The sequence below is a fragment of the Acanthochromis polyacanthus genome, chromosome 10 (genome assembly GCF_021347895.1).
Source record: "Acanthochromis polyacanthus isolate Apoly-LR-REF ecotype Palm Island chromosome 10, KAUST_Apoly_ChrSc, whole genome shotgun sequence".
Taxonomy (NCBI): domain Eukaryota; kingdom Metazoa; phylum Chordata; class Actinopteri; family Pomacentridae; genus Acanthochromis; species Acanthochromis polyacanthus.
In genome coordinates this window covers 26,229,866-26,374,044 of record NC_067122.1, presented here as the reverse complement: position 1 = coordinate 26,374,044, position 144,179 = coordinate 26,229,866, and the positions used below count along the sequence as shown (strand labels likewise).

At 40.7% G+C, this 144,179-nt stretch overlaps 1 protein-coding gene and 1 long non-coding RNA gene across 2 annotated transcripts; both read right to left on the bottom strand.

Moving 5' to 3' along the window:
• Positions 1-32,562: 32,562 nt before the first annotated feature.
• On the bottom strand, positions 32,563-110,180 carry gria1a (glutamate receptor, ionotropic, AMPA 1a). Its single transcript, XM_022200397.2, is given in 17 exon segments — positions 32,563-36,845; positions 36,847-37,005; positions 38,921-39,055; positions 45,281-45,395; positions 48,377-48,624; positions 49,036-49,234; positions 64,388-64,833; positions 66,379-66,585; positions 74,115-74,225; positions 75,505-75,609; positions 76,566-76,733; positions 77,214-77,372; positions 81,060-81,113; positions 86,706-86,890; positions 90,810-91,049; positions 109,188-109,322; positions 109,471-110,180. Coding segments are annotated over 17 exon segments (2,901 nt in total). The 5' UTR covers positions 109,559-110,180; the 3' UTR covers positions 32,563-36,698.
• A 19,522-nt stretch (positions 110,181-129,702) lies between these two features.
• Positions 129,703-133,276, bottom strand: LOC127535928 (uncharacterized). Its single transcript, XR_007944861.1, has 3 exons — positions 132,487-133,276; positions 131,278-131,320; positions 129,703-129,911 (listed from the first exon to the last, which is right to left on the bottom strand). It is a non-coding gene; the product is annotated as an uncharacterized LOC127535928 (long non-coding RNA).
• Positions 133,277-144,179: the final 10,903 nt, after the last annotated feature.

Sequence of the window (144,179 nt, the reverse complement as noted above, 5' to 3'; positions counted from 1 at the left end):
TATTGTTTGTATACATCTATGCCTGGATTAGTTAGCCTGCAGTCGAAATGCATTGTGGGTAATGTAGGCACCAGGTTCATGAAAAGAAAAGCCATCATCTCTTTTTGTTGTGCATTGATTTTGGTTGAGCTTTGTTTTTATCTGTGAAAGCTGATAGTAATAAAAAGTGCAATGCTAAATATTAAAATTACATTTACATCCATTTATGCTGAAAAAGCTGATATCTGTTTTCATTATTATATGAATTCAATGGTTTTAATTATTCTTATGTAAGCAGTAAAACAAGTACATCTCTGACGTTTATAACAAACCAAGCTGTTGTAAAATCGGTTGAAAATTGAGCAATCTACAGTGATTTTAAAATCCATGCTCCATTGACTTTAATGTTATGAGTGATCGAGCAGCCCTGTCCCAAGATGGCCGCCATGTGGCGACGTTGCTCCCCATAGGCTGACAGCGCTCATGAGCCATCTAGTGTTTGTATATATCTATGGGTAACTAGACCCACCCTGGCAGAGAATTAAATTCGTTGCCGTGGGTTGTCTAGCGCGGCTAGGCTACATTAATGGTCTTCTGTTATTTGCAGTGCTTGTTTGTACTTCTCTCAATGGAAAAAAAGATGCTGAAAGTCAACAGTTAAGTTTCAGACACATTCATGTCTTTGTAGGACAACATAGATAAATTCTATTTTAATCTTAAATTTAGCTTCAGCACATATTTAACCACTTCCAGCTCCCGACATCCTCCAAAAACTCTGCAGACCTCTTTCTGTCATGACACGCATCTTTACTGTCTGCAGCTTTTTGTTCATGACCAGCTGGACTATTAATTTGATCAGGTTGAGGGTGGAGAGTGTGATCAGAATTGCGACTACCGTTGCCTTCATAACTTCGTCTGATCGTCTTACAGTTGGGAGAGTTTCCACCTGGAGACATTTTCCTCTTAACCCTGGGTGAATGTAACTCTGGTTCCAGTTGCTGCTGCTTGAGGAAGATGCAAGAGCAGAATGTGAGGATCTGTCATAATCTGACCTTTCGTAGTGGTCAGACACAGTTTGTCTATAGTTCACATCTTCACCTTTAGCTTTTTTTTCTCTGTATCCGCAGACTGGTAGGTTATGTGCTGACGGCTTGGTGAAGGGTGTGGGCCGAGTGGATCCTCGAAAGTAGAACCAGTCTCGATGTAATTGGTACAATCCTGGCTGCTTCTGGATGTGGAAGGACCTGCATAGCGGTGTATGTAATTTCAATTATAAAAGTTAAGTAATATGCTAGAGAAATGTAGAAAAAAAACAGACAAAGTAAAATCTCCTTTCTACACACAATCTAAGCTAGTCATAAATCATATTTCCATTTACGTCATGCAGCTTTTACGTCATCCCTGACCTGACTGGACACATGGTCTGTGCTCCTCTCTGCAGGAGGGGGATGAAGATTCTGTTGGACAGGCTGGGCGGTTGGAGATGAGGGCTGCTGCAAAGACCAGCACACAGCTGACATCAGGGTCTTCCTCTGACGTATGTTCATTTGCTCTAAACAGGAGCAAACACTGCGAACCAACAGTCATTAATTAGTGATACTTCTTATATGGTATGCAGATGAAACGTATTCACCAAGTTGATCAGCAGGTGTGACATAAATGGACTGCAATAATTCATAAAATGCCAAAAAACATGCAATGAAACGGCACTATTGACTTACTGAGAGCTGTGATATTCATGCTGACTGAGTGGTGCATGCTGATGAACAGATGCACCTGATGGGCTTTCATCCATTTTGCAGCATCAAGCTGGAGCATTCCTTTCAGTATTTCCACAAACATCAGCAAATCACACACTTCTGTCTGCAAAGTTCTCATGATTGATCTGGCCCTAGAACATGAATAAACAGCAAGAAAAGTGTCTCTAGTCAACTCAAGGACATTTTTGAGCACATTTTGTTGATTTTTCACTAATATTTCAACAGTAAAGGCTCAAAAAGTGCACCTATACTCAGAAGGTCATCAAACGAGGTTGACTTCACCTTCTGGTTTCCATCTATTCAATTCTTGTCTCCTGGAAGAACCGTTCTGCTGTCTGAAAAGACAGTGAGCTAGTTAGCAACAATATTGAGGACAGTAGACTTTATTTAAAAGCAGGCAGAACTAAATTTTGTAAAGTGTGTTACAATACTGGAGGAAAATATGTGAAACAAAGAGGAAGAAAGTGGCACAAACAGAATAAACCAGACAAAAAAAGTCCTTGGTGTTACAGCAGGTGCAGATCAGGGGAAGGGTAATGAAGTGGTACGTCTCACTAGAAGAAGAAAAAAACGGGCAGTGTTTTGTCTACAGCTCAGTGAGTTGTTTGGTGGCTGGCCTTGAGTGGGTCTCTGCCATGTAGCTGATCTGGAAACACAGCAAAACCTTCAGACAAGTTGAAAGTCCAAGTTGAAGACTTTTATATGTTATAGTATTGTATATATAGTAGCATGGTACATATAAATCAGTTGATAATAACTATTTCAATATAGTGTGACATCAGAATTTCAATAAGTGAACATAGAGCAGACCGTAGTCATAATTATCACACTGTTTTTGCTTCTGCCAGAGTAGCAGAAGCTGAGGTACAGAGTCACAGTCAAGCAGTCCAGAGAAGACACGGCCTCTGTGAATAAAAACCGCAGAATGAAAGATAAAACATTTTTTATATAAAAACTGTTTCCACTGTTTGGACAATAAATCCCAATTAATCACAGTTTAGATCACTATGACTTATTCTGCAGCAGTGGAAATACTTCCAGATTGAAGGTTCGTCATTATATCACTAAAATATCAAGTTCTGACACATTTTGGTTCAGGCCAAAGTCAGTCACTCTGACTCTGCAAGGCTCCCCTTGGAGATCTTCCAACATAACATTTTCTAGCTTAAGATCTGCATATATTACCCCGACCCTAAGTGGTAGTAATAATGGAACAATAATTCATCAGTGTCCTTATTTGAGCAGTTTATTATTATGGAGAGAAAATCCAGTTCAACATAGCTGCAGGACAAAAGGCGACATTTCCTTTTTATGCAAATCTTGGAAATATCTTTTCTGGACATAGTCATAGAGACTTTTGTACAGGTACTGAACTAGATTTAACAACGCAGCCACATATAATACCTCGCAGACAGGATTTATATTAGCTTGAAGCACAATAGCTTAGACAAGCTGATACAGATTTATTGCTATTTTTTCAAATACAATTAATATAGCCCCTGTTAAATGCCAAAAGCCCTTTATTAAATGGTGGGAAAATGTCCCTTGAATAACATATTAGAGTGTCTTCTGTGGCATCACAATGTCATTCTCATTGCTAAAATTGAAGTCTATGAACAGACACTGCAAGTTAAATCAAGATCATTTAATATTATTGTATATTATATGTATGTACAGTAAATGTGCTTAAGTGATTTAAAGCCCTCCAATTTATTACAGTTGCCCTTGGAAGATGAAGCAATTTAACATGATTAGGCTCATTAACCTGTCATTTAATCTTAACTGCACTGAGAGCGGAAGAAATGCCAGTGGATGTTTCATAATTGAACTGAGGGTGAAATGCACCCACAGAGTTGAAAATCTTTATGATATCTTATAGAATGTTAACATTACTATGACATCCACACAAAACAGTATTTTTTGTTAGAAAAGAGTTAAACTGCTTACAAATTCTAGACCTACTGCGTCAATCCAGATATGGTTGGTCAGATGTTGCCTTAAAGGACAATGATGAGATACCCGACAACAGAAATGCCACGTATTCAACTATGTTAAAAAGCACAAATAGAATTGAATCAAATATTACATGCTGCCTTTAGATTCTGGTTCAGTATCATGGGTGTGAAGAAACTGAGATGTGTCTCATAAATCGAAAACAAGACACTTTGGCGTGGAAACGGTTAAAATGACTGAGAGAACTGTCAAGCGCTGCAGCTGCAGAGGAGTGAAAGAAGCCTGGAGATTTGCTCCTGAGGATAATGTAGAAATTTAAATTCGAGTCGACAGAATGGGTATTCCCAGTGAATGTCCAATTGGATGATATTTTTAGATGAACCTCCTAGACGTGGCCATAAAGAAATGGCTGGGGTTATGACTCATAGTCTTTGTTATTGGCTCTTCGGCGTCTCTCTGATGTGTAATTATTGAGTTTGAAAACAGTCACTGCTGCTTTCTTATCCAGTCCAGACTATTGTGTAACGTGAGAGGAAGCCACTGCGATGTGTGATTCTCACCACAGCAAAATTTTAAAAAAAGAAAAAAGAAAAAAAGAGAGAAGGAATAAAAAGTGAACAAACCTTTAAATACAGAGACAAGACTACAAACACGCTGTCCACCAGGGGGCAGTCTGCAGCTGTGGAAGGAGAACACAGGTGGAATCATATTTTATGATAAAGAGGAAATTTCACAAGAACGTGCTTTGTGCCAGTGTATTTGGGGTCAGACTGATTGCGTTAATGTCACAAGATATGGTCAAAAGTGAGAAAGTGGACTGGCAGTAAATAATAGAACAAATTAATAAACAGGTGAAAGAAGAAGAGGACATGTGAGGGTGTATATAACCTGCATGCCTCTTTGCAGAAGAAGGAAGAAAAAATGGTGGTGTGTTTCCCGCCAACGGCCTCTGCATAGGAAACAGGCAGATAAAAAGGTTTCACCGGCTTCAGTGGGGTTCTGTAATGCAGCTCAGCGTCTACATCAAAGCCCATTACATTTGAAGAATGCCACAGCTTTTCTGTACTAAATTGATCCATCGGCTCGTGCTGACTCCCTGCCTGTGTATGACTGAGCAGGGATGACAGGCGTTTTGTAGGAGTTATCGCAAAGGGGGAATCGGCTGTGACTCTATGTGTGCGCGCATATTACTGTGGCTGCTGTTAAGAGGACCAAATTATCTCGCAGGGATAGAAAGATTAAGAAAATCCTCCACATATTGGTTAGTTGGGAGAGAATTCAGGGGGAAAAAATTCAACTTGTGTAAGGTGAGGGTCAAGGAGCGATGCAACAGGAAGAATGGTTGCTTCAGTCCTGAAAAGCATATGAAGACAAACAAGAGTACGAATCCTTAATAATTATCCACCATAATTATGGAACAACTCACTGGGGTTTCTACTAAAATAGACTAGTCTGCTCTGCGTGCCATGTAGAACAACAGTAAAAGAGCCACAGAAGAGCATCGCAGGACGGAAGTGGCTCTGTCGTCATAGGAACAAAACACCCAGCCGCGCGAACCTCAGTGTCAAGAATAGGATTATCAATTAGGAAATTGAGAAACTTTGTCTTTGAAGTGAAAAGCACTTTGTTTACCTTACGCAGCATGAAAGACAACACGCAGGGAGCTAATTCCTGCAGATATAAGTGTGGTGAATTGGAGCAGAGTGAAGGAGTGGGGAAGATAGTGGGAAAGAGCTCAAGTTGCCAAATCTGTGTGTGTGTGTGTGTGTGTGTTGTGTTCAGTGCCCCCCTTTTTCCAGAGATTAGGGTTTTTCGGGATGTGTGTGTCAGTATGTGTGCTCTCTTGTGGGTCTGAGGCTGATAAACCTTGCTTGTTTCTGTCTTTGTATAATCCCCTTGAGTGTCAACAGGGTGATAAACCCGTGAGTACGCTCTTGGGTGTCACTGCCTCCGAGAGCCGAGGTAAACACATTGGCCACCTGCATCTGCTAGAGCCATGGGACACATCATAAATACTTTGATGTAAAGAAACACACACATACACACAAAAAAACTGCAAAAAAAGACAAAGAGACCCAGCACAGACAGAAGCATTGTGTCGCCGGATTAAGCCACAAAACTCTTTTATTTCTTCCTCTAAAAGCTCCTTCTTCTCTCCCCCACCCCACAAAAGAAGACACTTGATGATTCAGAGCTTTACACTTATGATTTGCGAGGGGAACAAAAGAATTTGACCTTCCGTGTTGCACGATTGACAGTTTAACATGTCAAAAAAGATGGATTAGCTATCCCCTGGCCTCAACAAATGTCTCTCAGGTAACAGTGATGGAGATTGAGTGAGTTAGAGTGGAAAAACTACACATGGGTGTTCTTCATATTCAGGTGATTCCTGGTCGGAAAAAAAAAAGAAGAAAAAAAACCACAAAAAACAAATGAAGCAGATCAGGATCACCTGCTGGCAGATGAAGGACAGAAGAAACAGGAGGCAGGGGGGCACTGCAGGAGATATGATGCCAAGTAACTGGCTCACTGATTCGAATTTGAGCTGCCGCCTGTGGAGACACACACCTGGCTGTGGAGGGGTATGTTGCATGAGGACAGGGAGGAAGACAGCCAAATGCAATAGCATTAGGTCATACCCAGAGACATTTGGAAGTAGTAGGAATGCTCGTGCGTGCTCATTGTTACTTCTTAGATGTTCGAAGTTGTGTGTCCAAGACCAGCTGCAGGCTCCAAGATAAGTTTAATTCAGTGTGTTTGCACAGGCAAGATGACTAAGTTAGTGGGAAGCTATGCCGCATCCCACAGCAGGATGTGTAAGCCAGATGAAATTTGGCACAGCCTGGTTCACCAGTTCTGAATAAAGTATCACCAGAATGTGTTTCTGCTGTTTTTCTGATGTGTTTCTTTCTATCGTGTCCTCCAATCTGCCATGTAGATCGTGAAAACCCCTTAAAATCTCACAATCTTCCCCTATGAAAACTGTAAAAAAAAAAAAAGGCCAGGCTGAATTTTGGGTATAATTGATCCACAATAAATCTAGAGTATTTTGGTGGAAAGGTGTATAAAATTGCTCTTAATTGTAATGAACATTTCTGTTTTGACATCATATAGATTCAATAAAGACTTGATATAAACTGAAACACACTATTCAGAGATTTTCCGGTAGGGATTTAAGCTACACATTATGATTAAATTGTACACTCAACAAAAATATAAACGCAACACTTCTGTTTTTGGTCCCATTTTTTATGGGATAAACTCAAAGATCTAAAACTTTTTCCACATAAACAATATCACCATTTCTCTCAAACATTGTTCACAAATCTGTCTAAATCTGTGACAGTGAGCACTTCTCCTTTGCTGAGATAATCCATCCCACCTCACAGGTGTTCCATATCAAGATGCTGATTAGACACCATGATTAGTGCACAGGTGTGCCTTAGACTGCCCACAATAAAAGGCCACTCTGAAAGGTCCAGTTCATATTTTTGTTGAGTGTATTTTCCCTCAGCTAGAGAAGGTTTTTGCATCTTTCTGCTTATTTTCTGGTTTTACACCATGAAACTTAACTGTTTTGGTTCAGTCTCACAGAATAAACATCTGCTTATGTCTCCAGTCATACCGGGCAGCTGCTTTTAGTGAGAGTGGAAAAAAAGAAAAGAAAATAAAAAAGCAGCTTAATGCTACCTGCCAAGCAGCAAATGGCAGATGGACTCAGTTAGCAACTAGCTAATGAACATGATGGAGCATTTACCAGCTAAAGAACCACGTTTTGAATAGTGGTGACTAGATTTTTTTTTTTGTAAAAGGTGGCCTCCAATTTTGAAAAGAGCCTTAAAAATGCTTTAAATGTTCATTCTTTCTAACTGCCAGCAGAGGGTGACTCCTCTGGTTGCAAAGAGAAATCTGATTACATTGAAAGTTGATTAGAAAATGACCCTACTTGTCTCTTGATCTGTTTACTCTATAAATATTTTCCTATAGTCTAAATCAGCGGTTCACAACCCTGTTCCTCAGGACCCCATGTCCTGCATGTTTTAGATCAGGGATGTCAAACTCATTCCTCAAAGGGCCGGTGTGGCTGCAGGTTTTTGTTCCAACTAAGCAGCATCACACCAGACCTGACTCATTTAATCAACTGATCTCAGTCTCCAGACAGGTGATTGGTCAGACTGTGTGCTGTAGATATGTTGGAACTAAATGCTGTAGCCTAGAGCACACAGTCTGACCAATCACCTGTCTGGAGACTGAGATCGGTTGATTAAATGAGTCACGTCTGGTGTGATGCTGCTTAGTTGGAACAAAAACCTGCAGCCACACCGGCCCTTTGTGGAATGAGTTTGACATCCCTATTTTAGAGGCTTCCCTGCTCGAACACACCTGACTCAAATGATCAGCTCATTATCAGGCTTCTGCAGAGGCTTGATGACGAGCTGATCATTTGAATCAGGTGTGTTGGAGCAGGGAAGCATCTAAAACATGCAGGACATGGGGTCCTGAGGAACAGGGTTGAGAACCACTGGTCTAAATAACTAGCCTACAGACTTTTTGAATACAGCATTATGTTTATTTGGTAAATTATAGTCCCATTTAGAGTTGAATAGAGGATTGAGGTGAGTTTTCAGAAAACTGTACCTTGTAATTGACAGGTTGCCATCTTTGTGGCTTATGTTGTGTCTAGTTCTCGCTCATTACACCAGTTTCAAACGACAATGATGATGTCACAGTCACTGTTGGAGACCAAAACAGAACCAAAAGGACAGTGATATATGGACATATCAGGTCACCAGCAACACAAGTTCAAATCAGTGCAAATGTCTGATCAATACTAGTGTCTTAACCGTATAAATTTTAGAATATGATGAGACATGGATGTAGTATTCATAGCCTGTTCTGCCGGTCCAGGTGGTCAAAACATGCTTCTATGGAAAGAACATGAAAACTGAGCATCAAGGCTTTAAACCAACAGTCCTTTAACTGCAGTAATTGTTCATTTCTTTTACTTGTGTTGAGTTAAAATAATTTTAAAACTCTTTAGCAGAACATGTTAGAAAGTTTTTGACTCCTGTGGTGTTCACAAGTCTGACCAAAGTCATGAAGCACGGAGAAGGATAGAGACAGATATTTCTGCTTAAAGAAAGGATGACAGGAAGTTGGGAGACATATGAGAGATAACTTCTGAATAATGACCATCTGAATATTAATGAAAAGCGGTGTGAAAGATCATATCTGCAACAAGTTCCAAGACAGTGGAGAGGATAATGATCACGATAAAGATGATGAAAGAAGGAATTAAGTAGCTCGAGAAAAGTGAGAAGTAGTGGGAAGAAGGGATTGGAGGAGAAAGCCAAGATAAGATGACAGAGCGGTTCAGAGGGTAGTTCGATTTGACGAATGTGCACATTTCAGTAAATACAGTGATATCAGTCTATTTGATCTCTTCACCTGGCGGTCATAATTTTACCAGTGGCAAGCCATCGCGGCGTTGTCACAGGAAAGCACGTCTCACCTCTGACGATCTGGGATTTAATTTCATCGCAAAGCAAAGATGTTTCTGGTAGATAAGGCAACGTCTGAATGGAGGCAGCAGAAAGCAAAGCTGTCAGTGGATGAGCTCATATTTACTGCTGAGCCTCATTACAGTAAGTCCCATCACAAAGGAACATTGTACAGCAGCAAGAAGAGGTGACACGCCAAATGAGACATGAATATATGAGAGAAAAAGGATGGCACAATGTGGAGTTTTGGCATCATGAAGACAGTGACTAACTGCTCCGATATGAAGCACCACGGCTGAACACGGGGAGCTTCTCGGATTTTGATGTTCGGTTGTCATGGAGCTGAAGCGGTCAGCCGTGGTTACATTGATAATCTGCTCACTGGGCATTTCTTAATTAGATCACTGTTGGACACAGACATCCTGTGTATTCAGAAACAATATCCAAAGTGTGTGTGTGTGTGTATGTGGGTGTGCATGTAAATATAATAGTGTCTGTCTCTACATCAAATATATCCTTCTATTAGTGTGTGTGTGTGTGTGCATGGGCCTCTGAGGATGTGTTTTCAACCTATATTTTCCCTGAGCCTCCCTGAGGCTGCTGCACAAAACTCTTGACGTCAGCATATAGAAGCAACCAAACAGTCTTTCCATTTCTTAAGCAGGCAGAGACTCATTTATCACTATTTCGACTTCTCTCACTGGAAAATGCTCCACTGTGAGGCTGAATTTGCTTTGCTAGGCCAAGTTTTAAAGAGTCAACAGTCCATGTGGTCATTTCTGATAGATGAGACATGATCCGTGCTAATGATGAGTGACAGCGGCCCGGACACACACAGCTACATCTTTCTCCGCAGTGAGGTCCCACTCACGAAGCAGCAGGCGCAAAGTTAGAAAGCTGCATTAAGTTCGCTAAATCTGCGCATCCTGACAGGTGACCGCAGGGCACTCAGTGTGAATATTCATTTGGAGGAAGTTCATCTTTTCCTTCCTCACACCCCCCTTTGTTTCATCATGTGGTGGATGGGCAACTTTAGGAGGAGAACTTCAACAATACATTCCCTCCGACATCTGAGGAATGTGTTTCTTTCATAGTCTCCCACAAAGAGATGTGGAAGTTCTCCACAGCTATTTCTCACTGGGGTGAGAACAGACTGAGGGAGCTCCTGCTTTGAGCGGTTGTAAGCATCGGGTGGTTCGAGTGTATGTGCACATTTGTGTCTGAATATTCATGCTACCACTGTGTGTTTTGTATCTGTTTTGCATAAGGGAACACTTACAGAGACATGAGGCTACACTCACAAAGAGCACAACAAAGATGAAAAATTATTCCAGTCATTGAAATATCACAAGGAGACATTCAGGCATGCATGTCATCGTATATATCATTACAGAGCGGGAGAGCACACTGCTATGTACGCACATACACATGTTCTCTCACCGCGCACACAAAGACACGCGGTGGAGCTTTGTGAGTGTGGTGCGTGTCTTCGGTGAGGGATTTGCAGAAGATAGCAGTGAACATAGCGCAGGATTTCTGTCATCATTGAACACATGGGGAGAGGAGTCTGCCTAGACAGCAGCATTGACAGATTGCATGAATAATTTAGGAACAAAGTGAGAGGCCTCATAGACCTCTGAATCACTACCAATGACAGCTGCCTGCTCTGACTTTGGCTCCCCTCTCATCTTTTTTAATGCATATTATTTCCATAAATTCCTCTTCTTACATCTCTAAGTTGTGTCTGGACACAAAGGGCATAGTGCCAAATCTGGTGACATACAAGCATCAGCTAGGGCCTTAGCGTCGCTGCAACAAAACTTTGACAAACCAAGAAACGGTGGCCTCGAGATTGTTTCTTGAAATAATTAAATCCAAAGTGGTTCAACTCCTTGTTGAAAATGTATCTGGAGGACATGTGGATGAGCTGAACTGGAGATAAATATCATTACAGTATTAGTGCAGATGATAAATGGGACATAATAAAAGAGATTCACACTTAGATCATCAGCATTCTGTAAAAGATGGCAGACGGCCGTTATTGATTTGCAATTTGTGCGCTGATGTAATTGAAGAATGATGATTGGATGGCTTTTTTGATTTCAAAAAGAGTTGGAGAGAAAGAGGTTGGATTAGAGAGGGTAGGAAATTAAAGGTGGTGCAATGCAGAGGTCCAGAATGAGTCAAACATTAGCTCTGTGCTTAAGCTATTAAGGAAGCAGGAATTGTCCAAATTACAGATGAATAACTACCTTCTTGGTTCCCCTCTTTCACAGTCGAAAATGGAGGAAGAACATCTGTTTTTTTGTTTTTATTTTTCAGCACATGTGCCATATCATTATTCACTTCTGCATAATCATCACTACTGGGACACAATAGCTTTGTTTATCGTGTCATTATTTAGCCAGCAGAAGTACTTTACAAACAGAAGCTACTCCGAGAAAAACTTTCTCAGTGCTTTGATGTGCCTCATTTTACTTTGGATCACATCCAGGCAATGTTTTAATTATGATACTGCATGTACACTACTGGGGAGAGGTTTCAGGCTAGAAAAGTAAAGTAGCGATTTCAAAGGCAATGTCATGAATAGTTTTTATTTATCAGTTGACTTCATGCTAGTCTGGTAAAAAGACAGAAGAACCTACATCAAATCAATGTATGATGCACAACAGTAGTTCTTTTTAGTGTACCTGCACACAATATTTCAAGGTACTTGGCAGGTAGATTGTTCCAAATATCTTGGCGAAGTTGCCAGTTCTTCTGTCGAGTTGCTTCCATCTCTTATCCCTAACTGACTCCAAAGTGTTGAAAACAGGGCTCTGTGGAAGCTGTACCATCTGTCAAGGACTTTCTTGAGACTACGCTTATGTTTGATGTTGTTGTCGTCAAGCTACAAAATGAATTTGGGACCAATCAGACATCTCCCTGCCTAAAATTTGGAATGGTAAATGTACATACTAAAGCTAGACCAGTATATCAGCCTACATTTGGAGCTACTTCATGTCTGGGGCATTAAGTAAAAGCAAACTGCAGGAGGGAGAAGTCAATCTAGATTTGGGTAAGTCAAAGATAATGTTGCTTTTACACAGTTCCAGTCCAGTTAAACTCAGTTTTCGCTTTATGGTGCCAATTTACAGCATATGTCATCTCAGCGAATGTGCCTAGTGATTTAGAGACCTTACAAATGTTTGCAGAAAAACCCAACACATCTAAAGTCTCCTTTGGATTTCCTTTGAACAAGCACTCAGGGACATTGGGAAGAAAAATATCCCCTTTAAACCTCAGGAAAAGGCTGCAGATTTCCCACCAGAGAACACTGACAAGTTTCTCTTTCAAGTGTAAAATGTCCCTTATTAATTGCATATTAATTACCTAAACCTAGATCCAAATTTCTGTAGCACAATTTGTTTTTTATTTGTTGACTGATATATACACACTATACCGCTCAGTGCCTTCTGGTGCATTAAATGGATACCTTATTACGAGGCATTTACAGGGCTTTATTTATGTTGTTGTTGACCAAACTGCCCACCATTGCACAAAGCAGATTAATGCATGTGCATGGCTTTTATTTTCCTGTGCTGGTTCACTTTTGTTTACAATAAGACCTGGACTTTATTTACTGAAAGCTGTGAGAGTAAATTCCGATCTGCTAGAGATTCACAATGTCAGTAAGTTTGCTTTATCATGCAGTGCAAGTACACACACACACACACACACACACACACGGACACACAACACACAAACATAATATAGCCTATACCCAACAAACGTTGAAGTTGTTAGGCGGGCGACAAACTGGCCCACTTCACTGCATCATGTTTGAATTTAAGCCAAGCTGCAAGGGTTGATATATTCACTTGAGCTGATGATTAAAGACGGTTTAAAACCCTGTCTGGAGTGTGTGTTTGTGTGTGTATGTGTGCGTCACAGAGAGAGAGGCTGAGGGTGGGATATGGTAGTCAAAAAGGATTGCCGGCTGCAGCATCAATGCCTGCAAGCGTTTGGCTTGGTGTTAACTTTGGACAACTTGCCCCAAGAGCAGCGACTTCAGAAGTGTGTTTCCAAGTCACTTCTGCGAAGCAAAGAAAAAAAACAATCAAGGTACACACAGGCCAAATCCCACTAGGCACTCCATAATCCTCATAGCCTTTATTACAGAGTGACCTTTTTATCTGGTTTTTTTTTTTAAATCACCAAATCCAATGATTTTTTTAAAATGGCCTTTTTGCACCAGAAGTGATTAGAAGCAGGAATCCTGTTCCCTGTGTCACGTACAGAGGGACTGGCAGACAGACCTACTGTAATCTGTATTTTCACCCCCCTCTCCTTGCCCACCTCATCCCCCTTTCAAAGAGGAAGTTGAAGGTTTATTAGAGTTGGTGGCCTGTGATTGTGTTTTAATGAGAGAATGACTGTGGAGGGCAGATAAGGCACCCGGTTAGGGCTGAGAGGTCCTTGGTGGGATTAGAATAATCATCAAAAAACGCCATGTCTTTAAAAAACACACAATGGAACAGGGCTGCTCCTGTCATCCTCCACTCCTCCGCCCATTCATCCCTCCATCCCTCCCCATTCCTCCACCCCCCGACACCAGTCGGCCAATTGACATTCCAGTGTGACGGTCCGCTGCTTGCAGTGGAATGTGACATTTCCTCTCATCACTCTCTGTACCGAGCCAAATGTGCAGTTTTACAGATTAGACAGGGACAGTGAGAAAATGTGAAGATGGGGGCAGTGTGGAGAGGAGATGTGATAGATGTGAGAGAGTGAGGGGGCATAGACAGCAACACAGAGAAAGAGAGTAATGGAGAGAGATAAGGAGGCATTCAAGGACTGAATTCATGCAAACTCGTGATAATGAGGCCTTCAGACACAAGCAGCATCATTAGTCGTCATGATTTCACAAACGCTTTCTTCCTGTGTAAACTTTATTTGCATGTTCCCCATTTAATGTCAGCAATCAGCTTTGATTTCTCATTATGGAAATCAGCAGTGTGAGTGGGCTAAACATCATTGTACTTTTGATTTAGGTTTCCTATAAATGTCACATATTAATGAGACATTAGTAGTTGATATGCAAAGACAACAGACTGTAACACATCAGTGTTGTTCATATGCAGAGCATTGTGTGTACCTGGAAAGTTAAAACCTGTATGTACTTGGGGGAAGTATAGTAACAAGCTGGCATTACATGATTTTATGGCCACCTTTGGGGCAGTAGAAACTTCAAGCGTTAAACAAAACTTGACACATTATCATTTTATAAAATTGTAAACCAAGCTATAGCAAATAATTCAACTCTGACCCACTGCATATACTGTACATACTATTTATCACATACCTGTTTCTATCTCTGCATCTGTTCCATAACACTATTATGAATCTACCTCAAGTATATAAGTTATCAATTCTTCTGTATTTATTGTTTAATAACAGTATTTGCATTGGTTCACTGTAATTTCGCACTAATATTCTGGTTCCTTTTAATTTTCTAATTTTTGCTCTGAAGCTCTGCTGCACTTTAAACATGTTCTTTTATACTTATTTGCAATCATATAAAATCATTTAACACTCATTTTCCTTCCATAATCTGTTGCCCTTGTTTAAATACATGGATGTTTTGTTAAGTGCTTTGAGAGCTGAGTAAGAACCTGAGTCAAATACCTTGTATGTGTTCACATTTCTGGCCAAAAACACTTAATTCTAAAACAATTGCTTATCTACCCATCTAGAAGACAGATCAGCATTATCAGTTTTTCAGATTTGAGGTTCTGGGGCCTCATTTATAAAGCTTGCGTACGCACAAAACAGGGCTAGAAAGTGGCGTAAATCACAACCTTTGCGTAGAAAGTGGCGTACGCTGTGTACGTTGTGATTTCTAAAAACAAACTTGGCGTGAGAATGTGCGCACCGGTGCGCCAACTTTGATGCTTGCTTAAGCACATTTTGGAGACAGAGGGAACGGCAGTGCCGGAGGGTGAAGTGGTGAATTGAAACCAGATTGATCTCAAACCTTTATTGTCATCACGTATTAGACTTGTAGAGCCGGATAATCATAAACCCTCACTGTTGTAGATGTTCATATAGTGCGTCATTCGGTCTACGACTGTATTTGCAGAACTATGTTAATATATCAAACTTCCATCTTCAAATGATATAATAGAGTGGTGAGTGGCACTGATTGATTACTAATTTGGAAAAGGCATGTGACAATCAGTCCAATAGCTGATCAAGCGGATAAATAGTGGGTGACAGTCGTGCGTAATGTGGCACAATGGATGCGCTGGCATTGCTGGAAGATCACGTTAAGAATGGAGAGAGATTTTAGGGATCACGGGGATTTCCTGGCCCATGATGACTGGCTAATAAGCCGATTCCGATTCCCTAGAGCAGTACTCTTGGATCTATGTGCTGAACTGGGCCGTCTTAGACAGACCCACCCGCCGAAACCACGCCATCCCGGTACAGACACAGGAGCTGATGACTCGGGGGTTTCTGGGGACACCGGCTCCTTCCAGTGGGAAGTGGCCGACAGGTATGTGTTTTATATGAAGAATATATGAGGTTACATTTGTTGTCTAAATCCTATCTGGGTCTGATATAGTTAAATGATGTCCTTTAGGTCTGGGATATCACAACTATCCCTCAGTGCAATGATGCCAGCTGTTTTGGATGACATTATAAACATGACCAGTCAGTACATCAGGTTTCCTTACACTGTGGGTGAACAGGCCAACATTAAACGGCAATTTGCAGCAATGTCCGGTTTCCCAAATGTAATCGGCGTAACTGACTGCACTCATGTTGCTGTAAGGGCTCCGAGTGAAAATGAATTTGTCTATGTGAACCGAAAATATGTACATTCAATCAGTGTACAAATTATTTGTACATCGGACATGATCATAACGAAAAGACTGCAGGCCGGCGCTGCATAAAATGCCGTGGATCAGCGGCTTATTTATATGCAGATACATTCATGAGTTACTTTGCATTGACCATTCATGGTAAAATGTGGGTGTGTTGTGGGCGGAATGTGAGGTGGATCCACCTGTGCAATCTTCCAGCTGGTGTGTGATTGATAAAGAAATTGCATGCAGCTGTTCTTACGCACAGTTTTATAAATCAGGGGCGCAGGGCATACGTCCATTTCAGATTTTCGGCATACTCAAACTCTTAGTATGGATCCTACGCAATGTTTTATAAATGAGGCCCCTGGTCATCTGATAAATGTAAGTCCCTCTTCTTTCAGCTCAGCTTGAGATCTTAATGAAAATCTGAGATATATTTCAAAGTGTTAGCTATCAACAAGTTGTGATTTCACAGAAAGAAAGAAAGAAAGAAAGTGTTTGCTGCATGGCCCTGCAAACAACAACAGTCACTCGGGCCGAAACACAAAGGTGCCGTGGAGGGCGCTGTGTAACTTTCATTCGAATTATCAAACAGAGAGAACCCGAGTGTGATAAGGTGACAAAACCCCGTGGGGACGGGGATATGTGAACTCTGTTCAACTGGAACTCTCCCTTATTTACTTCTCTTTAAACACTGTTTAAATCACACCAGCTAATCTGAAAGGCTTTACCAGCATTGATGTGTGTGTGTGTGTGTGTGTGTGTGTGTGTGTGTGTACAGTCTGTGTGTGTGAGAGAGAGAGAGAGAGAGAGGAGGGGATAGAAAGAGAGAGAGAGAGGTAGAGTTAGTTTAAGGCCTCTCTCTACAGGGAGAGGGGATTATGTTTCTCTGCTGTCATGTGTTCTGACATTCAGAATGTTATTAAACTTCAATAGGCTGAGCTCAGGGTTCACTGATTACTCTTACTGGGGCTGAATCCATTATTCAGGGTTTACTTCACACCGTGTGTTTACCAAAATCACAATCACACCCGCACACCTCACACACTGCTGCGTATTCACCTGCACATGCACTCATTTGTGCATACATGCATTTATGCATAACCCCTTTCACATAGTTATACACACATTCCAATAAATGCATTATGCTAAATTTACCATTGCTGCAGTGATGCTTTTTAGGTAATGTGACTGTCTTAGCAAATTTGATTTGTGTGCCTACTAAATATGCATTGGACGTGTAGGAAAGGGCTGAAATTTAGAGTTAAGAATGTTTCTGTAGTGATGTGAATGTCTTTCAAGTGAACTCTGACACTGAGAATGAGAAGAGAAAGAAATTGCCCTCTCACAGCTCCCAGCAGCTACACCGGATCCTGATTGGCAGAATGAAAAATGTCTCTTGTTTCAAAGAACAGTCCTTTTTCAAGGAATGGAAATAGCAATCAAAGTATTGCTCGGCAGAAAAGAGGTATAAGTGAGGAATTTTGAACTATTGAGTAAAACATTACATTGAAATGGAGGGTGTTTCCTGCTCCTTAGTTCTTGACCCGATCCACGAGAGTGATTGGCTGGGAGTCTGCCTGGGCTGTGAAGGGAGGCTCCCCAACTTTGATCACTGTGGAAAGTAGCCCTGCTCCATAATCCCCTCATCTGTCATGCTGTCTGAGGTGATGTGGGCTGCCATACATCTCCCCCTCACTCCCTGTCCTGCTCTCCTGTTCCTACCTGTCTCCAGCTCCTGTTTACTAGCTCCATCCATCTTTCCCACAAGGCCGTCGTCTGCCTTCGTACACTGACACAGACAGTTGGGAAACAGAAGACGAGAAGTGAGGCGCAGGGTGCCAGCGTTCCCTCTAACTTCAGGAGGGATGGCAATACAGCAACTTTTCTCTTCTCACAACAATGGGGAAGCACATATCTCAAACAGGCACACTTAATCTTGAGCACTGGACTAACAGGCTCTGTGTCATGATTGACTGTCCCTTTCAGCCAGTCCCTGAGTGACCCTCAAAACCACGGAGACGTGAGAGGACCAATAAAACTCTAGCTGGATAATAACTCATCATAACCTCATACGTTTTCATTTACAGCGCAATATAACCGCTCTAGCAGTTATAAATCAGCAGCTAATGGGATAAGTGGAGCTTCAAAATATGAGTCCTGATGTGTGTACTGACCACTGGTGCTAAAGTGCTCAAGTCACATTTAACGTGATTCCTCCCTCAGGCCAGTTTATCTTTGTCTGTCTGCATGTATACTGTGGTTAGAAAGTGACTTTTTATGTTGTGTCAGTGCCTCTGCTCCACTGCATAAAGAGTTTAAAATTATGTTTTAACTTTTGCTGTTAATTCAAATGTTTTAATTCAGTTTTTAAAAAATGTAACTAAACAGGTTAGTACAACTTAGCCCTCATCTTACAAGCGTATTTGACACAGTCAAGTACAGATGGGTTGAGAAAGAATGAAACTACCATAAGAAACATCTAGTATAGAAAAATATTGTCTTTATTCTCCTAAAACCATTAATAGCTGTTGAATTAATGTCATCAGAAAAACACAGAATTTTAGAATAGTTACAGGTCATTTGCAAATTGTTTTAAATACACGAGTCACTCCAGAATTGGAGGACATTGAGGCTTCAGAATTTTGGGAAAATATACCTTATCTTTTACAATTACAGTGATTGGTCAGACCATACATGTATAGAAGACAGCACCACTAGTATTTAGTCTTCTATATATATCTATGGTTGGGATGTCTGGTAGCATCTGTGGCTGTGCTTGTTTTTGGAGTAAAACACGGTAAGAAGATAAACACTTTTAACCAGTAGCGTTGTTTTGTTGTACATTAAGTCAGTGACTTGTGAAGAGTTGTGATTTTTTGTGTTTAAGCAGTTGGTCCGGACCTTAGCTGGCTAAGCAGCTAAGTTAGCTAGCGGGCTAATTAACGCAGGTGGCTAACTTACCGCTGAACCAGGGGTGTCTACATGATACGCAGGTATACCCACTAGAAAATTTTCCAAATTTCCATATAACCACTTAAAAATGCGCAAACATATGTATCAGTATGTTTTTTGACATAATGTTCACTTTCCCGTTCATAAATTCATCTTCTCTGTGTCAGGAAGCGGTGAAGTTGTATGGGATGGGGGAGGTGTCTAGCTGAGAACAGGGCTCACTAAAAGGCGGACCGCAGTCCGGATCCGGACCCAGACGCCACCTATATATGGAGAAAGATTACTTTCAAAAATATTCATCCACGATTCTAACCATTCGTAATGTTAAACATTTGTATGTTAATATTATACATTATACATGTATCATGTAAAGCGCTTTGGATAAAAGCGCTATAAAAATACAACCATTTACCATTTTACCATTTAATGAAAAACTTGTACACATAATTCTGCTGTCAAATGCATGAGTTTGATAAATTTAGGGTTAGGATTGTTTTTACGAGTATGAAACTAAAAGTTGTGAGTGCAACTCTAATTTCTACGACTACGAAGTCTTCCCTGTGAGGACGAATTCAAGTTTATGGGTACAAGTAGAAAAGCCCTGAAATGACGTCACATAGGTCACAGGGAAAGGTAATCGAACACAGATTGCTCCAAACGCGCATGCGCCAAAGATGGCTGGCAGCGGTGGACCGACTGGGGCAGGTGACACGTCACAGGTAAAGTAAATAACACATCCAACTTTTTGTAATTTATTTATTTCATGAAATTGTACTGTTTTAATTAATTGATATACAGTTTATGGACGAAAGACGGTACTGCTTAGCTTGCATGCTAACGAGCCGGGCCGGTGACATGGGCTGGAGGCTAATTAGCCTTCTAATGCAAGGAGGCTAATGAGGAGGCCAAGGAGGCTTAATAACAAAACAAACATAATTTGAGATTATGAATCGTGGCAATTGGCGTATGAATCAGCCCATTGTACAGCCTGAATTGCTGTAAATTAAGTCCAGGTTTAGTTCTTTGCAGTTTACAATGAATCTCGCGGAGAGTCAGTCAGTGGATCGATGGACTATCATACACATATTATGACGTGTGTATTTTCATTGTTTTATCTGCCATAAAGCTTGATTTTACTGGTTATGGGGCACGTTTTTGTGGCGGTTATTTTCAGTTAGGTAAAGTTGGAAAGATATTCTCAGATTCGGACTTCCGGCATCAATAACTCATGAGATATATGTTGTCAAAACATAAACGATACCTCTTTCAAATCGTTGTAAGCTAGACAATGTGCTACAAGGGCAATTTTATCAAAAGTCGCTGTCTTTAAAGCTGCAGAAATAACATTGGCGTCTGTGCACAGCTGGTGGTGTGGCAGTGAACAGGGACCGTCTGCAAATAGCAAAACCGCTGCAACAGTGAAAAGAGACATAAAAAATAAAAAAATTCCTTAAAATTCAGATTTTTCATTTAGCACCAAACAAAGAGTTGTAGTATGACTAGCCGCAGCCCATTCATGGCTACAGCGATTTTAGTGGCTCTACAGTGTATAAGAGTGAAGTTATTGAATATCTGTGTAGTGTCTCTTTTTTTCTTTAAATTATAATAAAGTGTGATACGAAAAGTTTGTTGTGCTAAAAATCTCAAAGATATCAAGTTGAACATCTGGATGGAGGTTGATAAAAGTTGACCTCCCTTCATTTCTCTGGAGCCGACTCCATGGATTTTAGGGATGCTGGATAAGACCGGGGCTGCACAGTGATCTAGTGGTTAGCACTTTCGCCTTGCAGCGAGAAGATCCCCGGTTCAAATCCCGGCCTGGGATCTTTCTGCATGGAGTTTGCATGTTCTCCCTGTGCATGTGTGGGTTTTCTCCGGGCACTCCGGCTTCCTCCCACAGTTCAAAAATATGCTGAGGTTAATTGGTTACTCTAAATTGTCCGTAGGTGTGAATGTGAGTGTGATTGTGTGTCTGTATATGTAGCCCTGCCACAGACTGGCGACCTGTCCTGGGTATCCCCTGCCTTCGCCCGAGTCAGCTGAGATAGGCTCCAGCACCCCCCGCGACCCTAGTGAGGATAAAGCGGTGTATAGAGAATGGATGGATGGATGCTATACAAGGACGTTTTTAGAGCGACTTTCTATATTATCATGTTCTTTGGACAACATGCTTTACTATGACGTTTTTAGAGCGACATGCTATATATGATGTTCTTTGGACAATATGCTATACAATGATGTTTTTAGAGCGGCATGCTATTTTATGACGTTCTTTGGACAACATGCTTTACTATGACGTTTTTAGAGCGACATGCTATTTTATGCCGTTCTTTGGACAACATGCTTTACTATGACGTTTTTAGAGCGGCATGCTATTTTATGACGTTCTTTGGACAACATGCTTTACTATGACGTTTTTAGAGCGACATGCTATACTATGACGTTTGTTGGGCGACATGCTATCCTATAGGTCATTGACAGACACCATGGGGAAACTGGTGTCTGTCTCCTTCAAAATGACTAAGAGAGTCAGTCAAACCTCCCAGACTCCCACCAACCATAAGTGTGTGATACATTTAATGAGGATCCATGGCAAACATGTAAACAGTTCCGTCTAATAAGACCGCATAGGCAGAACTGGGTGATTTTCATCCCCCTGGTACCCATGTACACTGTTGTTTTTAAAACACAACTTTGGTGGTTGACAAAGTTAAGAAAAATTGTAATGACAGAACAATAACACACCTGTGAGATATAGCATGAAAAGTACCCCTGGGTTATGTGCGTACCTCAGTCTGTATAATGGAAATTAAATATGTAAAATCTAATAACTTTTGAATTGCCCCTAAGTGGGGGATGAGTCTAATTCCATTTTTTCATATAAAAATATACTTAGACATTCTTTATTGACATATAGTTGACCTTGAGCACAACAGCTAATGCAGAGACATAAAATAAGATCAGGGAAAATGTGATTAGAACTGAATTACTGGCAGAGTTTTTGGCCCAGAGACATTATCAGATATTGCATTGGCTATGCTTTGGCCCTAAAAATGCTCTTTTTCCTAATAGCAGGATCTATGCCCAGCGAACCTGAGACTTGAATCTAATCATTGTGCTTATTGTATAAACTAAGCAAAAATCTAAAGTCACTGCAATGCAAAACTAAACAGTCTTATTTTCATTATTCTGGTGAGAAACATGATAAATTTAGCCAATTTGTGCCCAAAGCCTCACGGTGCTTTGTCAACCACTGAGTTAATCCATATCATCATCAGATTTGGCTTTAAGATACACTGTGATAGTGTGACCACTTTAAAATGCATCTTTATTCAAAAAAGACAATGCTACAGACAAGAAGAGAATGACAAGAATGGACTATGGGCATGCTGGATGCTGGCATGTCTATGAGAGCTGCAGCCAGGCACTTGAATGTCCACCCCATTCCACCATTTGTCATGTAAGAAATCATTTCAGACAGCTTGATATGACAGACAGTCTGCAACACGATGCTCTGGATGTTCATGTCCAACAACATGATCCCATGCCTAAAATGTCCGTTAACATTGCCAAGTCCTTCAGGAAGAGTCAGACAGAGAATCCACAAGCAGCATCAACAATCTGTTTGACTCCATTTCTGCTCAATGACCCCGCTCTCAGTCTGCTGATTGTCGTTTCCACTTGTTTCGTTTTGTTGTTGTTGTTTCATGACGTCTGTTCTGTTGCAGAGATGCCATTTGTTGGAACAAGCATTATTCCCCTATGTTATGAAAAATGAATAAAACCAAATAAAATATGTCATGCTGCCTTTACATTTTTGTTCAGAATATTTTATCACTGCATTATATATGTGTGTGTGTGTGTGGTTAAAAAAAAAAAGATATGCATGTGCATATACTGTTGTATATGTTTGATGAAGGGAACACTAAGACTGTCCTGAGGCAGTTTCTGTGAATTGTCAAAATGCCGTCAGATGCTTTTTTCAGATTCCATCCTGCTGCGAGTGCCAGTCAGTCAGACTGAAAGGAACTGCCTGAGGGCTGGATGGATGAGAGAGGTGCTACATGCTATAACGGGCCTTCAGTCTTGCAGCATCTCTGTGGGCGGAGTGTGTATATGTGTGTGTGTGCTTGGGCTTATGTGCACCCATGTCCATGTCTGTGTGCATGTCTCTGCTCATGTATATAAGCAGAAGAAAACCTCCCACACAGGAATGTGTGCAGCCACAGCCTGCAGCTGCTGGTGGGTGTAAAGGCAGCACTCATGGAGAAACAATGGGCAGGGGCAAAAACAGAAACAGGTGACTTAGAAGTGACTTCAAAGATAAATAAGATGATGAAGAAGTCAACATCCATGAAGCCGTGTGTGACTCTGCCCCTTTATTAGGGGCCAAAGCAGTTTCTTCGTGCCGTTCCAAAGAGAAGTGAGCATTTCCTCCCTGACTTTACTCCGTCGCTCCAACACGAGCTGACAGCAGCGTCTTCACCACTATTGATTTCCTTTCTTCCTCTATTTGGAAAAACATGGCTCACATGCCATGAGGAGACGCCGCAACAAAGTTAGACTACCTCTGTTTGTAACATCATTACTGAAATGCAAAGGAAGAGAAAGAGAGTTTGGGAGCAGACTTGATTTAAAAAAAAAAAAAAAAACGAAACACCCACGGCAAAAATCAATAGCAAGCAGCAGCATGACACGCACACAAAAAAACGGCAAAACAAAGAAAAAAACAAATAGAATTATGATTCAAAAAATATTCTCCAAAGCTCGCAGCACTACCATGTACACAATAACAAGCAGGATCTACTATAAAGGAGGCGCTTTGAATGCTGAGGCTCTCAGACATTAAACTGCAGAATAATGCACCATACACACAATCGACAGCATTCATTTGCAGTCTGACTGAATCCCAAAAATGCACATTGAAAAATGAAAGAGGTAACTTAAGGCTTGTAACATGGTGCCTTATCGAACGCAGGCAAAATTGGAGCGAATTAAACAGCATGTATAAATATTATATTACAAATAATGAAGTAAGTAGTTCAGGTGGCATGACCTGTCTATAACAAATTTATCTACAAAGCTAAATTGTTTCCTGTGTGCGGGTGTGTGAGTGTCTGTGTGTGTGTGTGTGACTTTACACCTGTGTTTGCCTAGGTCTCCTGGAAACTGGTCTGACTGCTAATCAACTGTTTCTATGAGAGAATATGGGAACATTCTTATCAGTGTGAGTGTGTATGTATGTGTGTGTTGTGTGTCCGTTTCTGCAGGCGTGATGCTGCTGCTCATCAATAGTTCTCTAATGAGGGATAGAAAGTGTGAGAAACCTGCACCTGGACACAATTAGCCAGCCTTCACTTTCAATGACTCTGCAGGCTGGAACAAGATACTCTCCCTGTACTTTCCTTTTCCTCTCTTTGTTGGCACGCTTTCTGTTTTCTCATCAACATTTTTTCTTTGCTCTTACACAGACATTTCTGCCGCTTTGTGCCATCTTCGGTATTCCCGCAGGCGCTTTTCAGAATCTTTATTACTCCTCTGTTGTTGGTGTCTTTTTCTTGAAGAAAAATGTGCTCCTGAAGACGTGACAGTTTCACAGAACATCAGAACTTTAGGGTCTTATTTAGTCTTCCTTAAAGATTCAGGACAGGGAACAGATCCACATTTAAATATAGATAATCCTGCCTCCAAAAACCAGGGGAAATGATTTCATTCTTTGAGAAAGGTTATTTGAGGTGCGAGTGTTCGTGTGCAGTGGCTCAGGAAGTCCGGTGATTAGTCCCAGACATTTACACATACTGAGCCCACTACCAGAGCACAGGGGAGAGACAATCAAGTTTTTTCACCTTTTGGTATGTTCATATGTGATTTTTTTTGGATGTTTAAAGACACATCTTGAGTAAGAAGTCAGTGTCATAGGGGACCATTTTTTCCTCAAAAACACTGATGAAGATTTCCAGCGTTTCATAGGTAACAGACCTAAAGAATCGATCCTGTCAGCTTACAGTGTGCAAATTTAAGTATTGTTACTCATCTGTAGAATTGCTTTCAGGTTCAAAAATGTGTGACTTAATTACCCCAGTATTACAGTTTTGCCACTTTGTGGCATAGAGGAGTTTTACAGTGTTTGTGCAAAGTCTCGGGTGAGCTGATGTGTCTGAGCTGCAGCAAACAAAGAAAGATAGGTAGTGAAACTTTTTGAACCCACGCCTTCTAAATTAGGTAATAGTGTAAATTTACATCTAAGGCATGAGGGATTATCCTAAAATCAAAGGCAAACAGGGAAAATAAACTAAATATGTCATATTGATTTACTGAGTGGAGTATGTAGGGATTTAATTATTTACAGGGACTTTAATAAGGCATAAGCTCCTCTGAATGCATGACTTGTAAAATTATGGATGTGGTCTCATCATCTGAAGTTAGACAATATGCATTTTTTTGTTACACATTTATATTACTCTGGCTCTTCATCATGGTTCAGGTACAAAATTAGGCCATTATTGATGCCAGATTCTTGCATGGTGGTGTTTTATTACTAACTCACCTTAAAATAAAAACTGTGAAAAAAAATTGTTTTAATTACTATGCCAAGGAATGCGGCAGAGTTATGTGATGAACGGCATTCGTTTGTCTATTTGACTGTATACAACATTACTCAAAAACAGACGAACGGATTGGAGTGAAATTGTCAGGAAAAGTCAGAAATGACACAAAGACCAAGCGATCAGATTTTGGCAGTGATGTGGCTTAGAGTCTGAATTTGTTAAAGATTTCTCTATCATTAGGAGACAGCGGAATGGCGCCACTGTAACTATGACAACAAGTGAACACAATGTCAACCCCCGACTGACCATCACGATTGCAATCCAACTACAAGTCTACTGCTGCGGACTTATCCGTTGGAAATGCAGCACTGACTGAGCAGCCTCAGCGGAGCACTGCACTGTCAGAAGGCTTTTCTTGTTGAACATATTTTCTACCGGTTATAAAAGTGATCTGACATTAATTCTAAAACAAACAGCATCTTTTCTCTCTTCTCGCTGCTTTTCACACCTCTACAGAGGTGGAAGATGCACAGCAGGAAGACGCATCTACTTTTCATCTGTTTTCTTATTTTTATCATTCACATTCCTATTAAAAGAAATAACGATAATTAAAAGCTAAATCAAATGCTGTATAAATATATTTATCATTTCTGGTCATAAAAACATGGAAAGCATGTACTTCCCCAAAATGCCATGGCATAGTTTACACTTTGCCTAAAGCGAGGAGAGTCCAGCCTTTTACATCTGATGCGGCAACAAAATAAATAAGCACTGCCAAAATCACACTACAGTGTCTGACAAGTTTTCTTCAAACAACCACTTTTCAAAGTCATACGCAACAATTCTGAGACTTTTGGAGTGAGACGAGGTAAACAGAAATGCAGGAAAAGAGAAAAAATCCTGTGGCTGGTGAAACACTTATCTTGGCAAAGAGAGAGAACAGAGAGCAGCAGGAAGAGAGGGAAAGCTGAGATGTTAATTATACAGGAGGCCTTCGGTTGTCAGGGTGAGAAGGAGTGGGGCCTCTCCAACAGTTGATGTCACTAATCATGGGGTGTGACACAGCATGACACCCTGCTATCTCTAATGTCGCACACAAACACACACGCACATTCACGTGTACTCAAAAAGCACTGCAACACACAGTTACACAATCTATATTTGTACCTTAATTATAATAATAATAATTTCCCCATCCAGGCTGAACAATGATATGAGAGACGACTGTTGCATGAATTGTTTCTTCCAGGTAATAAAAGAGTTTGTTTTCACTCCTTATCCACAAAGGGAATTTGCATATCTGCATGTAAGCCATGTAGACAAGGAAATAAATAGTTAAATCACTTTACTAACAAACTTTTTAACCCTCCAGCAGTGAGGATTTGTAGACCAACCTGCAGCAGCATCGCATGTCTGAGTCTGTTTATGTTTGGAGCATTTAGGTTAAGGGTTAGTTGACTTTGAGTTTGACAAAACTCAAAATGGCAGTTGACTTAATGGCACACACTGACATGCACTGACTTTTCTTGTTTGCTGTGTATAAACGTACATGACCGGACTCTGAGTTCGGAATATAGTTTTAAGAAATAACTGACCAAAGACTATGCAAAGCTTCTGCTCATTTTCCATTCCTGCATCAGTGAAATGACGCCTGCAAGCTAGTCCAGGAGGTCAGCTAAAGACTGCTGCACAGTCACATGGTGTTCTGTTTTCACCCTTTTAACCCCTTCTGGTCCCTGAACGTCCTTGTGAAATGCATTTTTAGAAGGTTGACAAGCATGGCACGATGCCGCCTGATAGTACTGTGCTGAAGAATGCATGTAGCTTAACTGTACTTCTTTTCAGGTACACTAGATTTGCTCGAGTTGAGAATTTTTAGAGCAGGTTCATTAACATCAGCATCCATTGAGTCTTTGTTATAAGACTGTATAAGGCTAAAAGTGTCAGTTTTTCAATACAGTCTGGCTGGTGATAACCAGAAGGGGCCCTATTGTATTTCAGAATTCTCAAAAGTGTCCCTAATCCATAGAAGCCAGGTTAAAGTTAAGGAGCTGTTACTGACATGTTCTGCTCTTTCATCAGGGTGAAGCATTTCAAAAAATACCTAATAGGACTTGAGGCGGTAATCACTGTGGTGTGTTAAAACTGTCGGTGTCCCACTCAATCTTTTATTGTAGCATCAAACCCACCTCGAAATCCTCAAAAGGTTTCCTGAACAGAGGTTTTGAAATTCTCCAGGCAATTTCAAAATAAGCAATAAGGTGGAGCTGAGGTAGACCATGCAAATATTTCTGGTCCATGGACTGTCTGATTATAGCACCCACCATCATTAATCCGACATAACTTTAAGTTTTAATACAATTTAAACAGGTGCTTTATAGAGAAATTCACCTCTTGTACAGTTGTCATGAGAAGGGAAATAAGCTGTAGAGTGCAAAACTGTTTTTCGTACCAGGCTGTAAACATGTTTATTTCTGCTGTAAACTTGGACAATTTAACATACAAGTCTTTGGGGAATGATTAAATTTTGGAGCCAGACTCAAGTGGCCATTCAAGGAACTGCCCTTTTTGGTACAGTGAACCCTCGCTATAACGCGGTTCACCTTTCACGGCTTCGCTGTTTCACGGATTTTTTTAGCGCAGTTTTTTATGCTTTTTTTAAACAGTGCATTGTGTTCTGCATCCTGATTGGCTAAGGGACTGACCAACGTGAACAGTCTCCGCGCCTCGTCTCCTCTGCCATACAGGCCAGCGTAACCCCCGCGATAAAGGAGGGTTCACTGTACTTCTGTTTTGTCTTCATTTTCTCATATTTGGAGGTTGCCATTTTTCTGGCAGAAACCACTCAATCACAACACTGACTGAAATGTTCAGAGAAATATGTGACAACACTCTTTCCAGGCACGGTCAGATGCTCATTGTTAGCACATCCTTTCATGGAATCTGTTCAAGTGTCTCTTATCCATAGAGCCCAAGGTTGTTCGCTTCGGCCTTACAGTTAAGGAGCCGTTACTGACTGAATCTCTTGCTGTGGAAAGTTTACAAAAACAGCCAGTAGGGCTTAAGGCGGTAATCATAGTGGTGTGTTAAAGCCGTCAGTGCCCTGCTGACTCTTTTGCTGCAACATCTCCCCACCTCAAAGCTATGGTAATGCTTGTTGTTCGTATAGCATTTCAGAAGTGAAACCTCCGCTCAGCATCCACCTGTAGGCTCCCTCTAGGGGGGATGTTATTATCATCACCCTCCTGCTGTGCTGTGCTGTGCTATTTTTGTGGGGAGTGATGAGGTCAGAGTCTTTATACCAAACAGTGATAGTACATATTCTGCTTTCACACCATAGCTCCATTCTTGGTGAGTTTCCTGACTGAATTAAATTGACACATCAGAAAAGAACAGTTTGGAGTTCCACTGTGTTGAACAGACATGATAATGACATAACACGGATAACAATAGCGAAGATGGGAAGAACATAATTTGGGAAAATAGGGGAAAAATGGTTTATAGACAACATCAAAGCAGGCTATTTTGTCTCAGTCTAACCCCATAAACTTTCTTAATGGAAAAATTAAAGATGCTGTGTTCAATGTTTTTGTATTAATAATAGAAAAAAGTGACTGTGACTGAGGTCTGCCGTTGTGATTAACCACTAGAGAACTATTAAACGACTCTGAAGTTAATCTTCAGAGCACTTTTGGGTCAATATGTAGTTGTAGGACTTTTTGTAACATAGTTGACATTTTTGCTGTTTTCAGGCCTAAAATCAAGATGGCCGCCTATAGCCAAACACCACATGGCATTTTTAGAAAAAGATTCTTCTAAGTATTATATACAGAATTGAGTAAAATTGAAATTGAAAATTGTTTATAAAGACATAGTGGTAAACCTTTTGGCTTGCGATAAATCCACACTTGACTCACACACTACTTTATTTTAAATAACTCAGAAAGCCTTGGAGTCTTTTTTTTTTTTTAAGCCTCGGAGTCTTCGGCTGAATCCCAAACCGCCCCCTACACACTATCCCTACACACTACCCCTCCATTTGCGCGTTCCCGCGGAGGGTCCTCCATATTAAGGGCCGTCCCAAACCGCGTAGTGCAGAGGGGGAGTGGACTGTTCAGCCCTTAAATAGCGAGTCTGCATCGATGCTCACTCTGGACAACTTTTTCAGGAAGTGCAACGTCGAAATGGAGGAGGAAACAACATATTGATGTGAGTTCCACATGCGTCCTTTATTTCTCCCACGCCTTTTTCACACTGACCGAACATCACAAAAAGAGTGGTGTAAAAAGATAAATCAAAAGAAACAAATCTTCTTCTCTGTTGACGTTTGATTTAATTGTGCACCCCCTGACACCTTACAATTTGAACACAACTGACAGAATTCATTTATTCATTTGTTGGATTTGAAATGCCAGATATTAGGATTGGAAAACATGTGAGTGAAAAAAAAAGTGGGATGCTTTCGTCTTCTGGAAGCAGCAGCAATCCTTGTTAGTTGCAACCTGTGCCACAGCGCTACAGCTGTGACAGTATGCGTCTTTGTGTTACCATGGCGATGACGTCTTCCGTTTTCCGGTGAGGCGACAGGGCGTCCCATTCCTGCCGATCGTATTTATACCCTCCCCCTTCAATAATAGGTGCCCTCCACAGCTGCGAGTGTGACTTCTTTTGGAGTGACACTCGGTAGTGGAGGGGGAGTGTGTAGGGGGCGGTTTGGGATTCAGCCTTCCAGTCTTTTCTTCAGGAGGAAATGACATCATGTGGAGCAGGTCATGTGATCTGGAATGAACACACTTCCTTTAGAGATGTTTTTGTAATGACTAACTTAGTTGAAAGTGATTTCTCACACACAGATAAAATTTGCTATTTTCGACATAAAATTTGATATATTGCCAAAAAAGAAATATCTGTCATGATTATCTCAACTTAATATAAAGGACATGATCAAAACAGTTCTTGAATAAGCTCATTTTATTACTGTTTAGCCAATTAGAAGGTGGTTGTTATTATATTCAGATTGTTACTGAATTTAAATTTTAGTGATATCTAGTCATTTTTTAATTAATAAGTGAATATTTTCATAATGAAAAAATAAGGAATTTGTAAAGACATGATTATAATGAAAACAATAGTTTTTTTTTAACTTTTAGTTAAAATGTATGCAAGATATATCCCATGGACTTCAAAAATCCCTCAGTTATTTATTATATATACAATATATTACATTATTGTATACGTTTTAACATCTTTCACCTCATTTATTTTTTGAGAATACAAATTTAAAGCTGCACTAGATAGACATTTCTAAAATGTAAAAAAACAAAAAGAAAAAACCAAACCTGAAATGCCAGAATTTAAAAACGGCACCTCGCTTTATTCTCTCCATTCTAACCTCCTCCCACCAGATGATGGAAAGTGAAGCTAAAATTGAAGAATCATTGTGGGTTTCTTCTGGGATTCATCCTCCTCTTGCCTAAAAGTAAATTCTCTATCCAACCTGTTGCACCGCCACATTCTGCTCTCACCACAGTGTTTTTGTTGCTTACTTGCTTTTAGGGGCTTGTCTAAAATCTCCTGTTAAGGGCAAGATTTCTGAAACCCTGAAAATTAAGCCAGAATGAGGTGGAAAAGTCTCTTCTACTCTCACACCACTTGAATTACAACACATTTAAAAGTTACTGTGCAGTCTGAAAATACGACCGTCACTGGCTTTACTGGGAAACATGCTAGGATGATACCAGAATTCTCCTTTAAAGTCGTCAGTGCCCCGCTGACTTTTTTTTTCCTGCAACATTGCCCTCCTGAAAGCTATGATTATTCCAGCTGTTCATATCGCAATTCAGAAGTTAAGCCTCTACCTGCAGGCTCTGAGTTCCCTTTCCCATATTTTGGCTGTTATTATCATCACTCCCCTGCTGTGCTGCACATATTGTTTTTGTGGGGAGTGATGAAGTCTAAGCAAATATGCCAAACATTGTACATATTGTACATAATTCCATTCTTTGTGAGTTTCCTGATTAAAATAAATGAATTCAAGCATCAGAATTGAACAGTTTACTGCTACTTCAAATGTACCACTATGATAGACTGAGATGAAAACAGCATAACAGAGATGCTGCATGCTGAAAACAATAAAACTGAGCAGAACATTCTTAAGGATGAAGGAAAAAAGAAACATGAGAGCAGACTATTTTGTTCTGAACAAATAGACTTAGTGAAGAAATAATTAAAGCTGTTATGTGCAATATTTCCATATCAATGATAAAGAAAGACCATGTAATGTATCAGAGGTTTGTTATGGTGTTGTGAACTCTGCAGCTACAATTGGCTACATGTAACAGTTTAGCACATATAATAATAAATAAAGTATGCAACTTTACTGTCTTAATTCACTCATTTGTCTTCATTCAAGTCATTTTCTGCAAAAAACATAAACAGTTCTACAGATAAATTGTACGGAAAGCTAGCAACTAGCTAATGAGTGCTCTGCAAATGAAAATTTGAACACTACAGGGACAGTTTTCCACAAAACCTGAACTTGCTAGTTGAAAAAATAATTTAATAAAACAAAAACATGCATGCCTGACCCTGGTGACCTAATACAGACAGACCTCTCCATTCTCTCTAAGTGGAAAAACTTGCAAAATCGGCAGTGTATCAAATAAACATACTAATGCAAATTCATTTGAGTGAATTGAATGTGAAGATGCTGCTTAATTAAATGCTGTCTCTACTCACTAATCTTTACGACCCTGGTGAGGAACAGAAAGTCACCAGAAATTGGTTTCTGTTTAATTGTCTTGCAGTTTATATAACAGATGCTTTTTTCTCTTCTTCTTCTTCTTTCACATAAGACGGGCTGCCTCAGATTAGTATTTTTTGGATCACTGCACTCCTTTCAGACCCAGGCAGCGCTTTATCCTTCTCTGCTTGTAATATCTAAAGTCATATCCCGTTTGCCCAAGGCACGGTTTGAGATATATGACTCCCGTGAAAATAAAACTGAACAAATATCCATAGTTTATTCCTTTATTCGGTTACAAAAGCATGATGACTTCCTTCCAGGACACTTTGGTTAGAAAAAAAAGTTGATTTCTCAAAAGTCTGATTCCTAATAGTTGTATTCTTTTATATATATATATATATATATATATATAGGTTTTTGAAAACTATGAACCCATTTACTGACCATCGTTTTAATTTTTAAAACTCAGTGACACCCTTTCCGAAGTTAAAAAAAAACTACAATAATAATTATGTTTCTGGTAAACAAACTGTGATAGATTAGATTCCAGTTGTAAAATTACTGTGGAAAAAAAAAAAGAAAAGAAAAAGGAAAACAACCAAGAAATATTCACATGGTGTTAAATTCCAAGCACTTAAAAAATACCAACAGCTTTTTTGAAATAAAATCAACTCAAAACTGGCTTTAAACAACATTAGCGTCTACGGATTATTCAACATCAGTGTATGTGTGTGTGTGTGTGTGTGTGTGTGTGTGTGTGTGTGTGTGTGTGTGTGTGTGTGTGTGTGTGTGTGTGTGTGTGTGTGTGTGTGTGTGTTTTACTTTTTCTACTCTTCAAAGTGCCACTTCTCATTGCACCCTTTATAATACAAACACCGAGTGTCCTTTTTTTCAAATTTTGTTTTGTACAAATCTTGCTATGGCATATAAAACATATCTTCCAAGGTAAAGCCTCCACTGAAGAGTGCTGTGCTGTGTACTAATTAATACATCATCAGCAAAAGAAGACGCATATGAAGGAGGAAAATAAAAGTATTCACTCGGCAGGTAATTAATCCTGGTACACTGAGGCATGATTTTAAAGGAGAACAAACATTTTCACTGGGGAAGAGAAAAATCCTTTTTATATACATAAACAGGTGGAGATATGTCTGGTTTCAGTAAACTCTCACTGCCCACTATTCTTGCTTGTATGACGATGTAGAGGAATGAGAGGTCATACAATTAGATTTGGTACCATCAATGTTTTTTGTTTGTTTTTCTTTTTAAAGCAGAAACTCAGAGGAGAATAAAAATAATACACAACCAGTTATGAAAGCAGAGGATGAGTGCTGCCTTTATACAGGCGCCTGGCCTTTGCTGTGATATGAGAGGTCAGCTAGAGTGCGCGGTACATAATCTAAAGCTGACCTCTGGCATCCGACAGCAGCAAAAATCTCATTTCAAGCAACAACCTTCTGGTCACCTTAAAGTAAAATCACACTCTTGGACACACGCTGGATAATAAGCCTGCGTGATGCTGATGATGTTCCATGCATTTCAAGACGTTTGCTGCAATTTGTCCTTCCTACAAAACCCACTTTCCCCCTCAGTCTGCTTCAGCTGCTTAAACATGAGAATTTCCAATATTTTCTTGAACACCTTCTGACAATGCAGGGACATGAAATTGCTCTTCTCTCGAGTGGATTATTTGTGCAGGTGGAGAGAGAAAAAGCGACAGGTAAGAGGTAAAGATGCTCGTGCTGGCAGAAGGCACATAATGTACCCTTTATAGAACTTCTGTCTGTGAGACGCTTATTGGTTTCTATCCTGCATTGACAATTTTCACCTGTAAGACTTGAAAGGATTAGGGTGGAGAGAGTACATTTTTGTTCATTTGATATTTTTTTTGTCAACAAATCCTATGAAAGTTGAAACTAAGCAATGAACTGATCTATAAATAAGTAATTAACCAAGTCGAAGCCTGATGTACTGCAGCTTATTTGTTTGATAAGTAGCTAAATTTATAACATGAACATGGACACCTAATATTCTTCAACAGAAATATTCAGACAAATGACCTTCATCTACCAATAAAAATACAATTTTAAGGGTTTGGTTTGATCAGATTTTACTGACAGTAGTCTTGAATTGTTGACTGTATAAACATGAACAAACCGGCAATGAAAGCCTCTAAAGATTTTCCCACTAGCAGTATTGAAATTCTCATAGCTAATTCAAAAATAAGCAAAAAGATGCCGTGTGAATGAAGCTGTACAATTATTTCTGGGCCATGTACTGTCCTGTGATGGGACCCACCTGTCACTAAAAACAGTCGCTTCCTTATTGATGCATAACTTTAAGCCTTAATCCAATGTAAACTGGTGAGTTATGTAGAAAATGTACCTCCTGTACAGCTGGCATGAACATGGAATTAGCTACAGAGTCCGAAATGGTTGTTGTATTAGGCTATAAACACATTAATTTCTGGTCTAAAATTGAACAGTTTAACATGGAAGTCTACAGGATTTAGAGCCAGCCTCAAGTGGACATTTGAGGAACTGCAGTTTCTGGCACTTTTATGCTGGCTGCATATTTTCAGCCCTGGAGGTTTACATTTGTCTAGCACTAATGACTCAACAACTGTCAGCACAAAATTGACTGAAATGTTTAGAAATGCAAGTGACAACACCCTAATCCTGCCTACATGATACAACTGAAAAAAGCACTGATTAAAAAAAGGGTATTGGAATTATTCATAGAAAATATGCAGCAGATTGATTAAAACAAAAAGGCTTAAGCAGATGCTCATTGTTAACATGTACTTTCATGGGACCTGTTGACAAGAAGAAAAAAATCCGGCTAGCTTTATTTTCCTGATCCTTTCACGACATATTTTAATGCAAAATCACAGAATTAGCTGAGCTTATTTTTCTGCTGTTGACAAATCAGCAATAGAAACATAAACTACTCCGCTGAGCCAAGAAATGCAATGTACATTACCACTAGTCATTTCTCTATTAAAAGAACTATAATGTTTTGGAAATTTTCCTTTAAGGCGTACATGCCAAATCCGGGCTGTTTGCCCTTTGTCATCTCTGCCCTCTACTGTCCAGGGCCTGTCACTCTGATTTCTGTTTACTTGACGTGATCTGAAAGGGAAAAGCGCACATCCGAGCGGCGCAGTGGATCACCATAACCTTGACTTTCAATAAAGACAGATAATAGTGACTGTAAATCTGTCAGTCGGCATGTGTGCTTCAATTTCGCTTCCTTCCTAGCAACAGTGAGAGGAGGCCAACTTTCCCTTTATAGGCCACACACAATCTGCGGGGGATATGCCACTCTCAATAAATTGAGAGGGAATGGCTGCACTGCCCATTTCATTAAAACTGAATACAGCTGAAAATACATCAGGAGTGTGTGAATTATGCAGCAAGGGCTCTAACAATAGTTTGAGGAATATTCTACCGAAATCTGTCAATTTTTGCTCTTCGACATGGGCAGCAAATAGACTCCTTAGTATACTGATGGATATGCTATGAATGTCACAACAGTAGAATACAGTGTAAGGTCACTCTGTACTGTACATAGCCACAGAATAGTGTGCTTGTGTGTTTTCTTGGCCCACTGTCTGCTTTTTGTGATCGGTAAGAGCTAGAACTCAGCATCAGTTGGCCACACACATGACGTAGTAGCAACAAGTGTACAGTACAGTGTATCTGCGTGCTTTTGTGAGAATGGTCATATGGCACCAAGACAAGGCATGACGTGTTAAATGAGGTGTAGCAGCAATGCATGTTTTTTTTTTTTTGTTTTGTTTTTTTGTAGCCTGGTCAAGTGCTGGCTTCAACAGCATTAAACCCTCAAGAAAAATCGAATCCATCTACTCATAACAAAGCTCTTCTACATCAGTGTAAACCATATACTGTCTCATGAAAACTGGCTATGCTACACAGAGCACTTTGTCCCTTCCGAAATGGCGTGTAAATGTGAGAGTGAAGGAGAGCGGAAATGTCCCAAAAAACAATATCAAATCATCGTAGCAGTCACAAGTGTTTGCCCTCCTCAGCCACATCTGTGCAAAGACACGTTCCATCAGCCGTCAGAAAGCATCTAGGCAGTACAAGGTCAGCAGTGGAGGCGAAGATATTGCACACGCAGACTAACGTCAACAGCTCCATTGAAATGGCACAGCGCAGGCGTCACACTGAAGAATAAAGTTCGTTTTTTTTTTCCCACATAAATGAACACTGTAAAAAATTCAAAAACACGCCCCGGCTTCTTTATTGCAGCACATTTCCCTTTCTTTTTGCGGTATTTCTTTTGCAAACATCCACTCATTAAAAAAATGTTGCGAGTCTCATAGTTCATAAGTTTGTAAGGAGCGGTTCGAGAGTGCATTTTGGCAGTAAGTTTAGTCTTGTTCAAGTCGGGCGCGCTGACAGCCAGGAGAACTGATGGGTCAAACCGGACAGCCATGATTTTTGAGGTGAATAGAGTCTTGTGCTCTTCTCCTGCCCCACCCTGCCTGTCCCACTATCGCCGCAAGCACAGTTATGGTGATCACATGCCAGAGGCACCCAGTCCCATGCTGGCGGTGTGGCTCATACAGGGCAGCGTCTGAACGGTCTTGGGGAAGTCGTGGGTGAGGATTCGTCCGTTCTCTCCGCCGCTCCCGTTGCCACTCATCCTGGTCAGGGTGGAGCAGCGCATGGCGTCGTTGATGGATTGCTGTCAGAAACAAACAGATTCCAGTCAGCCTGCACTAAATCTTTCAGTGAATCATGGACATATGTTTGTATTCTAACCAGAACAGAGAAAAGCTAATGCAACAGTTAAAGCTAGCAACAGACAGAATTATGAACCTTAAAAGGCCTTTCGGGTAAGTCTCACTGGCCTTTATTATAAGTAATTTATGCACATAAGAGGCTATTTATGTTGCTATATGAATGTGGTGCTGGCACGCCAAGAAACTGGGGAGCAGAATGAGCTGTTAGGACTCATAAGGTGCTGCTTTTTACCCTCCTTATCAGGGTCTGAGTGATGTTCGTGGGTGGTAAAGCGTGGTGCCGGGCATTGTGCATCAAATGTCCTAATTTGCAGCAGGAGGAGCAGAGCGAAGTGTGGGCATTAAGACGGGAGCTGAGGCTTCGCTCATTGGTTTATTAGCTCCATTCTCCAGTCTAGTGCAATAAAAGCCACTGGGCCTCGACGGCTGACCTAATGATGTGTGACGCTCGTGTGTGTTCTTGTGCGCGCACATGGATCTCTTTGGTGTCTGCCTGTATCACCCTATTCTATAGCTGATTAAATTGGGCAAAGCAAGTGCGATCTGGAGCAACCGGTAAGTGCTGCATGGGGATTGGAGATTGCACCGGCCTCTAATTGGAATGGTGTTGTTGTTTCTTTCAAGCCAAACAGCATAAAGGTGCCGCTGGACTAATAGGCTCCTCGCCAGTCTCATCACCATACTGATCAGGTGCCTCTTCGTGGGCTGATTAAAACATAAGAGATTGAACCTGTCTTTTATTTTTTTTTCTGTTTACATGACGAGTATATCAATGCATCCCCGGAGGGCTTTGATGTCGGAAAAAAAATCAAAGGTTGCTTTTTTGTAAATTGATCCATGAAGCAGATGAGCTACAATATCACAGATAATAGAGGAGAAACCTGACATCTCCCAATAAAGTAGAAAAGCAACAAGTCTTCACTTTCAGATTTCTGTACAGACAACAATTCGAGTTAGACTGTTTTCTACGTTGAAGCAGTGATGGAAGACATGTGAGCCGCACCGGGCCTGCCTTATGGTATACATGTAAACAATGTTCACCACAATGGGCCCTGCGTTTGCGAGACAGTCAGCGAAAAGAGAAGAAGGAGCAGGGGAGAGATTTGCTCAGAGCGACAGAAGTAGATAGATGTACCACTGTGATTCAAATTGCCTTTATACCTGTGCTGCAAAGAGAAATTTCTGAGAAGTGTGCTCAAGATTATTGTAATGAGTGTAGTAATGGGATTTAACAGGAATCCTAAGCTAAAATTTAAAAAAGAAAAAGTGAAATGTGTAGTTAACCACAAAATCTAAAGGAAAGTGGAACTCAGAAAATTGCACATTAAGATGCAAACATAACATAGTCATGTGAAGTGCACGCTTTAGCTGCAGTGTTAAAGGTTAAAAATAAGCAACACCAATGCATGGAAATCTAACATGACTGCACTGGAAACTTTTGAAGAGTTTGAAGGAAACAGGCATAATGGCAATTTTAAAATCAAGTGATTCAACAACACTGCAAGAGATCAGTGACATAAAGACTGAGCGAGGGAGCGGCAGAGGTAGAAAGAGGTACAGGAGAGCGTTTGCATTGCGGTGGAAGCCGTGAGAGGCCCTACTGTGATCACGGTTAGATGGGCGAAGGGGTGGAGGCGGATGTCATCATCATCAGCATCATCATCATCATCATCATTATTGGTTCGATCACAGCGTTTCCTACCCCGTGGCTGTGCTCTGCCCTTATATCTTAACAGTGTTGTTGGCGTACAGGCCGTAGCTCTGCAGCTCTGTGTAGGGGGCGCTAGCACCACTGTCTAAGGCTGAGCAGTGAAAGGCCTGAGCGGCTGAGGCGGCAGCGGCTCGCGCGGTGGACACCTTCATTCGGCGCGACTCGGTCCTGGACTTGTAGCAGAACTCCACCAGCGCCACCAGCATGGCCAGGCCCAGGCCTCCGATCAGGATGTAGAAGACTCCCGCCACGTTGCTGAGGCTCAGAGCGCTCGTCTTGTCCTGGAGGGAGGAAGACGAGGAGCAGGAGGAGGAGGAAGAGCCGAGCAGTGAGGAAGGATAGTGGCGACAAAACAGACATATGACAGTAAGACTGGATTCACACACACATTTAGCTCTAGACAAACAGGAATCACACGTAAAGTAGGACTCATTTGCAACACATATACAGCAACATAAACACACACTCAAAGCCACACACTCCCACACACACACAGTTTACACATAAGCCCAACCAATTAGGTGCACAAAGACAAACTACAAGTCAAAACACAAGACCAGAGGACAAGACACACGAAACCAGACACAAAAACACAACAAAAACAGTAAAAAACATATTTCAGAGGCCTGTCTCACAAAGTAGCACGTTAGCTTTGTATTTATATCTACTAATTTTAATTAAAAAAAGCCAAACTTGAATGCAGAACCTAGAGTTTTAGTTTTCAAAGTGGGACAAAACAGCCGAAATCATGTAAAAATGATTGATTTAAAGTTGAAAGAAAATGTTGTAAATGCAAAGAAAAGGACTCAAACTAAACACCTCCCTCCTTTAATATTCACAACCTCCAAAGTGGAAACTTTCCAACAGCTCCGAATTCACAAATTGTAATGTGACATTTTCAGAAATCAACAAGGCCATGGAGTTCACTTTTTAGTGGATATAATGGAAAGTATTGTAATTTTTTGTTGTTTTTAGTTGTTTCTCATAATTTTAGAATGTCTGTGAAAGGTGGTAATAACTTGGCTATCCTTATCTGTTCATGACGCCTGTGCTTTTCCTAAATTGCGTTACCCGCTGCTAAATGGTTAGCCTCAGTGGCTTCTAGTGCTGTTGCCTAGCAGCGATTTTCTCAAGACTTACGCCACTTGAACAGCAAGCATTTAGTGTGCACGACTTTTGAAGTTCATGGGAACAAGTTAATGAGTTCTGTTCGAAGGCAACGAGGGATCAAAACATCATTTAACATGAATACTTGCTCACTCATAGCTGAGCAGTCAGTGTGAATACCATGTGGGTGCTAATACCCTAAAAAGCAATTTGAATCCATGCCGGATATGCAACATGTATTTCTTCCCGGCTCCTTTGAAAAGGCACGCAGACACTCCCCCACATTTTTGGCACATTTTGGCATGTTTTGGCACATTTTACCACCACAAAACTATATCATAAATAATTTGGACTCCACACAAAACAGCAAGCACAGCAGGGAGCTGTGAAATCCATTAATAAAATCTGCTCCTGCATGTTAATTGCAGTGAAGAGCTTTCGGTGGCTGTTTACATCCACACTGTTGATTCATTCTCTCACTGCAGGGCCAGAGAATACGAGGCAGCTATGCAAACTTGCGACACCAACACAGAAATAGGAAATATTCCGTCTGAGCCCTAATGAACAGCAGCGATTCGCCCCTTTCATTTAAAAAGGAAAGGATGTCTGCACACTCAGAATTAGCTGCGAGTGATTTATTCAAGCTACATTTTGGTCAAAGAAGAAAAAAAATTAACAAATTATACTGCCGCGGCGCTCCTCTCTATATCAACAGAAGCAACATTATTGAAACATTTTAATGTTCTGTTTTGTCTTTTATTTATTCATGAGGTCCTCTTTCCTCATAGGAGAAGGAGACAAACCTATTTATTTCCCCACACCTTTTCCAGGATACTCAGCATATTAAAATGTCAGCCGTAATGCTATAGTGAATGTGAAGTGAGTGCACGCTCCATCTATAGCTATTTATATTCCAGTTGTGTGTTTGTTATTAACTTCACTTGGCGGCTGGTGTGAAGTCATTTCTCCGAGTAGCGATCAACAGTTTTACCTCTTCTTTATTAGATTGTAATTGGCTATTTGTTTGAAACCCCACCTCCTGCTTGTGCGCCCAGCTATAGCTGTGTTGCAGCAATTTAGCTCCCAGATTTCTCAGACCAGTTATCCAGAATCACCAATGTAGCATTAGATCAGTAAAACCTGACAATAACACCTAAAATGACTCGAACTCACTTTGTGAAACAGGCCCCGGATACTGGAAATAGACACTGATCTAAATTGCTTATGACTAATTTATACATTGCTTAACATTCTACAGAATGTCTCTATCAATTCAAAATATTCATAAACATGTTTTCTCATAATTACATCTTGTGAGGGAACAGGCACAGGAAAAGTGCATAAACACTCCACGACACATGCATTCATGCAGCAACAGCACGAAGAAGTCTTTAGTTTGACATTGCTTCATGATATCGGCTTTTTGTCTCGATCGCAGTGGCACCTACTCACACTTATGCCTATTTATAGTCTGCTGAGAAATGGAGTCATTAAGATTAAGACTGAAATCAGTCAACCTAATAGGTCTAATGAGGACGTTATTTTATGAAAATCAGTTTGGGGAATATCCTTTATGTCACTCAAATAGATGAATGCCACATGGAAAGCTATAGTTCTATTAGGATGGGTAAGACTTAATTACGCCTTTACTTTGATTTGAGCTGAGAGTGATACAGGATGTCAGTCACGGTGTTCTTTAGCCACTATATGAAATGCAGGCTTTAATTTATCCATTAGATAAATGCATTTAAGTCTGCATTTCATTCAAATATCATCTACTATACTGATTTAGTAGTATTATTCATTCTAAATAAGCTTTTCAAAGTAGGGTCAGTGTCAAACTATGTGCCAGGAAGGAGTGTGCTGCCTTTTCTTTCACTTCTTCCCCTCTGCTGAATATATTTTTATTATGAAGATGAATTTGCAAAGCTTTCTAGAGTGAGTTCTAGTGGCTACATCCTGAGGAATGTATTTTTTTTTTAAAAAGGAAAAAAAGACGTTTTTCAGGGAAAAAGCAACCAAAGGAAAAAAAAAAGCAACTCATGAAGTGTCTCAGCCCTTCACACAGTAAATAACTGTTCAGCGTAGGACTTGTTTAAGAGAGTCTACAGGGGTTTTGTTAGGAAGAGAAGAAAACTGCAGGAAAATGAAATGCTTATAGTGAAGTACTGAACAAGTACATGAAGAATGCCATATTCACTTTCGTGCTTAAAAGTTAGAAAGTTAAATGAGGAAAGTGACTCTCATCTCTAATGGTAAATGGGAGGCTGAACCCTAAAACTTTATGGCGAGCAGTTAGTGAATGTTAAATACGGGCATTTGTCTATTCTTCTGCACAGGCTTATTGTCTTATGTCTAAAAGCTCTTAAAGAATATTTTTAGATTGTTCGTACTACGTTCCCTGGAGACCGAGCCCTTCACAGCACACAGTTTGACACCTCTGCACTAAACTGCCAATCAGTGTGAACATGGGAAAGGATGGGAAGGAAATCTTGACATCTTGACAGGATCAGAAGTCCACACAGAGGTACATACAGAGGCATCAGAACTAAAGAGCCCGAAGCTTTTCTGTCAGGGAGAGCTGCTTCTCCAGTCGGCTGATTACATAAACTGCAAATGCATGCGAGTTCGTTGGCAGACTTGGTGCGATTTGGGGTCGGTGTTGAAGATTGACAGGGTTTGCATTCACACATGCACACTCTACAGTGACAGAGTGAGGGCAGGATTATTACAAGGGCCAGTATGCAAAGGTTACAGCTCAACAGGTTCAAAGATTTCAGCAATCCAAGCTTCTAATGTCTTCATCTGTCTCCCTCATGTCCATCTGTGCGTCTCCTCATTCTTTTCCTCAGGAAGGAGTTGTGTTCTAACAGTCTGCTTTGTGAGCGATTTAATCAGTACAATACAAACACAAGGTCGTCACAACACTTTATCATTGTGTCTGTGTGTTTGGAGGGTCGGACAGTTTGTTACAGGAGTATTGATTCTGCCTAGATGACTGTCGTTGATATGTGTATTACAGATCATTGCAACAATCCTAGCTAATCCACCACACAATATTCATTTACACACTGGTAATGAACAATAAATCTCTGACAACACAAGCTCATCAGTGGGAAGAAATAGACACCAGAGTACCACCAGAGTACTGGCCCAAATATAAGACAGCGTTTCTGGAAATTACAATTTTAAAAAGTGGGGGGTCATTTCATATAATCACAACAGCAGATTTTCCCTTTGAATATTGCAATGGCCTGTGCACTGCAGAGGGAGCTGTATTAGGGCAGCTTATTTCTGTGTGGGCAAGCAAGTTTGAAATGATCCCCTGGTAGATATCTGCCAGCATTGATCATTCTCCCAAAAATGTCCTGTAAGCCTAGTTTAAAGTGAGAATATGCAACTTCTGAAAAGCTGAACACTGCTGTCCTGTTGTCAGACAAAATGTAAATGTATTACACTCAATTGTAGGGCCATAAGAGTAATTTATAGTGGCCAGTCTGGGGACACTTTTCAACAGCAACTGGTTGAACTGGCCCTCCACCACTCGCTAGTCTTTTTCTGCAGTTTTGGTGATGAACCAAAGTCACTCTTGGCAATATAACTCGCCCAAAATGAAAACTGTGCCATGTTTCCAACAGTTTTATGATCGAATCTTTTTTGCTAAGACTGGGTTTAGGCTAAAATAGCAAATGGCTTTACATATGGCTGCAATATCTGTACTCAGTGAGATCTGATCTCCTGCTGCACACAATTAGCTTTCCTCCCTGTGATCATAAAAATCTATATCAAACCAACCAGGATATCAATGTAACTTGTAACAGATTATTTTTCTGAAACAGCAGCACTCTTCACTAATGTTAGTAGAATTTAATGGAGCAAAACTTCAATAGATATTACTGTGAGCTGACATTATTCATAACCTGTCTTGCGCTACTGTTACACTACATTCTTGCATTTTCAATGATATTTTAACAGACCTTTGCTGTTTAATATGTCACATAGGCTCACTTTAACTTGTATAAGTTAGTTCAGTTGATTCAGGTTAATGCCACAGCAGGAATTAATTTAAAAAAATAATAGAAATGTTACATTTTCCAACATTTTTTTAGAGAAATTTGCTTAAGAGCATGAACGTTTTTAGAATTCATTCTCAGCAGTGGTAGTCGAAGCTCAGAGGAAATTGTTCTGATTGATTATTGCAGTTCAGAATGTTTCCTCTTAATTAAATTTGAAGCCAAAGTGATTTAATCATTTTTTTTGTAACTTTGTGCATGGATTTTCCATTATATTATATAAATCAATCCAGCCTGAAGTGATTTTTATTGTATCTTTTATACACAGCTTTCGCAAAAAAAAAAAAAAAAATTCACTGCATCTTTATTTCATGTCATGATTGTCGTCTTATATTCGGACCAATACGGTAGTACCACTAGAGCCACATGGGGGGTGTCTCAGTGTAATAGAGGCTGAGGGCTGGACTTGGGGGCTGGTCTAGGATCGGGTCAGGGTTATGCTGGGAGGTGCTGTGAGGTGACAGGTTTGGGATGGAGACTAACCTTTCTTCCGGAGTCCTTGCTGCCACACTCCCCTTTATCGTACCACCATTTGTTTTTCAGTTTGTCTAAGACGGCTTGCTCATTGAGTTTCAACACCGCTAGGTTTACTGGGATTCTTCCGAACCATAAGGGAATAACATAAATAACATATTATACCATGTTATTTTATGTTATTAATGCAGAAACACAGAGCAGCAAATACATACACACACATTAATGCTGGGGCTTGCTTACAGGTCAACAAAAAAAAAACACATCACACACACCATACACACACGCACGCACACAAATATGCAGCATAAACATCATTAGAGACATCAGAGTCAAAGTGATATGCATTAATACTCCATCTAGCTTGGCTGGTTTGCTCCCTAAGGCAGTAGATGTGTATTACTATATCACTCTGGGTAACCGGCACGCTGCCTAACCACACCTATGCAACAGCGATGTCTCTTTTGTTCAAAGAGAAAGTGCAAATTTTAGAACTAAACCTAAAAAAGGATAATCCACAGGATGCATTCATGCCAAACATGAGGGACCTTGCTGGTTTAATTAGGAAGCACTGATCAATTTTGAGTCTCTGCTCATTTTTGTAAAAGCAGAAGGCATGACAGAAAAAAATTCCCCTCTCTGTGGATTTCAGATTCATCCCCTGCAGGCCAAATAATCACCCCCCTTCTGCACTTCTCCTTTGCTCTTCCCCTCACCGTGGAGAGATTAAGTGTTGCCGGAGTGGTGGTAGCAGCGTGGGCCTGCCGGTTACCCCCCCTCCCCGCCCCACCGCACCCCCACATCCCCCAGTGGTGGTGGGTTACCCGCAGGGTTTATCAAACTGGCTCTGACCTTGGAGTCCCCGCCCCCGCTGCCGCACTCTCCCTTGTCGTACCACCACTTGTTTTTCAATTTGTCCAAGAGGCCCTGCTCGTTCAGTTTTAACACTGCCAGGTTTACTGGGTTTCTTGAAAATAATATAAGACGATAAGCCATTAGGAGACACTCTATGGGACAGATATAAAGAGATTGGTCGCACGGTGGTGGTGGTGGTGATTATGGCAACACTGACTTACTGTTAGGAGGTCTCCTGCATATGGCTACTGATATGAAGCAGGAGTACCGGCTTTAGATGCACATGTTAGTTGTAGAGCTGCAATGGGCTGAAATGCTGAGCGCCCATACAGTGGTAGAGTCAGGTTTTACCAAGCAGGGGCCTCAGAGAGAGGCAGAGCTGACACTAGAAATGGAGATGCCTTGGATGCCGAAGTCTTTCTACAGGTGGTAATTTCCATTCAGCCGCACCAGCATACAGATTGCCATGGTAACTAACCTATCAATATGCAACCCATAATGGCATCCTGGTGAATTGATGTCTATGTTTATTAATTTATAACTATAAACAGGGATAAATGCAAACAGAAGCTTAACTCAGACGTTCACTTCCAAAGTTTATTTTCTTAAAACAGGCTGACAGGAAATTATGTGACCAGCTGTAGATGGAGTTCTGGACCAAAGCATCTCCCCATGGGTAGCTCTGTCATTCTCTGGTGAGTGTGTGTGTGTATTTCCTATAGCTGACTGGCGGAGGACAAAGACTCTCCCCATCCACCAGTTGCAGAAAGGCCGAATTTGCAATCAGAATTTGCATAAAAGAACAAAAGATTGCAGCCTTGTCGGATTATCTTTTCCTTCAAATCAGTGCCGATTCTTCTGCGCGACAACAATTTGGTGAGGTGACATTCTGCCTTTCTCCCCCAGCAGACACAGAAGAGCCTTTATCCCCGACCTCGAGTGCACAACACAGCTGTAGGGAACACAGGTATCCTCAGGGCCGGTAAAACCTCTGAATTCTTTCCCAGCCCCACCGGGCTCAGACAAAAAGAAAGAAGTCAAAGTGGATGGACATGGATGTTCTGAAGACCAGCAGATCGTTGGTTAGTTTGGTCGGTTGGTTCGAGGTGAGCAGATGTCAGGAGGGAGGCACTGCATGTTAGTGGGATGGGGGGAAACTGTCAGGCAAACATGGGGGTGGCTGGACGTTGTACATGTAAGAAATGAGGCAGAATTCATGAAGAACATTACACCCACTGATCAGAAAGTGCTCTTTGAGGACATTCCTGTAAAACGAAGAGTTATGCCATTTGAGTATATCTATTTTCAAAGTGCCACTTACAATCAGGCCTGCATTGCAATACAAACAGGAGAACATACAATTCAAATACCCACAAATCTAAAGAGAATAATGGTATGTGAATATATACAATTATAATTCAGAAATTCAATTAAAAAATAACCCTGGTATCAGATCTGTACTTAGTATCAGCAGATATCCAATTAGATTTAAAAGCCAGATCAGTATATCCTCAATATTCAGTGCTCTGTGCAAATTGATTCATTAACAATGCATTGCAAGAATGATTGAAGTCAACTCTTCGATTCATGGGTCACTCACTCATGTCTAATTCCATGTGGGCGGCACAATTAAAAATTTTGTTCCTTAACCATTGAGAAAGAAATATGTGAATCATTCAAATTGCCATGCTGCAACAGTATTCAGCCAATTATGACTGTTTGTTATCTGTTAATGAAACTCAGTATCAGACATCTGTGAGTGACCACAGGGGCAACCGGAGAATAAAATGCATTGCTCTGCTAATAATTAACACAAAGAGAGGGAGATAATGGAGGCCATCCTCAGCAGGTCAATGCTGCAGCCATTTGCCTTGTTGCAGGTCTGGGCCGATCAGTCTGCATGACTTGAAAGCAGATTGATTTCACCACTTGTCTTATCACTAATTCAGCACTTGCTTGATGTATGAAATCCAATTTGTATGAAATGTAAAAAAGGAGCATCCGAGTACGGCTTACAGGAAACATTTCTAGTCAACATTCTGACCTCTGGCTGCCAACCAAGGTGGAACCCCGAATGAATCCTCGGCGAATTTGAATAAAATCTTCCCATATGGCTCCTTTCATTAAAATGAATGAGGCCTATTAGAGATAGATTAAAAGCTTCAGATGCCACCAGCTTCTGCACTCTCTCTGTAGTTGCAAGAGAAATATAAATGGGAAGTTGGTTAAAGTGTTAATGTGATGTGAAATGACAGCTGCTGCTCTTGGAAATCGATGGCAGAAGTAGATCAGGAATGAATCACCATTAATTACGTCAATTATCACATCGGATGCGGTAATTACAAATGCAAAGTCTTCTGACTTCACATTCAAGGTGCGAGCCCTGGCTTAAGTGGGAAAGTCGCCATATGGGATGCCACTCTTTAAGCTGTGATCCTGCTTCAGGAGCCCTGTTGGCTTGTGAGAGGCACATTAACATTTTGTCTCTGTGTGAAGCAGAAGCTACAGTTTCAAAGCAGATTAAATGAAACCGGCTGATATTGATGCTTCAGGATGTAATCGGAGGTCAGCAGGAAAACAAGTGTTGCTTAAAGAGGCTGTGACATCTCATAGTCCTACTTCACACTTCTGCTAGTGCTCACAAGTCAGGACTGAACAGTCTAACTGCATATATACATATGCAGACACAAAGAAAGATGGCTTTCAGTGGCAAAAAAGCATCTTCAAGTTGTTAATGTGTTTGTGATGTGTGAAACTGAAATCAACAGAAGCAAAAAGTTTGATGGTGACTGTGAAATTAACATCATGCCTTCTGCATCTAGTTAAATGCATCCAAAATATGAAGAACAGAATGCCTTGTTATAAAAAGATGCATCTATAAATCAAAATGTTGTAAAAAAAAAAAAAAAAAAGAGAGAGAGAAACTAATCCATCCAAACTCATGCATGTGTTCAATGATGGGCAAAGGCTGCAAATACTGAGCTTCATGAACAACTAAACGGATGATGAGATGACAGGAAACTCATGCACAAGCTCCGATAAAAGCACTTGAATGCTTTTATCCAGCCACTCCAGCAGTGGCAGGGGTTTTACCTGAGAGGGGAGCCCTTGGGTGTGGCAATTCCATAACCTTTAGAGTCCAGGTTCCCTCCAACCTTCATAGTGTCACAGGGTTTCCTCTGCTCTATGTACTCATTCATAGTGGACTCCAGCAGGTAGGCGTACTTCCCTTTGGACTTCCTGACTCTCATTACGCCCTCGTCTGTCGTTTTGACAAACACGGACGGGTCAGCTGACTTCATGTAGGACCACATCTTCTCAAACACGGCAATCTTCGACCTCTGACAGCCAGAATTGTTAACAGGAAAGAGACAGAAAAACATGGAAAGAGACGATGTCAGTTTCAGCACTTTATTATCTACCTCTATGCTCTCAGCTAAAACTACAATCATGAAAATCTTCATTTGAGAACCCTTTAAAACACAAGTTATGGTCTGAATCTTCTGCCCAGTGGCTACTCAGTATATTTACATTCTGTTTGCTCTCTTTGTATTTGTTTAGTTGATGGAGAAGCCTGCCATTCCCATAGGACTGTACAGGCTGTGTATGTAATTCATCATTAACACTTTAAATTGTATCTCATTGTTAGCAGCATCACTTGTTATTGTTTTTCTCTCTGCAGCAGAACTGGATGCACTGAGCTGGCAGGTCGCATAGGTTTGCAGAGATCATTAGTGTAATTGCCTCCTCACCCTGAAGAACTCTTTGGTGGAGCCTGCATCCAGCGTTCCATAGGCGATCTCCGTCTGCTTGGCCAGATCCTCGGCGCTCTCTATAGGAGACACCATTCTCTCCACAGTCAGAAAGGCAGCCAGGTTGGCAGTATAAGACGAGATGATGATGAGGGTGAAGAACCACCAGACGCCTCCGACGATGCGGCCCGACAGAGAGCTGAAAACGGAAGGAGAGGCCGGTCAGAAACAGATAAAGACACAGTCATCTGTGTCTATGTATACTGTATGCACAGACAGAATTATGCCAATGTCAGAACTTGAAAAATAAATAGCATCAGTCTCTTTCTTCATGGTCAATTTTGCACACAATCAAGACGAGCAATCTAAAAACCTTAGGATGTTCACGCCATCCAAGTGACCTACATTGCATCACACTCTGCACTCACACACTCTTTGTCCCACCAGGCTTGGAGAGCTTAGCCCAATCTGCTAAGGAAAGATAACCAGTTCTACAAAGGCCCACTCAGCTTCCTGCCTGCCAAATTAATCTCACTTTAAGAAAGTTGCCAATATGTTTCATGGAACCATGCGCATTAATTGTTGGGGATTAATAGGCGGAGGAGAACACTTAGCCACTGCTCTAATTGCACTTTGAAATTTTTTTTTAAAAATGCTTGGGAAAAAAAAAAGAACACAACTGTGAGCCAAATCCCCTGAGTCAAATCCCCGTCTTCCCTCTCTTCACCTCAAGAGAAGCCAGCTCGAACAGCAACAGCAGAAATCATGTTGCGTTGCATATCGGTCCCCGACATGCGCCGAGTGGCAGAGCTTACGCAATGAAAATGACACAAATCTGAAACAAAAAAGGCTTTCATGATTCACCTTTGTACCGTCAAGCCAAATGGAGCGTGAACATGAAGGCAAGATTAAGTATGGAGGAGAGAAAAAAAAAACAGGGAGAAGCTAAAACATAATCATTTAAGATGCTTTTCAGATGACGGGTGGATGATGAAAGAGCAGGGGAGCGAGCCGAGAGCAAACACAGAATGGATGCGGAGCCTTTGAAAATCAGTGAGGGGAATGCGGAGCTGTCTGCAGGGTGTGTGTGTGTATATTTTGACTTGCTCACTGATCACTGTTCAGTTTGGTTTGGGGAAGGTTAAGCTTGGAACATGCGGTGAACAAAGCGACATGCATTTCAAGTAGGGCTGCAACTGCAGGTGATTCATCTGTCTAAAAGGTTTGGTCAATAAAATGTCAGAAAAAAATCCAATTTGAGAAGATGTGATCAGAGAATTTACTTTTTTTCCCCCCACAATTGTCAAATTGATTAATCAGTCAGTAAAAATAGTTGCTAATTAATTTAACAGTTGACAACTAATTGACTAATCGATGCAGCTTTAATGTCCAAACACCTCAATGAATGCTGAGTATTGCAACAAACCATTAATACAAGTAAGTGGTTGTTTCTCCTGTGTCAAAATTCTCCATTTCAGCCCTGGACAGTTAAAAAATCCAAAAGTTCTTCACACTGTCATCTTGCACATATAGCATTTTGATCCTCCAACCTTTAAGGAAAATTCATAAAGAAAAACAGCAGTGGTATCACAAATGTATGCAAACACTACCCAGGAAAAACACCATCAGTTATACAGTAGCAGCACCTGCCAGCATCCATGCATATTACAAGGATGAATCAGGAGAAGTAAAGAAATTCAAGAAGATTTTACTGAGTGTACTAGAAATAGAAAACAAAAATTAAAGCAGTTCCTATTAATATAGGCTACAAAGAGAGCAAGACCATTTCAAGAACATAAAAAAATCCCAATTAGAGCCACTAACAAGCGTTTTCTTTATCAAACACTCCACCAATTACATTCTTAATTACCGGTAACTATTTAATAGCTTTGTTTTCAACATTGTCAGAAACAAATAAAAGTCTAGATTGTTCTCTGCTAGGATCCAAACTGACGTATTCAGATTGCTTGTTTTGCTAACCCCAAAATTGGCTTTCTTTGAGGAGTGACACGACGCAAACAAAAAACAGAAAAGCCATCATGCATTTGTTTTGATTCTTTCACAGTCCATTCTATAACAATTTCGAAGAGCAAGAATCTTGTCGCAGCCGTTTGCTCCCGCAAGTGCTTTAATAATTGTATTCAGTCCGATGTATCACTGTTCGAGCTACCTCTTAATTACTAGACAGTCCCTTTGTGGTGGAAAGAAGGAGAAGCTTCGTTGAAAAGAGAAAGAATGTGACAACCCAAGAACAGAAAAGGGACTCGGGGAAAAGAAAGCAAGAGCGTGTTTTGTCAGGCAGAAAGAGTGATACAAGTGTGGGGGAAAGCGGCAGGGGGAAATAAAGAGAGGGAGAGGCAGAAAAATGGCAGAGATGAAAAGTAAACTGGATAGTACCACCAGAGGCAGACAAACTCCTTAGCTTTGACTGCTTCTGGCCTCAAGAGATGCAGTAAACAGCTGTCTAATCCTTCCCCTTCAGTCGCTCCTTTCTTTTCTCCCTCATCCCCCATCTCTTCTCTTGCTCTCCCTTCATTTTTTCCTTCTTCCCCTCCATCCACCTTTCGTCCTGGCCCCGTGCTTCCTTCCCTGTCTCTTCATGCGCTGGAGGGAGGCAGGCGGGGGCTGACAGGGGTTTGTTTTGGGCCGAGACAACAATAGCCTACACCTTGGCACTGACACTGAGGCATTCAGGTATGCACACAGGCACACACACACACACACACACACACACACGTAACGCTGCCTTCCCGAGGACTGTGTGTGCAACGAACAACGAGGTCACCATTTGCTGTGCGTCTGGGACGAGGAGAAAGAGGTTGTGTGTTGTTTGCGTGTGTGGGTGTGTGTCGGGTCTCCTGCAGCAGTCCCTCTCCCTAGTTGAGCACAGCGACTGGCAAACACAGACCTGCTTGTCTCTGTTTGTTTCCTTTTGAACCGCCAATCCTTTGAGCCTCCGTTTCCCGCTCCTCATGCATTATTGCACAGCAGCCAACCTTGGTGCCGCGGTAAAACATTAACTAAGCTGTCTTATTACAGTAAGGGAAATCTTCCAAGCAGCACTGTAATTTCATAGTCTTGTTAAGGCAATGATTAATCAATTATTCACTTTGCCTCTTTTATTGCACTGCGAAGAAAAGGATTGCTAATGGGAGCAGAAAAGTGCCACCTCAAAAGCGGCAGTGAGGAAACACAATGCAACTGCATATGCATACGTTTAGTGCTGGAAAGACCAATCCAATAGTACACTATACAGTCATTTATCAAGTGAATTTACCAAATAAATTGCAATGAAAGTCACAGCAACTTCAAGATTGGCCTACTTTTCTTTGTTTTCGGTCTGTATTACTTTGAATCTTAGACTAAATTAAATAAACATTTAAGAAATTGAATAATTTAAGTAATTTAATAAGGAATATGGAGGAAGGACAACTTCTTAAAGTTTTTGTTTAATCGCAATTTAATAAGTTTGCTCATCTAATTCAATATTAATCCATAAAGAATTTAGATTTGGCTTAGTTGTCTGTGTATTTTTGAAGTATCTTTTGGGTTTTGGGGCTTTTATGATGCCAAAGTGAAATGACAGAGACAGAGAGAAAGAATGTAATCAAGGACTGCAGCAGGATTCAACCAGGAAGGCTGAGATTACATGGTTTCTTAAACTTCTGGCCCGGCATGACACCCTCAGGTTAAGCTTTGCACAAGACAGCAAAAGTTGTATTTTCTTAATCAGGTTCTCGCAATTTCTTTCTTTCAGTTGGAACTGTTCTGGCTGTTTAAGAGACTTCTGCATTTGTGCTTTGCTGTTTGGAAGTAGGCAGGGCTTAGTTGGAAAATGAGACCTACTATGTTTTCGTGCACTGCTCCAGAGGCCGGAGCTGATACAAATCTTTAATGTGTAACTGTTCAACATGTTTTTCATCCTGAACGGAAAGTGAAAAGTTATGTAAAGCAGCGCACACCGGATGATCTCAGATCTTCATCTTTTGCTACATGATCTCCACCCACAGCTCTCTTGGAATCTGCTGTAGCACTAAACTCTCATTAGAATTCCCCTGGCTGGCCTCCTCTTTTTCGATATGGTAATTAGCAATGACTAATGACTTTAGCAAGTGTAAAAAATGAGCCAGTAATGGCCACATTACAATGGATTAGGAATTACAGAGGTTTAAATGAGAAAGAAAATGGTCTCTAATTATGGTGTGATTCTAAGACAAATCAGGGATGGAAAAGGAGTTTTCTGCTACACTGCTTTTTTTTTCTTTTGGCTTCTTAAAAATTAGTGGGACAGCTGTATGTTCTCGATGACTAGGCACAGTCACTCCCAACATGTCTGGATGAGAGAGATTTATTTTGTGCAGATCAGAAAAAAAGACTGAGTGTAAGTGACGGAGAAATATCTACAGATACGGCAGATACACGCATAGAGAGGTATTGGCACGACACAAACTTGCATAATAACAGAATGTTATGTGTCAGTGAGTATCTAGTATGTAATTGGCTCCTGCTGTGGTTAATTCCCAGAAACTTTGTTAGAAAAAACAGCTCGCTAGATGTGAAAATGACGACGAGAGGTACAAAAGAAAAAAAAAACATCACACCAAAGCATTATTTATATCCAGATCACATCAGAGAACATCCACTAATCAACGCAGAGGATAAAGTGGAGATTTTTCAAAAACATAATGACAACCAAGTCAAGGGTTACTCCATTAGAAGGGTATATCACGCACAGCTCCATAGTCATCTTTGCAAATTGTGTGTACACTTTATTTGTGTTCTCTCTCGGAGGATGTGAAGGTTTTGAGAAAGGCTGTGATAACTGAGGTGAATCACTTGAATTGCCTTATTTGATGTGTTCGTGGCACAGTGACACGCCGCAGCTTCGTCACGTTTGCATTAAATCACAGCAAAAATGCATCATTACTCTCATTATTTGGAGCGGTGGATCAGCAAGGCTTACGTTATTGTGCTATTCATACCCTGTCCGTATACATTTCAGCTTGCATTCTACAGCCCTTTCAGTGTGCTGACTTCTGTTAATTAGTGTTTCTTCGACTATGCCTCAGCTGCTTGTAAATGTTATGAGTTGATAAAAGTTTTATTAAGCTCCAGATTCCCAACAGTCTCCTCAGCCACGGAAGAAAAAAAAACAGGCTGTTAAAAACATGCATAGTAATATATTAGCATGTCAGGATAATTAACCAGAATCAAATATTTACGAATGTGATTACCTTTTTATGTAATTCTGCCTCCATATAGGTCACTGTGGATCCTGAAACCACATGCAAAGGGACAATTTTGGTCCGGTGGCACAGCTTCAGAATTGAACTGAGCTCAGAGCAGACACGGCAAATTGGTTTGATGCGCAACACACGATGCTTTTAGTGCACACCGGGCCACAGAAAACAACAAATACTTTTGGAAAATGCACTTGTCTGATGCTTTCAGTGTGTTTGCAACTTTCCACCACTTCACTGTCTTTCGTTCTCAGTCTCAACATCGCTAAATGAGACTCTGAGGGGGGTGGGGGGTGGGGGGGGTGAGAACATGCTATGGCCACTATTGTTGAATAGTCATGGATTAAATTTCGCTTTTGTTTGCTTGTGCTTTTGTTTCCACACTCTTACCACTGTTAGATTGTATTATTTCAGAGCTCTTTTATCTCCAAGGCCAAACTAACATGCAAGCTTAAAGAAAGGAGCAAAAAAAAAGAAAAACGGAAAAAAATAGGGATTTACAAAAGCTTCCCTCTCCCCCCTCTCTCTCCCTTTAAAGGTCAGCATTACCATGCTATTGAGTTGAAAAGAGAATATTATGATAATGTTGCCACCCTGAAGCAAACACACCACAAGCTGGTAATTGCACTCATTCAAGTACACTATGGAAAATTCTGACAAAGACATTAAGATTCCAAATGCTTTGTAATTGTTTAATATGTGCTTCTTTCATTAAGAAGCAGCAAAAACTAAGTGGCTGCTTTGCAACATATGGCTCATTTAAGTTGCACCAAACAATTTCGCCTGCAGCCATTTCGAGTGTTGGTGCGGATGAAATCGGTGTAATGGTGACACAACTGTAATCATTGTATCTGTGGATTTACACGTGTTTGCTGAGTGATATCATGGATGTTGTCTTAGCCTCATGTAACCTGAGATAAGTCAGTGCTGGCAAGCTGTGAGAGCGCTCGATATGCGCCCACACACATACGCAAAGCCTCTTAGTCACTCCAGCAAGAAAACAGGAATCCAAACACAGATACATCATAACTGTTCACTGAAAATCAATACCATCAACACACATAAGAGTGGAGCTATTGGGCATTAAAACTGTGTGTATAATAACATAAAGAGGTGACATGCAGAAGCATTCCAGTGGAGCTTTGCACATCAGAGACACTTGATGTGAAGCTGCACGGCTCTGAAAAGAAAGAAAGAAAAAAAAATCTTTGCGGTTGCCATGGCAGCACACTCTGCACTCCAAACAGTACAGCTGAGCTGAGAGAGACTTTAGTCATCTCACTCCTCCTCCTCTCCCTCTCTTGCTGTCTTTCTCTCTATAAGGGCATCCACCCCTATAGTAGAACAGGGTTGCCATTACACAGAGAAAACTCTCATTAGGTCTCTTTTCAGCTCACGGACTAGCAGACACAGGCCCGGCTGATAAACTGCTAAGCACCACAGTGCACATCTTTTCAGTCAAAGTACTGGCAGTGTTTACGTGGGCCCAGGTAGATTTCCCATGAGGCCTCGAGCTTGGTGTATAATTCATGTTTGCAGGAAAGATATTCACATGCTGTCACAGCTTGATTACACCAAAAGCCCTCTCTGCATCTGGAAACATATGTGTGACTGATTTGACAGAGTATACGCCTCTGAGGGGATGCTGTCTTTGTCTGTGTACAAAGTGTGATACCCCAGCGAGATCCTGCGGGAGAGAGTGTGTGTTTGTGCGCGCGTCTTTCACTAGTTTGTGTTTCTGACTGTGCACGCATGTATGATCAAAAGTTGCCCTCATGCAATCTCTGGATAAATAAAACATAAGTTACGTTGCGAACTAAACTGAACCGTCTCTTTATGAATAAATCATCCCTTCCTACCGAATTTCCTGAGCTTTTTTTGATAGCAGCTCACTGACTCCACCATTATGTAACTCAATGGTGCGTAACACAGTCTAATTTTTTGGTTTGTGAAAATAATAAGAGTAATGCAGTGTGATACTGAACTGATCAAAGTAAACGATGGATCTTCCATCTGCTCATGCAACATATACAATATATACAGTACATAATATATATGTATGTGTGTGTGAAAGGTAGAGAAACATCTGCTGTGCAACAATGTGGGCGCTTTAAAATAAATAAATATAAACATGAGACAAGCCCACATCATTGCTATTATTCAGACAGCGAAATTTCATTTCTTCTGAGTGCACAAATCAATGCGAAGTTGATGAGAATTGGAAAACTCAGTGTCCTCCCACAGTAAACAGTTTTGTTGTCCTTCTTTATTTACCAAAGTTTCGTCCAGCAGCCTCTTCTCAGAATTACATTAAGACAAGCCAATATTGTAACTTTAACAACATTAGGAAGACAAACTTGCAGTTTAATGCCTCCACTAACCAAGGAAAGTTGCAGTTTATATCCAAATATGTCCGAATTCATTTATGTAGTGGCAACTCTGAAGGAATTTAAAGGTGGGCTTTCAAGATTACTGCCACCAAATCAGTTTTTGGTCAAAGGTGATATTTGGGCTTTTGGAGATCATTATGGAGCGTCAGGTAAACTGATGGTGTAAATATTAAATGTTCATCATTTTCATCCAGTTAGACTTAGAATTTTGTCATAATTAGGATGTGAGTTCTTGAGTTATGGCCAAATATGCTTTGTGACTTTGACCTTTGACCACTAAATCTAATCATCACTGAGTCCAAGTGAACATTTGTGCCAAATCTGAACAAATTCCCTAAAGCTGTTTTTAGACATCATCTTCAGGAGAGTGGGACAGATGAACGGATGGATGTGTGGACAGATAGACAACTCGAAAACATAATGTCTCTGGCCACGGCTGTCACTGGCAGGGATACATACAAAATTAACGACGACAAAAAACATATTCAATATTGAACTAAAAAAATGGAAAAACTACTTGGTTGGTCATTTGAGTTCAAACTATAATTTCTAGTTGGCGACTTTTAATGTTGCTGAGAAAGAGTTAATCAGCTGTAGCTGCTTCATTAGTTGGATTAAAACCCAACTGACTTTTTAATGCTTCCAACAAACCTGTTTCAAAGCCTGTTGAAAAAGAAGTCTGAAATTAGGAGTTGATGATTTTAACTGTGCTAAAAGATGAAGGCTAAAGTGGACCTTAACCCATCTACAGGATGAGGAATTAAACACACAGCAACTGTCCTTGTAGTAGAGTGTAGGCCAACTAAATCCGAGTATTAGCAGCAAAAAATGTAAGATTAGACTCATACTGTACTAAAAGAATTCTGTTTTATTGCCGAACTCTGACATGTTTCCATTTTTAAAACATTACATTTTCATTTTAAGTGACTTCGGGGTGCCTGGTTACAGTTGGTGCCAAATAAGTGGACAGTTGTTTTTCAGGTTCAAGTCCTGCCAGAAATTCATGGGATTTACTGAGGATTCTTCTAGAAAACTAAATGTATGCACAGGCACACACAAGTGCTTTGCCCTGTCTTGTTTAGCATCACAAAAGAGAAAACAAGCCTCACTGCACGGCACAAAAAAACTCAGTTTGAGAAATACTGACCCTCCTCGGGTTACCATAATACACCACATACACGATCCATTATTGAATGATTCTGACCGCCAGGCTGAGAAATTGATGCTGTGGCAGGCAGGATGTGAGTGACAGAGTTGATTTATTTCAGCCTACAATCATGTAACGGGAGCAACACAGGCGCTGAGGAGTGATGACAACTCCATGGGGCCATGCAGTTCAGACACACACAAACCTGTGCTGCACACGCACAGACATCAGACGCCGCCATAAACATCTCCAAAACACATTCAGTAGCACAACAGTGTGAAACCCAAAGCCTTTAACACAAGTTGTCTTCCAGTCAGGATCCCACTTGGTAAAGTTCAGATGGAAATTGATTGCCAGGTCATGTGCAGTGCTAGCGTCTGCAGAATGTACGTTGAAAACATGCTGATGCTTGGCCTGTACTTCTACACATGTTCTTATGTTCACCAACAGATAGCAGCCCTTTAATAAGTTTATCCCATCTAACTATGTTTTGTTGATGACAATATGTGAAAAGGCTGCTTCAGAGTAAAGACATTCCTTTTGATTTTGGACTATACAGAAGAAAATTTCAGATTTACGAATATTGGTTGTTTTTAAGGGCTGATACCAATACCCATTACTGATATTCAAGAAAGGATAAAGATATTTGGAACTGATATACATTAAATGTAATGTTTTAACAACATGTGACAGCAGAGAACCTGGCATTCATAACTAGACTTCTTCATTGATAAGGGTGACTGCAACTGAGTATGTAAAATAACAATAAATAGGAGTGATTAAATTATCTCCTCTGTTTATGTGGAATCAACTGAGATTGATCAGTTTGTCCCCTGCAGTCTCGCCTGCAGTTCAGATTCAGGGTAATCTGTGGCTGCCTTCTAACTTATCTGCTAGCTGTTAGCATAGTCTTGGCCACTGTGAGAGTAGCTAATTTCCTGATGTGCGGCAACGGCTTGTGTTTCTTGTGAAATTTTTGCAATCTCTGTTTGAGAGACATTTCTGAGACCACTGACTGACAACGGGCAGAGAGAGAGGTGGCTGCATCAGACTTGATACAACCTCAATAAAAATACAGATACCAATAACCTGAAAAATGCCAAATATTGGCCATGATAGCCAACCAGGTTGATAATCAGTCTATCCTTAAAGAAGATGGCAACATAAAATTATAAGTTGCGATGAAAGTGTCATCCTCTTCCTAAAAAATGGCACACCCTTGTGAAATCTGAATCCAAGGTTGAATAATTTAAAGGCAACATGCATTAAAATCTGTATGGGCGCAATAACCAACTTCTATTCTGACTATTGGAGAAGTTACTGAATGCCAAAAACAAGCACATATTGTCGTTACTATCAAAAAGATTTTAAAAAATTACTCTTAAGCCTCCCAGTGTCTGAGTGCGCCACTGTTTAACACAGTGGGGGTTTGCCAGGTGAAGCAGATGGCATCCCTGAAAGCATGATGAGAGAGAGGAGCTGCTGCACGTGATAAACTCTGAACCAAACACCACCTCTGGAAGAGGCAGAGAGATCTCGAAAGGATGGAGAGCAGAGTAGATGAGAGGACAGGAGGACTGAAAGTGGTGATGGGAGAGGAAGTAAATGGGCAGACGAATGGATGGATGGAGGGATGTTTGTGTGTGTGTGTGTCTGTGTCTGCGTGTTTGAGTGTGTGTGGGTAGTGGGTCACTCTCAGAGTCCACCTGTCTGCAGAGATAAACACAAGGAGGGCCCAACAGCACGGATTGGGGCTTATGGGAGAGCTTGACTGACAGTGCTGACATTTAGAAAGAGCACAGTAAACAAGGTCTTACAGAGAATAAATAGCAAGGGGAGCAGAGTGGTTAATACACACAGTGACGTACTGTACACATTAACGCATCAGCGTGTGAATGCAAACATGGACTAGTGTATGCATGCACAGAGCCACCTGTAAAGCTTGCTATCTTTCCACTGGTCCGATCAGATACTGCTAGGCAGAATAGAAAATGTAAAAACACTTGCTTTTAATAGAATCAGCCGACACACATGTACACACACACACACACCGAAGCGTCAGGGAAATTAAACACGCCTACTGATTAATCCAGGACAGAGTGGATCATCAGTGTTGTTCCTTGGCCTTTTGTGTCTGATTAAATGGAGAGGCATGAGGATAGCAGTGCTTCAGGCTGCCAAACTCAGAGCCGAATGCACCTTTAGAACATTGTGTTCTCACCTATTTGTGACAAAGGCGCAGTGATGAGTGGTTAACCGGTACCTGCTCAGAAATGTCAGCAGCTCCAGAAACAAAATGTCTTTTGCATGTTTTTGTGCTACAGTATTTTAAGAATAAGAAAATACTAAACTGTTAGTGGTTGAATGTATGGAGACACAATAACCATAATTTACCCTCTGTACTCAGAAATGTCTGTGCATTTGTCACACTTAACTCACAATGGACCCATTTTTAACTGCAATATAACGTGTGGCTATGAAAACAGCACAACCATGGCTAGATGTAGAGAGAATTCAAAAATGTCTTTGTGCAGTATAACAAAGTGTATAAACAGATATGATTTAAATAAATAAATTACAAGTTTCATTTCTTTGATTATTCAACAAACACTGAAGACATGCCATTAAAAACTACATTTTTCAAGAGCACATAAGTATTACCAATACTGGTAGAAGTACTGATGAATATAGAATGCATTTAGATTTTGATATTTTACTACTTCTATTTTTGTTTTGTTTGTTTACATACTTTTTTCCCCTATTGGTCTATACACAGCCTGAACTTCACCCTATATGGAACACAGAAGCTTTAGTTTAAAAAAAACAACAAAAAAACAACAGAATCTTGTAGGACCAAGTCATTTTTGGCAATTTTTTTGAAATGCGGCTTTTCAAAAGCGTAGCTAGTTAACTACAGTTAGGATGAGCAACAACATTGTTAAACTTCTACTTCCTTGGGTGATGCTGTGAAAATACAAAGACACAGTAACTAATCTCACCTATTGCTCAGCTTAACGAAAAAATAATAAAACAAACAAAAATGCAAATGCTACCTTGCTGGCCAGCTGACTTGCTAAGCTAGCTTGGGAGCTTGAATAATAGCTTTAAGATAAAAGATACAATACACATACTGCATATTAATCACCATTTATCCAAATTCTAAACTTAGATACAATTTTGAGTTACGTAGTACAGTACTTCTACTTTGCTACATTTTCAGAGGAATTGCCGTGCTTTTTAATGAATTATTTTAATTTGAAAAATGATGCTTTTCAGATTGAGATCCGAGACACAATACTAAAAGACACAAAAGCTAAAGTCGAGTTGACAAGCTAACAGAAAGATAACCTGTTTCCACAAAAAATAGATTATTATGAGCAGTTTTACTTTTTCTGTAAACTGCTAACACTTGTTCACTTCAGCAACATTTTGAATGCAGGTCCTTATAAAGATGTATTTTAATAGAGTGGTGTTGCTACTTTAAGTGTCTGAATTCTTCTACAATCCCCATATACTATGTGTTTTCTACTACAGTACATACAGTACTTGCATGCCAATTGACAGTTAAGTTCGAAAGTAGTTGGAAGACAGAAATAAAATACAGTATTCTGTGCACAATGATTAAAAAAAAAACAACTTGAAAGGAATGCATCTATATTCGATGTGGTCTAACTGAAGTTCTCCTGATATAATGAGTTCTTTTAAAATCCAACTATGAAGCCAAATTCCAAAAAACTCTAATTATGCACTTGAATTTGGGTTAGGCAGAGTGCATAAATACAGACAGTAAATGAGGCTAGGAAGTGGGAAAAATGTAAAAGAAAATGAGCACACTCACATATGCAAGCAGAGAAATGTTCTCATAAAAGCTTTTTGGGATTAAAAAGAAAAAAAAAGCTCTGAGATGTAATACCACACTATGTTCATATGAAACCCTTAACTCCTGGATTGAATGTGAAGTAACAAGTAATGTTGTTTTCATCTGACCAAACACAAGCAATAACATTAGATATCCTTCCTTAGATATCTGGCAAAGGGGCTTGTAAAGCTTTAGTAGGAGTTACAACATGCACCTCCGTGTGTGAATGTGCACTGAGCTAACTAGAGCAACTAGGTCACCCCAATTTTCAAGGGGAAGATGTTACCTTCAGGGTAGTATTCAGTGGGGTGAAACATTCACTGTGTTGGTTTTCAAGACACCATGCAAACTCCACCATGCTGATCGCTACACCAGGCACTGCTGCACACACCACTTTTTTTTCTCCTTTTTATAATTCTGTCATAGTGACTCCCAAAAACAGCTTTACCAAGACACAAAAATTGAGAAAGAGAGTCACCTTGAAAGGACAAAATGAGACAAAGAAACATATCTGACTCAAGTCCTTGGAGGATAAGTGGCTTTAAAGCTCTCGCTGGTGACACTAAGGAAATTCTGTTCAACCTGAAACCTACTTAAATGAGAGCAAATAAAAGTATCAGCAACATATCTGTGTGTATGTTAACATGGGCCGAAAATCCCAAAATAATCCAAGAGAAGACTGTTCTCGGGCACATACAACGTGAATTTATTTCAATCACATCTATTTTTACTAGTAGAAACCAAACTTCAGGCAAATAGTTTGGATACAGCTATTACAACTGATGACGAAATGAGCTGTACAACTGGTACATTTTGCAGTCACATGGCATCAGCAGAATCGCTCCAAGCACAGAAATGATCTATTTTGTCCTTTTAGTCACAGTCTGTGAAAGGTCTTGCATCAGCTGAGATTGCTCCCCCCCCAAGCGAAACAAATGCAAATACAGTACAAATATGCATGACCCCATGTGTGGTCAAGCGTGCTTACAGTAACACAACCACACAAACAAGTCCACACACAAACATGTTGAATGCGAATGCAGAAAGAATCCACCTGGAAGCGACAATTTGAGGAGGCACAGTGACATTCTCTGTCCCCTTGTGTGGCGTGCGAGGAAATCAATAGTTATTGCAGTTGCATTTTCTAGCCGTAAGAGAAGAACACTTGAACAATAGGCTTCATCCTGCATGAAGCACAGAAGAGACTCCATGCAGAAAACAGTAAATGTCAGGTGAAGGCCCGTGGGAGTGGGGATTCAGTGCCTACATCATGTACTGCTGAGCACCTATGTGCAGCATGCAGAGCTGTGGTTGCAAAATTATTATTATTATTTTTTTTCCCCTTTCTGATATCCGTGTAGGATAGCAGCAAATTTGAAAATACATTTTACGCCACAGGATGGAAGTCGAGATAAAACGAGGTGTTGCACATGGTATCCGCTCAATCTGCTCATATCTGTGCAGGGAAGATGGAGTTACAGCTGAGACATGGTTAGCCTAGCTATATGACATTTAGTTGATTTCAATCCGTACAAGACGAAAGAAAAACAACCTGTCAATTGTTGCAAGAATTGCATTAGTGAGTGCTAGGAGTTGCTTGTGACTGATGCTGTCAACAGCCAGGCAAACTGTTTCCAGTCTTCATGCATCTAACCTGTCTTCTAGCTCCAGCTTCACTTTTATTTTCCAGACACTGATTTTCTCATCTGACTCAAAAAAAAACTTCAAAGAAACAACAGCGTGTCGCAAAATGTCACACAGTTTCTTTCAAGTTGTGTATGGCTGAATGCACGTAAGTATTTACGGTGACAAGCAGCTTTTCAGTTTCTTATCCAAACTCGCTAACAATTTCCTCTTTGAAGCACAACTGCCAGCCTCTTTATCCTCACAGCACGCACTCACTCTTATAGATACGTTAGTCACACGTGTCGCCACATTTCACATATACATAATATATATGTAGTTTAATGTTTTAAGATACAAGAAGATCATGACCCAACCTGTCTCTGTAGAGCGTACAGTGATAATGCTGACATTATCTTCTCATCTTCTCCTGCTAGTCCCTCTGGAGAGCTCAGAAAGTCAACCTCAGTGTCTCTAATTTCAGACACTTAATGAGATTTTTAATTGGTGACCTTTTGAGAATGGTTTCATACCACAGCTCATGAGAGCACTTGGGGGGAGCCAATCCGAAACACTCAATACTCACACCAGGATCCTTCTTAACAACCTTCCAAGGGTCTGGTGTTTACCTGTACCCGCAGATAGATCAGTTGATTGACTTATCAACAGACAGAGCCAGACAGACAGGACTGAAAATTGAAAAACATTTGAAGGAGCTACCAACAACTAGTTTTAATAGTCATGGAAATTCATGGCATGTTTTCACTACCACAGGAATTAACTGAAGACAAGAAAATGAAAAATACAACAGTCTGCAACATGACCACATCATAAAACTCCCTCCGCTGCACTTCATCAAACTTTTAACACCGCTCTGTATGACAAGTGATGGGCAAAAAATACAATCTCAATAAACAAAGCCCAGCTGAGTTGAGCAAGAAAGCAAGACAGCATGTTAAAGTGTTGGAGTGGCAGACAGAAATATATTAGACGTAGGTGGCGCTGAGTGTCTCTTTGTGTATCAACAAACAAAAGCAGACTCAAAGGACTATGGAAATGCAAGGCTTAAAATTTTGGGGCCTCAGCTTCTTACCGTGGTGAGATATCGCAGCCCTGTTGCATGAAGGCGCCGAGTGAAAACCAAAGGGAATTGAAGATGCCGAACTCATTGGTCTGCTCTGGACTCTGCTGGTTGGTGTTCTGTTGCGCCGGTGTTTGGCCCTGCTGCACCCCGTTGGTGGCGGACGCTTGGGTTGGAGACTGGGGTTCCCCTCCCTCCTCGTAGTCCTCAGCGTGCCACTCGTACGGGCTGAACCGACTGACGAGGAAGAGGACGACGCTGACCCCAATGTAGGCAAACACAATGCACATCCAGATCTCGTAAGCCAGCGGGTCCAGGAAGGAAAACACGCCTGGTTTGGATTTGGTGGGTTTCTTGATCATGATGGAGATGCCCAGGGACATGAAAGGCTTGGAGAAGTCGATCACTTCCTCACGGACCAGAGTTATAGTGAGTGGAGCTACAGCCACATCTGCTTTCTGGGGGAAGAGCACAGACACAGCCGGGCATTTAAACAAGGCTGTACAACATCAGGAATCTTGCAGTTTAACTTGTAAGTCTACCAAGAGCACCTATCAGAAAAACACATCTGGCAAAGACTTTTTACTTCAAGTCGCTATGTGTAGAATATCCATGGATATCCATGAAATTACATAATCATAAATTATTCCAATAGCATACTGCATTTTTGCTTGTTTCTTTTTGTTCTCTTTTGATCGTATCACTGGCTGAAGTCTAAAACATTTAAAGTATCTTCACATTGATTTTAAACACAGCTAAATAGACAGGTCAGGATGCTAAAAAAATAAAATATTCTTAACTTGCTTTGGTCTACGTGAATTTTAGTGTTAATTCCAGTTCATTTCAGCCTAGTATATTACTCATTACTGTGCCCAAAGTATCATGCTAACTTTGCACTTTTCACTCAGTTGGAGAGATTCCGTAAAATAAGAAATCACACAATGTGCCTTGTGAACAGCGTATAGCACGAGCTCCCTGCAGAAGACTTTTACAAAAACCAAGTAAAGAAAGAAATTAGCCACCTGGAACAGCCATTTTGCTAAATGCATTAGAGATCTCCCTTCAAGGATACTTGCCCGCTGATCTAATCATCAGTATATAAATTAGCACACAGGGTTTGTTCATGTGTGTAGCGAACTTCCACTGTGGTCATAGTGCTTTCTGAGGAAGCTCAGCAGTTAAATGTACGGACTGTTATGAGATCAACAGTACGTCAAATCAGTCTGATGGGCGGCCATGTTTACTGGAACCACAGACGAAGATCTAAATCAAATGGAGGATGGGAATCAGAGGATGGAGGCAGAAGCAGAAAGACAACAAGAACATACTTTTGGATAGTCTTGGTGTTCTTGCACTCATTGTTCTGCTTCCAAAGAGTTGGAATTGTTGATGCCAGACTTGAAAAATGTACATGTGTCCATGGATGAGAGTAATCCCAGCTGTGGGGTGACAAGTAATTCCTCTGATAAAACACAAAATTATAAATTTGTTCTGTATCAGCAGACAGACTCACAGGTCTGGATCCAGACAAACAACAAGTGAATCAGAGGCTTTGATTAACATTGTCATCCAGGAGATGTTGTTTCCCAAAATCAACTGCAGGATAAGATCGGCCAGACTGAACACTCAGTTCTCCACATGGTAAGTAAAAGCTAAGAAGAGCTCGAAAAATGGTTGTTCCAAGTGACTAATTTCTGACTGAAAATCAGTCCTTAAAGTGATGAATGAAAAAGTTGGCTTTCTTCAGAAGGCTTCAGGGACTTTGTGCTAATGACCTAGCAAATGTGAATTTTAAGTTACTTTTGTGTAAATTCAACTTCCCTAAATCTTCACAGTGAACACGAAAAGTGCAAATTTAGCATGACGCTTAACAGAGCCACGATAACCACATTAATAGGAAATAAACCAGAGTTCTCTTCTAAGGCTTTCAATGAACAGAATTCATGGCAAACTTTTAGTAGGTTTCCAGCTTTAAATACCGAATAAGAACTCTGTTGACTTACCCCATACACCAGTTCCCCAACCATGCCATTCCACATCTTGGTTTCGGGATCTCTGGCTCCGTACTTGCCATCTGAGACAACCTTGAGTTTGTACTGGTAGCCCACATGCTTGGCTATCTCTGCAGCCAGCTCAACAATGTAGCCCTCGTACTTTTCATTCCCCGCAAATTGCTCGTGGTGCTTCTTCAGCATGACATATGGAGACTCCTGTTGGATGTAGGGCAACCATGAGTAAAACACATCTTCTCCAGTTATCATCAGTTTTATATCCGTTACTTTGGGTGAAAAATGAAAATCATTTACAGGAAATCACAGATGAGGTTTCTGAGATAACTGAGCGGTTTCTGTGATGTGGAAACAAAATGTTCTCCCCACAGGCTGTTGTGACTGTACAGATATAACTTTTACAGCAGGGTAGTTTGTTGAGCTAATTAAATCAGAGACAACATTATGGCTCATAATAAAACTCTAGCATGCAGTAAAGTTTAATACTATTTGAGAATTTGGGTAGGAATGTTATGGATACATTTTATAATGTGGTGTAATTCACATTATTATGCAACTTTTTACTCTTTGTTTAAAGGCGATGCTTAGAGACAAAAAACAAAAGAGAAATAAATTATTGGGCTCAGATATAATTGTTGGTGCGAAAGGTTGAGAATCAAAGATGATTGTATGAAATTACAAGGTATTATTGTGGCTTTGTTCCTTGGAAAGTATGGTGTGTAATTCAAACACAAAAGGTGCCTAAGTGTGATCATTACGACAGCCTTGCCACGCTGAAAGGGGTGTTGATAGAATGTAACAAGCTGCAAGGAAGCGGAGGAATCAGATTAGTAGTTGAGAAGACATCACATCTGAAGCGAAGATGCACCTGTGTGTGTGTGTGTGTGTGTAGGTGTGTGTGTGCGTACTTATGTATATGTGTGTGCGAATCATGTAGACTGTGAGGCTGACAGAGCTTTCAAGCCTGGCTGACCTCTGCTCCAGGACCGGGCTGTTCTTCTTGTTATACCGACATCTGTACATCTCACACTGATTGACTGGTCTGAGAAATTACAGCTGACATGACACCTGAGGCCCCCACTTTACTTTGAGAGAATTATATTTGATACAGAATTCCAGACAGCTCGGTTATCCACCTGCAGTCGGAAGGCTTCAATTCCCACAAGTTGTTAGGTGTGACTGTTTTCAGCTAAGGCTATGCTGAGCTGAGCAAATTGTGCCGCCATGTTTCATCTGGGTCTAGAGATGCAGTGGCGGTTGGGGGGTTTCCCCTGTGTGTTACAGTTATCTGTGTTCTCCTGCTCTTTATGGTTGGAGTGAAGGTAATCATTGTTACACGCAACCTGAAACCCACTGGTAGACAAATGGCACCCCAGGGGGACAGTGGAGGGAAAAGGTCTGGCATGTGGCGCTTTCCCAGGGTATGCACTTGCACCCACAGTCACAAAGACACACACATGCATACACACACACACTCACATATATATATATATATATATATATATATATATATATATATATATACACACGTGGACAAAATTGTTGGTACCCCTCAGTTAAAGAAGGAAAAACCCACAATTCTCACTGAAATCACTTGAAACTCACAAAAGTAACAATAAATAAAAATTTATTGAAAATTAAATAATCAAAATCAGCCATCACTTTTGAATTGTTGATTAACATAATTATTTAAAAAAACAAACTAATGAAATAGGGCTGGACAAAAATGATGGTACCCATAACTTAATATTTTGTTGCACAACCTTTTGAGGCAATCACTGCAATTAAACGATTTCTGTATTTGTCAATGAGCGTTCTGCAGCTGTCAACAGGTATTTTGGCCCACTCCTCATGAGCAAACAGCTCCAGTTGTCTCAGGTTTGATGGGGGTCTTCTCCAAATGGCATGTTTCAGCTCCTTCCACATATGTTCAATGGGATTCAGATCTGGGCTCATAGAAGGCCACTTTAGAATAGTCCAACGCTTTTCTCTCAGCCATTCTTGGGTGTTTTTGGCTGTGTGTTTTGGATCGTTGTCCTGTTGGAAGACCCATGACCTGCGACTGAGACCAAGCTTTCTGACACTAGGCAGCACATTTCTCTCCAGAATGCCTAGATAGTCTTCAGATTTCATCGTACCTTGCACACTTTCAAGACACCCTGTGCCAGATGCAGCAAAGCAGCCCCAAAACATTACTGAGCCTCCTCCATGTTTCACCGTAGGGACAGTGTTCTTTTCTTCGTATGCTTGGTTTTTGAGTCTATGAACATAGAGTTGATGTGCCTTACCAAAAAGCTCCAGTTTGGTCTCATCTGTCCAAAGGACATTCTCCCAGAAGCTTTGTGGCTTGTCAACATGCATTTTTGCAAATTCCAGTCTCGCTTTTTTATGAGTTTTTTTCAGCAGTGGTGTCCTTCTTGGTCGTCTCCCATGAAGTCCACTTTGGTTCAAACAACGACGAATGGTGCGATCTGACACTGATGTACCTTGGCCTTGGAGTTCACCTTTAATTTCTTTGGAGGTTGCTCTGGGCTCTTTGGATACAATTCGAACGATCCGTCTCTTCAATTTGTCATCAATTTTCCTCTTGCGGCCACGTCCAGGGAGGTTGGCTACTGTCCCGTGGGTCTTGAACTTCTGAATAATATGAGCCACTGTTGTCACAGGAACTTCAAGCTGTTTAGAGATGGTCTTATAGCCTTTACCTTTAAGATGTTTGTCTATAATTTTTTTTCGGATGTCCTGGGACAATTCTCTCCTTCGCTTTCTGTTGTCCATGTTCAGTGTGGTACACACCTTTTCACCAAACAGCAGGGTGACTACTTGTCTCCCTTTAAATAGGCAGACTGACTGATTATGAGTTTGGAAACACCTGTGATGTCAATTAAATGACACACCTGAGTTAATCATGTCACTCTGGTCAAATAGTTTTCAATCTTTTATAGAGGTACCATCATTTTTGTCCAGGCCGGTTTCATTAGTTTGTTTTTTTAAATAATTATGTTAATCAACAATTCAAAAGTAATGGCTGTTTTTGATTATTTAATTTTCAATAAATTTTTATTTATTGTTACTTTTGTGAGTTTCAAGTGATTTCAGTGAGAATTGTGGGTTTTTCCTTCTTTAACTGAGGGGTACCAACAATTTTGTCCACGTGTGTATATATACACACACAATTGTGCACATAGACATTCCATGGCATACAGAAGGTCCTCCAGGACTCAGTCTCATTGACCTCCGAACAGTTCCACTGTGATCTACTGTCACTCAGCCATGTTAAATACAACAAAGACGGACATTCATGTTCACAAGAGTGTTTGTGTATGTAAGCAAATGCAAAAACACATAGGAGTACGTGAAATAAAACAACATTCATGTAACTGAGTGTGCTTGATTAACTTAACTATTTATAAAATTGTGAATCCCCTGCCACACTCACCTGTGCATGCTACTGCTAGCCCTACATTTTAACAATATATGTGCCTTTGCTAATAGTCATCAATAGAAAAGTATTTGATTTTATTTAATTATGATTTTAATAAGTAATATATTCATTTGGTTGCACAATTGCAAGATAAAGAGAGCACAGTGGAAAAACACTGCCAACACGTAACATTCTGCTATCTCTCTGACAGAACGTAATTATAGTCTTTACTGGTTTGCCATCACTATACCATACACATACAGGCACTATTTACTCTGTTAATAATATGCAGTTGCTCAAATTATTATTACTGCATATATTATTTCATGTCTGTGACATATTCAGACACATCCTAGACATTGAAACTATAGGGGAAGTTGTCACTTTTGTCAAGTTGCTCGTACGATATCAGTACAACTACCAGGGTCATTCCATCTCAAATTACCAGGTGCCTCCGCTCAACCTCATCTGATTTATCCAATAACTTTTCAAAAAAGTGGCTGCCGCTTTTTGCACATTTTTCCCAAATTGAAATTTGAGTCTGTGTTTGAACCACAATATTTCAAAGACTACTATAGATGAAAGCCTCACATTAAAAATCCAGTTTTTGAATACAGAATATTTTTAGAATTATTAGGTACTTAGTCACAATAAATAGAAAATTAAAAGGCATTTTTCATTAAATTTTCACAACTGATTGCACAAGCTGTACTACGAAAACAAAAACATTTCAAATATAACTAAGATTTTTTTTTAAATTAAGGGCATATTTTGATGTTAATAAGTTAAATAGCTCCTGACATGTTGTTTTTCAAACATAGCCTCAAATTTCAATGCGTGAAATACATGTCAAAAGTGAGACACCGATATTTTCCATACATATTCATTCATTTTAATAAAAACAAATGGACAAACCTGATGAATCTGAGATAGTCGAGCAGAAATAGCTCTAAAAATGTGATCATTTGAGATGGAATGGCCCATTAACAGATGAGAACTGTGTGTTCACGGGTGAAAAATAGGCCAAAAGTCACTGCAGCGAGGCTTAATCGAGTCGCAAGTATCACACAGGCTGTGTGGCTGCTTTAACTTGGTAAAACAGGAGGTAAACTCAAAAGCAAGCAGTTCTGCACCCGCCATGCACAGGCAAGGTAAGCAGTGTGGCACAAGTTTAAGATTAACCTGTTTGATTTGTTGCAGACCTTGCATGAGTTTTGAAAATTACATGATCGTCTCTTGTAAGCTGCCGTTCTTTGCCGAAAGCTTATGAAAAGAATCTATTTTACTAGTTGCACACACTGAGTGCGATTAAAAACAAGTCATAAAATTTCACTAATGGCCTGGTTTTATTGTAAAGACATAATCATCAGAACATCAAGCTTTGGTGCTCCATTAAACCAGTTCTGCTTCATTCCTCCAGCTTAGTCTGTGTGCATAAGCTTGGACAGCAGGGATTGCAGTGAAGTGACAAACAATAACCTTCCTCAAGGAACGAACCACTGAGCACCAAAGTTAGAAGGTGTAAAAACTCTCCTGCTGCTCACACCTTATCTCTTCGCTTAGGTTCCAAGACGGAAAACCAATTTATCTTCCTAGAAAAGGGGACACTGATAGGAGATTATGTCAGAAAGAGTTATTTTGGGTCCTTACCCAGGAGACTGCAATTTTGGATTCAAATACGGATTTCTAAATGTTATTTTTTAACTTAGAGGCAGATATATGGCATGTTAAGTTCAGCATATTCTACCAAATGCACTACATCATTGGCTTGTCAGACCAACTCAAATGCAAACTAATCGACACCTCCTGTCATGTTTTAAATGCACTACTTTGAACTGACTTTACACTGCACGCTAACACAGCTGATTACACAAAATGTACACTTTTCTTCATACAATAAAATATCTATACATTTGAAACATCACTTTGTCAGTTTGCAATTGTACTGCAGACACCTGGAGAGGCAGAATAGATCTACAATCATCTTTATTAGGAACTCCTGTGAAATCTCTTGCAATCCAATACACAACAGCTCTGCCATAAATTCTACTCTTATAAAGCTGCTGCATTTTCAGCTTTTGTTGATGCTTATTGAGGTCATCGTGGGTGGTGCTAGTATTCTGTCCACCCCATTAACATACATGAGGTAGTAAAAATGGTAGAGACTATAAAATACACTACAGGCCAGTACAACAGCACTATCACTCACTATGATCTTAATAATAAATATAAAGTCAAACTAGCTTTTAACTGCGCCAACAAAAGCTGAAAACGAGGAAGTTTTGCAAAAGTAGAATCCATGGCAGAGTTTTTGCATAGTACGGAATTAGATTTCACAATCAATTCATCATTACATTTATCTACCTTGTTCATCCATTATTGACTTCGCAGTTTTAAACATGTATGTATTTGGCTGCATCTATCTCTTTAGCTAACTATTTTGAACCTTCATTCATTGGATTTTGTCAAATATTCTGATAATTTATCCACTTTAGCTCATTTTTACAGCTTTTCTGCTTGTTTGCTTCTAGTCCATTCTTAACTACATGTCATGTTTGTTTCAGCTGAATAATAGGCGGATCTATTTGAAATTTCAATTTTTGACAATACATTAATAAAAATAAACTTAATGTGCAATATATCCTTCAAATAAGCAGCCCACCAGATTTTTTGCTCCAAGTCTGAGCCAATGCTGGTATAGCTCAGGAGTATGTGTCATTCAAAACAGGGTTATAAAGTTAAGACTAATGTATCTTATTTGCACAGCACACTCCAAGGCCTTTAATTAACTTAAATCAGCAATGAACAAATAGTGTAGGATTTTTACCTCCTTTGCTATTAGCTGAAAGAATTGCATTAAGAGTTCATTTTGGGCTTTATTAGACTGAACCATTGACTATTGCAGCCATTCTGCACCAATTTGTTGACACTTAAGCAATTATGTCCCCTAACTGGGAGGCACAGTTGCAATCAGAAATTTCCCATATCCTCATTACAACTTGGAGTTTAACTTGAGCAGTTTTTCCTCTCATTTTTAATGCCATTATACTGTTGCCGCTCTCGAAAAAAGATTGCACGGATTGGAGTGTGCCAATGCTTTTTTTTTTAATTTATTTTTTTCTATTATTCCACATTGTCTCTTGGCGCCATCACATCCACCAAGCCTTTATCTGGTGAGCGGTGAATGCCTCTTAAGGGAAGCATGCAGTTCAAATCCTTTATCCCATTAATCCTCACAGTGGAGATCAGCTGCATGAACACTAACCTGTTAGACCTCAAGTCTGCTGCATAATGTGTAACACGAACCGACGTGTGTGTTTTACACACTTCATCCATGTATTGCATTATACCTGATTTCACTGTGGTAGAATCACATGGCAGCAGAGAGGCCCAGAGATAAAAGATACTGGAAAAAATATACCAGTAGTACAAGAAGAATAGTTTATCGACATGGAGTACTTCGTGGTATTAAATTATCAACAAGCTCCAGACACTAAGAACATCCTGTACCTGCAGGGATATACTGTAGTTACCATCTTCTCTATGCTACAATCCTACAATTTCTCAGCCAGGCATTATCAGCCGTGTTTCTCTTTTGAGAGAATGTCATGATAACTTATGTGCCACACTCCCTCCTCTCGTACAGAGGCCAGGCATAGACTTATTACAACCTTGCCAAGTCATGTTGAACAACCTAGTGGTGACATCTGAGCCAAATTAAGGCGGGGAGAGAAATAAAGGACACAATGACATACTGCAGCCTCAGGAATAGGTGATTTTTAGTGCTTGTGATGTATTTATGAAGCTTTTATGTCACACAGCTGCTTCTGCAGTGATAAATGCACCAATGCTCCCTTCTATTTTTTTTCTATTCATCTCAACATGATATCTGAGATGATGTTGACCGTATGTGTTTTTTAAATAGGCACTATTTCAACTCTGCACATCATCAACCCTTTCTGTCAGTAGGCCAGTGTCCACCCAGACAAAACGCTGCGCTTGAACTGTACTTGGCCAAATCAAATTCTCCTGATTCAGATTCTGAGCAGGCAGGCACCAGTCAGATAGAGAGAAGTTAGCAGAGTATATTTGGGAAGGAGGGAATGGGAGTGAGATACAATCACAGATGTCTGCTGAATCCTTTCAGGGGAGTGAACTCTTAGGAACTCTATCATAAAAGAAAATGAAAAATGGTTCCCTGACTTGCTCTGTCTTAGTCTCTCCCATTCCTCCCACCCCTCTTCTCCCCAATTCCCTCAACCTGAGTTTTTTGTTTAGTTTTTTTTTTTTTTAAATTCAGACTTACCAAGATAGTGGTGACTATGTAAGTTCTGTTCTGTAACCCGTAGGTCTCGTTGCTGCCTCTCATGAAGCTGGCTGTGGTCACATACTTCTCATCTTCGTTCCAGTAGCCGACCTAAGGCAGGAAGAATGTGTAGCAAAAGTCAGTTATTTAACAGGTTAGAGTTAAATTTCCACTATATAAAAGTGAAAAAGCTTCCCTTATAGTACTACTCACACTTGAATAAAAGCTATTTATCATATTTCTCATGACTTAAGAATACTTCAAATTTAAAAAAAGGTCCAATGATCTATGAAATTAGCTGAGTACATTTTACTTTGCATGACTGAGGCACCAAACGTGAACGCATGTGAAGCACTAGTGCAAAATATAACTGCAATGATGAATAATGGTATTGAAATGTGTAATTAAAAGTACAGCAGCTTTAGGCTAATATTTGCTTTAGATAAAATGCAAATGTTCATTCATCAGCGTTGCAAAAAAAATAAAAAAATAAAATCCCTGCATCTGACACAGAGGTGCTTAACTGTACTCACTGTATGACTTCACTTTCTACAGTCCAAAAGCTTCTTCTTCTTCTTTGTGGCACTCATACTCACTTACACATTAGTACTATAGAAAAATGGAATAACTACATTTCCCATGAGACATATAATGTAATGTATAATAGGGCTAAATCCTTGTCTTTCCTTGACTTTTAATGCTCAAAGTACATGCATGAATAAGCATGTGATCACTCGAGAGCTGCTGTAAAAGGTTAACCTTCAGTGTAAGTAGTTAATGGCCTGCGCCGTGTAGTGATGAAATACCGACTTATTGAACTGAACAACCATTATATTGACATTTTCCTTTTAAGCTAATGCAATAAAGCAAAAAAACATTTCTAAAATTAAATACCATTAGTGCATGAGTGTATATTATCTTAAACATAATTTATATATATATCATGTATCACTAGTATCTATCATCCATCTATCTATATCTGTCTGTTTTCATAGTTATTTAACATATGTAATTTTATTGTTTTAAATAATAAATTAGCAAATAATTGCTAAAAAGCCTAAACACACAAATAATCTCATGCGAAAAAAATAGGACTGTAATACGTATTTTACTCATGGGAAATACTGTAAATTTACTAACGATGATTGCCTTTTATTTTACAGTATTTTTTTCTTTTGTCCACCAGCATCTTGAATATTACTCGTTGTGTTTTGTTGTATAATTCTTAGAAGCTTGACTAATATAGCCCCAGAACTTTTATGGACTTATTAAATACGGTGTACGGCTATGAAATAAACAACAAGCTCATTCAGACAATGAGCTTACAGAAAGTTTTTCAGCATGGCCCTTGAGCAAGAACAAACATCCTGAATTGTGGCCTGAGGCTCACCTTCTTTGGTCCGGAGGGGGCCAGCTCCATGACGCTAACGGTGTAGTTGGTTCTGCGGCCTTTCTCATTAAACTGAATGTGACCGGTCAATCCATCTATACGGACCTGTAATAGAGTCACAGACATAGAGTAAGTAATTCAGAAGCTCCGGCTCGTCTGGCAGACGGGTAAATGATACCTGGCGTGAGGCATGATGTTTATTCTTTCGCGTCCGTGCGAGCAGCAAGCATTTGCATGTCACGCTTACTTGCAGTTCACATTAAGGTGTTTGAATAGTGTTCATTTGTGAAAGTCCGCAGTCCCTACAGGGGTGAATGACAGACGGTATGCGTGTACAGTGCAGTGTGTTTGTCTTGGCTGCGTGATGGGATTAATTGAGCGAACACGGCTTCAATCTCCAGTCTATCCGCGGGCAGATGGCTGGATCGACTGAGCAGGCCTCTGTGCAGCCACTCTGCAGACAGAGCCCCGGGCTGCACACAAACACACTCACACACACACATGCAATTATACACATGCCCTCACAGACAGAGAGCATTTATTAAGCCTCCATACTTTATATTAATGGTGTTCCAGAGTAAATAAATAGCAGCACTTGACTTTTAATTTCACTTTTAATTACCCACTATATTGTGTCTTGTTTAAAATATCATTTGGAATGTAATAAAAAGCAATCGTTCCTCGACGCACAAGCACGTCTCGGTGAGATCAAGAAGTCTCAAAGCCAGTCCAGCGTTTGCATTGCCAAATATTACAATTCTAAACTCAATTGCTGGTGTCATACTCCATGATGATCACGGCTGAGCGTTACTGCCTGCAGGTTTTGTTTACTCACCGTGATGTCACATTTGATACTGGAGAGCTCCTCTACGACTTAATGTGAACTTTACACGACAGAATGAGACCTAATTTGTTCAGCCAGCCCCAGCTCAGGAGCCGTTAGCCAATGTGCCACTCAAGAATTTGCAAGTGTGTGTGTGCATTAGGGGAAACTTTATGTCTGTACGTGTGTGTGTGTGTGTGTGTGTGTGTGTGTGTTTGCATTATCTGTGTGTGCAGACCTGCTGCAGGGCTCTCTGGATGTCTATGCCCTGCCCCCAGGGAGCTGGAGGGTTGGCCAGACACTCTCCAGCGTTGCCCCTGCGAGAGATGTCTATCCTCTGTCGCCTCAAATTCTGGAAGGCCGTGGACATAACTTTCACCCCGTCGTATGTAAGAGCGCCTGTGTACTGCAAAGAGAGAGGGGAGAGATTTCAAAAAGAGGTGACATAAATAAAAGCCTCACCATCGCAGCTTTTCTATGAATTGCTCAAGACTTTAAATATTAATACAGCTACATTTCACATCATCAAATATAGCAAAGCTGTACATCCAAGGGTTTAGTTTAGTTGTCGCTGTAAACACACACATGCTTGGACTTAGATTCAATCTCAGTTGGTTGGACAGTATAAATAAACAATCATTAAATAAGCAAAAATTCAAGATGTGAATCCCCAAACTTAGATAGGATCTGTTCGCCTCATTTACTCAAAACCCTTTCATAATTTTCCTTCCACGCAGAGGCAACCCTCGCCTCAGACAGAAAATCAGTTCTCAGTTAACTCTTTTTATATCCTGTGCTACTTTACACCTCCTTAAATCCTAAAAAGCTAGAAGGAGGCCACTAAAAGAAGAGCAGGAGCATAGATCAGAAAGTGAACGAGTAATACTTTGAGTCCACTTCTGGGCACTTTGGAGTCTTTATTATCGAACTCCATCCACTGCTGAACGACGCGGCTCACACCCGGCTCGGAGTTGTTGACAAGCTGGAAGCCGGTGATGTTGGCGCCGCCTTTCCTCAGGTCTGTCAGGTCGATGTCCAGGAAACCCTGCGACAGGAGGCACAGATATGAATATGTATATTAAGTAAATACAATTAGGATTTCATACAAGTGCAAAGCATATTTTCATGCAGAATCTTGACAGGAATTTACTGAAATTTCAAGCTGTGGACCTTGTTTGCCACAAAAAGAAAAGAAAGAAGCACAAGACACAACATCATTTAAGCAGATTAAGGCCTATTTGACATTGTTTTGATGAAGGACATCCTGCATTACATGCCCATGATTTGTAGCTGGAGTCAAGCTTAGTGCATGTCATTTCTAAAGACGGATCTGTTGGTCTTTTCATAGTGAAGAATATTGTAGCTAAGAGCTCTGGACACAGGGGGTTACAATACAAATCTAAGGGGTAGCTAGATCACTGGTTACCAAAAGCTTTGACTTGTGAGTGATTCGTAGACAGTTTCATTTGGAATTTTCCATTTCAACACTACACACTTTTCCAGACCGAAGACAAGATAGTACATTTTTGGGACCACTTTTGACATCTAAGTACAAATGTCTAAATGTTTATTGTGTATATGTAAAATTCATGTAATATCATGCCAAGTATGTTCTATTCTAACTATGTATTCCTGAAGATTGTTGTTCTGAGTTGAGTAACTTGTACAAATCGACCAGACGCCAGATCCAGATAAGTTCACTGCAAAGCTTTGTTATCGAAGCTGCAATGAAGAATGACAACATATCAAATAAAAAACAATACATTCATGCTCTTGCCATATTTATTTAAGCCTCCTCTTTTTAAATTGAAACTGAAAATAACATAGATCAAATTAGTTGCAAATGTGTTGTTTCTGTGTCCATAGAAACAACAGTGAAGTGTCCTTTACGTCACTGCATAACTCAGAAATTTTCATGCAAGCTCAATATCTGGTTAAATGTGATGCTGTGTATAAATGCAATTCAGCAACAGCATTTCCTTTGAAACTAATTTGGTTGCAGATGTCTGGATTTGGTGCATTTATAAGGCACTAGCTGTAGAGCTGTATAGTCAGCTACCATACAGGCACACAGGCAGCACTGCTTATGAATATGCTTTCAGCTGCATGTTATACTTTTGTCTTGCTTTCAATCCATAAAGCTTGCTCTGGCCCGGACTCTCTCACTCGATGGAAAACATTTTAGCTGTGTTGGCTGCTCCAAATGCCATGAAAAACACTCTGTCGCTATGACCAATTAGTTTTATATTTTAGGAAACAGAATGAGGGCAACAGAGTGGAAACACAAATACTTTCTAGATTGTTGTGCTTTTCCCATATTATCCTGGGCTTGAAAACACTAAAATTAAAGCCCATATTTGTCCATTCTGCATAGCTGTGTTGGTTCATTTGAGGGATTTTCACAGGCTTAAACACTTTAAAGTATCCAGTATGTCTGTGCAGATTGTCAGTCATCCAGGTCACGGTAATCTGAAGTGCTTCAGTAGAGGAAAACCGGACTTCTCTTTTTGAGAAAAAAAAGAAAAAGCCAAGTCCATTTGCCTTCCACTGAAGCATTTAGGATTAAAGTGTTCAGTGTTCCACTTCACAAAATAACCATTGAAGATGACTCAGAGAATGAAAACAGCAGAAAACAAAGACTTTTGCTGCACTGAATAATATCGACCATAGTTGTTTAATGTCCGATTAACCCTTAAAATGATTCAAAACAAAACAAAAGGTACTCAGACTCTTAGAAATGGTCAAAACTGATTGAAAAATTGCAATGAGAAATTGCAAATATGAAGTCACAAAGCTGAACAGGTTGGGATTCAGTGGCACCAGACATTGGGAGGTAATTTTGCCTCATTGCAGTTACTGTTTTTACCTGCACCTTCAAAAGTGAAAGGGTTAAACGCATAATAAAAGTTTTTTAAAAATCCTCCCTTTTCACTTAGACAGGTTATTCCATTGAACAGACTTCATCGCCGTCTGTCCGGAGGGACAAGAGTAGTGAGAAAGAAAATAGAAAAGCTCATTTCATGGCGGGAGCAGTCCGGAGCTAATCTGTTATAGACTGAGTCCTCATAGTCTACTGTTAACAATGGCAGGATCAAAACCTTATAGGCTACTGTGAACAATGCAAGGCATGCCTCGGGCACGGCGGAATGGAGAAAGAAGCGATTTACTGTAATTGTATCTCCTACTTGTATTTTCCACCTGACTATTATGAGGGGAAGGCTGTTTTTCAGAGAAGGGAGAAAGGCAGAGAGTGGGAGAGGCAGTTTCAGTCTCTCAGCGGGCTGCCTGTCAGCATGGGGAGAAGAAGAGGCAGACAATTGGGAATGGGTGGGAGTAGAGACAGAGCAGGGGAGAAGAAGGCTTGTCTGTGATTTGCCGAAGGTTTAAAAGCAAAGTTTTGACTGATGAGAAGAGAAGGTGCCTCTCCGCACCGTCTCCTGCTCACCAGGCATCTATCTCTCCCAGCTCTATCCGATTTCTCTCTTCTTCTTCGCTCTGATGTTATTTGCTTCGTGCCATTTGAAGCTCTCTCTGTGCCACATGTCTGTCTCCGACTCTCATTTGTTTACTGTCTTTGATCTTCATATCCATACAGCCAAAACAAATGAGGGACCAATAATAAAGAGGGCTGGCTGTAGCTTAAAGTTCCCTAAAAGTGCTTCATGCTCATTATTTCTTCTTTACTTAAGGAAAGGTCGGCTAGTTCAAGCTCAAAGAGGACGGGCGGCGCTCAGTCTGCCTCCTCCTTTCACCGCCGTCTCCCTAATATACAAGTGTGTGTTGCCAGGTGTCCATATTTCTCAGCCGAACAGACAAGACTTGTGTCTTATTTCTGCTCCGTGGATGAGCTAATGCTGTGCAGTGAGCTGGGGAGGTTACTATAGAAACTAGCCTTTGCTAACAGTAGACATGATGGGGGGTACTGCTGACAGACATTTAAATACTTCAAACTATGTTCAGTCCCGCATACACAGGAGCAGATGTGCACATGAGTAAGTAAATTAGCACGATTTTAAAAAGGCGCAAGGACGCAGGAAAAGTCCTTTTCGGCACAAACCTTTTAATGGACCCATTATAAATGACTGTGGCCACTTTGTGTATCAGCTGTTATTACCGTCTGAGCCTTATCATTTAAAATTAAATCTGGCAAACCGGCCAGACAAGGGAGATTGAGCCAATCTAAAACCCCAGCAGTGAGAAATTGTTCAAGCCAGCAGCTGCATATTAATGTTGTTATTACCACAGCTCCTGTTGGTGTCAGTTTTTCCTTCATTCGGGGTTGCATTTAGCGGTCTACATAGTGTTTTTCAGTGAGAAAATGGCAGCAGACAAGGAGAGCTAATGGATATAAGCTCGCATACATTGGCTGCCTGACCTTTTTCTGTCACTGTGAGTCTGCACAGATTTCTCTCTCTGAGCGTCACAGATTTCCCTCTTGTGCTTTAGTACTCTGCTGTTATTTCTGTGGCTGACACTGAAAGAATATATGATCCAGCTGAAGCGGAAAATGGAATGGTAAGATGAAAAATCAAATAGTTTCCGGCTAAATTATTAGGCACGCACAAGTCCTTCAAACTGGCAATAAAGTATCGAAAGTGTGGAATCCTGTTAAAAGCTACATTTAATTGCAGTGCAAATTCAGTTAAGGTATGAAAGAATGAGGGGTATTTTTGGAAGGAATTTAAATACATTTAAAAAAAAAAAAAAGATTGAGGTAATGATGATTTCTTACCAGGTTGGCCAGGATGTAGTGGTAGCTCTTTGCATTCTTTCCTTGTTCCACAATCTGAAAGACAAGAGAGAGAGAGGAAATAAAATGCCTGTCGCACACGAGCAGAAGGTTGGTTTGTGTGTGAGACAGTGAGAAGGGGGTTTTGACAGTGTCTCAGCAGCATACCAGACACAGTACAGTCAGGGTACTGTACTTGACCTCGAGCAGGACAGACAGAAAGGAGGTTCACAGGAAATCACAGCAGAGGGACTGAACATTTTACACCATCAAAGACTGAATAACTAGAATGTCCTTCCTTCTTTCCTCTCATCTCCTTTAATGCTGTGACCTGACTGTTGCTGCCTCTAGCCTCATCCTCACTCCAAATGAAAAAGACATAAATCAGAATCAGAAATATTTTATTGATCCCAGAGAGGAAATTGTTAACGTTACAGAAGCAGTAGAAAAAAAACTATAAATATAAGCAGAAAAATATGTCCTAAGATATAAACACAAGACAGTATTCATACACACAAATACACCACTGATGCTATTCATATGTGAAAGAAAATTAAAGTGTTTAACTACTAATAAAGGCAAATAACACCCTAAAACTTTTAAAAAGCAGGGACTTAGAATTGCACAATAACCAAAAAAAATCAATAGAGAAGAGAATTTAATGTCTTTAAAATTATAAGAAAAAAATGTAAGTTGCACACATATATGTGCTGATTAAACCGCCCAAAAAAAGTCATTTCAATGCATCAGTGTTACAAATGCAGACCATTATTCCATCCAAATAGTCATCAGGTGGCTGTAAATGGCTTAGATGTAAATATACACTAGAGTTTCCTTCAGAATGTGCAAATTTGAAAAGTCCCCGCCTCTATCTCTGCATTAACCCCACCTAACCCGCTGCAGCTCAGCACACCAGCTCACCTGCAACCTCAAACACTGTTAAACCACTTTATGCTACATAACAGAAAGTTGTAATTTTGGAGGAAATCACTCCTGAAGAAGAACTGATACGGAAAGCCTCATGTTGCAAGTTCACCGGATTAGTTCTTTAAATTTTTGATATGAAATCCCAGAAGTCTCAATTCCTTATCATTTGCCCCGATATATGGCAAAGTTATGTGATGATCGCTGTACGTTTGTCTGTCTGTGTGCGACATTACTCAAAACTGTATAACAAATTTGGATGAAATTTTCAGTGAAGGTCAGAAATGACACAAGGACCACCGGATTACATTTTGGCAGTGATGCAGCTTATAGTCTGGATCCACGGATTTGTTAAAGATTTCTGTATCATTGCAAGATAGCGGCGTGGCGTCACGTAACTATGACAACAAGTGAACACTACATCAGCTGCCTGCTGACTATCACATGATTGCAATCCTACTACAAATCCACCGGGACTTATCCGTCGGAAATGATACAAAGAACAATTGATTAAATTGGGGGTGTTTCTGAGTCATTTTTATGAAAGATTTCATCCGTCAGAAATTATTCAAAGACTGAGCAGCCTTGGTAGTGTACTCCTTCTCTTGTTTTTAATACATAACCAGTATAGTGCAGTTTCAACGTGAAAATACTCAGTCATGGCACTGGCTGCTAAATTTGCTCATGGTGTGTTTTCTACCATCTTGAAAAAACATCATATTTACATGCTAATAAGGCAAATATGTACAGTGCCCTCCAAAACTATTGGCACTCCTGGTTAAGATGTGTTGAAAGCCTTAAAATAAATTCCATTTTTATTGCAGAAGCAAACTCTCACACTGAAATTTGGACAAAAAATGTATTATAGGAGAAGCTTAGGTGCTGTTTTGTTGGTAAAAGGGGGTTGTACAAAGTATTAACATCAGTCGTGCTAATAATTGTGGCACACATGATTTGATGTAAAAGAATTATTTCTTAATGTGTGATTTTTTTTCCCACTGAATAAATGCACTTGAATTAAAGGTTGGATTTTGTTCTTTTGCTCATTGTGGTCCTATTTTATTTAGAAAAAAAAAAAAAATTTAGAAGCTAAAGAACACATCTTAACCAGGGGTGCCAATAATTATGGAGTGGCCTTTTTAGAAAAAAAACAAACTACCTTGGAAATCTTTAACAGACGTACACAGCAAGTACCATCCATTTGTAAATACAGAATGTGTCCCTCTCCTCCTCTTCGTGCTCCAGATTTTCTGCTCTGTTATCATTATTGTTGCCTTGTGAGTTCTGATTTTTGTCTAACATTTAAAAAAAAATGTACAATATTCTTCCCCCCTGGAACTTTATCAAGGTCTCACAATATCATCAAATGACACCGCCTGTCACTGCTGAACTGTGTGTGAAGCCCCTCTCCCACGCCTTCCCTTCATCTGTCCGCTGTCTGCACTGCTGTTGTCGTTCTGTGACCGCAGGCGTCGCAGGTCAGCCGAGCATCGGGGGGTCGGGGCGGTCAGAGAGGTGTGCAGCACAGTGCCAGAGCTGGTTTTATTTATAAATGAAATAGCCACGCTGGACACAACTGTAGCTGACATTTAAATGCAGAGGGGGAAAAAAAAGGTGAGCTGGTGGCGATAGGTCTAGTTTGGCCATGCCTAAATAAAGAGCTTGCTGTAGTGTACTAGCACAACAACCGCGGCTATGTGCATGTGTGTCATCGCAACAGTCACATAAAATAAGGCCAAGTGGGCAGCGTTAATTTAAAGCCATGCAGCATCCAATTAATGGCCTCAGCACAGTGGATAAGAAGCTCATTCAGGCGCTGAGGATGAACTCTTCACATTTTGCAGCCCTCTTCTTCTCTCGGAGCATTTTCCCCGGTGTGTACTTCATGGAGTGTACTCATTTGTTTGAGTGTTCAATGTGTGTGTCTAATGAAGCTGTAGGTCACGACAGAAGGTGGCATTTGTTATTAATGGTGACCCCAGCACAAGGCAAGTCCCGCAGCCAAGCCTCAGGCAAGGAAAAGTCGAGGGATGGAGGGGGAGAGAAACACACACCAGCGTCGACGCCAAAGCGCGCCAACACACAATACCACCGCAGTGGATTGTCAAATGGAAAAGTTTTGGGCTGCGAGTAGCTTTTTAATTATACATGCCAAATGGAAGAGTCACTCAGAGTTCAGCCCCAAGAGAACAGGTCACTTTTTGTCTCGGCGTTGGAAAAGCGCGCTGAAACGTTTCTGCTTTGGCTTCTGAATCGCGCTAAATGTTCTCCAAGGAGGCTACGCCAACTCGTATGAGAAGTCACCCTCAGGATGGTGTCAGTGACATTATTGCAAGACAATCTGTGTACTGTATGAGATGAACACAGAGGTGAGTTTAAAGGGAAAAAAAACAGGCTGAGGTGTTATGCTATTGTTTGGGTGCACGGGGAGGGCAGCGTGTAGGCAGGCAGCAGATGTCGGTGATTGATGGTGGCCGTCTGAGTGGAGAAGTTCTCAGGCTGAGCTCCTGGAAGGTGGTGAGAACTGATGCAATAACCTTAACTCTAGACACTGTGCCATCAATAACAGCCACACACAGCAGCGATAGAGTACAGAGAGTGTGTATGTGGGTGCGTTATTTTTTTCCTCATAAACAATGTACTCAAACAGAATTTAAAAAAAAAAAAATAATACAACCGGACTAAAAAAATCATAAATCACTTAAATGACATCAACAAGCAAAAACAAATTGTGGATTTTTCTATTTTCAATGCGCCAGGAACCTTTGGAATAGCAGGTTCTCGATCTCAGACAAAAGGCAGCTCATTTGGCCCGGCTCATTTGGTTGATTTGGCCTGCTGAAAGACAACTGCAGATTTTATCAACTATATCGGGCGAGCTAATTAACATTAGCAACATGAGCCGGTTGAAAAAGCCATCTGTGGCTGACATTTTAATGTTTCCAGCTGGATCATTTTAAAATGAGAGGCCTGTAAAAGGTGTCTCATAAGTGAACTTAATTGCTCCAGTCATGATATCATGCTAAAAGACAGCGTGTCCGTGTTGATGATTTACCTAGATGACATGGGAATAAAAGAAACGGTATTGTTCTGTAGTGGAGTGTGGCACTAGTACTAGTATAAGGGAAGCATAATGCTGCTATTTCAGTAACACTTAGTAGCCTACATTTCTTATATTTTGTATTTTGCTCACTTTTGTAATGAACATTGGCAAATGTCAGCTGCTGTACTTTAAAATTTGCCTATGTATTCTGGTGGAATCCAGAGTTTTGACAGGCACAAAGAGCCTAGTTATGGTTGCTAAGCTTTGGTTGGACAATCTCCGTTGGGTGGAGGGGGTTGGTGAACAGTCATTTGGGATGGCTTTCCCTTTCAACGGCACGGAGGTGAGTAAGTGATGATCCTATCACAAAAGAAACTGCCGGCTCCAAATGCCAACGCCGTGTTATTTATCTTTCCTGTCCTTGATGCTGCAGGAGACTAAACACCACATTGGGCCCACAACCAATCCCACACATTCCTTTTATCACCCCTCCTTTCTCATTCTGCCTATCTGTTTTGTTCATTTCATTAAAATGCGTCCAGCCTATGCTTGGATTGAGTGTTTTTCCAGATAGAAGAGATTTTTTTCCCTCAAAGAAGTCATTTATATTTAAACATGCAGGCTGATTACTCAATGAATTATCAGCTCGATGAGTGTTCAAAAAGGAAACTTCACTGATCAAGCATAAAGCCCCACCAGTATAATTTGAAGCTTATAGATAAGATAGTGGGGTTTTTTTTTAATTGTAATTTTGTCTCTCTGAATCAAGTAGTTTCTTGGCATTTTTTACTGCATTTTTCACTGCAATATAAAATAGAGGAAGAACTCAAAAATGACATTTGTATAATACAACTCAGTTATATTACAATAAATCATACAAATAAATGAAAATCAAAGTTGATTTTCTTGTGTCCATGGGTGTTTCTAATACTGAAAAAATGGTAACTGTATATAATATTATTTTTTTTACTATTTTGTCTCCGATTTACTTCATTTAAAGACAGGAGTGGGTTTTCTCCAGGTACTCCAGCTTTCTCTCACAGTCCAAAAACACGCTGAGGTTAATTCGTGATTCTAAATTGTCTGTAGGTGTGATGTGAGTGTGATTGTTTGTCCGTATATGTAGCCCTATGATAGACTAGTGACCTGGCCAGAGTGTCCCTTGACTTCACCCTAAGTCAGCTGTGATAGGCTCCAGCCCCACTCTTCAGAGAATAAAGCTGATTATAGATAATCGATGGATGGATAAACACAGTCTGCAGTTCAGCCTGGTTCAGCTAAACAGCTCCCGAATCTCTGTCGTGTGACTGTTTGTGTGTTCTATGTAGTGCTGAGGAGTTGTTGTAGTTTTTTTCTCAATATGTTAAGTGCACACTTTTTTCAGCATGTTTTAAAAGGACAAATGTAGAATAAAGTGATTTTGATAAAATATCACTATCTTTAGCTTACATGTTTTTATTTCTACATAATTAGTTCAAAGACCATCAGAAAGTTGAAAAAGGAATGATCCATTATGTTTTAAAAGCTTCTGGCTGTGATTAATTGTGCAATTTTGGCAATTTTAAAAGAAAACATGTCTTTTAAACCTACCAGGGTTCAGAGGGTTGAGCTGAAATTACTTTTCACAACGCAGCAGAACTGCATAATGTATTTTCTCACAAAAACAGAGTAAATCTTTTTACCTTTCTGAGTATTCCAGTGAGTCTCTCAGTCTCACAGTCGATGATAATTTGGCCCTCCTTCGTCTTGTCCAAATCCTGGAACACTTTCAAGAAGGAGGCCTCTGTCATGGTCTCCACATTGACCGAGGTCACAACCCAGTTCCTCTCTGCTGCTGTATCCAGAACCTTCTGCAGCACTGACAGGCCTGGACGAGAGAAGACACGTGTTTCGGGTGTTTTAGCAGGAACTGACTCAGTCGGGCAAAGCAAACATGGGAGGTAACAGCGTGGGCGTTTACAACAAAAGTTCTGCGAAGATGATGAATGAGCAGTTGGTACTGAGAGCAATCCAAGAGTGTCTACACCTTATTAAGGCAGCATGAGGCATAAATTATGTGCAGGTTAATCTCATACTCTGAAGATGAATTAAAACGACTTGTGAATCAAACAGAAGCAGCACAGAAACCCAAACTGCTCCTGATAAGCTGATCCATCTGGATCTCCCCTGTAGCTTCGGTGATGAAGTGTAACGAGTGGGACAGTCCATTAAGAACACTGACACGTACAGGTGTGCTTTTCCAGCATGTACACAGCCGGGCAAAATAATCACCACTTTCATACTAACAAATGATCAGCCCGTGCATCATCACAGAAGGCACACTTGCAACCAGCTTTACATCCTCCAAGCACCAATTGCAGGTGGCGCTACTCAATTACGCTGTTGCCGATACGGTGCTGAGACCCTTGAGCATTATAGTGAGAAAGGTAAAGCAGCCAATGAGCTGAGGGCTCATGCTAAGTCAGGAAATAAGAGGCGATTAGGGAACACATTGATCTCGGGCTTTGATTTACAGTCTGACTCACTGTTGTACTCCTTTGCTGCTGGCAGTAGACCAATCAGATTCCTCTCAAGCTGGCAGCCACAGTTGTTCCACAGAGTAAATAAAGTAATTTCACCCACAGCATACTGGCAGCCATTACCCACATGAATTATGGCAATTACAAAACTTAGAAATGTAAACTAATACACGATGTAGCTGCATTTGCTTTTCTTTCATTAAGCTGGAAAACGCTGCTAAAACCAGCCATGGGTCCACACACCGCACGCTTTACATATCCTCCATGCTTGTTTGCTCATGTTCATACAAGCATTTTATGAGCAAACACACAACCATTTTTTATCCACAACAACAACAGCACAGACACTGTCAAAAGGCGAATGAGAAATGCAGTCACAGCATCTGAAAGATGATTGCCTGGCCTTATTAGAATGCACAACAGCTGCTCTCCAGGCAATTCATGCTGCTCATTTGACACCAGGTCGTTAAGAAATAAAAAGATGGATAGCATTTCACCTCCATATGTGACCACAATACAGTACATATGAATAAATAAGACAACTTGAAAAATGTGCGGATCTTGAATGGAAATCACAAACAGGAGGATGGATGGGACATTTGAGGGGTCGCTTTCTTTTCACTGTTGCTCATGATTGAGTGGTTGTAACTCTTGGAGGTGACAGATTTAAAAGTAGCTGTGGAACTAATGACAGGCATGGGAACTAAGGAAGAGTTTATCATGGCTATGAATGAGATCAGTGGGTCACCAGCCGCTGAATGGAGTCCAATCCTGGTGGCAGTAAAGGTTTCAGCACCAAGGACAGCTCCATGCAACATAACCAGCCTCAACAGGAAGCAGTTAGTTATTCCCATTTTAAAACCTTATTTCCTTACTTACATCCATTTTTTTGTATTTATCTGGCTGCCAGTCTGATTCTACATTACGTACAGTATGTTCCAGGACTCAGAGTATTTAGCTGGGCAACAGTCAAGACACGCTAAAATTAGTGATTGTATCTCATTAATGGTTAGTGTTGAGTATGTTCTGTACTCTAATGCAGTTCAGACAAACCTTGAGTCAGCTGTTTGGCTGAACTATTACATTTCTTATCTCTTCCTATTTTCCATTTCCTCTCTATCCCTCCTCTGCTCTATTTTCTTCTTCATTTCACTGTTTGCATTCAAATACCCTCTCCCCTTTTTTAAATGTTCCTGATGTGCCCCTATAAATCAGAGCCAGCCTTACAGGGATGCTCATAGGAGCAGCCTTGGTAAAAATGGTCCTCCAAAGGCATCCTGGAAGAGAATAATATCATAATGGAATCTGGCTGTCATAAGCATCCTTTTGGCCAGAGGCAGTACACGGAGACCTGGGCACCAGGCAAGCGAGAGTAGAGAAAATAACACTTTGGGAAACCATTTCCTGAATATTGTTTATGATAGGTTTAATGGGCTATCAAATTTGCTTTCCCATTCTTGGCTTTTGAAAATAAAAATGAGAGGCACATTTATTAGGGGATGCAGCACTGTAAGAGAGCAAGACAGATGTTAATAGAAAAAAATTGGGGGGAAACATTAAAGCTCCTGAGATGGCAGAGAAGAGATAATGCATGTGATATATTTGTTTGTCCTTGTCTACTTCAGGTAATGGATTGGAAAAAAAGAAAAGAAATATAAACACAGTTCTAATATAAATATATTAGATGAGAAATTATCTCTTCATAGACATTATCACCATGAGGAAGACCTGGTGTTAGTACGATGATAAAGTATTTACACAGACACACTTACTGTAAAAGTACACATTCAAAAAAAATACCATACTTTTTTTATACAAGTAGGCTTTTAGTTGAGAGAGGGCTTTTATGTGGATGATTTTGTGTGATTTTACGTGTGTGATTTTTATGTGTGTGATTTTATGAGAAATATGGCTCGACATTGTGGGGGCTTATTTTACTGTATTTTTATGTCTTATTTTCTTTTTCTTTTACTGTAAAGCACTTTGTGATTTTTATATCTGTGAAAAGCGCTATATAAATAAACTTTACTTACTTAACAAATTCCTCACAACTGAATATGATTTTTCTTAAAGGCTTAAAATAACCCTGTAGGAAGGGTGACCACAGTGTAGTATCCAGGCAACAGAGGACCACTGATATAGATTCCACTGGCTCGATCCCACTACTCAGCCACACAGGGGTGACCCGACACACACACACACAAAAACACAACTCAGTAGTTTGAGTAGATAATGAAAGCATCAGAGAAGACAAAAAAAATTCAGTGAGACATGTGTGACTGCTACGGCCATCATACATCAATAGGACTAGAGACCACTGTGAAATCGCCACTGTCACCGATTGACAGTCCATTTTGTAAAGTGACATAATGGCATTCATCTTTTAGAGCTGACTTGAGCTCGCTTATTTCTCTCACACAAGTCAAACACATGAGCTGATAAAATCCGCAGTAAGCCCTCATACTCCACACATTTGCATTTGCAAAGAAGCTGACATTCATACAAAGTGTGCACGCATTTGGCCACGCACACAAATTCCCCCCATCATGGTCATGCTCCAAAACGCACAACATCTGGGACAGATGGCATGGCATTATGGGAGAGGTACAGCTATTTGGCTATAGAGAAAAAGAAGAAGAAGAAGAAGAAGAAGAAGAAGAAGAAGAAGAAGAAGAAGAAGAAGAAGAAGAAGAAGAAGAGGAAAAAGCAGGCGGCTGACAGGTATGCTATTTTATCTTTGTGTCTGCCTCTGCAGGATTGTCATTAAAATGTTTAAATTGAATGTTACAGCACTTTTTCTCTCCAGCACACTTTTAACAAAAGAGCCGCAGCAACATGGGTTACTGCTGAGAACTGCTCAATGAAAAGCTTCATCTTTTTTTCCATTGTATGATTTATCTGCTAGTCACTGCGGGTCAATGTTTCTTTTTCTGTGTTCCCTGTCTGTACAAAGACGGTGGTCTAAAATAAATGTTCTGATGACTGCTCATTGCAGCACAGTGGCTGAGATTGACCCCACTGCTGTCGCCATGGCAATGTGAAGACGACAAATACTGGTTGGTTTAGCAACTGGCGCTGGCTCTGTCTTCACTACAGTGCTTTAAAATGAAAGAAATCCCATGATGGTGAAATGTTGGCATTTCAGAGATGAAGGACAGTGATTATGCTTTTAGGACATATCAAATGTTTTAGATTAAAGCATACACTTCACAGTCACATCCTTTTATAATGATGTACATACAGAACGATGAAAACTTAATTTCCCACCTGAATCAGAACTGTACATGTAGACAAACTTGGTCCATGCGTAGTGTTCGATGACTCCCACCAGAGCGTCCTGCAGCTCAGGCCTCAGCTGAATGACGAACTGGTTGGCCGTCTCGATGGGGAAGGACGGCGTGACGAAGCAGACGTGCAGCGCCCCGCAGAAGGACATGAGCATGTTGACCGTCTTCCTGTCATACAGACCAATGATGGCGTACACACCTTTGGAGAACTGGGAGCAAACTGCAAAGCACCAAACAGAAAAGAGAGGGAATATGTGAGGTTTAGGAAGTCTCTGAACTTTTCATTTGCATCGAGCGTGAAGGTGCAGGCGGATGTGGCAGATGTGAAAGCAATCCATAGTGCAGGATACAGGCGGTGTCTCCATCTGCCAGGTGCTTATTGTTACTCAGCTGTGCGTCAAGTTTATGTGTGAGAAACGCAGTGGGAATTGTAGGATTTTCGACAGCGAAACTTCCAAACTTTACAGAATTAACTGTATAACCTGCACATCTTTCAGAACACAGATTCCCTCCAGCAGAAGAGTCAAATGTACATAATTAGAGATGAAATGATTTGTCCAATAATCAATTAGCCAGCTGCTTTTCCCAGTCTTTCATTATGAGTATTCAGAAAATCGAGAAAATAAATGTCAGATGAGTCAGTAATGGAAAAAAGTCATTAGTTTAGTTGAATTAAACTGACCCTAATCAAATTAAATGTAATTTTAACAGAAACAAAATCAACTGAATTCATTGTGTATTTTGTTTTTATCGTAATCTGTCATCTAAATACACAAATGCGTTATTTGCAGTTTTAAAATGACACTTTGAAAAGAATTCCAATTAAAAACTTAACTATTACTCTGTTTATGCAAAGCTGCCCTGTTGGTCCATCTGCACAGCACTGGACTGTTTTGCCTTCTGTGGAGGAGGTGAAGGCAGATTAGGAGCAGAGAGGTTAATCAATGCATCCCTAGGGTTCCATTGACATTTTACCAGCAGTAGGAGGCTGCTTCCATCTCTCATTCGCTTTTCTCGCTCAGTCTTTCCATTTTTCCTTCTCTCATTGTCTATATGTCACTCCCTGTTATATCTTAAAATACCAAATTTATGCTCATCTCTTTTTGGAAGGTGTATCCTCTCTGTGCTCTCCTCAGAGCAGGCTATCTTCACACTCGCAGGTCTGGGCCCGGGCTATTTTCTGCCGCGGCGATGGGTGGGCCGTACTTATCTTAGTATTTACCAAACAGATTGAAGTCGCTGCCTGTCCCCGCACGAGGGCCAGCTTGCTGCTAGGGAGCTGAGGGAGAGACAGTGAGAGGATGGCCCATACCCAAAACGCCTAACCTGTCACAGACCTGCACCCTCCGGGCAGGCACGTGTGTGTGTGTGACGGAGATAGAGGGAGAGTGAGAAACTGAGAGTGGAAAAAAAAAAAGAAAAAAAAAATCTGTGGTACCACATAAAAATACATGTGCGCGCACACACATGAACACACGCGCGCATATGCAGCCTCTAGTGCTCCAAAAGCCTGGTGACTCACCCTACTTTAAAGCGAGCCCTGAAATAGACATTTTGCGCCTCACCACACTGACTCAGTAACAGAACTATCTTTCCTTCATGGTCTGCACACGCTCTCACTAGTAAATGGACACTCTCTCAGATACTGCCTTCCGCTAGCACGCATTATATGTCGCCTCCCCACCCCTTCTCCACCTCCCACCCCGCCGTTACAATTTTCTGGGGCCAATTTCGGCGGTGTCCTCCGTGTTCTGCCTGGATAAAAAGGTAATGAGAGCTTGTTTGACTTTTTGTGCAGCGTCCCATTACTCTGCCCTACAGCGGGTTACCATGTTTCACTGACTCATTTCTCATACCTACAGTACCTGTGTTTGACAGAAAGGGAAATAAAACACAGGACACGGAGCCATGTGGTCACAGACACCCCTGCTCCGAGCTGGCAACGCGACCGTGTGCTCGTCTGACTGGACACGAGTATGACACAGAACATCAGTGCGACTCAGCGGTCTCGGATCAGATTGCGGTATAGAGTGGCAGCATATTGAGAGTGTTTGCGTGCGAGCAGCTCGTTAGTGTTGCTCCACATGTGTAATGACATTGGAGGCAGGGCTGAGAGACCTGAAGTGATCTTGAAGACCCCAGCAACACCTGTCCACCCTGGCACTCCATATCTGCTCACCACAGTTACAGCTGCCATGGCGGCATGACTGAGGTTGCCCTGGCAACAGTCTGTTTCGCTGGCAGGGATTACAGTGGCTCAGAGCTGCTAAAGGACTTTTTGGAAGATGGAGTGGGAATTGTGAGTGTTTGGACATTTTGTCATAATTAGGTTTCCCCTCAAGGAATTAGCAAATTTGCAAAACTGACTTGGCATCCCAAAATCCTCAGATAATTTCTGAAATAATGGAAGATTTGCAGCACAGTTCCGCTGAAACACATTTTTATTTACACTCAAAACTAGTAAGGGATCATTTCCAAGAAGTACGTTCCATGATTGTAATGGATGACGGGGGACCATGACATGGAGGCAAAGCTGTGTTCTCATTTTAAAGCTCATTTTTTCTTTGGTTGTAAACAAATCACTACAGTTACGATATCTTTAACTGGGGCTCTGTTGTTGCAATCTTTACCTACAGTTTAAACCTCGTAATTTTAAACAGTTTCGGGGCATTTCTCCACACTGTTAGTGACTACGGGCTTATTTTTCACAGCAATATAAAGTCCTGCACCTCTATGGAAACAGCACAGCCACGGTAAGAAGTGGAGAAAGGTAAATGATGTTTTGTGTGCAGTATGACACCATTATGATTCCATAAATGATTTTAAAAAACAGAATTTCTTTGATTATTTAATTTACAAAACGAATAAAAAAATCAATCAATATGTCTGCAAATTTTTTCAAGCACTCATAGGTGTCACAACACAGGGAAACAAATGTTTGACTCTACATATACTGTAGATATGTTGCTACTTCCATTCTTAATTTGCTTCTATACGTTTCTGTCGTCTGCCAAGTGTACACAGACTTCTCAGTTATGCTCAGGAAAAATAGGTTTGCATTTTTTTTTTACTGAATTTGGTTAGACCAAATGGTTTATTTTAAGTGCATTTGTAGATTAAAGGATATTTTGATAAATTAGCAAAATTTTAAGCTTAGATCTGGTTGAACAAACGGCACATAACAGATGAATCGTTCAAACACAGTTAAACGTTGAAAATCTGATGATTCTGTTTTCACAGTGCCTAGCTCTGATAAATGGTGCCATTTTGGTAACAACGTGCCTTTTAAACCCAAGAGTCCTTGACAAAATTCTTCGACATCTGCAGACAAATGCAGGAAAATTCCCTGGAACTGCCTCCTGAATTGAACTTCTCACCCGCTGTAAACTTTTACCCTGAACGAACGAGTTGATCTGCATTTGTTGTGGTCAAAGAGTTTGGGGCCCACATGAAAAGCGAGAAGAAGCTCCAATCCTAAAGGGACGGATACAAACACAACAGGAGGAGCTGTCAGAAGCAACTCGTGCAACTCACATCTTCCCTGTTCTCTGTTTCCTGTGCCCTGCAGCTGTTCCTCTGCTTAGCATGAGACAAATATCAAACGACAGACGTGTCTGTGCCGGCTGCACAAAGAGGGCATGCTTGTGACAGTTGCTCCTGCAACTGAAGCTGTGGATGATGGGAGGGCTACTAACGGGGAGTGTTAGGCAGCGCAGCATTCCTCATACTGGGCATAAATGTTTAAGTTTGAGTCGACGAATAAATAAAACATTGCATTGAACAGCCTTTTTAAAGCATCAAAGGGCATTTTTAAGTTTGATGAATGAAAACAACCTTAATATTTGACAGAATTGGGAATCAAACAAAACATTTTATGAATGTGTGCTCAGCAAAGAACCACTTGATATCAAAGTTCATTCACAGGATTATTATATTTATTTAAATGCAGGTCAGATATTTTGGCAAAACAGAGGTGTCAAGGTGCCCTTGTGCATGGTATTTTGCCTCCTAACCTGAGGACTGCAGTGCTACAGAGCTGCTCCTCTGAGTGTGCACATGTGATTCTTTTCTCTATAGCTCTGCTTGTCGTGACATGTCAAAAAAAAAAAATCAATGCAGTTGAATTGAATTGTACCGAAAGCACTCACAAGTGTATTTTTAGGGGCTCACACAAACGGTTTTGCAAGAATCAATAAAAGAAGTCTTTTAAAGCGCGGCCCCTAATGCACATTCAATGAGACGTGTACTCACGAATTCACTGTGACTGCATGCAAACCACGCGTTCCTGTGACATTCTCTATATTACAATATCTGCCTCCACAAACACACCCACACACACAGAAGGAATACAAGTTTTCTACTATTCCGCTCCCCTGGGACCTGCATGCTATTATGCTGTGCTACATTAAGGTCAGCGGTATAGAGGGAATTTGACCGCAGCAGGAAGCCGGGTTCAGCTGGAGGGAGTACTGATTGGAGGATTCTTGTTCAGTCATCCATAAAGATCTGTTTTTTTGATAGAGCCCCACTTCCGAGGACTGACATGCCAGGTGACTCCGCCAAACAGGACACCCTATTAAGTTGCTGATCTTATCCACGGATCCATCGCGCGCAATTTTCTACTGTGTGTTATTTATTGTCAAACCAAAGAAATGTGTTTTCCAGTGCTATAAAATCATCTCTTTTTCCTCTCGGCATTGCTGGGCAAAGACTGTTAACACTGAGCTGCCAAATCCAACCCAGTTATCATCCACCTCAGCATAACCCCACTAGATTGATTCCCACAGTCGGACTCCACCTTCATACAGTGAGCCTCAATCCTACAACTGCACTCGGGTTTGTAATGTCCGTCCAATGTCACCTTTACACCCACAAGGCCACAGCTTTCACACTAATGCCAGAGGAGGTCAAATCTGCCTTCTTCAGTCAATACTGGTTAAAAAACAGGACATGGAGTGGAAAACCAAGGACACATTATTAAAGGAGCGTGACTTACATGTATTTTTAGTCTCATCCGTTGTATATTTTACATTATTTAATGAATGACTCAGTCAATTTAAAAGAAATGTTTGTCGCTGTTTACCACAGTCTGATCTGATAACTATAAAAAGATTGCCTTTTGCAACTAACTGAAGGTGCTTTGTTCTTTAGTCATGCTAGTGGCAAGGAACTGTTTTTAGTGATCATCTGATTTTGCTCATAATGCCAGCAGCAGGTCTAAATTTTCACTTATTCTGACCAAACACCAGCATATTGAATGGCTTTCCCATCAACGCTAGCCAGACGTTGTGTTTAGTGCGAACTGCTAAACATATATTACAGCTGCATAGCATTCAAAACATCTGTATTTTGTACTATATATCAAGAGAATTTAAAATGTGTAGAATACTTTAGTTGGGAAAAAAGCAACAAAAAACTTTAAGCTCTGCCTATTGAAAACTTTAATCTGCTCTGACTGGCCAGCTGGTGAAAGTGAAGTAAATTTGTTTTTCCATGTACTGTAACCCCAGATATGCAAGAAAAAGCAGAAAGGCAAAGCTCTAGAAGAACTGGTTCTAGTGAGGAAATAATGTCAGACTGCGAGGTAGCTGCTCATTCTTTGTTTGAGGTTTTGCCAAACTAGCTGCTGGGCAGACGTGTTACATACTTAAGGAAAGAACAAAAGCTTGGACTTCAAATAAGGTGCTATGGACAGGTAAGGAGCTCAGTTTTCTATGGGAAAGAATAACTCTTTTTGGTGTGTCAAGTCGACTTGAGGATATTTACATGCACAAAACACTAATAAAAAGTAAACAACCCATCATATTGGTGTAATATGGGCTCCTGAACTGAGTACAGCCTCACAGAGTATGTATGGATCTGTGAGATCTATAAAAGTTCTTTTTCATTAATTTTCAGTTGATTTGTGGACAGATAAATCCACTTCATGAACTTTAGGGAAGTGTTTCAAATCTACAATATTACAAGAAAGAGTCTTTTGTCTTTCCGACATTGTTATTCACTATACTCATTAACTTTAGAGTATCATGCTATCATAGAAGTAAAGATATAATCTGTTATTGATTTATTATATTCTACAAAGTTTCATTCTCTTTTGTCACACATATAACAACACAATCTGTATTGGTGATAAACATTCACTGTTGCACATTTGAGCTTACAGCACCAGAGACCTCTGTTACATCTTTCCAAATTTGTCAAAAAGGCATAGCAATACAAATTTATCATCGAAAACAGTGATATTTACTGTCGCAGCTGGACTTATATGAACCACAGTCAACCATTCCATCATGTACATTAGATATGAGGACAATCGTGATATCAAATTGCTGAGAAAAGACTCAACATTATAGGCTGTCTACTGCTTAAGACCATTTGATATGTTTAATACTGCAGTGATCCGAAGAGTCCGTCGCTGTTGACAAGACTGCAGATGCTGATGTAAAAATCCAAATTGTTAAATTGTCAGTTTTGTGATTTTTGTGCCAGCTATGTTGTTTTTGAATTTTGATTGTTGTGGATGGGTGAAACATTTTTTGGTGATTGTGTGCACGAGAGCCCAATGGAAGTCTCTGTCATGGTGACCTTCAGCTATAGCAAAAGGCCACCATGCCAGAGACCATTATAGTAATTAATGCTTTCTGGCCAGGGTTTATATGCAGATACTGAGTCTGTGCACAGATTAACAACATTCTTGTAGCCGTGTGGTGTACAGGGGACAGGAAATGCACAGTAAAATTTGGAGAAAACTGTCTTTCAAGTGATTCTTATGCACGGTTTGACAATTTGTCAAAGGTATATTCATTCATTCTAAAGGCAAAAATCATTTTCACATTGAAAATTTGTGATTTTCACAAGAAAAATATGCAAAGATAAACATAGTCATTCATAAAACATTTGACAAAGCATAGGATTAACAGTAGATTCTTGTAATTTAAAACATTAGCAGTTGTGCGACTGTATTTTGACATCTATATAATACAACCCAACTAAAAACAATGCTACATTATCACTCCTATTATTTGTAGTGTGTTTATATGTAGTTTCATTGTGTATAAAACATCCTGCATCCAACAAAAAATTGAAACTACACTACATTTGCTCGAAACCGTGCTTTTCATATGGTAAATATAGTATTTCTATGAGATGCACTTTCTCTTACATTGTACAATAAGACTAATAACCCCAAGAAATGCTATTGTATGCTTTCTGTGTTTAGTGTCAGGCGTCCTTTTGGAAGGAGAGCGGGATGACAGGAGCACAGATTGCTGTCACATCAAGCGGTAATATACACCATCTCCACAAGGGTGAAGGGTCACTCAATCAACCACAGAGCACTTTGAAAGGAAATAAACACATCTGACACCAGACACTGGAAGATGCACACAGTTATCCTCCACCCAGCCACCCATGGCTAATAACTGCCAGATAATGCGTGTAATAAAAACAGAGAGCATGTTGTGGTCCCTCTGGTCCCATCCATCTTCCAGAGAGCTAATCAGCTGTGTTAATGAAAGGCCGAATAAAAGAAGTCAATAACCGATTTACTCACACGCATGCCGTGTACAGGCGCTGACGAGTAGCTTTCCCCCCAAGGGTGCACATACACCCACTCTGACACCCATCTGAATGAAAAAAAAAAAAAAAAAAGCCTCGCTGGTTTCGACAAGCGAGTGTCTCACACAGCTTGTGCTTGTGAAGAATCCCTCAGGTGATGGGTGGGGGTGGCCCTCCAACACGGCATGACTCACACAGCGCAATCAATCTCCTTCTGTGCAGAGGACAGGGACCCAGGGGACCGAAACGCAGCTCCAGCCAGGATCTGCATGAGAGTCTCCAGACATGACTGAGCAGGAGGGTTTTACTGTGGGAGCAGGTTTCGCTGGGATCTCCTGCGAAAGACTTTCAAATCTGTTCTAGAGATTCATGCCAACCTATGCATCCAGGGATATAATGTATCAGTGTAGTGGAAAGAGCTTATTTCATGCATGCATATTCTAGCAGGATACCGAGGCAGGTTTTAGAGGTTTTTTTTTTTTTAGGAGAGGGGCCTGGTCTTGCCTCGCTGCCTTCCCATCTCTCCAGAGTACCCATATGCCCCATGGAGAGTTGTGCTCCAGAGAGGTGCGCTCGCTGTTCCCTGGTATAAACAGCTTTAGCACTTCAAGCTCAAGTGAGATTTACTGCCTGTGCAAAAGCAATAAAACAGTGTTTATGTCACTGTTGTTTCCAGTGCATGTAGCAAAAAAAAAAAAAGAGGCAAGCGGGGGACAAGAAGACAGAGGAGAAAAAGTAATAGGAGAGGCAACGATAGAATGGAGAAAAAAAAGAGGAAAACTGAAAATGAAGGCAGACATGAAGGTGCTGAACTCTTAAGCTTCACCCGCTGGGGAAAAACAGTGATCTGAGCAGCTGACCAATCAAACAGTCCTTAGATTGTAAGTCGGGGAGCACTGGATGCTCATGAGAGGCTACATTAGTTGAAAAGGAGGGGTAATGGAAGGTTAATAAGGATGATCCAAAAAAGCGAGAGAGTCTTGAAAAATGTAAGTGACGGCAGACAGAAGGTGAAAAAAACCCAGAATCATTAGTGCCTGTGAGAGGAGATGATAGGGAGAATGCTGCGAACAAAGAGAACAGATGCCAGCCTAGCAGTGGGAAACACAGCGACCACACAGTGAAATCTAGATCACTCCTATTTCCTCTAAGTAATAAAACAATGGCACCGCATCGCCTCATTAAATGGGTAATCGAGGGTGTGAGAACACTCCCCTCAGCTCCGAACATCTCTCTCTCTTCTTGTTTTGCACTCTCTAACCCTCTCATGCTAGGCCGTCATCTCTCCTCCTCACTGTTTCGCACCGTGTTTCTAATTTGGTTTGCTGTGGAGCCCTTGCCGCCTGCTGAATAAATGCTTACCTGGGCAACGGGTCAGAAACGCAGCCCAGACCAGCTCCTGTCAGGGGGTATGGAAACTCCAATTATCTCCTTAACAATCATCCCTTCGCAATTATCTCCCCATCTGGGTATCAGTGTCGACAGGTGCAGAGGGACGGTCGCGCTCACACACTTTCATTTCTCTGACAGAGCAAGTGATGGAGGTGGATATGTGGAGCAAGAACAGCCAAACACACAACTTGCATGCTAATTTGGCAGGAACCCCAGTATAAATTAACAACGGTCTTCAGCAAATTCCAGCCGAGCTACAGGGAACTGAGGACCTGAACAGAATTCATGCCACAAATCCTGCATTCATTTTCTTACAACTGACTAAAGCCACAAAAAAAGAAACTATTGTTACTGGTAATTATTTTTGTGATTATTCAGTTATTCCAAATGTCTAACAAATGTCTTGTGACCTCGAGGTGATCTCCTCCAATGCCTTGTTTTGTTCAGCCAACAGTCCAAAACCCCCAAGATGCTCTATTTAAAATAATGAAAAGCAGAAATTCACTCATTTCAGGAGCCGAACTCAGCAAACATTTGGCACTTTTGCTCGGAAAATGAATAATGGATTATTGCAATCAGTGAATTTTCTGTCACTCATGTCAGTCACTCAGCAATTCACTGCAACTAACAGATATTAGAACAAATCTGCAGTATTTGTTTTTGGAAAATGCATAGATTAAATCCTCCATCCTGGTGTTATCTACCTTTCCATCTCACTATTACTTAAATTATATGGGAGGGTAGTTGTAAAATCATTCATATTCACACAACGACCAACTTTTGCAACTCTGTGAGTTTAGGGTCCATTTTATAGCCTTTCTAAATTTCAAAAACAAAAGCAAAAGTGTAAGGAATGAAATAAAAAGGATGATACTGCTGCATAACCTGTAAATATAATACTCAATATTCTTTGTATGTTGTGATTCTTACTCTGCTGCAGGTGCTGCAGACTAGTGTTGTACGGTGGAGTTGATGCACGTTCTGCTGAACAAACTGTGTGACGACAGCTTTATATATCTATATTTTTTATGCATTGCATTGTGGCTCTAGTAATAAAGTGGGTGCGAAACACAGTGGCGAAAGTGGAGAACAGTAACACATGAGATAGTAGAGGGGGGAAGTGCTTTAGCGGCAACAGCATATCCAAAGTTGTTTGGTTGGTAAATAAGTAATAATAAGATGTTATGATACATTTTACTGTGTGCAAAGTGTAACAGCTTTATGTGCTATAGCAATGTATCTTCACACACAACTTTCACAGAGGCTAATGCTAGCTTGGTTAGGCTAATGCGATGATAATAATGGATTAGATTTATATAGCGCTTTTCTAGGCACTCAAAGCGCTTCACAATGGATCCATTATTCATTCACTCACACATGCTCACTCTGGTGGTGGTAAGCTACATTTGTAGCCACAGCTGCCCTGGGGGAGACTGACGGAAGCGTGGCTGCCAATCCGCGCCTACGGCCCCTCCGACCACCACCAACATTCACACGCATGAGCTACGTGATAATGTAGCTCATATAATAAGCTGGATCCTGTACATAACATTAGTAGGCTACCGTCAATATCTTTCATCCATTTTCTATACACCGCTTAATCCTCATTAGGGTCGCGGGGGGTGGAATCCATCCCAAATGACTTAGTGTGAAGGCAAGTTGCCGGTCTATCACAGAGCAACACATATATATTAAAAAAAAAAATCACATTCACATTGTCAATATCATTCAGTCTTTCAAAAAATAAAGTCAGTGCAGCAGATTGCTGTTCAATTAACATTGATGATTTGGTGGTTTTTCTTGTTTTGTTGTTTTTTGGTATCAAATTTGGTGTCATGAGTCAAAGGCTTTGCAACATCTGTAGCATCGATACAGATAATCACCTACAGTATCGTGACATCAATACTATGTACTGGAGAAACATTTGTGTAGTGCATCGTTAACTGAATATCATTCAATTCAATTTTTTGGGAGGTTATAGGTTGCATCACATAAAGTTCCTTCAGGATCGAGACCAATCAATTACACTGATAATATCAATTACATTGATTTTTTTTTTTTCAGGATCCACTAATTATTGGCTTTGCCATTTATTTTATCCAATATTCTGCTTTTTCTACTTTTAAAAAACACATTCCCACTAAACTCAATTAGTTGAGCAATGTGCTCTGGATCCATCATATTTGATCGGGTTACACGTCCCAAATAACAGCCTATCAACAAAGAAATACGCTGAAAAGCTCAAAATATGTGAATCAAAATATTTCAATGAACTTCAGCTTTAAAGTTTGCGTCACTCTAAACTGTGACAGCAAGATTTTCATTTTCCATCAACTGTGCATGAGCTCCAAATATCAGTTGTTGGCATCCTTGATTACTAATAATTGGTATTAGCCTTGGAAAAAGACAAAAAACAAAAACCCACCCAAAGACAACACAAAAATTGGTCAAATTCTAATTCAGTTTATGTGACATTACAATACAGCTGTTCTACTCCATGTGTTTTATTGCAGGTACAGAAGTTAATGCACCAGTTGATGTAAGGGAACAGACACTTAAGCAAAAAATCTGTGCTAGTAGACACATTTGTATTGTCTCGTTGTGCACAGTGTCCTGATGTGCACACATAATTCTACAATATGTGTGCTTATTTTTCTCTTTTGTTCTTTGTCTTGTTTGTTTCTCCAACTTTCAGCAACTGTTGCAGGTCTGGCATCAGTCATTTAGCGCGGTGAGCATCTGTGCGACCGTGCCGCCAACAACAGCAGTCTTGTCACCATAAGAGCAGTCGCACTATGTCACACTGTTTAATATGCTTGTAGGCTTTGTTCCTCATTAAAGTACACAGAAGCTCCTGAGACGTGCTGTATGACAAAAGAGGGACTCTGCTTCTGTCTTTGCTGCAAAAACATGACAGCTGCCATCACCAGGCGCTCTTCCCTCCACCCCGCCGCACAAATCCTGGTCCTCATCTCCGAACACATTGTTTTCTAATTGCCAGCCCCACACGTCTCAGCTCAGACCTCTACATCCCAGCTGCCGCTACCTCCAGAGACGACAGATTTGTTTTAAATTCTTGGTGAGCCCGTATGAATACAGAAGAGGATTTAGAGCCGGCGTAGAAAGACAGGGAAGAACAAATAGAAAGAGAGTGGACACAGCTATCAGTGATGTGTGTGTTCTTGAGCTGCGGAAGATCTGTGATGAAGACCGGTTTATTCTCCTCACTGCAGATTCCCCAAACCTCAAAGCACTGGACGGCCATTGGGGTTACTTTGATGTGGTGAGTGGTTCTTAGAAAACGGTCATATGAGGGTGAAGAGATTAAATGACATGTTGCTTATTCCCCCTTTCCCTCGCTGTTTCTCTCCTGCCCCATGTGCACATTCTGTCGTTTTGCAAAGCAGCACAAACACACAGAAACATTCTCCATCCACCCTTCTGCTCCACACTCTATCACTCTGCTGCTTGGGGAGAAGTTTTGGCTGATCTACATCGATTGCTATGGGCCATTCCCTTTCTCTGGCACTCCGGAGCAAAAAGAAAAAAAAAAAAAAAAAGAAATCCAAACCTTCTCATTCATCAAACCAGCACCTGCCAGACTCTTGCCCAAGAGAACTACCGTCAGTCTCTTTTCTTTTTTTTCCTCCCCATTTTCTTTGCTTCCCCCCCCCCCCCCCCCCCCCACCTCAACAAATAACTGTCACGTTCCAAACAGTCAGGAGGGAGCGGTGACCTGCTATTCGTGTGCCTTTTACAATAACATATCGAACGCTCGGTAATCCCACTGAACATGCATGCACTGTCAAAGTCCGTCTGACACAGTGGCCACACAATAAAATACAACACCCCAAAGCCTCACTGACACCAGCCACCGGGCCAGAAACTGCAGCTTAACCCCCACCGCACACCGCACACACACCCTCTTCCAGTTAATGCTTTCACCCCATCTGAGACACTCCGTTCTGGGGTGCTTTGTTTGCCGCTGGAGGTGGAAAAGAGAGCAGCAAAAAGGGGCGCATTGAAGGGAGCACGGAAATAAAAGGTCTCCCGGAGACAGACATTTCTGTTTTTTTTGTCACTTTCTCCAGGCAGATCCTATAGAAGGGCAAAATATTTTTGAGCATTACAGTGCTTAACAGAATCATTTCAATTCTCTTTTTTCTGCCGGGTTATTATTACATATTTATGCTTATAACTCCATGGAGTGATAGCTTTGGATGTGCTGCATTGAATAATACATTAAATGCATCTGCTCAAGCTCTGTCTCTTGTTAGCTATTGTGTCTGTGTGAAAGTGTGTGACCGCAAATTTTCACAAAGCAGTCTCACAAGCTGGCACACGGCTCTGTTTGGTAGTCAGACCACGGCACGACACACTGATGGGGAAAACTTAACCCAGGTGAATGTTGCAGTAGATGCACATGTGGATGAACGCAACACGAGGGTAACTGTTTTCTCATGCATGTTAATGACAGCTCCTGTTCATTACAATATGAGTTTTTTCCACCATTTTTTTTTTTTTGCTTTAGCGTCATTCTTAACTCATTAAGCTTCTGCTACAGTAAAGTCATTAAGGCTTTTTAAATTACCTACAGTTGTGGAAGGTTATATATAACGATGCTTCAGGGTGTGAGGTTCAGGGTCCTGCAAAAGATTGATGAATTTGAGGGGTCAACGTACGAAGACTGCTGGATTAGAAAGAATCATCTCCTGCAGAAAAGGGTTCTCAAAATAATTTGAATAAAGTGGTAGAACGATATCCTTCTTTGATCGATCTGCTCTGTCTAGCAACACAAAGAAGTAGCACTGACGGGTCACAAATAGACATTTTCCATGGTACAGGGTCACAAGCCCAAAAGGTTGGAAATTATTGATCTAAAATACTAGACTTCACAGAAAGGCTAAAGCTGAATACCTAAGTGCTCTTCAATTGCAAGTACGCAAGGTCAAATTTGGAAATTTTCATCAATTTTCTCTTTCAAATAGGCTAAGTTAAAGTGTCTTCCTTTTTATAACCTGCCTGACTGCCTCCCAGCACGTTTGTCCTTAGTCACCTCCAATGAAGACCCTGTTTGAGAGGATTTCATGTGTGACGTGGCGCATGGAATGAAATCATCCAAGCATGTCTTCTTCAAAAGCCGAGGTTTCCATCCTGATGTTTTGTGCTTTTTTTAAAAAAAAAACAGGTTTCTAGAAAGTTTTTGATTTAAAATCGTAATTGCAATTTGAAACAATGCATTTAGATGCAATGCATTTCAGAATATGCAGCGCATCTGACACTGGGTTTAAACTGTGTCAATAGCTATAAATGTTTCTCATGTGGTCATGATCCATCATATGTTTTGTATCTATTACACAGTGAATACTGAACTGAAGCAGGACCTTAAAATATCATATTGCTAATTAAATTGCACTATCAGTCAGAAAAAAATGATATTTTCCCCAAACTGTCAGCCCAAGCTATCATTACATACAGCCTTACACGACCAGACTGCAAACTACAGCATCACTGTTCTCAGTATTTCCTGATTATCTACAGCCCACCTGTGACATCTCATCCTATTGCATTGCAGGCGGCTGTATGCTCCAAGGGCAAATGTGATTGCAGCCATATCACCAATAAACACATCCAGCACAATGTAGGTATAGTTATATCTACAATGCTTATACACATTATTGACAGTGAACCTCACTGATATGAGTCCATTTCACAGCAATGCAGGAGCTGATTTACCACCAATGTTCGACCATCTCTGGACTTGACCTCTAGCTGTAGACTCTTTCTTTGACAAAGACCTACATACATCCTTTCACCTGACAGTAATTCATATCTGTCCTCCGGGCATGCCCAGAGGGGAAGTGCAGCCCACCCTGACTCCCATCTGTGCCGTATTGATCGGATGGGCAGGCCTCTGTGCAGCGCTCACTTCATTGATCATCGCTGCCTCATAGATCTTCCTGCAGTCCTCTTTAACTGACCTTCCGAGACCCGGGGAAATACTGCTGCCTACATCACGGTGACAACACAAATCGTCTTTTCCATGAACACTAATTAGTCTGAATGAAAGGTTTATTACCAGGACGGCTGAACCGTACACAAAATCAAATGTGAGGTAGTGACGCGTGAAGCTAAAACACACATCTAATTTTATGAATTCCACATCCTGAAATGTTACATTATGTTGCTAGGAGGAGTGCGCTGCAGACGGATATTTTTTAAAGCGCCGAAAATAGCCAAAGCTTAGCCTAAAACCTCACCACATGTAGGATATCAAAGGGAAAAGTAGATCGTATAGGCGTGAGCCTGCAGGGGCTTTGACATGAAGTGACGACCGTATTATAAACCAAGTCAATAGCAGATTATGGTAATGTGATCTAACTGAGGGGGAACGGTGACTAATATTCTTCAAGTACACACAGCATCCCTGGCAGTTATTTTTAACCACTGGAAACATGTAAAATGAGCCTGTCCGCTCAACACACAGGCACATATAGACAAAGCGTCATAATCCAGTGATAAATGCTAATTCCACCACGTTTTTCCACTTGGTCCTTATCTCGCCTCATTGTCTCCTCTTCCACCTTTGCCCTACTTCACCCAGCCCTCCCCCCTCCCCGTTAGCCGCCCCGGCCCCGATTCTCCAACTCTTCAGGCAGGTGCCAGCGAGTGTGTGTGAGCATGCATGTGTGTGGTGGGAGGACTTGCTTCTGAAGGAAGTGGCTAGTCATAAGAACCAGCTGATGAGTATCACCCTCATCCGGAGCTCCATTCATCGCTGTGCACAAGGGCCCATTCAGCCGGCTGCTTTTCACACTCGTGGACCCCAAGAGGCCCCGGGCACATTCCCACACTTACAGAGGTGAACTGTCACTCACTCAAGATATCCTTCACACATGCCAGAATCTGGGCATCCAGATGCAGACACACAAAGAATGGAAATCCAGGAAAAGGGTTCTTTTATTTTTACCCCATTCGATCTGACTCATTATAAACAAGCCCCGGAGCCCTTTCTATTTCCTCTGCAAACACTTCAGTATGGCCTCCACATCCAAATACTCTTTGAGAAGAAGTGACACGCAGCAGGAAGAGGCGTCATTTTCATTTCTGTCATCTCCCTTCCGCTGTGAATCTTTGTGACACGCTTGTACCGCAGCCCACCATCATACACATGGACTGCGGTGATGTGCATGACATGAGATAAGACGGATGTTTTTTTAAAGATGTCAAATTCGTGCAGGGATAAAATGAGTGCATCAAGAAAAATCAGTGGATCTTCTTTGGATGACGGTGACAGGATGTAGCTTAGCTCTTGTAAAATCTGAATCTTTATCAGTTTCAAGCAGTTTCCTGGAAACTTTTAGATCAGGATGTTTGTGTTGTTGATCTGAATGCTTGTGGGATTGTAAAATATTCATCTAGCAGGGAAAAAATCTATACTTTTAATTGCTTTTGGACGCAGGAAAAGCGGTTGGCTGAAAGGATGTCATGCTGCACATTAGTTATTTAAATTGTTCTTAAACAGTCTAGTGTGGCTGCTGCCTCTCCCCTGGCTGCACGCTGTGACAAAGACACTAATGTACCCTCCCCACTACCGTCACCACCATTTGCCTCCCTGCTGCTACACGCTCCATGTTTGATCCACTGCAAACATTCACCGGTAGCCTGCCCCTCATATTCACATCACACTCCCTTCTGAGCAAAGGACAGTCTCTAATAATGAGGGTATCTTGGGTGTGTTTACATTTCATTACACAGCTCTGCCTGGCGCTCCGGCCCTAATGGCCGAGGGGCTCTGTTGGTGATGTTTGAGGTGTCGGCAGGGAATTTTATTTTTCCATCCACTGCTTGTGTTGGATTGTTGAAGACACCTCTGGAGTGAACTCTGTGGTCTTCTGGACCTGTAGCAGCGTCATGCTAAATAATATACCTGCATTATATTCAGACAGACGAGGATAACTATCCTTTTAGTGCTGGTTCGACATTCAGCAGCAGCCAACACAGACTGCCTATAAATCTACACGAGTGCATAATGCTTTACTTCCGATCCGAGCTCATAACTGAATCTAATCAGAACTGCTCCAACCACATTATGTTCAATCTCAGAATGTTATTACACTTGTATTCTGTGTCTTCATAAAACAACAGCTCTTCCTTTTCACCCGCTCCCTCCTCCTTGTTTACGTCGCTGCACACCAGTGGGAATGGATAAAGATCAGTTTTAGAATTCCGGGGAGGTTTCAAAAGTGGGAATGCAACAACTGATGTCTGAAAGTAGTAATCAAATGTCTGTCACTGAGGCACCTGGCAGACAGAGAGACGGAAAGACTCAGCTGTCAAAGGGTATCTCCTGGAAGTGCGCGACTTCACCGTGGTGAGAGTGAGTCAGCCACAGGCACATTCAGAGGAGTGGAGGGTTGGAATGAGAGGAAGTGAGGGGGGAAAAAAACGCCTGAAAAGCCTCAAGGGCGACAAAATCTTGTCAGAATACAAAGAAGGGATAAGTGGAGGGTTAACAAAGAAGAAACAATTTGGGGTGACATTTCTTTTATGAAGCCCATGGAGCTATTGTTTGGCTGGCATAATGACACACATTATCACCCACAGGAGAATGGCACCCCCACTGCTTGGACCAGAGACTTGCAATCATGACTTTTAAACTTCCTTGTTGACTATAAATCTCGCATGCCAGTACCATTTCCTTCAAATCCCTTTTCATGAATTAATTGAATCTGCCCTCGGGTCTATCTGTGCATTCATATTAATACAATTAGAGAAAGATCAGCCCGAAGTCCTGAAAGTTGAAACAATTGTTATTTTTTTTGCATGTGTGCGCGCGTCTTTGTGCAGGTTTTAAGGGTGGGAGTGTTTAATGGTGTGCATTCTGCCAGGAGAAGATAATCGGATTGTGATCCGTGGCTAATTAGAAATGCATTTAGAGTCGTTTTTCTCCTCTTTGTTCGCGCCGTCTGACAGCCCCGATCTGCGCTCTGGCTCTTTGTTTTTCACCTCGGCGTAAAGAAGGAAGAGGCGGACCGGGATGAGGCGTTTTAAAATTCATATAGCTGTAAAAGCTGATGTTATGAGACTAGGATCCCTGCCTCTGCTGCTGATGCTGCTGCAGAGGTTGGCTTTAAATCCCCGTGGCTTCCCCGGAGCGCAGATCATGCAGCAATCATGCAGAGGAAAATAAGTCCTTTTTCGCGGTCCCACGCAACAGTTAATAAGATAACCTACCAACACGCGTTTGAAACAAGGCCTAGAACACGGTGCGTTTTTTCCTCTCCTATGAGTTCAAGCGCTCTTTGCAAAGTCGATCAACAGATTGAGTGGAAGTGGAGCAACCCGGGCACACGGAATAAGGCACATAGCGACGATTATTACGCGTTTCCAGTGAGATGATACTTACAGGCATATGTCATGGAGAAGCTGTTCCCCATTTTGACCATATCCACCTGCGGCACCAGTTTGGGGATGTCCTGGTGGTGAGACAGGGCGAAGCGAAAAACCTCATATTCGTGCGATTCGGTTGGGAACAATCCTCCTGTTGAGCAGGCAAAAGATTCAGGAGTTAATGTTGGAGCCGAACACAAAACACAGAGCTTTTTGAAAACGAAAAGAAAAAGACATTAAAGATTTAGATTTTTTATGTTGAGACAAAAAAGGGTCTGCTGCGTGTGCGCCATTCTCACCTATATTGATGTTACTTGGAAAACTTGAGCTTGAACCCAAGCACATCCCCAGTAAACTGGTGTAGAGGATGGTGAAGCTTCGCTGCATATTTCCTTTTGCATTGGCGAAGGGAAAAAGAACCGAAATCCACGCATAGGTTTGGTCCGTGTGTGAAGTTAAATCCCCCGCTCCTCCGTTCCAGCTCCTATCGCCTCCCGTTAGAGCAGCATTTGCACCGACATCGATTCAGCGCCGAGACAATTATCGCAATGGCGAGAGAGGAGGCACCTTTCTCTCTCTTCTCTTTCCCCCCTCTCTCTGCTGATGCTCTCTTGTCCTTGGTTGCTGCTGTGTGGAACGGAGAATGACTTCAGCATTAGGCGCACTGCAAAAAAATATATATTGGATTTGGAAAGCTTAATGACAGTTTTGAATTTAATTACACCACCTCTCCAAAATGCAAGGTTTTGCCTTCAGATTGCGGCGAGATGAGTCCACTTATAATTCAAAAGAAAATCTGTGCTCTTTTTAGAAGTCTCAGTGCAACAAGGCTGAACAGAGCGCAATACTCGAAATGGAAAAGGCACAAATGACCAGCATTCCTTCTAAACGCTGCTTTGCGCAAGAAACGAGCTTCTCATCCTACAGCAGGATTTCATCTCTGAGGGCGAATATGAGCATTTTCACTCTCATTAGCCTACTTGACTAACAACCAGGGAGATGTGTATTTCTTGCAGTGTGCACCCTCAGAGCGCAGGTTCCCCAAAGAGACGCACGGGACTTCAGAGCTCTCCTTTGATTTCAGTGCGCTGCAAAAAATGTCCACATGGAACAAACTGCACATTTGTAGTTGTCATTTGAAATAAATTCTCATACTTGATGTTTTAAATTTACAAAAAACAAAAACAAAAAACATTGTAAAATACAGTTATATCTGTGTGCACATTTGGCACTGTATAATTCAAATGGATTTTAAGGATATAAGCAACAAGCGAAGATGGGGTTTTGTGGGTCAGAATATGGATTGTGGAGCTAATATTTAAAACTTTCCATTCAGATTTAAACAATACCACGGTTTGTTGGCTTAAAAGGAGAAATAAAAGGGTATTTCTCAAGTTAATGTGGCAATCTGTTTTTTTTAAAGAATACAACCAGAAAATCAGTCAAAATACTACTAAAGAGCATAAATTCAGGTGAAGTTGGTCAAGCTGCAAAGTTATTGGAATCCAGCTCAGAGTTCTCGCTATATGACCACTCAAGGAAACTTTTTTAATGCACTCAACTTGGACATTAGTGTTTAAAATGCTCCTCAAATGTGGAAATTTGATCTCCCCATGCTGATAACGTGACTCCAGAACAGGTAAATGGACACTCCTCTGAGGCTGTTTTTATTTCCTAGATCAGCAAATAAATGAAATCTCTTTGTCATTCCACCATTCTGCAACAGGATGCAGATGGTTGTCGTCTGTGATTTAGTAAAAACACACAAGAAATCCACAGCGTTATCCTGTGCTCCTTTTTTCAGCAGGACCACTAGCATTAAAGTTAACTCATAATTTGAACATTTATATATATTTAAAACATACAGAGCTACAGCATTGTTCAGATTTCATGTGTTTTGCAACAAAAATGGATCAACCTGTGTCAGTTCAGTTAATATTTTTTGCTTCAATGGGACCCAAAACAAAGTATCATATACTGTATGCATGTAAATATGAATACGTGAGAATTTCATATGGACTCAGAATTGTGATTCATTTTTTGTATTTTCATCCTCAAAAAAAAATTGGGAAGTTGTTTTAAGGATTCACCACCTCCAAAAAATATAACTACCAGAGCCATGAAATTGGGTGAGGACACAGACAAAATTGTTCCCAGCAGATCCAGTTGATCAAATGGCTTCTGCAGAAACCAAATTTTGAATAAATAGCCCTTGAAAATGGAAAAAAAAAGTACAAAAGTTTCAAGTGAGTACATTTTCAACTTGTCGGGCCTTCCACTGTATGAAAACATGCCAAATTCTGACAAAATGTTTTACAGAACTTAGTTTTTGGTTCCAAATAACAAGTAAGAAAACTCAGAACAAAATCTGAGAGAGTGGAGCATCACTGCTCTCTGAAATCATGCAGACAGACCTAAATGAGAAAGCACCACATGACAACCTCTGGGAACAAGAAAAGCACTCAGAGAGCGCAGTACTTTGCCAAGGCTGCTCAGTTGTTTCATTTAAGATGGCTGAAACTTTAAAAGAATTTGTGGAAGAAATCACGGCACCATCGAATGTGACCATTTATTATTGATGAACCCACAAACAAAATGACCTTTTGGTGAGCACATGTTTGTGTTATGCATGTATACATTATGTAGGATCCTGAAACGCGTGACCGAAATATGTAGCAGGCGGCGAGAATTGATGGGACTTGGAAACATCATCAGAATTTAATCAATTGTTTCTTACATGATTTCCAACGGATAAGTCCAGATAAGTCCTCAACGATTGATTTGTAGAAGGATCGCAATCATGTGATCGTCAGCAGGCAGCTGATGTAGTGTTCACTTGTTAGTTACAGTGACACCGTACTGCTATCTCACAATGATACAGAAATCTTTAACAAATGTGTTGATCCAGACTATAAGCCGCATCACTGCCAAAATCTAATCAGATGGTCCTTGTGTCATTTCTGACCTTCCCTGAAATTTCATCTAAATCCGTTAGTCTGTTTTTGAGTAATGTTGCTAACAGACAGACAGACAGACAGACAGACAGACAGACAAACTAACGCCGAATGTCACGTAACTCCGTAACACAGATATGGAGCCAACATGGATGTGCCAAAATCTGCAATTCCACAAATAACCACTTGAGTCTGTCACTCAAATCGTGTTAATCCTTGTCGACCACCACGTTAAAATGTCCAGTTTTACGCTCTCCTTTGGGGTGAGATGGAGGGGTTGGGGGTGGCTGGAAGAGAAAAATATTGGAAAAAAAAAGATATTCTGGAAATCGTCTGCCATACTGTATCATATGTCATGTTGATGTCAGTGAAATTGCTTCCAATAAAGACAGTGAATAAAAAAACGTACAGTTTTACAGGAAAAACAGAACAAAAAAAACATGTTTTCCAGCCAGGTATAAAACATGGTTTTCATCTTTGTTGCTAATTTCCCCATTTAAGAAAACTGTATAGGGATGAATTTTTATATAACTCACCTTCATAAACTGTATTATAACTTAAAGTTGCTGTCTGAATGCTTCCATTCCCATAACAGACTTCACTACAAGAAACAAAAATGTCTCGGCAAGCAACCTACCACACTGAAAATATCAAGTTTGACCAAGGATTCGGATCGTACAGTGACTCCGCCCTGCTTGATTACCATTCATTCATTTTAATGTTAGATCTCTTCTCCCTGCGTGCAAATGTTCCTCCAAAACAGTTCCACACATCACTATTTTAAAGGGAACACTGAAGTTGTATACTTCTCTTAACTTCATCTAGGACAGCTGGGATTAGTTTAAAGAAATACAGACAAGCTATAGCACTTATCTCGCCTATAGCAGAATAATAATGAAGTACAGCCAGATGGTTATGTACCTCAGAAAGGGCCAACTAATAGAGACAGTCAAAGCGAATACATTTGACTTTGAAACTCCTGTTCAGGAAATTGGTTGTTGCAACAGAGGGTTAACCCATCCTTATACTAATGGACAATACAGTTAGCACGTATGCTTTCAAATTCATCAGAAATATAGTTGAAATTATATGAACAAATCACCATTTTACAGCTTTATATGCATGTGCTTGACACTGATTGACATTCGACTGTGAAACATCTTTATATAATATGTAAAAAATATTACATAACTATTTCCACTTTAGATGTCAGAGGACTTACGCCAGATCAAGTTATGCTTTCTTTAGTTTTTGCAGAATTATATAATAAAAAAAAGTAAAAATGGAAATTACTGCACTTTGCTTGCCACCTGAGAAATCTTTTCTCAATTGCTGGAAGCTAAGAACATACTAAATTGCAAGTAAAATTCTCAGTTTGGGAAGTTTCACATCCGAAACAACACACTCTGAATATAGGCTTAATACTGCCAGGATTTCTTCATTCAACACACTTGATTTAATATGAATTTTTAGAATTCTAAATGAGAAAGAGGACTTGTGCTTTGTGTGGCTCCCCTCGCCTTCTCACACAGTGCAGGACTGGCAAGCAGCTGATAAGGGGGGTTATGATTTAAACCATGTATTTACAGACAGCTACAGCCAATTATTTCCCAGGAAAGAGGCACATGCCCCCGTGCTTTTGTACACCGTGCAGAATTAACCAACACCGCTGATATTCGCAGTCAGATTGATTGCAAACCACACGATACTGAGATGCCCCGGTGCTTGTTTGGAAAATGAAGTGGTAAATCTTGCCTTTGACACAATTAGGATTAGGTATGAGGCTCATTTATCACACCAAGTGAGAGTATTTTCTTAACTTAAAATCGCTTTCCCCACTTATTGTTTCCAAAATACGAAGGCGGGCACTAACGCATTTCTCCCAGAAAATGAAATTTACAAGATTAGACGCTTACACTGAATTAGGTTTCCAGTGTTTCTAATTTAGCAGAAACATTTCTTGAAAAAAAAATCCAACTGACTGCCTCTTGCTGTAGCACACACATGAGAAATAGAAACGCAGGGAGTAAAAGGTTATCTAATATATGAATGATGGATGTCTTATAAATATAGGCAGAATGGTCAATTTCCTTCACCTTTGTCCAAAATGATGAGGGCTTACCAGGCTTTCATTACATTATTTAATTTTTTTTCACATCTTTTATTCTCTGTGTGCAAGAAGACATTTGATTTGTGCATATTTCCAGTCTGTTTCTTAGCTTTTATTTCAGTGTTTCTGCGTGCTTTGTGTCGACGTGTTTGCCCCATGTGTATTGAATACCATGCAGTCTTATTTTTAAAGTCCCGATGAATGCAAACAGATCTTAGAATAGCATTAGTAATGATGGGTAAATATTCCATGGGGCTAAGCAGAGGAATAACAACCACAGATGCAATAGCTTGTTGGTATTATGTCATTAAAAATAGCCTGTCATCATCGCCATCAGACAGACTCTATGTAACAGAAAGAAGGAAATACGCTGTCTTTTCTGTTCCTAAAGATGTCTCCGTCATAGATCATAATGTGAGTGTCTGTCTGGTGGTTTTTTAATAGAAGTCTATGTGAAGAGTATAATGAGGCTAATCCGTCAAAATCTGCTGGTTCCACTCCAGTTTGAATGTGGAAGGGGGGAAAAAAAATAAAAACTTCCTTGTATGTTATTGCTATAATTGAGCCAACCACACTTGTGCTGTCAGGAGCTTGCGTGCGTCACACTGCTGAAGGAAAAACTATAAAAAAGTATTGTCGCAAAAAGTGATAAAGGAACAAAATATGTCAAATAGGCAGAGGATTTGATATGACTTAGCAAAAATAATGTCAACCTGCCGTACACCTGCTCTCCAGGGACCACAGAAGCTATTGACAGTGAGGACAAAAACAAAGTGCTCGAGATATGGCCAAAAGATTCATACAGAAGTTTAGTCAGAGGGTATTCGGTAGAATAAATTTAAATCAAACCAATGTTTTAAGTGATTGCACTCTACACCCTTCCACAAGTGCGTTAAAAATGACCAGTATAAGAATCAGTGTGTTTTTATGCTATTTTTTTTCCATTTTGGTTAAGAATAACAATTCATATTACTGTTTGTGTTACATTTTTGTCCACACAAGGAGGATTTCATGTTTGAAATGTTTATTTTTCACTTTATCACTGATTTTGAACATTTTGACAATCACAAAAGAAGACTATTACACAGATTTTTCCACTCTTTTCCTCCAGCTGTTGCTGCTCTCCGTCCATCCAAGTTTGTGCATCACCTCTTGTGTGATATTGCAGTGATAAAGAGCTTAGCAATACAAGTATTTCAGTTTCTTTAAAAGTATAAAAAGTAACTTAAATATTTAAATGAAGTTATATCAAAGACATGTTTTTTTAGGGAATAGCTGGAATATGAAATGACAAAAACTTTTTATTACAAAGATATTCCAAGAAAACACCTCACTGAGTCATTTTTGACCCACTAGTGCATCTAAGGGTTAAAGAAAACTACTCTGGGCTGCCTATAGTTTCACAAAAACAATGCTCAACAAAATTTGTGGCCTCATGCCTTGCTTATCAATTTTTTATTACACGTTTTAACTAAATTAGTGTTGTTTACGCAGCTCTCACTGCCTTAACAAATTTCCACTAAGGCAATTATTTCCAACAAATATGCTCTGATAAAGATGCTGTTTCAAGCCTTAGCCATCACCAAAACAGAGCTAAAAGGCAAGTCAATATAAATCTTTAAAAACACATCTGCAATTTCCATATATAACTTCTAAAGGCTGTAAGATGCATTATTTATGCCGCCTAATGATTTCTAGTAATTGTACCAGTAATGAACAATCTACTCTAATTATCTCACTGGTAAAATAGTTTAGTTTGGTGCACACAATAAAATAGGATGAAGTGTTTGAAAGCAAAAGTGATCTCAGGGAACAACACATAACCTACACACGTGGACAAAATTGTTGGTACCCCTCAGTTAAAGAAGGAAAAACCCACAATTCTCACTGAAATCACTTGAAACTCACAAAAGTAACAATAAATAAAAATTTATTGAAAATTAAATAACCAAAATCAGCCATCACTTTTGAATTGTTGATTAACATAATTATTTAAAAAAACAAACTAATGAAATAGGGCTGGACAAAAATGATGGTACCCATAACTTAATATTTTGTTGCACAACCTTTTGAGGCAATCACTGCAATTAAACGATTTCTGTATTTGTCAATGAGCGTTCTGCAGCTGTCAACAGGTATTTTGGCCCACTCCTCATGAGCAAACAGCTCCAGTTGTCTCAGGTTTGATGGGTGTCTTCTCCAAATGGCATGTTTCAGCTCCTTCCACATATGTTCAATGGGATTCAGATCTGGGCTCATAGAAGGCCACTTTAGAATAGTCCAACGCTTTTCTCTCAGCCATTCTTGGGTGTTTTTGGCTGTGTGTTTTGGATCGTTGTCCTGTTGGAAGACCCATGACCTGCGACTGAGACCAAGCTTTCTGACACTAGGCAGCACATTTCTCTCCAGAATGCCTTGATAGTCTTCAGATTTCATCGTACCTTGCACACTTTCAAGACACCCTGTGCCAGATGCAGCAAAGCAGCCCCAAAACATTACTGAGCCTCCTCCATGTTTCAACGTAGGGACAGTGTTCTTTTCTTCGTATGCTTGGTTTTTGAGTCTATGAACATAGAGTTGATGTGCCTTACCAAAAAGCTCCAGTTTGGTCTCATCTGTCCAAAGGACATTCTCCCAGAAGCTTTGTGGCTTGTCAACATGCATTTTTGCAAATTCCAGTCTCGCTTTTTTATGAGTTTTTTTCAGCAGTGGTGTCCTCCTTGGTCGTCTCCCATGAAGTCCACTTTGGCTCAAACGACGACGAATGGTGCGATCTGACACTGATGTACCTTGGCCTTGGAGTTCACCTTTAATTTCTTTGGAGGTTGCTCTGGGCTCTTTGGATACAATTCCAACGATCCGTCTCTTCAATTTGTCATCAATTTTCCTCTTGCGGCCACGTCCAGGGAGGTTGGCTACTGTCCCGTGGGTCTTGAACTTCTGAATAATATGAGCCACTGTTGTCACAGGAACTTCAAGCTGTTTAGAGATGGTCTTATAGCCTTTACCTTTAAGATGTTTGTCTATCATTTTTTTTCGGATGTCCTGGGACAATTCTCTCCTTCGCTTTCTGTTGTCCATGTTCAGTGTGGTACACACCTTTTCACCAAACAGCAGGGTGACTACTTGTCTCCCTTTAAATAGGCAGACTGACTGATTATGAGTTTGGAAACACCTGTGATGTCAATTAAATGACACACCTGAGTTAATCATGTCACTCTGGTCAAATAGTTTTCAATCTTTTATAGAGGTACCATCATTTTTGTCCAGGCCTGTTTCATTAGTTTGTTTTTTTTAAATAATTATGTTAATCAACAATTCAAAAGTAATGGCTGTTTTTGATTATTTAATTTTCAATAAATTTTTATTTATTGTTACTTTTGTGAGTTTCAAGTGATTTCAGTGAGAATTGTGGGTTTTTTCTTCTTTAACTGAGGGGTACCAACAATTTTGTCCACGTGTGTACATCTCCAAAATATGTTGATATAAAAAATAGAAAATACACTAAGTATTGTTAAAACAGGCTACCATACACCAGTGTCTGAAAAAATCATCACTGAACCAACAGTAACACTTAACTCCAACCAAAACATGCAAGAAAAGCTAATATTATTCATGTAAAAATGTCAGCTCTAATAAAAAAAAAGTCAGTATTTTCAGTGGAAACATCCTAATCAGCTAACCATCACCAAATTTAGCTATCATAGTTAAGCTACCTGGAATGTTAATTGGCCAGACATTCACTCGGTGACCATGAATGGTGCTCATAGATGCCTTATTGAATGCTTTTTTTCAATCGGAGCGTGCACGGATTCTTTCGTTGGTTCTGCATTGACAGAGTGCAAACATTATCTCCTGCTGGGAAAATTAACGGATCCAAACTTACATACCAAGCTAGTGAGGAGAATGTGTTCAGAGTGTTTACCACATGGCTACAGCCTTGGTTGTGTCAACAGATAAGCTGAGAGGCATCTACTCTGAATTTAATTAGAAATTTTACCAATCCTATGACATTTTTCAGTCAGTTTACCTCTGACGGCATTAAAAGGTGTCAAACTAGACTAACTGAGCATTCTGTTTTCTAACAAAAGAGACAAACAAGAAGAAGCACAGCAATTCTTGAAGTGATAGCGTGAATCCTGTCCCGTTTCTCTCCCTGCAATCTAGCAGGCGTGTGGCAGCAACCGGTATTAATCATACACAGAACACAGTAATGGATTCTGATAGTTTTGGCTTGTTACTCGCTTTATCTGCACGGTTGATTAAAGCACTTGCTGACTGACTGACAGATACTGTAGAAGTACACCAGCTTTGGACAAATGCCCAGCTTTAGCACACAATCAATAGGAAGCAGAGCAGCCTGGACTCGGTGCACGTCTGATTTCTGCTCTGTACTTTAATTGGGATGAGTTATTGACATGTAGCTTAATTAGCTGGCCCTGTAATTGATTCAGCAGGTCTGCCCAAAGAGGAGGCATGCTCCTTAGAAGTGGGAGAAGATTGGGGCTTCTGAAAATACCGACTATTTTAAAGTTGCATGAGAGTTCACCTTCTGTGTGTGTGCGAACATGAAACTCACACTTTTTACTCAACAGCATCATCAAAGCATTTCACACTCACATGCCAGCCTCAATTATTACTCCACCGAGGAACGCGACAGGATTATGTGACAATCGGCGTACGTGTGTTTGTCTGTGCGCAACATTACTCAAAAAGGGAATAACGGATTTGGGTAAAATTTTCAGTGATGGTCATAAATGACACAAGGACCAAGTGATTGGATTTTGGCAGTGCTGTGGCTTATAGTCTGGATCCACGGATTTGCTAAAGATTTCTGTATCATTGTGAGATAGCGGCACAGTGTCACTGTAACTATGACAACAAGTTAGCACTACATCAGCTGCCTGCTGACGATCACATCATTGCAATCCTACTACAAATCGGACTTATCGGAACTTATCCGTCGGAAATCATACGACTGAGCAGCCTTGGTGGAGTACTGCCCTGTCTGAGTGCTTTTCTCGTTTCCATACAGAATGAACATGTTTTTTTTCCAAGTTAAATACTTTAACATGACAATTCAGTCCATATTTTTGTATCAAACTGTATAACAATATAGTGTTCTAGTGAGAAAAAAAGTTAGGATTCTGTGCAACTTTCAACTAATTGAAAGACATTTTTTTTAAACTAAAAAACAAAAAATCGAACCTGGAGTACATCTGTGCTTTTACATCTATTTTGGTATATACATAAAATGAAATGAACTGTGTGGAAATAAACAGTTTCCTGCATAAGAGAGGACCATTCAAAAAAATAATAATCACAGCAGTAATACTGTATTAAAGTCAGCCTGCTGCACCGTGGAAAAGTAAAGTCTCTTTACCTCAGGGCAGTTTTTAGTTTCCAAATTATGGAAAGGCATTGCAGATGGTCACACCTAATATTTGTAACAACCAGCCTCATACACCCAGAGAGGTTGTTTATGCACAAAGAACACAGTCAATCAGATAATGCCAGTTATCAAACAGGCATGCAGTGCAAAGAAAGAAAAAAACATTAAGTGGTGTGGAAAATAAACATGCTCTCCTGTCTTTCATTTTATTGCTATTCAGGTGTTTTCTCTCTCTCTCTCTCCGGCTCTGTCTCTAGCTCCCTCGCTCTCATATGCTACCTGCATAATTGCCTTTCCCCTCCACTGGCCGCAGGGGAAGTGGAGCTCTCACAACGTTACCGTGGTAATACTGATTGATGGAGTCGATGCTCGTGTGGTTCCAGAACATCGAGCATCGCCGCACACAGACATGACAAATTTCGGGGAACAAATTATAATAGCCTGCATCATGATTAATCCCCTCTGGGGAAATGGAAATATTGTGAATACCTATGAACTCGTGGAGGACATAGAGCTTTACAATAGGACCAGACTCAGAAGGCTTTGTATCCATTGTGTAGCTGTACAGACAAGAAGGAGAAATGACAGCAGGGGAAATTCATGGCTAGGACTGCCTAACAATGCGTGAAAGGGAAGTAAATGATTAATCAGGCAAATTTTAAATGTAGATTTTTTTTGTGACATGATTAGGTATTAGGCTGTCTCCAGATCCGCACAAATTATTTGCGCTGTTCTACTGATTAACAGGAACTTGCTGTGAGCTCTGAGGAAAGAGTGGAACAGTTCTTTATCACAGCCATGGCAGTAATTCAGCGTAAAGATTGTATATCAGAGTTCAGGCCCAAATATCTGTAGCATTAGCGCTCACTCATTTACTGTCATTACAGCTGACTGGCCTGATGTGTATCAAAAGAGATGAAAGCACAGTAATGTGGAGTAAAGCAAACTATAGAAGCCTCGGGAGCTCATTTAGTAATTACCTGTTTATTTGCAAAGGAACTTAGATGAGACGTGTTTTGTTAAAGCATCGGTCAAGGAGATTTAATCATTTGTGTTCTGCAGTGATGAAACATGTGTTCTCTAATTGCTTCATCACTGTCTGACACTGTGCTGTCAAATTCCCTTTGACTTCCACTGCATGTTCTGTGCTACTGTTTCAAGCTTTTACTCTGCATGTGATTGTAACATTAATTGTGACACCTTGGTTTCACCACAATAAACAAACGAAACTGCTTGTTTTGTTCCCTTAACTGCTATAGTAAAGATGATAAACATTTCTTTTCATTTACATAAAACCTTTTACTCCCTCCACCATCTGCTTGCGCAAGACACGTGCAATGAACAATTAGAGAGAAAAAAAATCATAATATTTGCTTATCTGTTTCTTTACAACCCTTTTATTGCACGTCATAGCAGGAATACGTCTCAGGCGAATTTAAAGGTATAAATTTATACTAAATGGCTCACTATCCAGCAATTTCAAACATCAAACCTGCCATCTTTCAATTTTCTGCCTTTGCTAATGAGCATTTAGGATCAGTCACAACAGATTGAAATTCTGCACGGCTAACAGGGTCAGCCCGAATTAGATCAGACACACTTATAGGGACGGACAAGGAAGAAATAAATGATTCTCGGGTCCTCGAGCCGCCAATCTTGCTGGCCACTGTTTATTAGTGAACTGCTTTCATAAGAGCCTGTTTCAGACTAAAATGACTGCATACAATAATTGCAGTCCTGGACACTTAACCAGAGAGGGATGATGGAGAGTATAGTGTTGAAACAGTAGATTCTAATTATTACTCACATTATTACGCAGGCTGGTATCAGTGGCTTGAAAGCGAGGAGGTACGAGCATTCACTCAGGCCTTGGAAATCTTCATTAAAAGAGAAAAAGAAAAATTTGGATGCAGTGTAATTAATTTTCTAATCCTGAAATCCCTATGAAACCTTTGAGGCTGGTTTGAATAACCACGCTGCTGCTGTATTGTGCTCACACACACACACACACACACACACACACACACACACACACACACACACACACACACACACACACACACACACACACAATAAGAGAGAGAGTTCAATATCATGGCTCATGTGTCTCAGTATACATTGCAGGCAATGGAGGTGAAAGCTCCTTCCCATGAAAGCAATCACGCATTACATATTTGCCCAGGGAAATCAGTGCTGGTCCAATCAATTTGGGCATTTGTGCGTTTGTGTGTGTGTGTGTGTTTACGTCACCAAGCTTTCCTTTAGCTGCATGGGTTGCCATGAGATTGCAAAATCAGTCGCTTTAATGATCCCAATCTCCGCCCGATGTGGTCTGAGTGACTTGATACTTGTAGAAAAAACGGAACGTTGAAGAAAAGCAGAGGTGGAAAAGGTCACGGATGAGAGACGAATGAAAAGTTTGCCAAAAAAACAAAACAAAACACGGCACAAAAAAAGAAATTTCAGCAAGTAGAAAACTCTTTCACACGCTCTCAACACTCCCATTCACAACAAAGAAACTCTAGTAAGCAGAGAAAACACTTCATCATTACCCGAAACATGACTCCTAGCCAAACCATATGGAAAAATCACACTTGCTGGTTGCCTGTTAAACATCGACGCCTCTCTTCTGCGGCACACATCACTCTGCTTTGATCACATGGCAGAATTGTTGACAGCTCAACGCCCAGGCAGCATTCTCCCCCAGGTGTCCTGCGGTTTGGATGCAGAGCTATGATTCAGTAGTGAGCCGGAGAGATAGCGGTCTGCTGTTGGTGCTGCTGGAGATGTGCAAAGCAGACAAGTGTGAGTAATACAGGTGAGTATGCCCACTGTTACTGGGTCAGCAAACCAGGACACACATGCACATACTGTATATACAAACACAAACACGCTGGGATGTTCACTTTCTCCGGATCTGGATGATACGGTGGCTGAGACATACTGACACAATGCCCCTTACAAAACACCAGTATCATTACCAGTCCTGTAATTAGTGAGCTTTGCAGGTGCTAGAGGACGGATTATGTTACCTTTAGACAGAGTCAGTCTGGCTCTGTGTCTATGGAGAAAGATTACTTTCAAAAATATTCATCCACAATTCTAACCATTTGTATTTGTAATGTTAAACATTTGTATGGCTGCAGTGATTTTAGTGGCTCTACAGTGTATAAGAGTGAAGTGACTGAATATTTGTGTAGTGTCTCTTTTCGCTGTTGCAGAGGTTTTGCTATTTGCAGACCGTCCCTGTTCACTGCCACACCGCCAGCTGTGCATAGACGCCAGTGTTATTTCTGCAGCTTTAAAGACAGCGAGTTTTGATAAAATTGGCCTTGTAGCACATTGTCTAGCTTACAACGATTTGAAAGAGGTATTGTTTATGTTTTGACAACATATATCTCATGAGTTATTGATGCCGGAAGTCCGAATCTGTGAATATCTTTCCAACTTTACCTAACTGAAAATAACCCGGTATCCCAGCTCTCGTCTCTGTGGCACCGCCACAAAAACGCGCCCCATAACCAGTGAAATCCAACTTTATGGCAGATAAAACAATGAAAATACACACGACATAGTATGTGTATGATAGTCCATCGATCCACTGACTGAGTCTCCGCGAGATTCGTTGTAAACTAAACTAATGCAAGTGTCCGAGTTTGCAAAGAACTAAACCTGGACTTAATTTACAGCAATTTAGGCTGTACAATGGGCTGATTCATACGCCAATTGCCACGATTCATAATCTCAAATTATGTTTGTTTTGTTATTAAGCCTCCTTAGCCTCCTTGCATTAGAAGGCTAATTAGCCTCCGGCCCATGTCACCGGCCCGGCTCGTTAGCATGCAAGCTAAGCAGTACCGTCTTTCGTCCATAAACTGTATATCAATTAAAAAGTACAATTTCATGAAATAAATAAATTACAAAAAGTTGGATGTGTTATTTACTTTACCTGTGACGCGTCACCTGCCCCGGTAGGTCCACCGCTGCCAGCCATCTTTGTCGCATGCGCATTTGGAGCAATCGGTGTTTGATTACCTTTCCCTGTGACCTATGTGACGTCATTTCAGGGCTTTTCTACTCGTACCCATAAACTTGAATTCGTCCTCACAGGGAAGACTTCAGTAGTCGCAGAAATTAGAGTTGCATTCACAACTTTTAGGTTCATACTCGAAAAAACAATCCTGACCCTAAATTTATCAAACTCGTGCATATGACAGCAGAATTTTGTGTACAAGTTTTTTGTTAACATACAAGTGTTTAACATTACGAATACAAATGGTTAGAATTGTGGATGAATATTTTTGAAAGTAATCTTTCTCCATATGTGTCCCCTGTTTTCACTTTTGCTCATACTGAGAGAATCAAACTAGTGCTGGCTCCACTTTTACATTTACATTTTTTTCACATTTCAGTCTCAGTTAATTGGCAACAGCACCTGTGTTATAAAGGTCTCATACTGTAAAAAAAATATTATAAAGCAGCTGTAGGTACTTACTATTGTGAAAGTATCAGAACACCTTGTATGCAAACAGCGTCTCTAAATAAGCAGTCAGGACTTCCGTACGGTTGGGATGTCACAAATATACAGTCACAAAACTCACTCTGGAGCCACCATCCATCTATCCGTCCATTATCTGTACAACGCTCAATCCTCATTAGGGTTGCCAGGTGCCTGAAGCCTTTCCCAGCTGACTTGGGGCGAAAGCAGGGGACACCCTGGACAGGCCAGTTTGTCACAGGGCTACATATACAGACAAACAATTACACTTGCATTCACATCTATGGGCAATTTAGAGTAATCAATTAACCTCAGCATATTTTTGGAATGCGGGAAGAATCTGGAGTACCCAGAGAAAACGCATGCACAGGGAGAACATGCAAACTCCATGCAGAAAGATCCTGGGAAAGCCAGGATGTAAACCAGGGATCTTCTAGCTGCAAGGTAAAAGTGCTAACCACCACACCACTGTGCAGCCCGGAGCCACATTTCAACCTTTTTTTTTTCTTTTTTTGTAAATTTTCTGCTAATTCTAAAGAATGTTTAAGTCGAGCAAACCATTGAAAATGCTCTGTTGCCTGCAAAAGCAAACAGAAGAGTCTTCATGCATTCCTAGCACCCGAAGAACTGAACAACCGATAGATTACTTTTACTATTACGGTAATACTCCACAAAAATAGGCAGCTAATGCAACTAACCTCACCATTACCTCAGATATGGCCACAGATTGGAGCTTTTTGGAAATTGTAAAGCTGTGAGGCAATCAGAGATGGTGGAAACTTTAAGACTCATTTGAAATCAATAACCGTGGACACGATGTCAGTCATATTGTTGGCTGTTTTGTTAGAACACCCTGATGGAACACGTGCAAAAACAGAAATGTCTATGATGCAAGTAATTTTGTAGATGGTGACGCCACTGAATGAAAACATTGTGCTTTGCATAATACAGTCACTTCTGCAGGACTCTTCTCCTTGCTCTGGTTTAGTTTAGGTACGGATAAAGCGACTTGTGATCGTCATCTCCACTAGCTCTTCTGAGATATTGTACATTTACAGAATGATTTTAATGCTTCACAACTGTTTCATGAGTCTCTTGTAAAAGAGGGGTTATATAGTCAACAGGGTACTTGGGATGTGTTGTCCAGTATATTGTACTGGAAGTCTTCCTCTTTCCAGCAGCTGGATTACCATTATAGTTACGAAAACCATAATCAGTTGTGGTAAAGGAACCACAACTGATGTAATGAGCCATTCACAGTTATAAATAAACAGTTGTGTCTTGTAAGTGTACAGTGCCTGCAAGTCCGGGTTTTGAATGTTCAGTGATGCAAAATAAGACCTTTTTCACCTTAAATTCTTCTCTTTGCTCTCTCCAATTCTGATTAAAACATATATGGTTGAACTCTGGGTTTTTGTTATGTGCCCTTACAGGTGTTGCAGCTCTTAAGAGGGTGACGTACACGTATACTTATAGAACGTGGGGTTACGGTACATTACCAACATTGAGTTGCCTCGTTTTTGCCAAGGTATCCATGGCAACTGGAGGAAAGGCACAGCACTCGTGGGCAGCATCAGCTCATTTCATTTAACACTACAAACACAGAAAGAGGGCTAAAAGCATGGGTATACAGGCATGGTAGAATGAAAAGTGTGTGATATTTTGAGCCGAAACTTGAATGACACATCCTGCGAACGTGATACTTTCATTAAGTTGTTAAAAAGGAAGACAACATGGGACCTTTAACAATACAGGAAACAGCTTCAATTTGCAGTTACTGTGTCAGAAATATGCGCATCTTTTCAAAGTGCAACCAAACTTACTTATTTTAATACAAAAGTCATTAAAAATACTTGTGACTGCAACCTGATTTTTTGAAGCTCAGTGGTGGCTTCAGCTGTTGGCATCTTAACAATGCTTGACTCTTTCTAACTCCTGGCGAATTTAAGAATGAATCATGGGACGGAGGGACTCAAAGTGGCCACATCCTTCATTATGCATAACATTGAGCCTTAATACAATGTAAACAAGTGAGTTCTATAAAATTCACCCCTTTCACAGCTGTCACGAATTGAAAAAAAAAAATGCAATAGAGACCAAAAGCACCTTTTGTACCAGGCTGTAAACATGTTTATTTCTGCTGTAAAGTTGCTCATTTTACCATTAAGGGTCTATGGAGATTAACTTGACCCTTCTAGAGCTAGCCTCAAGTGACCACTCAAGGAACTACAGTTTTTTGCCACTGCTGGCTTTATTTTCCAACCTCAGAGATTGTCACTAGGTGAGAGGGCAATATGAATCCAGCACAGGAATGGCAGACTCTGCAACTAACAACAAAAACTGCTATTGAGTACACCAAAGTGAAACTGTAAATTATGGGTTCTTTGGAAAGATTTGTATATTTTAGCCGTGGAACACAGATGTTTCAAAAAAATTGGACCATTTTATATTTGTAGATTATTTAATAGTTGTGTTTTATAGCATCATTTATTGCACACTATTTCCCATAAGCCCTTGACCTTTGTGGGTTAAATATCATGGCTCAGCAAGAGATGACGGTCCATAGGTGAGTGGAGGGGGTCACAGTTAGATCACACATGTCTAGACTTACAGAAGCATAGAGAGAAGCAACCGCAGTGCAAATATCTAGACAGAAGATATAACATTTGAAAAAAATTAAACATCTACAACTTTAAAAAAAAAAAAAAAAAAGTAAAGTAAGAATCCCTGCTGCTGGGCATGTACTTTTTAATAAGAAGTGCAATTTCTTCTGTGCTCACAATGGTTTAATTTTTCTAAAATCAGTCATATTTCAATTCTTATTAGGAAGTTCTGTGGTGGTAGCTACTGAATTGGCTCTAAATGGAAGTGCTAACCATAAATACTATGAAAAATAACCTCTGGTTTCAGTAAAAATGCGACATAGGCTTACACTGCATGAGTGGTTTGAACTGTTAGTGTAAGCTGTGGCACGAAATCGTATTTCTCAATATTTGTCAGTATTCATTTAAAAAAAGCACACTGTCATGTTGCCAACACAAATAAAATGCTTTTAATAAATTATAATACATAATAGTCATGAATTTACTCATGTATTTCTAACCAGTGGGCTACCTCTAAGTAAGTAAATTGAGTCCTTGAATATCTGGCTTCTCACAGAAATCCCAACTTCACTGAAACCAATTAAGTCTCTCGGTGAGGTGGTGAGAGCAGAATATTGATGTAATGTACTGTGAAATGCTGAAGGGGCCATGGCAGCAGCGGTGGGACCTGTTTGTAACAAACAAGGAGCAAATGCAGCTCAATCCTCATAAAGTAAAAGAAAAAAGGTCTGTGAAGGTTTGTGAAGGTCACAGCGCATTCTGGCCGCTGAGAAATCAATTTCCTTTTGAGCTAAAGCGTCCCTTGTGTTTTATTGACCCATATCTTTCAAGTCGCCGACCTCATACTCTGGTCACCCCCAAGTGTCTCAGTACCCAAAAATGGGCCATTGAATGAGCGAGAGCAGTGTGAAGTCCATACATCCATACCTATTCCTGTACCTGATGGAACTGGATCACTCCCCGTTGCTATTAGAGTCAATGTAAATTTTGCATGTGCACGTTCACAGTAGGAGCTGCACGCCTGAGTGTTCCCCATGTGGAGTTCTTTTCCTTTTGTGTGTGGACGCCCATGTCTGTGTGCTTGTGCGCACGTGCGTGTGTGTGTGTGTGTGTGTTTGAGTGTCTCAGACTGCAGAATCTGTGCTTCGCTTTGAAGGACAGGGAAGGAGGGACGGCAAGCCAATCTGTTCCTGTGCAGATTAACTCTCTCATTCCAGACCTTTCTTTTCACCAAAACACCCACTATCTCCAGCGTCTGCCTCCCCATCCTTCATCACTCTCTCCAGTTCCTCCCTTATTGCTTCTGTATGCCTGCTGTCTCTCTCTTGCTCTCTGTCAATCAGGCTACCTGCATGGGCTGCTGTGTATTTGTGTGGGAGAGTGATGAATCTGTAGCAGCGGAGGCGGTGTAGATGTCCACCCCAGTTTTGACTGCGTAGCCACGACTTCGAAAGCTTTTTTATTCAGGAAGGGGCAGTGCTAGAAAACACACAAAAAAAAGAGAAGGCAGACTGAAACAGAGGCCACATGCTAAGAAAAGAGAAAGACATGGGCTGCTTTTGGCTCCGGTTGCTGTGAGAAAAGGTGCCCACTTTTCACTTCATTCACTGAGTGGAAGTGAAGTGGATGAGTGGATGCGGAAAGCATTGTTTCTTGTCCAATTAACCGAGCATTCAGCCGCTCTCTGTCTACTCTGTGAAAATGGAACATGAGGCTAAGAGAGAGAGAAAGTGAGACGATGGGAAAGGAGACAGAGAATGAGGACATGTGAAGGAATGAACAACACACCTTCATGACCCCTGGGAACGCCTTGCATCTCCACCTCTCAGCCCAGTCAGGATACAACAAGGAGAGAGAGAGAGAGAGAGAGAGAGAGAGAGAGAGAGAGAGAAAGCAGGCTGAAATATGAATAGAGCAACCTTGAGTGGAAGTGGTGGCGGTGGCAGATGAAGAGAGAAAAGAAAACCCTGTGGGGTTCTGCTACCTCTCCCACACATTCCTCTGTTTTAAGTTTTTGAGTCTGCCCTTCTGTAATTGAATTTGGTGCTGAATAAACTAAAAAAAAGAGGAATGTTGGGGGTATGTGTTGCAGATAGCGCAATATGCAGGGGGTGGTGTGGGGTTGGTGGAGAGGAGTTGAGAGTAGGTGCTGGGAAACAGCGAGGGTGCTAGCACTCTGCGTGCTTTCATTAGCACTCTAAATGCTAATGAATAAGTTCATAGCTTTGAAGATGCAGCTATGATAAATATGCATGGGTTATCCAACACAGCACATACAGTGGAAAAAAAAACCGGGTGGAAGAGGAAGGGAGTGAGACATACAGTAAAAATGGAGCGTCGGGAAAGGAAGAGCAGAAAAGAAAGACCTCTTTTTCCTCTCCTCTATTCTCCATTCCTTTCCTCGTTGTCCTGCTCTTCATTCCTTTTCTAATCTCTCCCCTGCTTTCCTCTCCTCCCCTCTAATGGGCCATCTTTGTTTTTTAAAGACCATATGCAAAGCAAACCGTCGCAATGGAAAATGCTTCAAGAAAACTAGTGAAATATGTATCACTGGTGTAATTGTCGCAAATAAGAGTTAGCGTGACTTTTCATATTGTTCCCGTCTGCCCTCCTCCCTGCAGGGACAGATGCAGAGTCAGTCATTAGTGTTAAGTCAAAAGACATTAAGCCAAGCTGCTTGTGGTGCAGTAATGACCCGGCGGTTTGAAGCGATGACAACAGCAACTAGGGACAAATCTCCGTGGAGAACGGTTTCATTTTCTTCCTCCCTGCAGGAAGGGAAAATGTGGTGTTTGGTCTGGGAAAGCACAGACAAACACATCATGTAAAGCGCTTTGGATAAAAGCACTATATAAATGCAACCATTTACCATTTACATCATACTCACACAGCCATTCAAGCTAATGCCTGTATAAAAGCAAAAAAAAAAGGAAAAGACTCCACATTATCATTAACAATATCTGCATTTCCTGCACGTTGGAGGCCTCTCATTTTATTTTTTACTGTGATGTTTGAACTGTGCAACACAAATTAAATAAAGGCATGTGTAATGCCAGTTAATTGACCATTACAGTATGCCGGTCGTTAACAGGTTAATGACTTCCATTAATACCTTGGCAAAAGTGACAGGTGGAACGGAGGAGCTTCTTCAATTTGATTTTCAATTAGTATGTATGAGTAGACCTGAGAGAGAGAAAGAGAGAGAGAGATGATATGAAGACACATTATAGGAGCAGAGCGGAGGTGACAAAGCTGTCTGATGACTTGGCTTAAAGAGGAAGTGACCACACTGATGATGGCCTCACCATCAATACAGAAAAGCAAAGACAAAAGAAAGGCAAGACGTGTTTAATTGTGTTTTGTCTAACTGTTTGTGAAAGTACTAAAAATGCGCTGAAATTAAGAAGGCATTAATATGGGATCTATAGCTAAAGTTAGCATTGCCTCAGTTTAGCTAAAAATGTTGCGTCTACCATCATTTATCACTCATTTAATGCACAACTTATGAATCAGGCAAGGTCACCGAAGATAAACACATCCACAATGTTGCAAAAAGGTGTGTGCAGGATTTGATTAAAACACCAGAAGAAAAATATACAGCTGTGACTCTTACATTCACTTTGGAAATCCTACGTTCAGTGCGGTGGGGCAGAAAGGCTGAATGGACAGGTCATAGAGCTATTTTTTCCATTCATTTTATTGCTTTACTGTTGTTCCTTTGCAATCACTCAACTATATATTTGATGGGATGAGACTCCTTACCATTGTAACCCAGGAAATGGAAAATAAGCTTCAAATATGATGTGAAAGGGTCATAATTTAACCTAACACCATGAAACTTTCCAAAATATTTTTAGTGCCGATACTTTGCCAAGCTTCTAATATGTGGTAACAATGCGGAAGGGTCAGTTTCAACCCAAAGCATGAAATTATCCTAAAGCTAACAAGAAAAGCACTCAGAGAGCACAGTACTCTTCCAAGGCTGCTCAGTCATTTTATCATGTCTGATGGCTGAAATCTTGAAAAAATTAGTGACACGAATAATGGCACCATAGAATGTGTTCATTTTTTTACAGACAGACCCACAAACAAAATGACCCTGTGCTGAACACAGGTGTGTATTCAATTGTGTATGTTATGTACGGATGCCGAATGACATGATCGAAATATACAGCGGGCGGTGGGAATTGATGGGACTCAGAAACACCCCAACAATGTAATGCTCCTTGTATCATTTTCGACGGATAAGCTCGCAGCGGTCAATTTGTAGTAGGATTGCAATCATGTGATCGTCAGCAGGCAGCTGACGTAGTGTTCACTTGTTGTCATAGTTACAGTGATGCTGTGACGCTATCTCGCAATGATACAGAAATCTTTAACAAATCCGTGGATCTAGACTGTAAGCCGCATCACTGCCAAAATGTAATAAGCTGGTAATAAATTTCTGACCTTCCCTGAAAATTTCATCCAAATTCATTAGTCCGTTTTTGACTAATGTTGCGAACAGACAGACAAACAGCTGGACAAACGTATGTCGATCGTCACATACCTCTGCCGTTCCTTGGTGGTATACACAGTTTTGGTGCTAAAACCTGTCAAAATAAAAAAACAAAACAAAAAAAACACAAAACAAAACAAAAATAACAGTGAGGAAAAATGAAATGTAAATCTAAGAATAATGGTCCAATATGCAACCCTTAGCTTAATGAAAACGAGAATGTTCAGTTTAAAGCTGAGTTGTACAGGAATGTAGTTTGTGTGAGACATGATTGAATAAATTAGATAATCACAGCTGAACGGCAGCAGAGATCCCAAATGTTTCCGTAATTGACCCTAAAATAACAGTACCTCATATCCAAACGTGTCAAAATAGGATCAGTTAAAATGACCCTCATGTATAAATTGTAGCACTGAGTGAAAGAACGTTATGTAGGAGCAGCAAACTCACATTTTCTTTTAATCTTCTGTGAAGAAAAAATATTGTTAAAATTTGCTATTTGTAAATTTGTAAGCATTTACAAAAACCATAAATGTGTCTTACAACCCAAACTTTGGGCACCACTGAGTTACAGTACACTGTGTTCCAAATTCTATTCAATAAAAGGCAGTGGCAAAGATTGCCTTTATTTGGCTTAAGCACTGACTTTTCCAATTATGTCCATTTTTATGTTTACCTAATAGGAGAAAATGCATGCATCAATTCTACCTAGTTCTTGTCCTTGCCTGTGCTTTGTCATTTTCCATTAATCTGAACCAGTGAGAGCATGAAAATAAATACAACAATCCAAAAATAAAGCTTTGGGGAACTCCACGTGTAGTTTCTGTGTCAACACAAAGTAATCCCTGCCCTGAAAAACAGAAACACTAGGGCATGAAGCCTCACCCACTTTTCTGGTCTGTCCTGGAACATATTGGAAACATCATGCAGATTTCAGAACATATGGTGCACAAAGCTGGATAGGTGGCTGCTGAAATATGATGATGGCAAGCATGAGAGCCAGAGAATCCAGGGAAGTTGGATAAAAGGTTTAAAAGTTGAGTGGAATTTGCATACGTAGGCAGTGGGTGCAAAATAAGACCCTTCATTTCAGCATAAATCCTATGGAATGTGTCATTTTGCCGGGCAAATACTCTGATGTCAAAAATGCAGCGCTTACTGTAACATATTCTATGTAAATGATAACAACACTGAAGCATCTACTTTTTCCCCCCCCGTGCATTGATACGGATGTTAATGACCAGCTATTTGTCTACTCACAGTTGACAGCATTAAAGCACATTACTCCTCCATCTGTACCGCTGCTCTCCGTGTTATGAATTATGCTGTTTAAATGGGTTCCCTCCTTTAGAAGAGTTCTGGGCAGGGTCTGTGGAGAGGCATCTAATGGCAGCTAAATGAATTCATGCCCAGATAAGGCGTAGGCTGCAAACACAGCAAAGCAACAACAGCTGTCAGAGATAGAGAGGAAAGCAGAGAGAGGGGAGCAACAGAAGAGAGGAGTGAGCGAAAAAGGGACCAGAGATGGAGGGAAGTACAAAGATGTAAAAACAAATGGAGTGTGTGAGCGGAAAATGAGAAAAAATCTGCGCTGCGCTATCCAGCCTCTCAACAAGTGAGGAGGTGTGTGGGAGAGAGCAGAACAGAGAGTGACATTAGTTGTGAGGAAATCTATCGATTGCCACAGCAGCCATTATTCTCCAAGTCAAGAGACTAAAGAAAATAAAGGAAGGGGGTGTGATGGATGGTATTTGATGTGATTTGGAATTTCTCCTCCTGGGGGCCATTGATTTGTATTGGCTGGTGTTCACATGGGGTCGTTAATATTCAGTTTTCTGCAGGGGGAAAAAAAAAACAAATGCATATTTTTCAATATGCCATCCATTTACCAATGGCCTTTAACACGGGCGCCAGAGCTGTTGTCACTGTCTGTTAAGCCTATTAGGAAGAAGGAGGAGAGCAAGGCGAAAATACACATGAAATCCATTCATTTCTTCCTGGAAAGATGTGTACTTTTCTAAACTGTGGCTGACACGCAGTCATGCTTTAGCGCAGAGCAAGCAAGAGATATGCTGAAGGGGGGAGAGAAAGGGAGGCAGAACATGCACCAACAAATAAGGAGGGGGTCTGGCAGCTCAGCGGTGAAAAGGAGGGGAGGGAAGCATTTATGTATGATGGATGAGAGGTGGAGAGGGTTGCAGACTGTCAGATGTTCCCTTTATCTCTTTCGCGTTTTTGATACGCAGAGTGAGGGAAGGCTGGAGGGTGGGAGGGCTGAAAAGTGAAGATGGAAGGCGACAATGGAAAAGGGTGGGGAGGTGAAGGAAAGGAGGAGGAGATGCTATCACATGTATTACCTGGCAGAATGTTGCCTGCACCTCTGCTCGTCTCTAATGAGGCCAGGAGGAACATTATGCAGATGAGCCTTAATGGAGCATGGACTACAGCCCCAATGCAGGGTCACCGATCACTACATCTCCTCCTTCGTCCTCTCGATCCCCCCCGCTCTTCCTCTGTCCGCCTCATCGTACAATTTGTGTGCGTCTTCACCTTCTCCCCCGTCTTCATTTAAATTTTCTCCCTTGCTTCCGAAACCACCCTCTAAAACACATCCTTGAGTTTGCCTCTCCAACCCATCCTCATCGTCTCGGGCTCCTTTTCAGAGGCTGTGCCATCGATCTCCACTTCAGACATGCAGCCTGATCAGACGATGAATAGGGACCCTCATGATGTAAAGATGAGATTCATTGCAGGAAGCGTGCTTTAAACAAGCATCTGATGAGGAAAGGAGAAGGAGACGGAGGAAAAACAAGCAAAGAAGAGAGGGAAATTAAAAACGGGGGGAGTCATGTGAGGATTTGGAGCATCTCAGATGGAATTTCGAGGGCCATTCCTGAATGATGGCTCATCAAGCTTCATTCTGCGCGCCATATCTAATTGCTTTTAGATCCGTTCCTATGGAAACTGCAGTTCTCTTTTAAGCTGCTGAGGGGGGATGTTTCATCACCTTTTCTCTTGGGGATTGGTGCCACCATTACATGTATGGTTTGGAAGAATGCTATACACTACAGAGGGATAAGCTCACTGGGCCTCAGAGGAAAAACATCACAAACCAGGAGAAGATATGTGAACAGAGAGTGAGATAAAAGGGTTGCATAGACATGGAAATATCGAATACATGTGTCGGCTGCATGAAACAATAGCAAAGAGGAAATAAAGAATGTATGTGCTGGCTAGTGTGTGCACAAACATGCATGCAGATGATATGAACAAACACTTTCGCACACAAAGACACAATTGTGAAGCAAATCCCCATTGGGTAACAAAGAGAATATTTCTTTCTCCAGCTGCTAGTAAACAGCACAATAACAATTTCCGTATGTATCTAGTGAGGAATCTTTCATCGGTCATATCTTGAAGCTACAAAATAACACTAATGCTGCAATAAAAGTGTTTGCCTGATTGCATGCTAAGTGATGATAGTCAGGGGTGTTATCAGCGGGTTTGTGAGAGGAGATGTTGCAGATACCTGTGCTACTAAATCTCTGAAAGCTTCAAGTACGAGCATTTTGTTGTTATGCGAACACCCCCTTAAGTGATGGATGAATGTCAACTGGTAATTTTGACTGATGGAAAAAAAAAACAATTTCTTTTCAAGGGAAGAAAACAGAACGGCACATTTATTCTTAACTAACATTTAACTTCCCAAAGTCTCAGAGTTGTTGCTTTTTCTTGCTTTACTGCTGGAATGTCAAATATTCTCCATTTTTGAGCATGTTATATACAGTAGACTCTTGCTCATCTTCAAAAGTGACAAATTCATATTGAATAATTCTGGCTTAATTATGATACCCCCCAAAAGCCCTGAAGCAATTTTTCTTGCTCAAATCAATGTGACTGCTGAGGTGTAAAATATCAGGATGGTAGGCAAATTACAGTAATGTACAATATTCAAAACTCATTAAAAAATATATTCAGTTTATCTTACACAAAATAACGAAACACTGCGTTAATTGTAATAGCTTCCCTGTTTTGTTCTGTTATGGTCTCAGCAGAGGTGAAGGGGATCCTCAGCGGTTTTTGAGTAAACAGTGATTGCATCTGTATCCTCTGTTTGCGGTGCCCCCGGCTTAAGATTCCCTTTCCATGAATTATGCATGGCTCTCTAAATCATTTGTTGTTAACAGAGAGTAATGAGGCTGATAGCTGGATTATGAATTTCTTAATGGGAGTGATCTCTATTTTTGTTGCCTCAGCACTTAGTTTAGTTTAGTCTAGCTTAACTGTGTCAACCGCTAGAAAGTGCCAGTCAAATATGGGAATTATAAATAACAGCGTGAAGGTAGTTCCACTCAGCGTTCAGCTAAACGATGAGATCCTGAACATCGTGTGTTGTGACTTGAAAAGCTCTTGAGGCGTTCTCACTTTCCTGGAAATTCCTCTGTTGATGCCCTATTTGCATGACTTCATCGACAGCGTCACAGAGGCAGAAGGCATTGCCTCGACGTTGCAGTCCTCCTTTCCACTGACCACTCAAGCCCTAGGGGGTCATTGGTCGCTGTACAGGAACGCTTAATTTGCTCCCAGTCTCCTTTATTCTTTCGTTAAGGAGCCATTGGGACTATGAGGGGGTGGGGTTGGGGGGGAACGCATGATAGCTTTCTAGCTTCAGTTCTCTGCCTCTTGGTATTCCCAGACACTATTATGTTTTCTCAAGAGAAAGTTGATGCTGTTTCACCGGAAATTCTGGAACGGTTACACTGATGCTGATTAGTTTAGTGATTTATTATTTAGCGATTCCCCACTGCCTTGCAATATTTGCACAAGTCTGTAAACACAGTGCTTCGGCAGGTAATGCCCTGCCTTTTCTTCCCTCGTGGACAGGTTAAAAGAATGAGTTTTAAAGATATACATGCTGAGTCAACTTCTCCATCTTCTCTATCATCATGCAGTGTTGATCGCTTTAGTACGTGGTTGCACACTGGCAGCATGACGCAATTGTTCGGCAGACTTTGATTGGACATATGAGGACACAATAAGTTCCTGATGACCACATCCCCCAGTAAGCACCAGTGACACTGACTGTTAGAGCGATCCCCAAGTACCATTAGGATTCTCACCATGTTAGAATTCATGGACATCTCCCTGATTGGAAAGGTTGGGTCATGTGTAGGGTCACATAGGTTAGATGATGGATACTTGAGTCCACCTCATTATCCAGCTATGAATACCTCATTTCAAGCAGATTGCTGAACCAGTATAACAATATACCTGAGGATTCAGGGCCAAACTGACACGGTATAAAAATATACTGTTGAGAACCAACAGCTCTGTCATAGTGGGGCATATCAATGAGCAGGACAGAATTTAAAATGGTAAATGGTTGTATTTATATAGCGCTTTTATCCAAAGCGCTTTACATGATACATCACATTCACCCATTCACACACTGATGGCGGAAGTTGCCATGCAAGGCGTTAACCACGACCCATCAGGAGCAATTAGGGGTTAGGTGTCTTGCTCAGGGACACCTCGACATGAGCACGACGGGCCAGGGGATCGAACGGCAACCCTCCCGTTGCGAGACGGCCACTCTACCCACTGAGCTATGCCGCATACCCAGGGGACAAATAAACGCTGCTCCCAGACATTGTGGATAGACTTTGGACGCTGTTAAGATTGATGTTCAGGTACCGTTAACATTTTAAAAACCAAGTGGTTGGGCTTAACTCTTTGACATTTCTACTGGGGAAAGGTCACTTGCAAACACTGATAATAATCAGCGTCTTCAGTGTGATTCTACTCACAAGATTCTACCCCCAAAATTTGCTCCATTCCAGAGAATTTTAATGTGTTCACCCTCTAAGGCACATATTGCTCATGCACTCTCTTTCAGCATACAGTAATGCATTATGCTCAAAGAAGCAAAAAAAGAAGAAGAGAAAAGCAAGGTGTTTCAAGAGACACCAGGTGTCTCTTGAAACACACAGCTGTGAATCCTCTCTTGCAGTCTTCCTTTTATGTGTTTTTCTATTTTTTACCCCTTTTTTCCTGCCTCTTTCTTGTCTCTCTTTCCATCTTTCTGTCCTTCTTTTGCCCTGTGTTAACCATTGGCAGCCAACTGTTTAGATAAGATGATGTTTAAATTCCCCCTGGTCCGTACCTAATCATGGCTCGTTGCCTTATCAAGGTCAAGACAGTGCTTAGCAACACTTACAGCATTTTATCGGCATATTATCCAAATGTGGAGGAAGACAGGGAAACAGGCCTGTGGGCCAGAATTCACTGGCAAAGCTTATTAAGCCCTGTACTGTTTTTGATGACAGGCTATGAGAAAGTTTAATGTTGCTTGTGCTGAAGCTCTTACCACACAGACCTGAGGATCATTAGAGTCTAATCTTTAGCTCCTAATCCCCCCGTTCTGGAATGGACTAGCCTTACTAGCTAACCTTGTAGCCATGTCTGCTTTCAAGCAAATCCTCAACCTTGACTTGGCTTCATCTGTTTTAACACGAGCCTATCCCAGGGCTTAGCCTTGCCCTGGACTTTAAACATCAAAAGCAACATTATTCCTCACTCCATCTTGTAGAGGGAAAAAAAATCTATTCTAATGTGTACAAGCACACAGTTCCTAGTGAGACACCAAATCATTTTACTAACCAGCTGTGTTTATCATTTCCCAGTACCTGTGGTTGATCTATGCATGAATCAGCTGAGAGTGTTTGATGCCATGGCTGTAATTACTGGTTTTACCGAGCCAATCAAGAGGGTAGTTAATATAATGGAAATTAAAAACAAAACTGTTTCTTTGATGTGTGTCTTCTCAGCCTGTCAGCAGGGAGTGAAGGTTAAAACCCAAATGTGTGTAGCCTTTAATAAGAGGCGATTTAAAAATAAAGTGCAGCATAACTCAAGGAAATATAACACCAATCAGTTCAGAAAGGATAACTACCTCATTACATTTTAAATAGCCACAGAGCCTTTACAGAAACACAACCCCAAGGATATTTATTCAATTGGAGGTCAGAGTCTGAGACTAAGGTGATTTTTGTGAAAGTTTTATGATCTTAACATGAAACAACTTGCATTGCTTTATTTTAACTTGCATCTGTTTAAGTCTGATCATCATCATCCAGTCACAATGACTTTAAGACTTACATTTACACGCTTAATACCTATTAGTTCATCTACTGTATTTCCCTGTCTTTCTGTGCCCATTAGCAGCCTCAGGCTCTGTCATCAGTATCAGCAGAATCCCTGATATTAATGTGACCTAAGCGTGGTGAGTCAGAGAATCCATGTCTGTGAAGTGTGAGGGTTGAGTCAGTCCAAATTGCCTGCTCCGGGTCACTGGATCTGGGAATTGGGAGCATGACTGAGAGTTACACAACACTATGACAGAAATTAAAGGAAGGAAACTGCACAAACAATGTATTTAGCAGCAATGTATTTAGGTTCAGTAAAGACTTTGGGGCACAAGGCCTGAAAAAAATAAAAGTAAGAAGACAAGCTAGTTGGATGGAGACAATGTGTACAGACAACTTAGCAGAAAACGCCATGTTTTTACTGAAATCAAAATCACTTCTTAGAGTCACTTTAATGCTGCCAGTTTGAATCAAGACTTGCTTCTTCTGTTGAAATGTTGCTCCTACTGTCCAACTAATTTTTCTTTTTATTCTGCATTTTTAATATGTGTAGGAAATCCAGTTTGTCATTCTGGTCATGCATTGATATTCTATTTGGTTTCACACTTCAATCTTGATTTTATAAGGATGTATATTATATCAAAATGAAGATATGAACAGTAAATATTTAAAACAGATGGACACAGCCACCGCAATGTCACCTATTGGTTTGTGGGTCACTGTTTAGATGTCTCAAATTTGGATGTTGTCATCTTGGTTGTTTGAGAGTGGATTTGATGAGCAAGGGCTGCAGAGCATACCCTGCTTTATTATCTATTTCATCATAAATGGGACCATCATTTATCAAACAAACATTATGCTGTATTGAAGGAGACTATAAGTTATCAACTGAGACCATGAACTCATTTGAAAATGTTTTTTGAGACAGCAAATTAAGGGAGAAGTTGGGTCATTTTCTAATAGATTTCAATAAAATCTGAGCTCTTTTGCAACCAGCGGAGTCGCCCTCTACTGGTCAATAGAAACAATGCAGCTTTAAATCACCACACTGGGTTCACTTTTCACCTGGAGGCTACATCCATCTTCTGGCTAAAACACTTTGAGAATTTTTTTCCACGTGTATTATATAAAATGGAAAGCACATGTGAGTGTCATGTAAATGTAATTTCACAGCTGCTTTTTATTGTATGTGTTTGGTTCGTCGACATGTAACAATAGTAGTCCTAAGCAGACACATAGCAGCGAAAACCCGGAATCCCTATTTATCTGTTTTTGTTATCCTGTTTTAACCAGAATATATTGTGTGCACAGTCCTCCAAACTGTAGTAAATATACATATGCCTACATATACTTCGGATTTTCCTGAAGTAATTAAAAAAATACATGACTTTGAGTTTTTGCCAAAAAAAACTAACAAAAAAAAAAAAACACCAGCAGCTTGGAGACCTGATGCTTTCTCGCTGTCTGTATTCTTTAAGTGCTCAGTGCATCATCATATGCATTACCCCTACAGTAATTATGTTAGACTTTAAATCACACACGCTGCCCATCCACTTAGCTCAGCTGCAGTGTTTTTGCAGCATTAATATGAGGCAACAGTGCTGGAGGTGCATACATCAATTAACATGGTGAGGACAGGTTCCAACATTTGCTGGTAAGTTCACAGGTTCAGCCAAACAGCGCTTATCTCCAGCTGGCAGCTGGATGTGGCAGGAATAACTCAATTTAACACCCATGGCTGTAGCGTGATAATAGCCACACTCTTGTCGCGATGGGAGACTTCTCACCTCTTTAACCATGTAGTTTCGCCTCTCTTTTGCAAGCTGTTGGCGATTAGCTGCTGGAGGTAAAATTCATATTGTCTGTCTTCACTCGTCCTTCATCCTTCCCCTCATCAATCATATCAGACTTAACATTTCCTCTGCTCTACTCTTCTTCTGGTCAAGACAATGAAGCTGAATTATTTCCATTTGAAGCCAAAAAGTTATTAGTCTGCCACTGTACTGCACACTTCGCTGCGGTGTCACACAGCCATAACTCAGTGTCATGCTGAGGCTCTAGACACCAGAGTTCTGGAGAGGTTTTCATTAAGCAACCACAATGCCACCCCTTCAGGAAGAAAGACAGCTTAGTGATTCACAGGCAGTCTTTTCGGCCAGACGAAAAGATGTCAGCTTGGTCACTCCCAGACATGAGGGCTCACCCACAAAATAGTAGGGAACTTAGAAAAGCTACAAGTTGGTATACATCTGCCAGCTTATCTCAAGGTTTTAGTGACAGGGTGTTACAGTGGCCATGCTTGGTGCTTCATGTCAATATTTGCTCCGGATCAAAATATCTCAACAAATAAAGGCTAGATTAGAAAAGTAAGGAGCATGGTGTCTTAGGGTTTTGGTGACTCCCTGACCTTGTAGCGAAATTGGAAAATATTTTCATCCATTTCTTTGGGATGAATCCTATAATCTAAGAATTGTGAATCTATGACACGTAAAGAATATCCCAGTCTCTGATGAAGCCGGATATAGCAGCTTTAAGTCTGTTTGGCTAAAGTTCTTGAAAAAAATAAGCACAATTGAATCAGCCGTTCTGTATGTGATCCACCTTGTAACAAAATGCAAGCAAAATGATCATCTGTCCTTCACAGGCTTTTGCTTTTAAATGAATACACAGGGTTAGTAATGCAACTGACTTGCAACCATTTCTCAAGCAGTGTACAAATCAATGACCCAATGGACCAGTCGCACTGACCCAGGATGCGTCTTGTTGTTTCAATGGCAGCTCTGAATGTACGGTATTTTCCTCTGCTCATTTATCATGTATGAACTGTGTAGCAATCTCCCTCTGATTTAAATGAACATCTGACAGTGCCAGAGCCGTCAGAATTAATGTATGCTTATTACTGATGATGTCAAAGCAAGAGATACACTTTTAAAAATAAATTAACCCCAAAAAAACCCAAAACAAAACGGGTGTCCTGTTTTCCATGTAACCCTAAGAGGGTCTGCTTACCTCTGCTGCTCTGCTTGGTGACCGGGAACGATGCAATATTAATTGGATAGTCTGAATATCCTCCTCTTCTTTCCCTCCCTGCAGCACTTTGTACATCTCCTTGACCCCGAAGCACACACAAACACAGACGGGGCCGATAATGACTGTGGCTGGTGATCCAATTCAATGACAATTAGGCGGCATAATGTGTTGCTGCCTTGTGCTGCTCCTGTGCTAACCATAAACAACTGTGCTTGCTAATACCTGACGGTGGGAGGACAGGGATTCACTTAAGTAATTCAGTTTAGTACAGCTATCCTGAAGAAGTAAGTCAATACAGGAGCTGTTCACTTCACTCTCTTGATGCTTTTGCCTGTGAGTCACAGCGAATTAAGTCGCCCAAGGAGCAGATGGTGGTTAATTTTACTGTATCAGACCACTAACCAAAACTTGCACCTCCAGTAACAAGTCTAAAACTGTGATTTTTTGTTTATACAATAGCAAATGAGCAACTTGATTACTAAATGAATGACGTGTATGATTTATTTTACCTCAAGCAATGCAGATATTCACAGATGAAAAGGACCTGAGGTTGACACTGAGCAGAAAATAAGAATGCTGCTCTTTTGCAAAGGCCTATCGGCAAAAATGCAATGATGTCAGATCACTAAAGCATCTTAAATTGTAGATTCCATGCTAAATCACTTGGTAAATTTGTACCAAAAGTTGCATACAGCCACCAGTGTACTTACAAAATCTCACACTCACATACAGTGTAATGGAAAAGGCAGGTGCAAGAGACTATTTCAAACTGCTGAACATCTGAATCAAGAAATCCAAGCAAACAAACACTGTTTCTCGCCCTCTGTGAGGCTGTACTTAGGCTCAGCTGCGCTTTAAGTGAAATTTTAATGTCAGTATGACAGCATGTTCACAGTAACAATGCTAACATGTTTAGTAGAAACTCTATAGTCTATTATACCAATAGATGAAAAACCGGGGGGAGCATTAAAGTTATTACGATTTATCATTCAGTGTCTCTACAAAATGTCATGGCAATCCATTCAGTATTGAAATTTCCTTGAATTCACAAATGTAAAGCAAGAAGACTGTGTTTACAGAAAACAGCAAATGGGCCAAGGTGGACTTAAGCATTTATAATAACTAATGGCACCCACTGGAGGGTGGCCAGCAAACACTTGCTGGCAAGGTAGCCAACAAACAATTATCATCATCCTTAATCCACATGATTACAAGTAGTTAATTTGTCTAAGAAGAACATGGAGCAAGGCCCAACTTTTGGACATAACCCAATGTGTTGTCAGTTCATTTATCTATGCCAAAATTCTGTTCAAGTTAGTTGTAAAGTCAGTGCCAGTCAACTCAAGACATTTTACATAGCAAAGTAGACAAACCCAACACATCAAAGATTGCTCTTTGATTGAGCTCATTGGTGACAATGGGATGAAAAACTCCAATTCAACAGGAAGACACCTATAGTCCTTAATCAGGATCAGAGAAAGAAACTACTGCATCTACCTTGACTGGCTGACAAAGGGAGACAGAAAAAGATAGCAGATAGAAATCAGACAAACAGTACACACAATAACAATTTAGACTGGGGAGGCTGATGAGGCCAGCAATCACAAAAGCCATATAGCTCTGGACTCAGAGTTATCTGCAGGAAGAACAAAACACAGTCTACAGAAGAGAGAGGACACAAAGTCAGTGACATGCAGTGGTGGTACATAGATGTATGGAGGGAGAAAGACTTGAGCTGAGAAGTGGAACTCAGTGCATCAAGGGAAGTCACCCTGCAGTATGTTTCTATGGTAGCAATGACTAAGGGGATGGTTCTGGGTTATCTGAGGAAGCCCTAACTATAAGCTTTATCAAAAAGGAAAGTTGAAAAGCCTAATCTTAAAAGTACAGAGGGTGTCCGCCTTCCAAATCCAAAGTGGGAGCTGGTTCCACAGGAGAGGAGCCTGATAGCTGAACGCTCTGCCTCCAGTTCTACTTTTGGAAGCCCTAGGGACCAAAAGTAAGCCTGAGCTCTGAGAACAAAGCACCCTATTGGGATATTATGGTACAATAAGGTCTTTAAGATGGGGCTTGGTCATTAAGAGCTTTGTATGTGAGAAGGATTGTAGCACTGAGCCAATGAAGAGAAGCTAATATGGTGGAAATATGATCTCTCTTGGTAGTTCCTGTTAGTATTCTTGCTGCTTCTACTGAATCACTTTCAAAGTAACATCCACAAACCCTAAATGGGTACATGTGACTGCCCTTGTGTCATTTCATTAATTATTTGATCATCTTCCTGCCACTTGTCTTCCACCTGGATTGACCTTAACTTGCCTGCATACAACCCTGGCAAAGTAAACCTAATGGTAATGGAAGCTGCATAACACCCTGGTGGTTGTTAGTGCTGGCTTTCCCCAGCTTTACTAAGCAGTCAATCCCACAAACCCTGCCACCTGAACTGGCCATCTGAAAGTTAGCCTACCTAAAAGCCTCCATTAGACGACTCTGAAGCGAGGCTGCAGCCAGGAAAGCACAGCTATGACTAATGCATTTTCAGGCACGACAGTGAACTTTGCAGCTGAATTTACACTGGGCCCCACATGTAAAATAAGGCAGGAAAAAGACAGACAGAACCAGCAACAGAGCAGACACCGACTGACTGAGGGGAGGGCTGAGCAGACAAAGATGTTCTACCGTGCTAGATCAAATTATTGAACTCCATTTGCAGTATTATCATTGTAGATTAAAATTTTTATGAGTGTGTGAAATTACCCATGAGCGTCTATTGCCATGCAG